General features: G+C 48.5%; 2 protein-coding genes across 4 annotated transcripts; both read right to left on the bottom strand.

Annotated features, from left to right (window-relative positions):
• Positions 1-5,333: 5,333 nt before the first annotated feature.
• Positions 5,334-71,550, bottom strand: C2CD2 (C2 calcium dependent domain containing 2). 3 transcript variants are annotated; one of them, XM_055569734.1, is made up of 14 exons: positions 70,900-71,550; positions 58,690-58,788; positions 44,491-44,610; positions 40,020-40,124; positions 38,260-38,382; positions 35,313-35,433; positions 33,368-33,476; positions 29,614-29,678; positions 26,927-27,051; positions 25,679-25,853; positions 24,397-24,510; positions 21,454-21,581; positions 18,495-18,813; positions 5,334-9,707 (listed from the first exon to the last, which is right to left on the bottom strand). In XM_055569734.1, the coding sequence occupies exons 1-14, from the start codon at positions 71,170-71,172 to the stop codon at positions 9,487-9,489; spliced, it is 2,097 nt and encodes a 698-aa protein (XP_055425709.1). In that variant the 5' UTR covers positions 71,173-71,550; the 3' UTR covers positions 5,334-9,486. The 3 variants fall into 3 exon arrangements, with proteins under 3 accessions (XP_055425709.1, XP_055425708.1, XP_055425710.1); XM_055569733.1 differs by having other exon boundaries at positions 24,397-24,513; XM_055569735.1 differs by lacking the exon at positions 5,334-9,707 and adding an exon at positions 15,264-16,771 and having other exon boundaries at positions 24,397-24,513.
• A 28,547-nt stretch (positions 71,551-100,097) lies between these two features.
• On the bottom strand, positions 100,098-119,956 carry ZBTB21 (zinc finger and BTB domain containing 21). Its single transcript, XM_055569736.1, has 2 exons — positions 119,832-119,956; positions 100,098-106,550 (listed from the first exon to the last, which is right to left on the bottom strand). Exon 2 carries the CDS (start codon positions 106,536-106,538, stop codon positions 103,395-103,397), a length of 3,144 nt encoding a protein of 1,047 aa, XP_055425711.1. The 5' UTR covers positions 106,539-106,550; positions 119,832-119,956; the 3' UTR covers positions 100,098-103,394.
• Positions 119,957-144,179: the final 24,223 nt, after the last annotated feature.

The raw sequence follows: 144,179 nt of genomic DNA on the forward strand, positions 1-144,179 counted from the left end.
ATTAGAGTAGCTCACTGGTGAGTGGAGATCCTGCCTTTTCAGTCCAGGCCCTGGGAGTCCCCAGAGTTCTGCCTTAACCACTGCCCCACAATGCGCTGTGTCAAGTACCTACAGGCACCCCGGATGCCGCGAACTTGAGGCCAGAGCGCCACTGCCTGGCACTAACTGTTTCTGTCCCCTCTGCCTTCCACCCAAGCTTGGGGGAGGGATGGGGCTTGTATGGTCTCAACCCTTATCATTCACTGAACCAACAGTCACAGAGGAATAGAAACAGAAGAGACCAGAAGGATCCTTCATCTAGTCCTGGGTGCTCAGATTTGGCAATGTAGCTGCCTTGGCTCAGAGGTTAAAACGTCTGCCTGGAATGTGGGAGACCCGGGTTCGATCCCTGGGTTGGGAAGATCCACCTGGAGAAGGAAATGGCAACCCAGTCCAGTACTCTTGCCTGGAGAATCCCATGGAGGGAGGAGCCTGGTAGGCTACAGTCCATGGGGTCCCAAAGAGTTGGACACAACTGAGTTCACTTTCTGCCTTGTACATTTCTGCCTGGCAAAAACATATTAATAAAATCAAAGAGAGGGAGTGAACTGAGAGCAATGATTTGAAATTGATATTAGAAAGGGCTCCTTCCCCTAATATAAATAAAGCTCTTAAGAACCAATAAGAAAAAGATAAAGAACCCAACAGAAAAATGAACAGTCGATGGACAGTTCACAGAAAATACAATGACTCCTATGTATGTTAGTCACTCAGTCATGTCCAACTCTTTTTCAACCACATGACTGTAGCCCTCCAGGCTCCTCTGTCCATGGGATTCTCCAGGTAAGAATACTGGAGTGGGTTGCCATGCCCTCCTCCAGGGGATCTTCCCAACCCAGGGATCAAACCCAGGTCTCCCACATTGCAGGCAGATTCTTTCCTGTCTGAGCCACCAGGGAAACCCATAGGAAATGCTAACCAACTATATTATTGCAGCTGTGTATGTAAGCAAAATTACAGTGAGATCATTATTATCTCTTACATTAGCAAACATTTTCAAAGTTTAATAGCATGATTTTGAAGAGACTGTAGAGAAACGAACGGTCTCATCCTTTCCAGGTTCAGATGTAATCAGCACAGCCTTCATCTGGGCCATCTGTTAATATCCACAGAAATCCTCAATGCACAGAACCTTTGGCCCAGCAGTCCCACCTGCAGGAATTTATCCTTCTGCCGGACTCACTTGTACAAATTGATCTGTGTACTAGGTTGATCTTTTTTTCCTTTGTGGGACTTAATTCCCTGACTAGGGATTGAAACCACACCCTGGGCAGTGACGTTGATCTTAATTTCCCATCAGCAGGGCGTGTCCATAGGGACTGGGGAGGAAATGCTGCTGGGGCTCCTTTCTCTGCTCCTACCCCACCTTGACAGACAGCCTTCCGCAGTGGCTGCCGGGTGGCACTCTCAGTAGGTCCCCATCACCACCTCCCACACCTGGATTACCTCACCTGTGCCTCCTCAGCTCCACCCTGCTGAGCCCCACCCAGTGGTGAGATTCCAGCCTTCTGTTCCTTGAACACGTTGCCAAGGTCTACACTTACCCCTGTATCTTGGAACATGTTCCCAGGTTCTCCCCATCATTCAGGTCTTTGCCCAAGTGCGCCCCAACTCCCAAGAGCCCCAAACTGACCACAGCAGCTAATGTGCAACCCCCTCCAACACACTCACCCCTCTTGAAACATCACTCCCAGGTCTCATTCAATAAGATCATGGCATCTGGTCCCATCACTTCATGGCAAATAGATGGGGAAACAATGGAAACAGTGAGAGACTTTACTTTTTTGGGCTTCAAAATCACTGCAGATGGTGACCGCAGCCATGAAATGAAAAGACGCTTGCTCCTTGGAAGAAAAGTTATTACCAACCTAGATAGCATATTGAAAAGCAGAGACATTACTTTGCTGACAAAGTCTATCTAGTCAAAGCTATGGTTTTTCCAGTAGTCGTGTATGGATGTTAGAGTTGGGACTATACAGAAAGCTGAGCACCGAAGAATTGATGCTTTTGAACCATGGTGTTGGAGAAGACTCTTGAGAGTCCCTTGGACAGCAAAATCAAATCAGTCAATCCTAAAGGAAATCAGTCCTGAACATTCATTGGAAGGACTGTTGCTGAAGCTGAAACTCCAATATTTTGGCCATCTGATGTGAAGAGCCAACTCATTGGAAAAGACCCTGATGCTGGGAAAGATTGAAGGCAAGAGGAGAAGGGGGCAACAGAGGATGAGATGGTTGGATGGCATCACCAACTCAATGGACATGAGTTTGAGCAAGCTCCAGGAGATGGTGAAGGACAGGGAAGCCCAAAGTGCTGCAGTCCGTGGGATTGCAAAGAGCTGGACACGACTGAGTGACAGAACATGTTCTTAGAAAACACTTTCTGAAGAATTTAGGGTGAAACATGATGTCCTCAAACAATAATCGATCAATTGAGCACTAGATCCTGGATCAAACAAATAGAGCAAAACCAGTGAATCTAGGTGAAGGATACATAGGTTATTCCCTAGGTTGGAATTTTTAAAAATAAATTGGGAGAATTAAAAACAAAAACACACAAGGCTTTCCCTTGTGTGTTTGAGTGGCTAAGTCTCCATGCTCCCCATGTAGGGGGCCGAGGTTAGTTCCCTCGTGGGAACTGAATCCCACATGCTACAATTAAAGATCCCACATGCCACAAAGAAGATTTAAGATCCTGTGTGCCAGGAACAGCGAAATAAATAAATATGTATAAAACCCCACATAAACAGAGAAGTGCTTCCCATATGATCAGCAGATTTTCCTTCTCAAACAGAGAGCAGCTGTGACGTTAAGATGCCATTGCTTTACTGTGCAGCCCCGGACTGGGGCTCATGCTCTCAGCCCCGACATTGGCCTGCCTGATACATGTCTCATAGCTCTGGCTTTTTGTTAATTTAAACATAAAGCTCCTTTGCTAGGGGATACTGTGGACATACATATCCTAAGCTTCACTTCTCCACACCACCTTTAGCTTCTGCTTTCAATCTGGCTAATTCTTCCCATCCAGATAAAGAGAACTAACCAGCAAGGACTTCCCTGGTGGCTCAGACGGTAAAGCGTCTGTCTGCAGTGCGGGAGACCTGGGTTTGATCCCTGGGTCGGGAAGAGTCCCTGGAGAAGGAAATGGCAACCCACTCCAGTACTCTTGCCTAGAAAGTCCCACAGATGGAGGAGCCTGGTGTCCATGGGGTCGCAAAGAGTTGGACATGACTGAGCAATTTCACTTCACTTTCACAACCAGCAAGTGGTCTCGTGCCAAGCAGTGCATCTCATGTTCCATCATTCTCACCCGTAACATAAAATTCGGGAAAGACCACATGAGGCCACAAGTCCTTGGTCTCTTCAGTTGACACGAGGTGGTGGAGACTAGTCATAAAAACGGGTTCTGCAGCCAGGCAGCCTGGGCTTAAATTATGATCCTGCCAAGTTACCAGCTGTGTGATCTTGAGCAAGCGACTAAACCTCTTGATGCCTCAGTTTCCTGAGATCATAACTCACAGGGTTGCTTCAAAGAGCACAGAAGTCAGTGTCTAGTAAATTCTTTGCAAAATCCTGGCACATAGCAAGCACTCAGTTAGTTTTGGCAATAATTACTGTGATCTTGAGTCCTCCCCTGGTATTTCTCTAAAATATCAAGCAGCCCAGTGCATCTATACAAGCATCTAACTTGATGAATATTGACAGCATCAGTATCAAGAATCGTTCTGAATGCCTGGCACATGCAAGGCACAGCTTGGCCATTTGCATTACAGACAGTTACGGTTCAGAGCGGAGGTGAGCTGTGGACAGCTGTGGAGGGTGATGCCCCTGGCTCACCTTGGGAAGGGGGCCTGGCCTGGCAGCTTTCTCTTGAGGGCGGGCACTGTGCTAGATCATTAATGCTGGTATCCAGCCCTCTATGGCGAGCGAGCGGCCTTTCTTTTGATAAACGATTTACTGACACATACACACAGCACCCTACATTTGTGAGGGACCAAGGTCAAGAGCAGCACTCTGTCACACACATCCCCTCCATGTCTGCTCCATCCCCAGACCCCAGTGAGTGGGGTAGGAGTGAGTAAGCAGAATTTCTGTATGAGCTGGTACAAAGCTGTCAACTGATGTCCATCATCACTCTTCATGGGCACCATTCTAAACCCAGGGGATACGGGCACCCACATTCTTGCTGGGCTTCAAGTCTAGGACAGGGTGAGAAGGGGCCGAGTGGCAGGGCTGAAGGATGCTGACAGAATTGCTCTGGGGCAGGCACTTCACATAGAATGCAGGACTTGTTTGGTTAGACCGTAAGAACGGGAGAGGTGTGTCCTGGGGCTGAGGGGTGCGCAGGCCACGATGAATGTGCTGAAGTGGCTGAACTGGATCCATCTATGCTGTGTAGACGGGATCAGCAAGAACACAGTGTACACCTGCAAGTGACCACCAGGAGGTCAGGTTAGGACAGCTGGTCATCCAGCACCTCCATCCAGACTCCTTCCGAGTGTCAGAGCAGAACAGACTGCTGGCCACACAGGAAGCAGCTGTTCAACAGAGGGCCTGAGACACCTTGATCCCAAGCCAGACTCGGCGCCATCGCCACCTGCCATGTCCCGAGCAGAGAACCCAGAGCCGAGCCTGCAATGCTGGGGCTTTATGTAGGCGGACTCCTCCTCCGAAATGCAGGGCTGTGAGTCAGTCTTGGCCCTCGAGTGACCACTCCATAGCCTAGAGGACGTTCAGGGTTAGGACAGCTGAGAGGAAGGATGGGGGATGGGGATGGGGGTTGGACTGGGGACCAGTTTTCTTAGGGCTTGGGCAGAGCAGGGGGACAGGAAACGGACACAAACAGGGAGGCTGATAAGCAGCAAAGATGTGAGGCCTGGAGGGCTGGCACAGGATACTCTGTCTGCGCGCCCCTCCCGGCCCCTGCCCCACCCCTACCCCCTGAACCTGCAGCTTGGATCCCAGCCATCCTGGGGCCCCACCTGGCATCTACCCCTCCAGCTCTCAGGCGGCTGGGGCAGGGTGATGATGGCAGCATGGTGGATGGATAGCGGTTTCACCCCAAGGGGAACAGTGCTCCTCAAAAAGTCCCTGGGGATCACACGGGGTCACATAACCACTGGGGGACCCAGGCCAAGAGACCCTGAGTGGCAGGCAGCACCTACAATTCACCGGGGCCCTAAAGTTCACTGGAGACACTGTCGTTCCAGTAAATGATTTTAGCCCCAGGCTTAAAGCAGGTGCTTAGTGACATATGAATCATTTATGAAGAATGTTAGGACAGCTCCTCCTCCAACCACCTGACCAGGGACACACCTGACGAGAGAAAGACCAGGATTCCCAGACCCTCGGAGAAGTTGAGGGACATGGGGGCAGCACAGGACTCAGCAAAGACAACTCAGTGTTTAGTGTTCTGTGGGCCCGTTTATTTCCTTCCAAGACCATTTGCGTTCCAGCCACATCTTCCCGGAATGAACCCAACCACACAAGGTCAGTACGAGACCGCAGTCTGTTTTTAAAGTGCTACCCAGGAATACAATCACGGTCGGGTTAAATTCATCACCATGCTTGGTCATCAAGCCAAACCTCTCCACATACCTGGAAACCCTTTTGTTTTCTTCTTTAAAAAAAAAAAAAAAAAATTGTAGCTTTGATACAACACTGGGGAGGGGGGAACTATAAGCCTAAATTATAAATGGCACATTACTGGTCATTTGGAAGCTGGGGAAATGGAGCTGTGCTGTGCTCAGTCATGTTCAACCCTTCGCAACCCGATGGACTGTAGCCTGCCAGGCTCCTCTGTCCATGGGATTTCTCAGGCAAGAACACTGGAGTGGGTTGCCATTTCCTCCTCCAGGGTGAATGGGACAGTTTGTTGCATTTTGACTGCTTCCTCATCTGGAAGGAAGGAATGCCAAAAAAAAAAGAAGGAAGCAGAGAGGTGTAACCTGAGTTTGCTTCGTAGGACTAGCAGTGCTGATGTCCCTGGGCCGCTTGCTTTGGTCATCACACCTTCACAGGTTTGGGGTGGTGGTGGCAGGACCTGGCAACAAGGTCTAGGCTGGTGCTTAGACCTGTTTTTCATCTGATGGAGTTAAATGTTCTGGCTTCCAACAGCCACCAATTTATATTTCAAGTTTCAAGACTGAGGGCCATGAGAACATTACTCAGAAAATATTTGAATTGAATGGCAGCAGTGTAAATTAACCTTTCCCCTTCTGTTCAAGGAGAAAAGGTACAGCATCCTTCTATAGATGTGACCAGTAAGGCCAATCAAACATCTGGACAGGCACCCAGCTTGTCACTGGCTGGCAGCGGCAGGCCAGGTAGTTCTCTCTAGAAATCCAGGGATGCTTGTGGACTTAAACTTGAGACCTGGTTGAAATAAAGTGCTCGGTCTAAACCTTCTTCCTCACAGCAGGTTTTCAGCCAGAATGATGAGGTGGGTACTTCTGTTGATGCTACATGATAACAGACACACACCTGAAGGTCCATTTCATTCCTCAGGAAGTAACACAGGCTCATCCTTAAACAAATCCAATAGAAGTACTGGCAACTTATTAAAACCGACATGAGCAGCTGGTTCCAGACATACAGATACACATTAACATTAGTGTTCATGAGAAATTGCTTTCAAAGCACCACTCTGCAAGAAATTTCATCAAAACAATATCAAAAGCCCCCAAACCACTCTCACGTGTGGAAAAGGGAATGAAGTGGTTTACAATAAGTAGGTTTTGCATTTGGTGTATAATCTTAATTGATGTTTGGTGTCAATGACATTTAACATAAATATCCTACACTATTAAAAAATACACCTGGATAAACAGCTTGGAAATGAAACATTCACAGTATCAATACAGCCCACGTTCTCACGGCACTACCCTGACCCTACCTTTCATTTTTCCTGTCTTATTCCTATGTCAGTGTCCTCTGTCACTTCAGAAAAATGCATTTGTGGGAGACTAATGTATGTGCATCTGGAGGGTGGGCTCCTGGAGTGACTTAAATGTGCAGGGTTCTTGATGTGCATCTCACAGACACCAGCAGACACGCATCTTGCCAGCACACACTCCCTCTTGTGTTAATCCATGTGCTTCTCCCTCACAGGTTGGACGGAAAGCCCCTGACACTTCCCCAGGACCCTGAAAAGGAGTCAGGTCTTGAGAAAGTTGAGAAGCAGAGCCCTGGATGAAGGTATGGAGCAGTGAGCAGGATGCTCGTGGGGTTGTTCAGGAATGGGAATGGCTACGACTTCTTTTAGAGCGAGAAAGCTGAAAGTAAAACTCTGACACCTTCACACTCCAGTAAGTCGAGTTCAAATCAAATAAAAAATTGCACTGACAACTTCTGATCAGTGCCTGACATTCTGACACACACAATACCCTCTTAGAATTAATTCTGAAATGTCACATGTTCTGCCGAGCACATGAGAAAGGACAAGAATCCCTCAAGTGAAACAGAACATTAATGAGACCATTGCTTCCAAAAGACTAGTAGCGATTTCTAGTCTGTGGGGACTAACTTGGTATGAACATACTATATTTTTGAATGTCAGGTGCTAATTTACAGTGATAACAATTGGAGTATAATCTTTAAAAGCAATGTATGCTAAAAAAGTCATTTTACAGTCAGTTGATAATTCTTGGGACACCTAAGGATTTTGAATAGTGCGTTTTAAAACAAAATTCCTGGTTTTAAGTTTTTTTGATGTGGACCATTTTTAAAGTCTTTATTGAACCTGTTTCAATATTGGTTCTGTTGTTTATACTCTAGATTTTGGCCACGAGGCATGTGGGATCTTAGCTCTCTGGCCAGGGATTGAACCCATACCCCCTACACTGGGAGGTGAAGTCTTAACCACGGGACCACCAGGGAAGTCCCTATAATAAAATTCTTAATGTTATTTTCTAATCTCATCCTCAAAAAGAAAAAAAGTAGGAAAAGAAAGAATTCTATAAACTTGATTTTTATAAAGGTTTCTGCTCATCCCTGGCTCTCTTACCCATGAAGTATATGTTGAAGGAGTCACAAAAGCACCTCTAGAAAGGCACTCACCCAATTTCCTATCTGTGACAGAAGCCAAGTTTTCATAATTGCTTTTGAGTCTTACGAAGAAACATGGATCTTATGCAAAACCTGTCATCAGGATGACAGGTGCTCCTTAATAAGCATTTCTCCTAAAAGTGCCTCATCCAGAAGGAGTGAAAACCTGTGACTGGACCCCAGGGGAAGGGCTCACGGTTGAGGAACGTGGTTTTCCCCAGGGGAAAGGCGAATTGATGAGGAAGGTGGTTTGGAAGATCCATAGGGTACTAACATCGTGTGCCAAGCTCACTGTTTTTCCCACTGGAAATTAAAACAAGGGCCTCCCAAGAGCGGCTGAGCAGCGTTCACAGTAGCATTCTGAAGAGCTCATAAAAGAAATCTGATGTATGTTTGGCTCATTTGTTATTAAACTTCCATTCCTAAGACTCACACCTGAGACATAAAATGATTTCCTCCTTTGCCCTGATAGTACTTTGTTTCAGCTATTGGCAATATTTGGCAAAACCTTGAACTAAAGAAAAACCACATATGTATGGTGAACACAACCTTGTGCCTGTGGTTTATTGCTCCTGACTTCATCTGATGGGCTGGCTGCTCTCCTGTGAGCCCGGACGGCAGACGGCAGGGAAAACATTCCGTGTGTTGACTGCTCTGTGGTGTTATTATAGCTTCTGACGCTATTCAGAAAAATGTAAAACCACCTAAGGATTTACATATCTCCTACTTGCAAATAGGCTCAAAGTAAACTTAGAAAAGTGTTCAGCATAATATGCATAGGATATATTTAGTATTTGCATAATTTTTCAAGTTATATGGCTAATGTCAAAGGCAAGTGTCTTCCTATATTTGTCAGTGTTTCCATTACTGCGGTGATTTCTCTGTTTGCCTGCGTCCCTCCTCTCAGTCCGCAGGGGCTGCCGCACTTTTTATTCTGAGTAGCCAATCAGGAGAGGTGACCCATCCATTCCATTCACAGTGACAGCACGGAGGGACCGTCCGCTTTGCTATGTGGTCCAGGCACCAGCCAAGGTTAGAGCATGGAGGACCGAGCTCGTTTCCCCAGCTGCCCATCCACAGTCCCTTACAGTGAGTTCCACAGCTCGCACGGGAAGTATCCTCCCATCTAACTTCAATCCTCAGCTGTGAGCACAGACAAACGGTGGAGTCTTCGGGTCCCCTGGCTTCTGGTGGCAAATTGGGCTTTGCAGATTTTCTTCAGGGAAACCTCCTGGATGGAGACTGTTTTTTTTCCCCCTTTAAAAGACAAAATGGTTGGAAAAACCCCAGCTAGACGGTGGACAGGGCGGCCGTCCAGCAGCTCGCTGGCCCTCTGGCTGTATCCCAGCAGGTGGTGATGGTGGGTCCGCACCTGCAGCTTCCCTGGGGAGGGGGCGCTGGCCTATGGGTAGGGGTCCGAGGAGGCGCCATTCAGGGTGCTCTGGCCCCGGTGCCTGGAGAGCAGCTTCTTGTTCAGGATCCGGGAGAGCGTCACCCCCTTCCTCCGTGCCCCATCAGGCTGCTGCAGGAACACGAGGTCGTTGTGTGACTGGCTCAGGCCGGGGTCTTTCTGCTGGTGCCGCCGTCGGAAGAAGAGCTTGGCACCCTTCCTTAAAATTCCTCCTGAAAGAGCAAGGCACAGGGTCAGAGGGCTGCGGCGAGAGGCTGGGACGTGTCCGGGAGGGAAGGAGAGAAGGCAGCTCCGGTGACTAACACAGGCAGCCTGTGACTGCAAGCGCAGAAAGGCAGCTGGGTCAGGCCTGTGCGCAACACAAGAGCTCCCAAGGCATAGTGAGCAGAGCAGCTTAAAACAGGAGAGTAGGGGCAGCGGGCTGGACTGTCCCTTGGAATCCATTCCCAGGGAAGGCACTCAGGTCCCTGACTTTTAGGGGTCCCCCAGCTCTACCCACTCCTTGTCATGAGGAACAGTATAAGTAGCAGAGCAGGGCTCTAATGACCCAGAAAGGATGCTCCGATATCAAAACCAAATTAAGGACTTTGACAGAAACAATTTTCACCTTCTTAGGAAACTTGTTTAGTCCCTGAGTCGTGTCCGACTCTTTGTGACCGTCGACTGTAGCCCGACAGGCTCCTCTGTCCATGGGATTTCCCAGGCAAGAATACTGGAGTGGGTTGCCATTTCCTTCTCCAGGGGAGCTTCCCAACCCAGGGATCAAACCCACAACTCCTGCACTGGCAGGTGGATTCTTTACCACTGAGCCACCTGGGAAGCCCCTTAGGAAAGTTAAATGACACTTATTCTTTTGGGGAGGAAGAGCTTTTATAACTCCAGATCCAGCATGTGTCTATTAAGCTAAGTCACATGACATGTCTGTTACTTGATCACTTTTGATCTACAAAACCTCAATTTTGCTTGTTCCGATCTATGTAAATTCAATGTAAAATGATGGAACATGAACTAGAAAAATATAGCAGCAGCAATGATTTCAACGGCGATGGTTCCTTAAAGGTTAAAGGCCAGTTACCATAGCAATGGGACAGAGCCCACTAACCTGCTTTCACTTCCACAAACTAGTTTAACATCCTGTGAATAAGGCCCACCAGGGTCCTTTCCAGTCAGGTTGTGAAACCCATGACCATTTTGCATGCAGGAGTTAAGGACTCTGAAAGGAAGAATGGCTTGACCTTCCCAATAAGGAGCTTTAGAGCTAATCTGGCAATTCATTCTTTTCATGATAGATCCAGCGAGTACTTCAAAAGCTGTGACATATGCAAAACCATCCGGCTTAATCCAAACAGGAGGCCCGAGGGCAACACTTTGCTCTTCTAGCTGAAACAGATAGTTGTGGAATCCGACCCAGCCTTGTCCACAGACCTTTGCGGGATCAGCACTGACTGTGGGGAAGGCAGCGATCCCGTGAATTTCAGAGGCCACACCCTAGACCTGAACTTAAGGATGCCCGTCCTACTTGCTCTGCCCAGAATGGATGGGTCTCCTCTCCTGATTGGCTGCTCCCAATAAAAAGTGCAGCCACCCCTGAGGACTGAGAGGTGGGACAGACACACAGAGAAACCACCACGGGAACGAAAACACTATGACAAGTGTAGGAAGACATTTGCCTTTGATATTAGCCATATAACTTAAAAACTTAGGAGCTTCTGTGCGGAAGCTCAAGAGAAACGGGCTGAATTTCACTGGGTCAAAGCTGCCCCCAAAGACTTGTTTTGGTTTTCTCTTTGGATACAATCACCTTTCAAGAAGGCTGAATAGGATATACATATATACATCAGTCAGTTCAGTTCAGTCGCTCACTCGTGTCTCTTTGCGACCCCATGGATTGTAGCACACCAGGCCTCCCTGTCCATCACCAACTCCCGGAGTTCACTCAAACTCATGTCCATTGAGTTGGTGATGCCACCAACCATCTCATCTTCTGTGTGTGTGTATATATATATATTTACAATTATATATATTTATAGTTATATATATGTATATGTATGTGTATTATATGTATATATTTACAATTATTATAAATATACAATTGCAAATATATAAAAATATCTATATAATTGTAAATATATATATACACAGAGGATGAGATGGTTGGATGGCATCACCGACTCAATGGACATGAGTTTGAGAAATGGCCATCCACTCCAGTATTCTCGCCTGGAAAATCCCACGGACAGAGGAGCCTGGCGGGCTACAGTCCATGGGTCACAAGAGTCAGACACAACTTAGTGACTAAACCACCACCTCCACCAGAGTTGGGAGGTGGTGTGCGGGGGCTTGAGGAAGGCTGGAAGGGGGACAAAGCAGAAAGGGGAATGTAAGTCTCCGTGGCTTTACTCCAAGTCAACGGGCCTGACTAGCTGCTCCCTGGACCTCAGAGGTCCATTCCCGGATCCATTCTAATCCCTGGAAGATGCAGCATATCTTAAAAAGACCACCAGGCAGGGTGTGTGATGGCAGGGGTCACCACAACCCATGGGGCCTGACTCTGGAGTCTGGCCAGTGGGGTGGATACAGTGATGCCTGATGATTAATGACCTAGGGACTCAAATGTCCCGGGGGCTCCCAACCTGGCCAGGTTCCCTTAGGTTCGGGTGGGCGGGGGGTGGGAGGTGCTTAGGAGGTGTTTCTGGTCTACAGGTAGCTGCTCTGGGTTAAGCTCACAGTCACTCAGTCATGTCTGACTCTTTGCGACCCCATGGACCGCAGCACACAGGCTTCAGACCCTCAAATAGCATGTAAATGTGGGGCTGTCACATCAGAACAGAGGAGAGGGAGGGAGGTCCGTTGGACCCATCTGGTTAATCTAGACTCTAATCCCACTTCCCATTCCCATCTCCCCGGGGTGGGGGACAGGGAATGGAAGTGTGGGGAGGGGAGCAGACCGGTCTGTCCCCCAGGCCAGCTGCAGACCTAGGGATGTGGAAGCCAGCAGTAAGAGAACCTCCCCTCGAACACTCCATCCACAAAGCCCATTTCACACATGTCCCTGTGCTGAAATCCCACCCGGGGTTTGGAGCCAAGGTCTGAGGTGTGAGTGGGAACGGTGTCAGGGTTTGCATCTTGTCCATCCAGAATTCTTATGTTGGGGTCCTAACCCCAGGTCCTCAGAATGTGACCTTACTTAGAGACATTGACATTGGCGATTCAGTTATAGCAAGGTCATTAGGACAGGTGCTAATCAAGTATGACTGGGGTCCTTATAAAAAGGGGAAGTTTGAACAGAGGCGCACTGGGAAACGCCATGGAAAGATGAAGGCAGAGCTTAAGGTGATGCACCTACAAGCCAAGAGGCAATGTGCTATGTTGTTAGCAATCCACGCCCTCCAAGGCTGGGGGAGCGGCTGGGACAGACCCTCCCTCTCAGCATCAGGAGCACCCAGCCCTGCCCACACCTTGATCTTGGACTTCCAGCCTCTGGAACTCAGAGACGAAATCTCTGTTGTTTAAAGCACCTCACCTATGGAGCTCTGTTTCAGCCACCCCCAGGATCTAACACAGACAAGACAGGGAAGGGGAAGATCTGACTTAGGATGAGGATCCTGGAATGGCAGCAGCGTCCTCCTGTATCCCTGAACCCCGGACATCGTGTGGAAGATTGCACTGCCCTCCCTGCCAGGCACACGCATGGTTTCTGTCCTTCATCCTCCACCCTCTGGAGCAGGGGTGCTGTGTTGTTAACTGCCTGCTCAGCATCAGTCCAGAACCGGATGCTGCCACATGCGCTCTGGTGCAGATCGACCCCTAACTTGACATGACTTGCCGCGGCTTCTCCGGGGACGTCGGCTTTTTGGACAGAGGATGGTCATGTGAGGGGCGAGACTGAGGTTTGCACCTCTACAAGCTGCAGCCCAGGTTACATTTCCCAGCCACCTCCAAGGGTGCTCTCATCTCTTGCTTACAAATAAGGAAGTAGAGACTCGGAGAGGGACATGCTCTGTCCTTCAAAGCTTGGCTCCTCTGTGCTGCTGAGGATACATCTGAGCTGGAGGTAGCCGGCAGGCATCTGGAGGGCCGGTCTGCCAAATTGCTGCTGGGGAGTTCTCCTGAGGGTGGGACTGAAGATCTCAGAGGGAGTTCAGAGCAGAGCCCTGCTCTTTGGCAGGGACTTGGATAGGCTTCCGGGCATGATGAAAGGCAAGCCGGTGGCCGGGGGAGGACAGAATATTCCAGCGCTGTGAGCCCTTCTCCAGGCTCCGCAGTTTAACTCATCACACGTGAAGAAGGACCAGTACAAGCTGAGGTTATTCCATTTTCATCACTAAATAAAAATGTGATCGTCTGTTTAAACTTGGTCACTCAAGCACAGTGACCTTCGGGGTAAATAACTGGGGATGGACACAGCCACAGGTACGCTTGGTGGACGCTGATACAGCCGCACCACGGCAGGTCGTAGCTCAGATGGGCAAGTGCACTCTTCTTTGCAGGGAGGCAGGACAACACAAAGCCACCATGACCAGAACACTGCCACCCAGTGTTCTGTGTCAGTTTGCCCAGCATGCCCAGTGACTCCATCCGGCACTGAGCTGAGTGTTGCTGGGAAGCCCCTGTCCATGTGGTCCAGGTCTCCCATCTGTGCCTGAGCCCTAGGAGATACCCTAGGTGATGTGATGGCCTTCATCCAATCAACTGAGAACAAAAAGGAAGGATCCCCAGGCAGAGATTCTGCCTCAAGACTGTGGCATCAGCTCCTGTCTGCCCTGTAGGTTTCAGACTCACCCACAAAACCCAGATCCTTGAAATCTAGAACCAATCGATTCTGTTTCCCTGGAGAACCCTGATGACACAAGAACCCTAGTTTGGAAGGTCACACTTTCCCCGGGCCCCAGAATCTGTCACTCCTTGCTGATGCGGGAACTCACAACCATGGGGCAATGGAGTGAGGCTGTTCAGATTTAACAAGCCCACCTCATTCACCTGACAGGCAAGAAGCAAGGCTCAGACCTCACTCCCGATCTTAAAGATGCCTGAAGGTCAAATGTAAAAATGGGTTACATGAAACTTAAGGCAAATAACCAAAATCTTAGATGGCACCAGGAAGAGAAAAAAAAATCTTTCCCTGGTTCCAGCAAGGTTGCTGCTGCTAAGTTGCTTCAGTTGTGTCCGACTCTGTGCGACCCCACAGATGGCAGCCCACCAGGCTCCCCCGTCCCTGGGATTCTCCAGGCAAGAACACTGGAGTGGGTTGCCATTTCCTTCTCCAATGCATGAAAGTGAAAAGTGAAAGTGAAGTCGCCCAGTCGTGTCCGACTCTTAGCGACCCCATGGACTGCAGCCCACCAGGCTCCTGCATCCATGGGATTTTCCAGGCAAGAGTACTGGAGAGGGGTGCCATTGCCTTCTCCGCCAGCAAGGTTAATAAAAAAAAAAAAATATATATATATATATATATATGTAAGGCTCAAGTATAAACATGTTGTTGTTGTTTAGTTGCTCAGTTGTGTCCAACTCTTTTGCGACCCTATGGACTGTAGCCTGCCAGGCTCCTCTGTGCATGGGATTTCCCATGCAAGAATACTGGAGTGGTTTGCCATTCCCTTCTCCAAGTGATCTTCCCAACCCAGGGATTGAACCTGTGTCTCCTACATTGGCAGGTGTATTGACAGGTGTATTCTTTACCACTGCACCCGCCCCCCCCTCCCCGAGAAACCCCATAAACTCATATATGAAGGAATTAAAAATAATTATTCTATTTAACGTTGCAGATACTCCCCACTTTATTCCTGGTTGTTTCCACAGTTTAACAGACATAAATCGCTCAAGGGAAAACATGTCCCAACATCTTACAGACAGGAGAACGGTGACCAAAAGCAAACTTGTAAGTTGCAGTTTGCTACCCAAAGGACAGCTTTAGACTTCAAGAGGGACCATGGACAGCCCATTTGTAGAAATGACTACCTTTTAGAACCAAGGACAGTTATGGAGGCCGGTCTGTCTGTATTTCTTGGCGAGGTGGTGGTGTCACATCGGCTAACACAGTTCTGTCTTTCCCTGAGATGCCGGTCTTCTACCACCTGACCAGGGCACTTTGAAGGAGGAAGGTGGGGAAACTAGCATCCTGGCAAGGTCAAACTGGGAAGGGACGGGAGGGATAAGGATGTGGGGAGCTTATTTAGCTTCCAGCTCAGTTAGGATATCTGCTTTCCTCATAGCAAGACTATTCTTAATTTAAAAAAATATATAAAACAAAAATAACTTACTGTGTAGGCAATTAACTCTGGTTGGCATAGCGATCCTCTTAAGTTAAAGGGGATGAGCAGGAGATGGAGAAAAGGAAGAAGTGAAAAGAAAAGTTTGCAACAGCAAAATCAGAATGCGAGCGGTAAGAGTTTGAAGCATTTACATCACACAACGTAGGACATTACTGTGCAGGACGTTGGTTTGTTTCTCTTTGTCTTACTTTTGAGTATTTCTCAAAGTTTCCACCAATGCTTTTGTTCTGACTTGTGGTAAAACAGACATAAAATGTACCATCTTAGCCACTTCTAAGTTTGGTTTGTCTTAAGCGCATTCGCAGTGTGGTATAAGCATACCAGGGCTTTGTTAAGCTAAAAATAAAACCAGTTTGAGAAATGCATTTCCTGTCTTGGCTGCATCATCACAGTAAGTAGATTTCCAATCAGCAGAATTCCAGGGGAATTCTAACAGGCAGGCAGGTCTCAGAAAGCTAACTTCCTCCTATGACAGGAGACACAGGTGGTTCTTAATCTGAAAACTAGTTTTTAGTTTAAAAAGGAGAGCTGCCTCCTTATCACCAGTTTTGGTGGGAAACAGCAACTATCTGCACAACGCAGAATCATCTAAGGTTCTGACAACAAATCTCTCGGATAACACTGAGAGATTAACACTGAGAGTATAAAGCACTTTTTTTAAGTGCTACCAAATGCGTCCCTTTAAAAAATCCTGTGTCTGTGAAGCCCTAGGAGTGAGGTGCGTCCTGGGAGCCCAGCGCCATCCTCTGGGGCTCAGGGTGGAGGACCAGCACATCTGTGGGCACCAGGTCCCCAAGAGTGAGGGTGTCACCCATCCCGCCGGCCACAGGAGAGAAGCAGGGTGGCCAGGACACAGCAACGACACACACCGCAGGGAAAGAGCTTCCTGGGAGGACCGGCAGAGGGAGCGAGGGAGGAGGGAACAGCGGTCTCCGAATGCACCCGGGTTGGAGAGGCTCAACCTTTCAGAATGGGCTGAGGGCGGGAGGCAGGGTCAGCTTCTGTGAGAAGAGGAGACAGACGGCTGCTGGTCTGTTGGGCACAAAAGGGGCACATCCATCTGTTCCCCGTGTGCCCATCCTGCCCAGTGCCCACCTGCCTGCCTTAGGCCCAGGTGAGCCCCCTTGGGCAGTTCTGGCCCCAAGACGCCGGGGGTGGAGGTCGGGGGCTGGTGCATGCCAGGCTGTGGACCAACAGCCAGGCCACCTTTTCCACAACAGAAGCCAGGAAGCCACCACAGAGCCAGTGCTCAGGTCACCACTCCCCACGCCACTCCTGGTCACCTGATGGGGCCCTGGGGATAAGGTCTCAACACTGGGCAGGGGGCAGATGGAGTCTCTTCATCTCAGGGTCTGGAACCACACCCAGGAATCCTCTCCTCTCTCTCGCCTCCTCTTCTAACTTCTGCCTCCTCCCCGATCTGTCCCTGATCTGCAGGGCTGGGTCAAGGGGGAGACACAGGAATCGAATGGGGAGGGATCTCCAGCTCCATCCCAAGGATACCAGGGCTGTCCTGTGCCCCGAGGTGTGATGAGCGGCAACCCTGGCCTTGACCCGGCTGAAGCCAACAGTGCCCCCTACTCCCAGCTATGACAATTGAAATTCTGCAGCCACGTCCAGCGTCCCCTGAGGAGGGGACATGATTGCCCCAAGCAGGAACCACTGCCCTGGTCCGCGGCACCAAGAACAAAGGAGCAGAAGGCAGAGCCGCTGACCACGGTTCCCGACCAGTGAGATTCCTAATGTCTACCCTCGCCAAGGAGCCAGGACAGAGCTGTACCCAGGACTCCCGGATTGGCCCCAGCCTCTGCCTCGGCTCTCCTGTCCCATGCTCTGCACTGGGACCTCCTATAACCGCCCAGCCGGTGGGGTTCTTGGGGAGGCAGGCACCCGCAGTAGGTATATCCCCGAACATGGAGGAGGGAGCTGAGACTCAGTGAGTCTTGAAGCCTCACATCTAGAGCTGGCCAAACCTCTGGGCTAAATTCTCTTGGCAAGTATCTTCAGGTCACCATCATGCCAAAGCACTGTCTGGGTTAAACCGCACACTGAAGAAATGTACCGATTTAAAGCCCTGTTTTAATGCTAATGCGAAACAGTCGCTTATTCTAATACAATGATTACCTCACCTCTGCACATGTGTTAAGTTAATTGGCTAATTTTCTAGGGAGTTCTCTCCCCGTGGGTCCTGTTAGGGCTGAGTGGGGAGGTCTGGTTTGCTTTCAGTTGGAGGGAAGAGTCTGAGAGGCATGCAAGTGCAGGGGAGCCCATCTGTGCAGCTGGGGGAACCCCAGCTCTGCCCAGCTGGTCTCCTTGGCTCCATTGTGGTCTGTGGCTCCTGGTGGCCCCTCTCCATGCTCTGGATGGTTCTACTCCCAGGAGGAGGGTGCACACACAGAGAACATGGTGCCTCGAACCATGAATACCAAGTGGCCCTGAGAACACAGAGAGATGACCCGGCCACTCACACTCAGAAGGGTTCTGAACGTGCCCCCAGCCCTGCCCATGGGCTTGAAATGGGCTCAAACATTGAGTGCAGGTGTTTTTGTAGGCGTGGGGGTGCAAGGGTAGGGTGCCCTTGTAGAGGAGAAGGGAAAGAGAGCAGAGGCTGAAAACTGAATTTCAGTCTGGAAACTAGCAGGAGACCAAAGCCACGGACTGGCGGAGGGGAGTGATGGGGAGCAGCGCCAGGGTGGGCAGGGAGGTGTGGGGAGGGGCTGGTACCTTTATGCTTCTTGGCAGCAGCTGGCTCCAACTCTGACACACTCAGAGAGCTCTCAGACAACTCGTCCCCCTCGGGGTCCTGCAGGGCCTGGCCACCCCATGCCCCAGCGGGTGGCTCCTTCTCCAAGTCCCAGGAGTCTAGCTCTATCTCCTGGGGCTCTAGGGCCGGTAGGGTCCCCACTGGGGCCTCCTCCTCGGGTGGGGCAGAGGTCACTGCCGCCTCCGGCTGGTCCTGGGGGGCATCCTCTTGGTGGGCACCATCCATGGAGGCCGCGTAGTCCAGCATCAGGGCTGCGTCACTGTCCTGAGATAGTGAGGTCTGTCCAGGGGTGAGAGACAAAGTCAGGGTGAGGAAGGTGCCAGGATACTCGGGAGGAGCAGTGAGCTGAAGAAGCCTTGGCAGCCCCACACGCACAGCCGTGGGGGTGGTTTCGGCGTCCGAAGGTGCCCGGCCCTCCAAGGAGACAGTTAAGGAAGCTGAGAATCAGTGCACGCAGGTCTCCCAAGGCAGAAGGTCGGCCTGAGGTGCCAGGCTGGGGGAATCTGGGAAAGAGCACCCTCTCTGGGTGCGGAGGTGGCACATAGTCTGCTTAGTGACCGCTGACAACTGCCTTTTCTGACCCAAGTCAGAAATGCCCACTGATTCAATCTGGGACAATTTGACCTTCAGTAAAAATGGGGCTTTTTTGGTGGCTCAGCAGTAAAGAATTCTCCTGCCAGTGCTGGAGATGTGAGTTCAATCCCTGGGTTGCAAACATCCTCTAGAGGAAGAAATGGCAAGCCACTCCAGTATTCTCGCCTGGAGAATCCCATGGACAGAGGAGCCTGGTGGGCTACAGTCCAGGGGTCGCAAAGAGTTGGATATGACTTAGCGACTAAACAACAACCACAACAACAATGGTAAGTCAGCTGGACTAAATGATCTGGAATAAAACCTTAGAGAAAGCACAGAGGAGATGGAGACACTCACAAGTCTTGTCCTTATTTGTTTTTTTTTTTTTTTTTTTTTGAAGCCTCTGGTGCCTCAGACAGTAAAGAATCTGCCTGCAAATGCAAGAGACCTGGGTTCTATCCGTGGGTCGGGAAGATCCCCTGGAGAGGGGAATGGCTACCCACTCCAGTGTTCTTGCCTGGAGAATCCATGGACAGAGGACCCTGGCGGGCTACAGTCCATGGGGTCACAGAGGGTCAGACACGACTGAGTGACTAACACTTCCACTCTCATTCTTATTTTTGGTTTTTAGTTTGGTATAGAAATGGCAACCCACTCCAGTACTCTTGCCTGGAGAATTCCGTGGACAGAGGAGCCTGGTGGGCTGCCGTCCATGGGGTTGCACAGAGTTGGACACGACTGAAGCAATTTAGCATGCACGCATGCATTGGAGAAGGAAATGGCAACCCACTCCAGTGTTCTTGCCTGGAGAATCCCAGGGACAGAGGAGCCTGTGGGCTGCCATCTATGGGGTCGTGCAGAGTCAGACATGACTGAAGCAACTTAGTTTTGTTTTTGGTCACACCGCTTGGCATGTGGGATCTTAGTTCCCTGACCAGAGGATGAAACCCCTGCCCCCTGCAGTGGAAACTCGGAGTCCTAACCACTGGGCCACCAGGGAAGTACATTCACTCATTTATTAATCCTATAGAAAACCCAACTACTGAACTGAGCCGGGTGCTTCCAGAGATGCTATCGCCCCCTCCTGGCTGCTTCTGGAAGTGCATGCAGGAAACCCAGAGGCATCACCTGGCTCTTGGAAGATGGTTTCCAAGGCCACCCCCACCCTGGGTACAATTGCAACATTGGTGACTCGCCCCTAGCACCTCCTACGACCTATTATGGCCCCTTTCTCAAGAGCCAGGGGCCCAGTTCTCAGCATGCCCTCCTGTCCACCCTCTTATGCCCTCAAGAAATCAAGCCACCCGCCGTGTCCAAAAATTCATCTTCCTCCTTGTCCCCTCCCAACTACTAAATTTCCCACCTGCACCTCCCTCACTCACATTTTCTTTGCTCATTCTGAAAGGTTAAAAAGAGTAAGGGACTGTCACCTGGGCCCTTGCCCTGAGGGGCTGGCCTCTCCAGTAGCCTGGCCTGCCCATTGTCCACACGGGATGCCTTGAGCCTGCCATCTGCCCTGGACTAAGGTTACAGAGCAGCACAAGGAAGGCATGGGGACGGGGATGTGTTTTAAAACAAGCTTCATTTCTCTGACTGCAGGAGGCACAAAGTTTCATTGCAAAAGGAAGCATTTGGAAATGAGTCATATGTAAAGTGAAAGTTCCCCAAGACGGCTTGGTGATGGGGGTGGAGGTCCTGTCCCGAAGGGGAGCTGATCTCATCTCGGTCTTTCTCTTTCAGTAATTTTTCTTCAAATGATTCACCAACCTCTCAACACCCAAAGCATCCCAGGTCAGAAACCATCAAGTTCCTTCCTCAACAGGATAAACTGCATAAACAAAAATGCCACAAGTAATCCCTTGTTGCTGCTGCTGCTGCTGCTGCTGCTGCTGCTAAGTCACTTCAGTCGTGTCCGACTCTGTGCGACCCCATAGAGGGCAGCCCACCAGGCTCCTCCGTCCATGGGATTTTCCAGGCAAGAGTACTGGAGTGGGGTGCCAAGGGATTCTCCGAATCCCTTGTTGGGGGAACACAATCTGACATTCCCCGGGTGGCGCTAGTGGTAAAGAACCTGCCTGCAATGCAGGAGACCTGAGAGATGCAGGTTTGATCCCTGGGTCAGGAAGATCGCCTGGAGGAGGACATGCAACCCACTCCAGTATTCTTCCCTGGAGAATCCCAAGGAGAGAGGAGCCTGGTAGGCTACAGTTCATGGGGTTGCAAGGAGTTGGACACGACTGAAGCCACCTAGCAAGCATGCAGGCAACCTGACATTCCAGGGGTGGAACTTTCCGGAGTTAAGTTGAGAGCCAGGGCAGGGCGGGCATGGGAGGAGGAGAGGCTCACCTTGGAGACCCCGGATATGATGATCGTGCTCTTCTTCCTCGGGGACTTGAGCTTCAGCTTCGAGGACTCGCTGAGCTGTCGGATGGCGACTTCAGCCACCGGGTCGGCCCCGTTCAGCACCAGCAGCTCTGCCAGGGGAAGAGCAGGGTCAGACACATTAGCAAAACCTGGAACTTCGACAGGAACTTCAAAGACTGGGCAACAGATCTGGTCGTTAAGGAGGGGTTGGCAAACTTTCTGTAAAGGGCCAGAGGTGACTAGCTTGGGCTTTGTGGGCAGCTGGCCTGTCACAAGTACTCCACGCTGTCTCAGAAGTGGGTAAGCAGAGACTGGATGTTAAGAGTGCGCACTGGGGACTTCACCCCTGAATGTGGTCCAGTGGATAGGAAGCTGCCTGTCAATGCAGGGGACATCAGTTTGATCCTTGGTCCCGGATTCCACATGCCTCGGGCCAACTGAGCTTGTGTGGCACAACTATTGAGCCCAGATTCTAGAGCCCGTGCTCTGCAACAAGAGAAGTCATGGCAATAAGAAGCCTGTGCATAGCAACGAAGACCCAGTGCAGTCAATAAAATAGAAGTAAATAATACAATAATTTAAAAAATTATAATTTTTTTTTACAGTGGGCATGGCAGGTTCTGGGGAAACTTCATGAGCAGGACAGGCAATGTTCCTGGTCTACAGCTGATGCTCTGTGCTTACACACACTCACCAAGGTGTACATTTCACATCATGCACTTAAAAAATAATAATAATTTTGTTTATTTATTTTTGGCTCTGCTGCTGCTTGGGCTTTTCTCCAGGTGTGGCAAGTGGGGGGCTAGTCACCAGCACAGGCTCTAGAGCACAGGCTCAGTAGCTGCAATGCACAGGCTTAGTTGCTCTGCAGCATCTGGGATCTTCCCAGATCAGGGATCGAACCGGCATCTCCTGATTGGCAGGGGGATTCTTTACCACTGAGCCACCAGGGAGGCCCTCACATCGTGCATTTTAATGTATGGAAGTGATGCCTCAGTGGAGGTGATAACTAAGGCATGTAAGGAAACAGAAACCTCTGAGCTTTGGGGAGATGTGAACTCTGAAGGGCAATGAAGCTACCCCCTGGCCCTCCCAAGAGGTTCGCACACACAAGCTATTGTTCAGGGTGTCAAGGGACCGTTCACGGAAGCTGCTCCTCCCCAGAATTAGCCCACACCCCGGCCAACATCCAGGGAATGCTTAACTCGGACCCAAGCCCTGCAAAGAACTCAGTGCGTGTTATTTCAGGTAAATACCCACAAGGTCTCGGGGGGGGGGGGTGGAGTTTTTTCAGTCTCCATTTGAGGAATGGGGAAGACAGGAGGCAGCCAGGTGGTCGGCAGGGCTGGGACCTCCCCACCCCCCAACCCGGCCAGGTCTCTCCCACTCAGAGATGCTGCCGGACCTCACAGGTAATCGCTGCTGTAGGGCAATTAAAAGGACATGGGTGAAGGAGCAGGATGTCAACAGGAACTTTTTCTCACTTTGGCCTTAGTCTGTGGACCACAGATGCTCTACTTCCATGGCAGTCGTGAAGGACCAAGTGGTGGAGATCTATGTGGCCAATGACCGCCCCCCCCAACCCCCGACCCCAGGGGAAGAGTGGAGCATGGTGAGGGCTCCCGGGAGATGGCGGCACTGCCAGTCCCAGGTCTCAGGACAGGGATGGCGGCACCGAGCCCAGAGCTTCCGTCCATCCTCAGAGAGCCCAGCCGGGTGTCAGCTATGCTTGAGAAAGCTTCCAGGGTCCCTGGCTGCACAGAGCGGGCTGGCGATACCAGCCTTAGGCCAGCGGGGGATCCACAGTGGGGACACCCTGCTCAGGGTGAAGGTGCCCCCATGCGACAAGGCAGAGCTGAGCAAGGACTCCCGGAGCAGCCAAAGGAGGGGTATTGCTTCCGCCAAGGATTCTGCAGTTGTTGTTGGTGGAGGGGTGGGTACCCTGCAGCTCCCATAGAACCAGGGCAACTCCCATGGGGAAGAGGCAGTTTTGCACTCCTGCCAGGCTCTGAGAACACACAGCCATCCCAAGACAGCACCCATCAAAGGAGCGCTGCCTGCCCCGTGCCCACCCCTCCCATCCCATCCGCCACCTTAACAAGGAAAGAAAAACAGGACTCGGTGGACGGGGGCTCGTGGGCGAGCTGGAGAGAAGCTGCCTGCTCCATCCTTCTCAAAGTGCAGGTCACATGTGATGATCAAAGGGAGGAAATTTAACCCCAAATTTAGATTGTGTTTTGACTCCAACGGCAGTGACACAAGCGACCAGGAAGTGAGAACCTGCATCCAGAGTTCTGGGGACACTAACCCCGTTACAGGGGCTTCCCAGGTGGCCTTAGTGATAAAGAACCCACCTGCCAACGCAGGAGATGTAAGAGACCCAGGTTCCATCCCTGGTCGGGAAGATCCCCTGGAGGAGGGCATGGCAACCCACTCCAGTATTCTTGCCTGCAGAATCCCCATGGACAGAGGAGCCTGGTGGGCTACAGTCCAAGGGGTTGTAAAGAGTCGGACACGACTGAGTGACTTAGCATGCCACCTTATTACAGAGGTTTCTGGAGACAAAAAATAGAGAAGTCTTTACAATTACATCCCTGAATCCTGCTTATTTTATGATATCCAGGTAATTGGCACACTGAACAAAAGGAAAAATCACAGCTATAAATTTTTCGCAGTGAGGCATGAGCTGGGTTTTGTGCTTCTTTTGTCCAAGTTCCCTGGAACTTAGGGCAGGAATGCCAAGGCCACTCTCAGTCCTCCACTGACTTCCACTTCCCTCATGTTCTTTTAGCTCCTCACTTATCCTTGAAAAAAACTACTCTTCCCCAAACTCTAACAAGGAAATGCGTCTTCTCACCAGATGAGAGCTCGCAAGCAGAGCCTGAAGGAGCCGACTGGGGACCATCTCGAGTGGTCTCACGTTACCTGTGTCTGAGGAAGAGAATGTTTTGCTGACGGGGGCACCGTGGCAGGAGATGGCCTCGACCGAGATGTCCTTCTCGATGACCTTCACCTTGACAGGTGTCCTCAGGGGAGACTCTGCTGGGAGAAATCCTGGTTATAGCTGCTGTTCGAAAGCTGTCCAACTCTGCAGTCACCGGAAAGTGAAATCATGTCTCATTTCAGCTCTACTTCAAGCAGCCTGGGGGGCTTCCCTGGTGGTCCAGCGGCTAAGGCTCTACACTCCCAAAGCAGGAGGCCCGGGATCAAGCCTTGGTTAGGGAACTAGATGCCACATACCGCAACAAAAGATTCCCTGTGCCACAACTAAGACCCAAGGCAGCCAAATAAGTAAATATAACTAACTGTAACAACCTAGAGGGGTGGGACGGGGAGGGAGGGTCAAGAGCAGGGGGACATGTGTGTATCTATGGCTGATTCATGTTGATGTTTGGCAGAAACCAATACAATCCTGTAAAGCAATTACCCTTCAATTAAAAAATAAATAAAGTTTAAAAATGTATTACTAATTAAATATTCATGCAGCTGGAAAAGGTAAGAGGAAAACCTTAAGATATTTTTAACACACTCTTTTATTCTTTTTCGGGTGGAGGAGAGGAATGCCCCCAAAGGGGCATTGGAAACCTAGGTTTAAATAAAATTTCAGAAACCTTTGAATGAAGCCAGAATTTCACTTTCTGATTTTCATTCAAGAACTGAGCCAAGTGATTTATTCTGGCATGATAATACTTCTGTATAGGCAGGAACACAGTACAAATTAAAAAGTAATAATAAATCATACACTTCTACAGAAGTTGTCTCCAAGGCAGTGGATGTGGGGACAGGTACAGAATTTGACAGATCTGAAACCACTATGCGTCCAGCCTCCGAATGAATGATTTTTAACATGAGAAAATACACTGGCCGCTCACATCTAATGTTTTAAAATAAAGTGCTGCCCCATGTAAATGTCATGGCGTACTTAATTTAATGAGATATTTCATCTAGTATCTTGACTTTGGTATCAGAACACACTGCAGGGTTGAACCTTGCTTTGTCTTGTCCTGCGTCTGACAAGATAGAAAGATAATTGTCTTGAAAAAAACAAAAAAAAAGCTATGCAAAAGCCTTGCCAATTACCATTCTTCCTGTGCCAGGAGATTTTTCTTAGGAATAATCATGCAGCCTACAGTGCTCTGCAGTTTATAGATGCAAGACATTTCCCGGGGAAGCGTGATTTCAGATTTTCTATGGGGAGGAGCCTCACCAGAGCCCAGCGGGGACGCCCTCCCTGCGTCGAAGCGAGGCTTGGTCCTCACGGCAGTGACGGCAGTGACCACGGTCCCGCATGGCATCACAGTGCGGTCTTTTTCTATCTTTGCAGCAGGAACAGGCGGAGGCATTTGCCAGGGCTTTACCTCACCGGGTTCTATGTAAGAAAACTGCAGAGAAGGCTGGTTACCTGCTTTGTGGTCCATGCCGACGGACACCTCGCCACAGCACACTGCCTGCCTCTGCAATAACCTCTGATATCTGTAACTGTCACTTAGTATCATAATTAAGGGGTAAGAATTCTGATTTTCCCAGAATTGACATAGAAGGATGAGACCCAGGCTCAGACCCAGCCACTCAGCTTGTAAAGATGGGAACACAGGCTGGAGAAGCAAACAAAATAAGATAGCCCTGTCTGAGTTAGGCCTGAGTGAAAGGACGTCGCGGGTGGTTATGTTGGGCAGACGATGCTGCGTAACCCCGGGCAGGAAGCGTCCCACTCATGTCTAGAAACGTGTGGGAGGAACATCAGCTCTTCTTGGATGAGGATCTTGTTTCAAGGTGAATGAGAGCAGAAGTCTGACAGACATAAATTGTGGCACCCTACAGCAAGGTCACAGTTGTGGAGCCCTATACCCAGGTCACAGGTGTGGTGCCCTACACCAAGCTCACAGGTGTGGAGCCCCACACCTTGGTCACAGGTGTGTGCCCTACACCGAGGTTACAGGTGTAGGGCCCTACACTTTGTTCACAGGTGTGTGCCCTACACCGAGGTCACAGGTGTGTGCCCTACACTGAGGTCACAGGTGTGGAGCCCTACATTGTGGTCATATTTGTGGCGTCCTACATCGAGGCCACAGGATAAAAATTTCCAGAATTAACCAAGCCCCACAGCAACTGTTTACCGTGAACTTCTGGATCTAAACCTGCCAGTTCCCTGACATATTATGTAAAATACCCACCCTTCTACCCACTCTATAGCATCCTAACCAATCACTTAATACCACCATTCTAGCATGAATTTCCTTTGTCTTGAGGCCAATAGTTCTTGGAAGGGGTTGGCTCTCCCTTGAGCCTGTCCACTGTTCTAAGAGTGTCTCTCACTCTAATAAATTCTATTCTCTCATTCTGCCTCATGTCTGGAAATTCTTTTTCACCTTGTGCTCAGACCATGACATCAACAAAGACGTCCCTTTGCTCAAGTGGGTGGGGCAGGACGTTGGCCTCATAGAGGACCTCATACCTCTGCCGTAACTGAACCCAACACCGAGCTGCCCGAGGAGGCCCCGCTGGTTAGTGTAAAGCTCTGAGGCCCGGAAGGCTGCTTCTTGAACAAATCCAAGGGGACAGTCGTCATCGCCAACAGAGCTAAAGAGATAGGGGATGAGTGGGGAGAACCATGGGTGTCTGCACGGGAGCAGGATGGCCCCAGAGCAGCTGCACCAAGAAGCAACCCTGGACGTGCCCCCCCCACCCCTCACCCCTCCCCACCCTCCTGCCTTGCTCATGGGGAAATGCTCCCATTTCAGAACATTTTAGAAAAGTTAGTGTTGTAGAAGATACAAGAGGGCTGTGGAAACGCCACAAACCAAGGGGGCTACAGAGTTATGAAGATCAGAGGCAGTATGTGATCCTATCCTGGACTGGGATATACTGCTAGGAAAGACCTTAGGGGATCGGCTGATGGGAACTGAAAAATCTGGTGGGTAGACTAACAAAGTGAATCAGTGTAACTCAGGAAGCTGATAACTACACTGTGGACAAATAAGAGAACGCCCCTATTCTTAGGAAGCACATACTAAAGAATTTAGGAGCAAAGGGCTAGGATGCCCCATACTTAAATGCACATAGTTTACCCTGAGAGTGTGTGTGTGTGTGTGTGTGTGGCGAGAGAGAAAGACCAACTGACAGCAACCACCATGCATGAGCACAAACAATGAAGGAAATGGGCAAAATGTTAAAAATATCTGAGTTTGAGTAAAGGTTATATGGTTGTTCTTTGTCCTGGTTTTTGTTTTTTCTTAAGTTAGAAATTTCACAAATCCCATCAGGCTGGACTGGAATGAAATTCCCACTTGGCCAGCAGGGGTGGTGCCCTGGGCCTGGATTAGCAAACAGCAGTTCCACCCTGTGTTCAGACCACACACCCTCTCTTGGAATGTCAGTTCTTATCTCAGGAGCATCCCAGTTATCTCCAGACTACAGAGCTCAGGAAACTGCCTCAAAATTATGGCTAATTAACTAGGGAGCTTGAATCGCTTTTTTCCTATGTCTTGGTAACTTTAGGAGATAAACAGATGGCTTAGTTTCACAGCTTAATTAGCCAGGCAAGGGTCACCTCTCCATTTTGTTCATAAAGATTTTAAGAAACCTAATAAATACTGAAACTATGGATTTACACACACGCATACACAGGTTCACGCTCAGTCTAGGGAGTTTTACCTTTGATTATTGTTTTCTTTTATCTAATGCATGTGCCCAATTTTGGAGAAGAAAATGGCAACCCACTCCAATATTCTTGCCTGGAGAATTCAATGGACAGAGGAGTCTGGAGGGCTACAGTCCATGGGGTCACAAAGACTTGGACACGACTGAGCCAACTAACACTTTACTTCAAAGCATGTGCTCAGTTTAAGCTGCTGGGGCTTCTTTTACAAGGAAAAGCCAGTTGTAATTCATGGAGACAGAAAGCAGAAGGGTGTGTGCCAGAGGCTATGGGAGAGGCATGGGGAGTGAGTGTAAGTTTTATAAGATGAAGGACTGATATTGAAGCTGAGGCTCCAATACTTTGGCCACCTGATGCAAAGAGTGGACTCACTGGAAAAGACCCTGATGCTGGGAAAGATTGAGGGCAGGAGGAGAAGGGGGCGACAGAGGATGAAATGATTGGATGGTATCACTGGCTTAATGGACATGAGTTTGAGCATACTCTGGGAGATGGTGAAGGACAGGGAAGCCTGGTGTGCTGCAGTCCATGGGGTCGCAAACAGTTGGACAAGACTGAGTGAATGAACCACAACAAAGATGAATTTTGGAGATGGATGGTGGTGTTGGCTGTACAACCATGTGAATGTACTTAATGCTACTGAATTTTACACTCAAAGATGGTTAAGATGGTAACATTTATATATGTTTTACCACAATTAAAAACTGAGATAAAATCTAAAAAAAGAAGGTTTATTAAGCCCAAGAAGGCTGAAAACTGCTTCTCAAGCCAAAAATTGTTGCATAAAAGATTTTGGATATTTGTTTTAAAAAATGAAAAGAACCAGTTGAATATACTCTTTCTCAGAATGTTTGACCTTGCTAATAACTAGAGTAACTGCTGACAAAGGTCCATATAGTCAAAGCTATGGTTTTTCCAGTAGTCATGTATGGATGTGAGAGTCAGACCATAAGGAAGGCTAAGCACTGAAAAATTCATGCTTTTGAACTGTGGTTCTGGAGAATACTCTTAAGAGTCCCTTAGACTGCAAGGAGATCAAACCAATCAACCCTAAAGGAACTCTTTAGGATTTCCATCAGGCCACCTGATGGAAAGAGTTGACTCACTGGAAAAGACCCTGATGCTGGGAAAGATTGAGCAGGAGGATAAAGGGGCGACAGAGGATGAGATGGTAGGATGTCATCATTGACTCGAGGGACATGAGTTTGAGCAAACTCCAGGGGATAGTGGAGGACAGAGGAGCCTGGTGTGCTGTGGTCCATGGGGTCGCAAAGAGTGGGACAGGACTTAGTGACTTAACAACAACAACAATAATTGGAATGGACTTTCGACTAAACATTCCCTTGGGAAGACCTGGAGTGGCTTAGTGGGCAGGGCCAATCCTTCTGCTGAATCTCCCACCCTCCCTGCTGCAAGGCCCTGGTCAGGGCTGCTATATGACCCTCCCAAGAGAGCAGGCCTCCTTCTGTCTGCTGAACACCCACCTTCTGAGGACTGCCCGCCATCTGAAATCTGCAGGTGCAACTCCCTCGACTTGGCATTCAACTCACTGTGGAAAGAAGGGCTGTGAGTCCTTAAAAATGCTTTACTATTTTCTTGAAATAGTATTTTTTTTTTCCTATTTGACAGAAAGGAATGCAAATCACCATCAATATTTAAGAAACTACAGAGACATATAAGCCAAGAAAATACAAAGATTATCAGCAACTTCACTATCCAGAAATAGTTAATATTTGGTGACTAGTCTCCTAGGATTAGGATTCCCAGGTGACTCAGTGGTAAAGAATTCGCTTGCCAACGCAGGAGATGCAGGTTCAGTCCCTGGGTAGGGCATATTCCCTGGAGTAGGAAATGGCAACCCACTCCAGTAGTCTTGCCTGGAAAATCCCATGCACAGAGGAGCCTGATGGGCTACAGTCCATGGAGTTGCAGAATCAGACATGACTTAGCGACTGAGCCCACATGCACATTCCTAGGATTATCCAATGGAACTTAATGAATGATGATGGAAAGGTTCTGTAGAACTGCCATCCAGTTTGGTGGCCACCAGCTACATTTGGCTATTGAGAAATTTATTTTCTTTTTGGCTGCACTGGGTCTTCATTGTTGCACATGGACTTTCTCTAGTTGCAAAGAGTGGAGGCTACTCTTTGTTGTGGTGAGCAGGCTTCCCACGGCAGTGGCTTCTCTTGTTGCAGAGCATGGGTTCTAGGCACATGGGCTCAGGCACACAGGCTCAGTGGTTGTGGCTCATGGCTAAGCAGCTCTATGGGAGGTGGAATTTTCCTGGACCAGGGATCGAACCTGTGTTCCCTTGCGTTGCAAGGCAAATTCTTAGCCACTGGACCACCAGGGAATCCCAGCTATTTAGAACTTTAAATGTGGCCTGTGTAAACTGAGGAACTGGGTTTCATTTTGTTAATTTTAATTAATTGAAATTTAAAGAGCTACATGTGGTTAGCAGTTCCTGTATTAAAAGGTAGAGCTGTATAACCACTTGAAAACAAATATAGAACATAATATACCTCCCCACTCCTTTATAATCTATTGTTTTCACTTAAGAGTTCATGGACATCTTCCCATGTTAATAGCTATAGAGCAACATCCTTTTTCATAGGCATCTAGTACTCCACTATCTGGGCCTATGAGATTTTATTCAGCCAACTCCTTAATAACCAAGCCTTAATAATGGTTTGCCTCCAATATTTCATAATTATAAACAAGCTGGGATCAACATCTTCATATGTATATCTTTGCACACATGTGTGATTATTTCCTTAGAAAAAGAGCAATTGCCAATCAAAAGGTATATGCATATAAAAGATTTTGTTTTTTTTATATATATTGATGAATTCAGAATAATTATTCCTATATATATATATATCCACTGGCAACTTTCAGTTTTTCTCTACCCACTTGTAAGGGGAAAAATAATCTTTGCTTAAGTTTGCGTTACTTAAGCTATTTCTGAGACTGAATATCTTTTCAGATGTTTCTAGCTATCTATAATTCTTACTTTTTTATTTCTAGTTGAGATATTTTGCCCAATTTTCTATGAGAATCTCATCTTTGTATTAATAATTTATAAAAAGCCCTTTATATTATACATGGGACACCTTCTTCCATTGCTTTTCTAATTATTTACTATTTAACACCAGAAAGTGATTTCTATATTTTTGTAGTCAGCTGCTTTACCAACATATAATTTATATTAATTTTTGTATTATTGTTTCTATCCTATATCCATTATTTCTAATAGTTTCAATTGATTTTCTTGAGAAGTCTGTGTGTGCTGGTTGCTCAGTTGTGTCCAATTCTTTGCGACCCCATGGACTGTAGCCTGCCAGGCTCCTCTGTCCATGGGATTTCCCAGGCAAGAATACTGAAGTGGGTTGCCATTTCCTTCTCCAGGGGATCTTCCCGACCCAGGGATCAAATCCTGGCCTCCTGCATTGCAGGCAGATTCTTTACTGCCTGAGCTACCAGAGAAACCCTGAGTAGACTAAATACGCAATAATATCATCTCCAAGTAATGATTGGTTTTGCCTCTTCCTCTCTGCTGCTGCTACTGCTAAATCGCTTCAGTCCTGTCCAACTCTGTGCAACCCCATAGATGGCAGCCCACCAGGCTCCCCCGTCCCTGGGATTCTCCAGGCAAGAATACTGGAGTGGGTTGTCATTTCCTTCTCTTTGCATACTATTTCTTTTTCTTATCTAATTGCATTAACCAGTACTTCTAGAACAAAACAATGGGGATCCTTCTCTTGACTTTAGTGGGACTGCTTCTAATACTTATCACTAATGTGATTTTTTTTTAAATCTTTTGAAAAAGAAGTGAACATAAATCTTGTTCTAATTAAGTGTTAAAAATTAGAAATGGGTATTAAACATCACTGACTGTCTTTGGGGCCTATATAGAGATAATTACTTTGTGTTCTCCTTTGATCTCGTGATGCAACAGATTTCATTAATAGATCTCACATTAAACCATACTTGCACTTTTGGTATGAACTCAGCCTCAGTGGATTCTTCTTTTTTTTTTTAATTCTTCTTTTTTTTTTCAGTAGTTGCAGTACGAGGCTCCGTAGTTGTGGCTCACAGGCTTAGCTGCTCCATGGCATGTGGAATCTTCCCAGACCAGGGATGAACCCATGTCCCTGTATTTGCAGGAGGACTTCCACCCACTGCACCACCAGGAAAGTCCTTGGTATATTATTCTTAATGTGCTACTGGATTCTATTTGATAATATATTAGTTCCTACATCATAATTATGATGTAATTCCTACATCATGATTTATAAGTGGTCTACACTTTTCCCTTTTTCCATTCTCTTTGTCAGATTTTGGTATTGAAAGAGTTAATTCTTGGGTGGGTTGATAAGGAGTCTGGGGTCCTCAAGGAGGAAGGGGTCTGGAGCCCTCAAGGAGGAAAAAAGGACATTTTTTTTTTCTACATTGCTTTGTCTTAGTCAAGTAAGAGGTTATTTTCTTTAAGCCAATGATGAGGCAACAAAACTCATCTTGCTCAAGGATATGTTTTTCCTTAAGTTCTGTACTAATGATTATATATCATCAATGTATCTTGCTCGAGGACATGTTTCTTCTTAACAAGAACATTCTGACTAATCTTGTTATCTTAAGATGTATGTTGTAAGAGTGGGTCTGGTAAGACCTCTCAATTGTTAGTTCTAATCTTGTTAATTTAAGATTTATGTTGTGGGAGTGGGTCTGGTAAAAGTATATAAGGCCTTGATAAGACCAGCAAGTGTGGTATTCTTTTCCCCCTTCTGATGTCTATGTCAGAAGCTTTCTCTTGTCCCTTTTCTTATTTTAATAAAACTCTGCTACACAAAAGCTCTTGAGTGATCAAGCCTGGTCTCTGGTCCCGAAGCTAAATCTTCTTCTTCGGAGATCACGAATCCAACATTGTTCACTGTAAGCGATCAGTATCAACCAGAAGTTTCCTTCCATTCTGCTCTGGGTGGTGTGTGTTTCTAAAGCAAGTGGAAGGTCCAACAACATGTCTCTCTTGTCAGAGCGGGGCAGGGGAGTAGGTAAGGTGTGAACCGATACTAAGCGCTGCCTTCAAAAGGAAATCCATGTCTGACTTAAAGCCACCCTTGCTCTTTTCCTTTCCTTCCTTCCTTCCTTTTGTGCTACGGGATGGTTTCAGAACTTGGCAGCATCGAGTAGGTGAGGCCATGGAAACCCAAGTCCGTGACAGCCAGCTGTACTCACAAGGTGAATTCCTCTTCCCACGTGAGGGCAGTAATGTTTCTCGCGAGGCTGCTGGAGAACTTCTGCACAGGATCATTCAGCCGAACTACACACACTGGGTTAACATTGCCTGTAATCAGACAGAAGGCCCCCGTATTAGCCTTTAGTTCTCTCTTCCAGTTGGATCAAGACGCTTTGCATATAAGTGAAAGGCTGAATTCAATGTTTGTGGTCTTGGCTCTCCTACTTCTGAGTGTCCATCTACAACCTCTCAAAGCACATACTCTGGGGTGACAGATTCTATACTCGCTGGATGTCCACAGCTCTAGACTGCCTCCAAGTCACACTCCTCCCCCCTCAGCTCTGACTGCAGGCACTGCCCCCCAGGGCAGTGCCCTCCCTGGTGTGACATTACAGCAGAGACGTGGGCCCCACTTTGGAAAAGACTAACTGCTTGGAAAAGTCAGGGCATCTGGGGTAACTGCTAAATTTGGGGGTACCCCACATAGAACCTGCTTCCCTCTTACAAAAATGTATGTTTTTACAGTTGACTCAGCTCAGCCAAAAATTTTTGAGGTATTTGATCCAGGTAACAGGACATTTCACTAGTGAAGGCTTGTATCTGCTTCAAGGCTATGCTTGCCCTACGGCATTAAGCTGTGACTATATCGTGTAATCAGTGATCAATGGTAGAGCTTCCTTGGTGGCTCACTGGTAAAGAATCTACTTGTCAACACAGGGGACGCAGGTTTGATCCCTGGTCTGGGAAGATTCCACATGCCACAGAGCAACAAAGCTCATGTGCCAATAACTGGTGAGCCCCTGCTCTAGAGCCTAGAAGTTATAGCTGCTGAGCCTGGACACCCTAGAGCCCGTGCCCCACAACAAGAGAAGCCAGTGCACACCGAAGCTGGAGGGCAGCCCCCAGTCCCCGCAACCAGAGAAAAGCCTGCACAGCAACAACCCAGCACAGCCAAAATCAAAGAGAGTCATCTATGTATATAAACAATCAATGCTGAAGGACCGACTGTGCTGGCCCTTTACCAGGTGGTGTTCAGTGTTCCATGCACATCACCTTACTAATTACACAATCACCTTCAAGAGGAGACTCAGACCCAGATGGGGACCTGCTGGCAGAGGTGAGAAACGGGGCCCCCAATCCTGACCAAATGGGTCCCGGGCAGCCCCTCCCACCTGCTAAGCGGTGTGGCCTCCAGAGGCGACCTTTGAATTACCAAAACAGCCACCTATGCCCAGCTTCACAGAGCCTTGGCTTTCAAATGTGCTCTGCCCGTACTTCTGTAACTGGATGAATCTCCTCACAAATAAACACAAGTAACCCCTGATGTTCTCAGACAATAAAAAAGGACTCATTGCTATTCTTGGCAAAAACCACATTGCAGTGGAAAGACACGTCCAGTCCCAGGCTCCTTGGCATCTGGAGTCTCGGCAGTGATTCAGAGTCACCCGCTCTGCAGTGTTTCTGTCCTCCTCCATGGCAGCCTCTCCTGGCAACACAGGGGCCCCCAGGGGCAAGACACCTTCGTGATGCCCATAATCCCATGTGGCGCCTCCTCTCCCAGGAAGAAAGGAGTGCGCTGGTCAGGGATGCTTAACATGTATTTATAGCGTCACTAGGAAAAGATAAAAATAGAAAGGTGGCTTCCAGGCTAGAGAAAAGGACAAGGCAAAGAAAGTATCCTCCTTCTTCCTTCAGCCTCATGTGTGCAAAATCAGGACTGTGTTTTCACTGTCTTGCATCATTACTACAGTGTTCAGGAGCTGTTCTCTGCTGAAAGGCAGAGATCACACTGTACACCCGATTGCCGGGAGCCACAGAAGGAAGCAAACACCACAGACAACCATGAGGCACCCTGGCCCCTCTGCGCATACTGCAGACAATCACATCCACAGCCAGCCGGCACTCTGCCCTCACCAGGGTGCTTTCTGCAGCCCCATCACCCACCTGAAGCACCAGGATGGCTCAGGAGCGAGACTCGGATGTTCTTCACCAACAGTTTGAGGTCATGAGCCCTTGGAGGTTTGGGAGGGCAGGATTCCTGAGTGGATGAAGTGCGCTGCAGATGCTGCAGAAAGGAAAACAGAGAGCAGTGACTCCTGGGGAAGAGGCAGTGGCCACCAGGCATCTGTTCCAGGGAAGGGATCTTCAAGAAGACCTGTAGAGGGAGCCTGGCCCTCACGCCAGCTCTGGAACAATGTTCCCTTCTCAGGAGGGTGGAGGGTACCAGTCACTCACAGCCGCTTCCCATAGAAAGCAAGTGGAGGAGCAAAGTGTTCACCCAGAGAGGGCGCCCCAGAGGCCCACTGTGGGTGGAGATGGGGTCAAGTCCAAGCCAGCCAGGAGCTAAACAGAGAATGGGACATGCTCCGTGGGCTGCAGGCACCCACTACCCACCAGCAGTGAGTGGGACACCAACCAGGACACGAAAGGCTGCTTCCCACCTCGGGGCAGACCCACCATCCACGTGGGGAGGAGCTAAGTGTCATCCGGGTGTCACGCTGGGGATAAAGCAGAGGCAGGTGCCCCTGGGGCAGCTTTGTCACCTCATCCTCAAATCAGCATCGAGGTATTTCCAATGGAGAGCCTCCCAGAGCCTAGGGGACCCCACCTTCAGACCAGCCTTTCCAAGCTAACTTCTGCCTCCCACTCACAGCTCTGAGTGTTCTTTAAGAGGGGCTCTAGACACAAATGTTTGGGAGTCCTGAGAGGCTTCTCAGAGACATCACGGGCCTCTGCACAGTGAGGTCTTCCAGGAAGGATCCTTAAAGCTGACTTGACCTCACAGTGCTTTCCGGGGGGACACTTACTAACATCTCAAGGACTGTAGTCTCCTTTAGGTCACTACCTAGAAAACACTATTGCCAACTGTGAGCTGAAGGGGTGGGATGGCCAAGAAGTCATCACAGAATCCTTAAGATCCAGGTCCCTGAGCTCTGGGGACAGAGTAACCCACATGTCTGGGGTGGAGATGCAATGTTTTCTCAGTTCTGTGTGTGTGATGGCTAATTTTATGTGTCAACCTGACTGGACCGTGGGGTGCCCAGGCATGCAGCCCACGACTAAGCAGATAAACACGCATACACATTATGCAATTATATGTATATGATTGGCTCACACAATTACAGAGACTCTCACGTACATAAATATATGCACACACACATCTCTTAGTTCTGTTTCTCTACAGAACCCTAATATAGTATGTATGCTATTTTGATACATAAACTCTGCAAATGTATTTAAAAGCATTATAGAATCCATTACAGAAGCAGGCAAGAATACTTGAGTGGGTTGCCTTTCCCTTCTCCAGAGGATCTTCCTGATCCAGGGATCAAACCCTGGTCTCCCGCATTGCAGGCCGATTCTTTACCCTCTGAGCCACCAGGGAAGCATGTATAGTCATATTCCAAACAGGCAGCTTTGATGAACTGGGAACCGTGCACAAACACCCACAAAACCCTCACTCTGCCTGTCTGCTTACTCAGCGGCTCCATCTGCTTCGTCAGGAGGGTGAAGCCTACTTCTTATATTCTGATAACCCTCAGTGCCCAGAGGGAATGACACAACACGGCGACCCACTGGTACGTGTCCAGGGAATCAGACAGATTTTGTCTCCAGACTCTACACACTCACAGCTGGTGATGCCCTAAGAGGAACCAGAGGCCAAGAGCCTGCATCAAAGTCAAATTAAGGTTATACTATCACACTGCCTTTTTTTTTTTTTTTTTTTTTAATACAGTTCATGGGGTTCTCACAGCAAGAATACCGCAGTGGCTTGCCATTCCCTCCTCCTTCAGCATTTCCTCCTGTTTCAGCATTCCCTCCTGCTGCTGAAGCTGAAGCTCCAATACTTTGGCCACCTGATGTGAAGAGCTGACTCACTGGAAAAGACCCTGATGCTGGGAAAGATTGAAGGCAGGAGGAGAAGGGGATGACAGAGGATGTTTGGATCACTGATTCAATGGAGATGAACTTGGGCAAACTCCAGGAGATGGTGAGGGACAGGGAGGCCTGGCGTGCTGCAGTCCATGGGGTCGAAAAGAGTCGGACATGACTGGGACCGAATAACTTCGTCACACCATATAATAATGGTGGCTCTTCTACCATGCCACATAAAAATACTGGAAACACGAATGAAAAATCACTTTAGGGACTGTGTGTGCCTATTTTGTATAACCATCGTAAGAAGATCTGCTCATAATTGGAAGAATTAATTCATCCCAAGCAAAGGTTTTTAGATGTGCTGCCAATAAAGATGTGAGAGGCCAAGCCCAGGGGCTGGCCTGGATAAATGTCGTGAATGTAAATTTAGCCAGAGTTATTAGCACCTAATCAGGCAGTGGTGAGGGACCCAGGACGGGGAGGGAGGGCAGGCAGCATGGGGAGGGACCCACAGAGAGCAGACAGCCTCGTGCGTCTGCACCACCCAAGGGAGGCAGACCTCCGAGAGGCGGTGCTGCCGGAGGCAGGGCCTGGTCACCAGCTGTCCCCGGCCTGGGCTAAAAGTCTGTGGCTACACTGTCCTGGCTCTGTCTCTCAGGGCAAGTTCCCAGGTACTTTGATCCTGGAAGGATAAGGTCTCAGACAATAGGCTCTGGGTGGACAGTGAAAAGTCACGTACTGGTCCCTGAAAATGACGGTTTCTGGGCCACTTAGACGTGGACTATGCTGAGTGGTCCAGACACCTCCTCCTTCCCTCCCACGGGGCCTTGGACCCCCGTGCCCTGAACTCAAAGCTTCGCCCCAGACGCAGTCATCACCCACCAGCAGTCGTGCAATCTTGCTCTACCTGGGGCGGGGCAGAGGGATGGGAGGTGCCACTGACTGTCCAAGAGAGGACGACCATGGTCCTTCACGGGGTAGCGAAGCACCCGCACGCCGAGAGCCGGTTTACCTGAACTTCTCTCAGGTCCGCAGGCGTGGTGCTCAGCACCACTGATGGGGAGGCAGAGCTAACCAGATGCTTCAGAATGTCCTTGAGGCTCTCAGAGACTGCCTCTGTTCCAGCTACCGGGTCCTGTCGAAAGAGGAGGTTGTCACCAGATCATCTCTGAACCAGGCAGAGGGCAGAGGGCAGGCCAACACATGGCCTTCCTGACGCCCTCGACGTGAAACAGACTCCACGTTGTCGGGGCTCTGCAAGGTTCAGGCCAGGAAAGACTCACTCGTTCTCATCTTCACTGACCTCAGAAGTCACTCATGCTCCTTATTCTTTAAAGTGGTTAAGAATAAGACAGATGCAACATAGAAATATGTCAGCATTTCTGTGTATGTTCTTTCAGTCTCTTTCCCCAAATACATAGATGTGTGTTTTTTCTTTCTTGACTGACATCTGATTTTTTTTTTTAATTAAAAAGTATTCAAGGGACTTCCCTGGCAGTCCAGCAGTTATGACTCTGTGCTTCCACTGCAGAGGATATAGGTTTGATCCCCGGTTGGGGAACTAGGATCCCACATGCTATATGTGGCCAGAAAAAAAAAAAAGTATGGAAATCACGTGTTCACAATATTGGAACAAAAAAGATTAGGGTCTTGGATCCCAGATGATACAGAGGAACCACTGTACAAGCCCTGATCTCCCTGCTTCTGAGAAATAAACTTTTGTATTAAAAAAAAAATTTAAAAAATCCAAAAAGTTGAAAAGCCCAAGAATGAAGAGAAGTTTGCAGAAGAACAGAAAGCAGGATGATGTGCACCACCAGATGTCAAGCTCTATAAGATTACAATAATTAATACCCAAAAGAAATGTGTCTATATGTTCTAGAATGTTCACACAAACTTAAAATGGAACTACCAGAGACCAAACCCATGCTCCCTGCATCGGAAGTTCGGAGTCTTAACCACTGGACTGCTGGGGAAGTCCCTGGAAGAATTTTTAAATACACATATTTCAGCTGTGGTGATAGTTTTGTAACAGAATAAGAGTCTGAAAGAGAGTGAAATTTCAAGAAAATATTATAAAAGCCACTGCAAAGGAGTAACGTGACAACCTCAGCCTTCGGTGTATGTGATTTTGCATGATCTTTCCAGCAATTAAAAGTGACGGCACCTACATGACTTAGCAGCCTGCCCCGCTCCCAGTCCCGCTTCCAAAGTCACTTCCTCACACACCCAAGGCCATGGGAGCAGGGGGATGACCTTCAGATTGGAGACGCAGCTTTGAAAGAGCTGGGAGAGAAGGGAGGTGGTGGCCTTGGGAGCCAGGTCTTGGACCCAGCCCGAGACAGAGGTGAGTGACGTGCCCTCCCAGGGAAGGCGGGCAACCGAGGGGTGGGTGTCAGAGCAGGTCGAGGAAAACCGAGATGCTGCCACCTGCCACCGCAGTGGCTCTCAGCCTCCGCTGCACAGGAGGGCTTGACAAGTTTTCCGGTCCAATCAAACCTGCCTGGGGAGGCGGGGCGGTCTTTGGGAATTTTTAAAAAGTGCTAGGTGATTACAGGTGCAGCCCAGGTGAGAGCCTGGCATTAAATCCATGGATGTTACCCCCCCGCCCCCACCCAACATGCTGCCCTGCCTCTGCCCTGCCTGCCAACCCCCAGGATCACACACCAGAGACCCCACTGATCAGAGGCTCCATCTCCCAGAGCTGGTAGTCACAACACGCCCACATTCACATATTCATGGTGGGGGAATCACAAAACCTCACAAACTGACCTCCCCTAGGACTTTGGGCTGGACTGTGATGGCCATCTCTGGGGTGCTGATGAAGGACCACTTGATCTGAATGTCTTCCCTCTTCTCCTTCATGTGGAGCTCCAGCTGTTTAAAAAAAAAAAGAAAAAAAGATTATTGGAGGGCTGCTTTCTCCACCGGAGCCTCGATGTATGTCTGTGTGTTCATTTCTTTTTTAGACAGTGGTTTATCCCCTGCCTTGGCATCCTGTGTGCTTTCAAAATCACGAGGAGGGTTCCCAGTCCCTGACTGCCCCTCCCCTGTCATGTAGCCTACCCCATCCCCACCAGCACCTTCCTCTGCCTCAATCAACCACTCAGAGAGGAACATCAGGGTCGGGGCTGAACACCAGATGTCATGAAAACCCTGCAACCTCTGCTGTGCAGCTTTCTTCTGAGAGCATCACCAAGACATACTGGAGCCGGAGGCACAGAGAAGGGAGCCGGGATGCCTCGTCCACTCCCACACACTCACACGGCCCCCTCCTCTCACCCCGCCCTGATTGTATGCAGGGGCGCATCAGCACTCTTAGCTGCTCTTGCCTGGGCCACTGCCCAACCTCCACACGGACTCCAATCTCTGCCAGTGCCGTATCCAGCCCTGCCTGAAAGTCATGGCAGAACCATGCACCCCACCCCCACCCCTCCGCAAAGACAAACATGCTCCTTGGAACCTGTGAATAGATTTCCTCACATGGCAAAAGGGTCTCTGCACGTATGATCAGGATAAGGACACTGAGGTGTGGAAACAATCCTACATGATTCCAGTGAGCCCACAGAGGTATAGGAGCCCGGAAAGATGGAAGAGGAAGACAGAAGAGCATGCAGAAAGAGGTGACTTGAAGACAGAGGAGGATGCCAAAAGCCCAGGGGTAAGGTTGCCTCTAGAAGCTGGGACCTGCCCTCAGCTGACAGCCAGCCAGAGATTGGACCCTCAGTCCAACAACCATAAGGAGCTGAATTCTGCCAACAATGGGTGAGCAAGGAAACAGATTCCCTCCAGAGCTCCCAGAAAGGAAGGCAGCCACCAGCACCAGGATTTTAGCCCTTGTTGGACATCACACCTCCAGAATGGTGATTGATAAATGTGTGCCATTTTCAGCTAACATGTGGTAATTTGCTTCAGCAGCCACAGCAAGCTAAGCTACCATCCCTCCTTCTTCAGCAGGAGGCTCCTTCTACAGCCAAAGTTTTGACCCTTCCCATCTCCATGCTTCCTGCCACCACCCAGGGGAAGGGAAGGAAAGGATGGCTGTAGAATTGTTTTCTCAATACTGAGTACGCCCCCTCATGCTAGCAACCAGGTAAGACAAAGGATGCTCCTGTTGCCCTGTAATTCTGGGCGACTCTAGCAAAATTGCACTTTAATTTCATCGCCACAGTCCCTGAGTTGTTCCACCAGGTTGGGGAGAGGGCATAGCTGCTGGTCTCTATGCAGTTTTTATCTGAAGAACAGAGGAGGGAATGCCTCCTGCCATGAGCATTAATAATTCACCAACCTCTAGCAGCTGCTTCTGCTTTGAGAGGTAACCCACAGGCTGCCTTTAAACTGTGTTAAGAGATCAAAGACACAATTGAATTACCTGTGTCTGAGCTGTGTAAAATGGCACATCAACACCATCTCAGAAAACATGTTTCCTTGGTGAATGTTTGTGGTCCTTGCTGAACTCACCCATCCTGAACACATCCCAGACTTTAAAATTATCTTCTAACCACACTGTCCAAAAAACTAGGGGAAGCAGGAGGGCTTTAACATCTGACAAGTCCATGAGGTCAACTTAACTTCCCTGACTCTTGAAAATGGATGGGGGTAGGGGATGGGTTTCATAAAAAAAGCCATTTAGGTAGCCGGAAATTTTTGCTTGTTCTGGTTGTTTAAACCCATGTCTTTTAAGGAAACCAAATGGAATACAATCTCTTCTTGTGGTTGAGAATCTTGAAAGATTTGGGATCACCCTCCAAATTAGCAGCTAAGCACAAGTTGAATTGGCAGTGACCCCTAAAACAGACCCAGAAATTCACAATTTCTACATGTCAGCTAAATAAGAACATCAGTGAACTTCTGCTCCATGTGTGACATACACAGTTATCTGATGGGTTAGTCAACCAGAAGCTTCACTAAGTCTATTATAATTATTATCTCTATTTATAATTGTTCAATGTATAAAAATATATCAGTTATACAAGTTACATATTATGTGTCTATTACAATTATTATAATAATGTCGACTATCCAAAAATAATGGTGATACTCATTTTCTAACATAAAAATAATGAGCCTTTTAAAGTTGATTTTTTCAAACACTAAAAGGAAGAATGCTAAGTCCGGACCTTGAGCTGTGTTTCCAAGATGCAGGGGACTTTTGAGGTCCAGCATCTGATTCTAAATCATTAACAGAACCACCTTCCTCATTTCAGATGCTATCATCCTCAACCCAACAGTCAACAACATCTTGGACATGTGCTTTGAAAAATACCATATCTCCCATATTTGATAGACGGTAACTCTGAACTCATTATATATATGTATACATCAGATCAGATCAGTTGTTCAGTCGTGTCCAACTTTTTGCGACCCGATGAATCACAGCATGGCAGGCCTCCCTGTCCATCACCAACTCCCGGAGTTCACTAAGACTCACGTCCATCGAGTCGGTGATGCCATCCAGCCATCTCATCCTGTTGTCCCCTTTTCTCCTCTTGCCCCCAATCCCTCCCAGCATCAGAGTTTTTTTCCAATGAGTCAACCCTTCGCATGAGGTGGCCAAAGTACTGGAGTTTCAGCTTCAGCATCATTCCTTCCAAAGAAATCCCAGGGCTGATCTCCTTCAGAATGGACTGGTTGGATCTCCTTGCAGTCCAAGGGACTCTCAAGAGTCTTCTCCAACACCACAGTTCAAAAGCATCAATTCTTCGGCGCTCAGCCTTCTTCACAGTCCAACTCTCACATCCATACATGACCACAGGAAAAACCATAGCCTTGACTAGACGAACCTTTGTTGGCAAAGTAACATCTCTGCTTTTGAATATGCTATCTAGGTTGGTCATAACTTTCCTTCCAAGGAGTAAGCGTCTTTTAATTTCATGGCTGCAGTCACCATCTGCAGTGATTTTGGAGCCCAGAAAAATAAAGTCTGACACTGTTTCCACTGTTTCCCCATCTATTTCCCATGAAGTGATGGGACCGGATGCCATGATCTTCGTTTTCTGAATGTTGAGCTTTAAGCCAACTTTTTCACTCTCCACTTTCACTTTCATCAAGAGGCTTTTGAGTTCCTCTTCACTTTCTGCCATGAGGGTGGTGTCATCTGCATATCTGAGGTGATTGATATTTCTCCCGGCAATCTTGATTCCAGCTTGTGTTTCTTCCAGTCCAGCGTTTCTCATGATGTACTCTGCATAGAAGTTAAATAAACAGGGTGACAATATACAGCCTTGATGAACTCCTTTTCCTATTTGGAACCAGTCTGTTGTTCCATGTCCAGTTCTAACTGTTGCTTCCTGACCTGCATACAGATTTCTCAAGAGGCAGATCAGGTGGTCTGGTATTCCCATCTTTTTCAGAATTTTCCAGTTTATTGTGATCCACACAGTCAAAGGCTTTGGCATAGTAAATAAAGCAGAAATAGGTGTTTTTCTGGAACTCTCTTGCTTTTTCAATGATCCAGCAGATGTTGGCAATTTGATCTCTGGTTTTTCTGCCTTTTCTAAAACCAGCTTGCACATGAGGAAGTTCACAGTTCACATATTGCTAAAGTCTGGCTTGGAGAATTTTGAGCATTACTTACGTGTGTACATATGGTGGCTTTGGTGGTTTAGTCACTAAGTCATTACCAAGTCTTGCAACCCATGGACTGTAGCCCACCAGGCTCCTCTGTCCATGGCGATTCTCTAGGCAAAAATACTGAAGTGGATTGCCATTTCCTTCTCCAGGTGTGTATATATATGCATGTGCATATACCTGTGTGTGTATCCATGTGTATATATGTGTGTATATATACCTATGTGTGTATATACAGTGTGTATTTATTTATTTATTTGGAGTGGGTAGCCTTTCTGTTCTCCAGGGGAACTTCCCCACCCAGGGATCGAACCCAGGTCTCCCTCATCTTTACCAGGTGAGCCACAGGGAAGCCCAAGAACACTGGAGTGGGTAGCCTATCCCTTCTCCAGTGGATCTTCCCGACCCAGGAATCGAACCAGGGTCTCCTGCATTGCAGGCAGATTCTTTACCAACTGAGCTGTCAGGGAAGCCTGTGTGTATTTATACATAAACCTGTTACATGCACACTTTTATTTCCCACAAAGACAATATAATATGAAGGTAAGAGTCTGAAATCAATGAACAGTAATTAATGAAAACAGGAGCATGCACGTCTGTGACAGTGCCCCCACGCACCCTATAGATTTACGAAAACTGTTCTGCTAGGACAGACTCAGTCTCCCAATCTTACCTGTAGATGGAGCGGAGAGAGCCGCACGCCATACAGTGAGCGCCCCGCGTCCTCAGGCGAGGGTGGCCCCGTGCTGACCAGGAACTGGATGGTCTCGCCCACCGCGTGGCAGAATACCACCTGCAGGGGGGGGACCAGAGAACACGCAAATGTTACACCCGAGAGAGGACAGCGTCCGCCTTACCCATCTGCATCTCACCGAACAAAAGAGCCTGGACTCCACAGATGAGCAAGAATAAGAACTCAGTTTCAAATGTGGGTGCATATCTAGATGCATATCTTTTCTATTACACCAGAGCTTAAAAACTAGAAACAATATTTCCAATCTTTTCTCCCTGATGTATTCTCAGTTCAGTTCAGTCATTCAGTCGCTCAGTCGTGTCCGACTCTTTGCAACCCCATGAATCGCAGCACACCAGGCCTCCCTGTCTATCACCAACTCCCGGAGTTCACTCAGACTCACGTCCATCGAGTCAGTGATGCCATCCAGCCATCTCATCCTCTGTCGTCCCCTTCTCCTCCTGCCCCCAATCCCTCCCAGCATCAGAGTCTTTTCCAGAACTTGCCCAAATCTAGTCAGAATCTTTCCACACAATTTTTTTTCCTTTAAATATTTCTTTTTTTCTATTTCTTCATGCAGCTGATTTTTAAATTTCCTGGGCAATTTATTCATACGGAGTGAAACCCATTAGCCATCATCTCTCACTAAAAAAATGAGCCTTAAAAAGAAAATTAGTTATGGATGTTTACAGGTAAAAATTTTTAAAAAGTACCCAGAACATAAGAAATTGTTTCTATTTGAATATATTGTAATCTATTGGGGTTTAAAAAGATGTGGGGATAATTCAAAGAACTGTGAAATATTGAACGGTTACAAAATGATACAGTCTTAACAAAAATAGAGCTGTTAAAATGAGCTCATTTAAAAACCTATGAGACAAAGCAATTACATCAGGAACAAACCAGACCATATTCCTGACATAAATCACAAAGCACTTTAGAGAGAGGACTGTGAATGCTGTTACTGCAAAGGGAAGCATTCAGTCCCTGCCAGCGAATCCCCTACAGGAGCAGACCTTCCAGAAGGAGGGACTGGCCACGCTCCTGGCAGGATGCCAAGCGAGCCCAGCCCAAGCTGACTATGAGGCCAGGTACCAGGTGTGCCTGGTAGAGGGGTGCTGGGGAGGACTAGGGGTGCCTGGCAGGGGGCCAGCGTGTCTGGCCAAAGCCAAGGCATCAGAGGCTGAGAGGAAGGCAAGATGGACCCCCACACTCCCAAGGGAACAGCTGACCCCCACATTGGATGGTGTCACTTGGGAAGGAAGGAAAAATTCTTTAATTCTCTGGTGGATTCAGAACCTAAAATACCAAGTAGAAAGATGAACAAAATAATTACTTTGTCGGGGCAACTGCTATTTCACAAAGTTCAGGCTGAAAACATGTCTCCCTCCCCTCTCCTGATCCCTGGCTCACTGGCCCCCTCACAGGCATAGCTCCACTCAGAGCCCACCTGCCCATCGAAAAATGACCTGACCTGTACTACACAGGGAGCCCCCAGCAAGGGGTCCATTTCCAGGGTCCACTATAGAAGCTTTTGGCAGCACAGGGTTAGAAAAAGAAAACCCTGCCTTTTCTAAATACGGGCAGAAAAGTGCACAACCCTTGTCTTCATCCGTTGTTGTAAAGGCCCTCTCTGAGGACTGACTTATGAGGATTAGTTACATCTTTATCATGTTATTGCATCTCCAGAGTTCATCAAAGGTTGGAACAAAAAAATGTTTGTATAAGAAATGTCGCCTATTCACTTTAAAAATAAATGCTCTTTAAACAGTCCTTGTAGGAGGAATGTATTTTGATGCCGGATGAGTTACACACACACAAATGACATGATAGAAAATTCTGTCCTTTGTCTCAAGAGTGGAGGTCATTTTACTCCTTAAAATAAAAAACAAAAAAAAAACAGTGATTGGTTGACTTCTGTTATTTCTATGGAACTTTCTATATGAAGCTAATTAGAACGTCACTGAGAACCTTGACAGATTCATTAGCGCCCTAACTCAAGGCAGAGTTTGGTTTCTGTTTGTATTCAGTTCTACAAAAAGCTGGACCCCTCTGGTCCCACCAGTTCATGGGAAATAGATGGGGAAACAGTGGAAACAGTGTCAGACTTTATTTTTCTGGGCTCCAAAATCACTACAGATGGTGACTGCAGCCATGAAATTAAAAGACACTTACTCCTTGGAAGGAAAGTTATGACCAACCTAGATAGCATATTCAAAAGCAGAGACATTACTTTGCCAACAAAGGTTCGTCTAGGCAAGGCTATGGTTTGTCCTGTGGTCATGTATGGATGTGAGAGTTGGACTGTGAAGAAGGCTGAGCGCCGAAGAATTGATGCTTTTGAACTGTGGTGTTGGAGAAGACTCTTGAGAGTCCCTTGGACAAAAGGAGATCCAACCAGTCCATTCTGAAGGAGATCAGCCCTGGGATTTCTTTGGAAGGACTGATGTTGAAGCTGAAACTCCAGTACTTTGGCCACCTCATTCGAAGAGTTGACTCATTGGAAAAGACTCTGATGCTGGGAGGGATTGGGGGCAGGAGGAGAAGGGGATGACAGAGGATGAGATGGCAGGATGGCATCACTGACTCGATGGATGTGAGTCTGAGTGAACTCCGGGAGTTGGTGATGGACAGGGAGGCCTGGCGTGCTGGGATTCATGGGGTTGCAAAGAGTCGGACACGACTGAGCGACTGATCTGATCTGATCTGACCAATACAAAGTTAAAAGTAACTATAAGAAAAGAATCTTCCTGTCAGTGCAGGGGACATGGGTTCCACCCCTGGTCAGGGAAGATTCCAGATGCCTCAGGGCAACTAAGCTTGGGTGCACCACAGCTGCTGAGCCCAGGCTCTGCAACAAGAGGAGCCACTGCTAAGAGAAACTGCAAACCACAACCAGAGAAAGCCTGCGTGCTGCAGTGCAGTCAAAATAAATCCATTAATTAATTTTAAAAAAGAATGAAAAAATTTTTTTAAAAAGCTACCCCACTGCTTTGTTTCTGATACATGGATAGCTGAAGCACCTGACTAAAAGCAATTAAACCAATAATCCAGCATAGATTTTAAGACTTTAAAACTTCTAGAATACAAGCCTCAAAGGTCACAATTACCATTCACATCACATCTGGAAACTAGGTGTAATCATTGACAATGGGAGACCTTTTGCAGAGATCCCTGGAAGGTCTTCCTGGCCCTACGCCAATGCTCTCAGTAACACCTGTCATATGGACCAACCGTTTCTTGGCCTCTCTTCAGTGTTCAGCTGAAAAACCTAATTAAAACAACTATCTGATCAGTTTCAAGATGAGCAAACAAAATGCCCCCACCATTCCTACGGGTCCAGTTGGGAGGGATAATGACCAGGGCCAGCCTCTGCTCCTCCACCCTGAGAGTAAAAGTCCCATTTGTCAAATGGACCAGAACAAAATGGAAAAGAGATTTTAAATATAAGTAATCTTCTTTCAGGGCATTATGGTGTTTTATACACAATGGGGATTAAATGATCTCAACCCAGGCAAATATTGGCCGGGCCATCCCTGTAACCAAGGGGTCCCCTCTGGAATGGCAGAAGGCAGGATCACCCGATGCAAGGTCAAGCAGACCCTTCCAACCAGTGCCAGAGTGACCAGGGTTGATGTCTATTAAATACAGACAAACAGGTAGAGACCCCGATCTTGACCCTAGAGTCTTCCTACCCCAAACACAGACCTGTTCATAAGGCTCCCTTCTGAAGTTTATACATTGGGTCCTCAGAGCATCCCAATTATACCGAGCTGTTTGATATGGCTCGGGCTTCCAGGCGCATGTGTGACAAGTTACTTTACTCTCGTCTGATTCTCTGTTGTTGTTTAGTCACTAAGTCATGTCTGACTCTTTTGTGACCCTATGGACTATAGCCCGCCAGGCTCCTCTGTCCATGGGATTCTCCAGGCAAGAATACTGGAGTGGGTTGCCATGCCGTCCTCCAGGAGATCTTCCCAACCCAGGGATTGAACCTGTGGTAAAGAATCTGCCTGCCAATGCAGGAGATGCAGGAAACACGGGTTTGATCTGTGGGGCCATAAAGAAGGGTGAAGGACGAAGAACTGATGCTAAGTTGTAGTACTGGAGAAGACTCTTGAGAGTCCCTTGGACTGCAAGGAGATCAAACAACTCAATCCTAAAGGAAATCAAGCCTGAATAGTCATTGGAAGGGCTGATGCTAAAGCTGAAGCTCCAATACTTTGGCCTGATGTGAAGAGCCAACTCATTGGAAAAGACCTTGATGCTGGGAAATATTGAAGGCAAAAGGAGAAGAGGGCAGTAGAGGATGAGATGGTTAGATAGCATCATTGACTCAATGGATATGAGTCTCCCAGCAAACTTCAGGAGATGGTGAAGGACAGGGAAGCCTGACATGCTGCAGTCCATGGGGTCTCAAAGAGTCCAACACGACTGAGTGACTGAACAACAACACTACCAGGAGGCACTGTTACTACATAATGCAGCTTAATGTGGGCTTTCCTTGGCTTAAAAATCTGAGAATGCATTATCCTCCGTGGTCTCTATGCATTAAAAGACACTGCCTTTAAAATGAGGGCAGGAGAGAGCTGGGTCTTTTCCAGGCTGGCTGTTAGTGTTCTACTCAGTCATATCTTCACCATTAGCCACTGCCTTGTGTTCCAACTCACAAGCAAACCCCCAGCTTGCCCGAGGGTCCTTTCAGCAGTCTACACCAGGCAAAGTTGAGCTATTTCAAGTCCTGAAAGATGATGCTGTGAAAGTGTGGCACTCAATACGCCAGCAAATTTGGAAAACTCAGCAGTGGCCACAGGACTGGAAAAGGTCCATTTTCATTCCAATCCCAAAGAAAGGCAATGCCAAAGAATGCTCAAACTACCGCACAATTGCACTCATCTCACATGCTAGTAAAGTAATGCTCAAAATTCTCCAAGCCAGGCTTCAGCAATATGTGAACCGTGAACTTCCTGATGTTCAAGCTGGTTTTAGAAAAGGCAGAGGAACCAGAGATCAAATTGCCAACATTCGCTGGATCATGGAAAAAGCAAGAGAGTTCCAGAAAAACATCTATTTCTGCTTTATTGACTATGCCAAAGCCTTTGACTGTGTGGATCACAATAAACGGTAGAAAATTCTGAAAGAGATGGGAATACCAGACCACCTGATCTGCCTCTTGAGAAATCTGTATGCAGGTCAGGAAGCAACAGTTAGAACTGGACATGGAACAACAGACTGGTTCCAAATAGGAAAAGGAGTTCATCAAGGCTGTATATTGTCACCCTGTTTATTTAACTTCTATGCAGAGTACATCATGAGAAATGCTGGACTGGAAGAAACACAAGCTGGAATCAAGATTGCCGGGAGAAATATCAATCACCTCAGATATGCAGATGACACCACCCTCATGGCAGAAAGTGAAGAGGAACTCAAAAGCCTCTTGATGAAAGTGAAAGTGGAGAGTGAAAAAGTTGGCTTAAAGCTCAACATTCAGAAAACGAAGATCATGGCATCCGGTCCCATCACTTCATGGGAAATAGATGGGGAAACAGTGGAAACAGTGTCAGACTTTATTTTTCTGGGCTCCAAAATCACTGCAGATGGTGACTGCAGCCATGAAATTAAAAGACACTTACTCCTTGGAAGGAAAGTTATGACCAACCTAGATAGCATATTCAAAAGCAGAGATGTTACTTTGCCAACAAAGGTTCGTCTAGTCAAGGCTATGGTTTTTCCTGTGGTCATGTATGGATGTGAGAGTTGGACTGTGAAGAAGGCTGAGCGCCGAAGAATTGATGCTTTTGAACTGTGGTGTTGGAGAAGACTCTTGAGAGTCCCTTGGACTGCTAGGAGATCCAACCAGTCCATTCTGAAGGAGATCAGCCCTGGGATTTCTTTGGAGGGAATGATGCTGAAGCTGAAACTCCAGTACTTTGGCCACCTCATTCGAAGAGTTGACTCATTGGAAAAGACTCTGATGCTGGGAGGGATTGGGGGCAGGAGGAGAAGGGGAAGACAGAGGATGAGATGGCAGGGTGGCATCACTGACTCTATGGACGTGAGTCTGAGTGAACTCCGGGAGTTGGTGATGGACAGGGAGGCCTAGTGTGCTGCGATTCATGGGGTCGCAAAGAGTCGGACACGACTGAGCGACTAAACTGAACTGAACTGTGTTCCAACTCACAAGCAAACTCTCAGTTTGCCCGAGGGTCCTTTCAGCAGTCTACAGCAGGCAAAGTACCTGAGGGCTGATTCAGCCCAGATTCCATCTGCCTCCCTCCAAACAAACAGGTGGCCCTCCCAGAAGCTCTGCCCCCATTCAGGCCTCAAAGGGTGAGGCCCGCAGGGAGGAATCTCTCACCTGCCTTTGGAAAGACCCTGCTTCAAAACAGTTTCACAAGTTGTTAGAACTTTAGCATAAATACCAGGCTAATAGGGCACCTGGAATTTCAAGTCATGCAAAACAAAACAAAAAAGTCAATTAGTTCCATGGTGGCTCAGTGGTAAAGAATCTGCCTGTCAATGCAGGGGACACCAGTCCCATTCCTGGGTGGAGAAGATCCTATATGCTGCAAGGCAACTAAGCCCGTGCACCGAACTACTGAGCCTGCGCTTTAGACCCCAGGAGCTGCAACTACGGAAGCCCGTGTGCCTACAGCCCATGCTCTGCAACAAGAGAAGCCGCTGTGAGAAGAAGCTGTTGCATTACAACTAGAGAGTAGTCCCCGCTACGACTAGATAAAAGTCCCTGCACAGCAATGAAGACCCAGCACAACCAGAAGTAAATAAATAAATATTCACTCATCCAGAAAAAAAAAAGTCAACCAAATTTCCTATTTGCAACTACAACTTCGTGTTCCACTACCCTGGCAAAGGAGAAGAGGGTGGCAGAGGATAAGATGGTTGGATGGACATGAACTTGGGCAAACTCTGGGAGATGGTGAGGGACAGGGAGGACTGGCGTGCTGCAGTCCATGGGGTTGCAAAGTCAGACATGACTCAGTGACTGAACAACAACACACTTGCAAAGCAAGGGGTTCACCAAGGTTTGGAGAGAGCAGAGGAGACCCCGGAATCTCTCAGAGTGTATTTTAGTGTATAAATGTATAACAGACAGCCTTTAGATCGAAAAAGTCCATGTGCTCAGAATACACAATTCATACCCAGGGAGTGTTGCAGGGTTCCCCGACATATCAAGTGGAATAAGATTCTGGGGGAAATTCCAAGCAAATGCCTCAATCTGTTTGTTGCTATGGTTTCATGGAAGCAAAGGTTGGTTAGTGCCTTTCAGTTCCCCTTTTTCCATCTTCCCTCTTTCCTGGGGAGGGTGGGAGCTTAAGTGAAATGATAAACGTAAAATGATAATAATAAAAAAGGAAAGAATAATAGTAACAGCACCATTTACGGTGTATCACAGTCAGAGCCTGTTTCTGGAGGCTGATTCGGGTTCAGTTACAGCCTCTGCTTATTCACTGGTTCTTGGTTCCCTCACAGGCCTCTCTCTGCCTCGGCTTCCCCCTCTATACAAAGGTCACGATGCTTCCTTGGGTGGAGGAGAGCTGTGGGTGCTAAGAACAGACAGAGCCCGTATAGCCCAACAACATCAGGAGCAGGTCCCTGCAGGTACTGCACAGGCAGGGGCCAGGCAGGGGTTCACCTTTACAGACACAGCCCGTGGCTCAGAGGGAGAAGGAAATACCCGACAAGCTCGGTGCCAGCCTGGATCTCTCTGACTTCTAGATCTTACTCCAGTCTGCGTGGATTGTTGTTTATTTAAAACTTTAACCTGAAGCTGATCGCTGCACCATTAGAAGCCTCTATTTATTTACAAATGACACAGACAACAAAGCTAATTCACACTTTTCAGGGGTAGGGCCACCCACCAAGGTAAACATCACTGCAGTCCCTCAGCACCAATGATTGTCGCTTTCCCTGGTGAGCCTTCAACATACGAATCCAGTTTACAGGGACACTCAGCACGCTTGCTAAGGAAACGTGTGGCCTTTGCAGCAGGTGCCTGTCCTGCACAATCTGCCTGACCCCGGGTCATGTTCAGGGGGCTCAAATGCTGCCCGTGTCGACCTCATGCCCCCACAGGTGCATCAGGAGGGGCCACTGCTGCCACCTGAGGGCGAAGGGCTGCTCTCGGGCCACTTGCAATACAGAAATTAAGTCTCCATCTTCTGGGTCAAACATTCTGGAGCAAAGCTCTTCCAGGACATGAGCAAAGAGAATGCAGCTGAAACTTGTTGCTCTTGTGTAAGAGTGTAATTACAGTCTGGGAGAGAGAAATGTGCTTGGGGCGTGTTGGGACTGGAAGGGAGGACACGGAGAGCCCTGCAGAGAAGTTGAAGGGCGATGCCTTGCTCCATGAGTGCTGCAGACAGGGGTGCTTCCAGTCGCCACCTGAAAAGATGCCCTTCCAGAGGAACGCAGGTGCCCTGTCCCAGGAGCACTCCCTTAGAGAAATACCCCAGCCGCTGGTAGGCTTGTCTCTTGGGATAAATATTTGGTGGTGTCCTCAGCTCATGGCACACAGCTTCTAAAACCCTTGGAATCTCCGGAGTGATAAGAATGTCTTTTGGATGCTAAGGGGATTACTGGTGGCTGGGGACCTAGATAACAACAGGAGGCAGGCAGGAGGTCAGCACAATCAAGGCGTGATGAGAGGGGAGAAGCTTTGCCACCTGGAGCTCAGGGGAATGGACAGGGACTAGAGACGGGATCACAGACCCATGGCCTGTGGTTTAATCAGACGTCCTCTGTAATGGAACCTCCATAAAACCTTTTAACAATGGGGTTCAGAGAGGATCTGGTCCTGGAAGGGTGACACATATAGAGGGCATGGAAGTTCCCGTCCCTTCTCCCTTCCCTGCTCCAAACACCTTTGCCATTGGGCTGTCCCTGAGCTGCGTTCTTTATAAGACATTGGTAATGGCTCAGAGGGTAAAGCATCTGCCTACAGCGTGGGAGACCCGGGTTCAATCCCTGGGTCAGAAAGATCCCCTGGAGAAGGAAATGGCAACCGCCTCCAGTACTCTTCCCTAGAAAATCCCATGGACTGAGAAGCCTGGTAGGCTACAGTCCATGAGGTCACAAAGAGTCAGACACGACTTCAATTTCACTTTCAATAGTAAGGAAGGGCTTTCCAGGTGGCTCAGTGGTAAAGAATCCTCCTGCAGTCCAGGAGACCCAGGTTTGATCCTTGTGTGGGGAAGATCCCTTGAATGGCTACACACTCCAGTTTTCTTGCCTGGGAAATCCCATGGACAGGGGAGCCTGCAGGCTACAGTCCATGAGGTCACAGCAAGTCAGACACGACTAAGCAAGTAAACAACAACAATAGTAAGGAAACTGCTTTCCCAAGTTCTGTGAGCTGTTCTAGCATGAGGAGGGGTTGTGGGAACCTTCAACTTTATAGCCAGTTGGTGGGTACAGGAAGGCCAGACTTAGGGTTGGCATCTGGAATAGGGAGCAGCGTTGTGGGACTAAGCCCTTGATCTGAGGGGTCTGCACTGTACTTAGTGCCAGAATTGAATTGAATTGTAGGACACCCAGTTGGTGTTCAGAGGATTGGAGGACTGCTTGTTGGGTAAAAGAAAAAACGCACACATTTGGTGTCAAGAGTCACAAGTAAACCACTGAGAGGTCCCCATTCAGCCCTGGCTGCAGGGTGCGGAATGTGTAGCTCCCATGGGTCCTGGCTGCAGGGTGCGGAATGTGTAGCTCCCATGGGTCCTGCAAGATGACTCTAATGCTCTGACCTATGCAAGACCTCACTCTCTGTGCAGGACCGGGGCAGGGGGCTTGCTGATGAACAGATATTTGCAACGGTGGTTACTTTGGCGCACAGGGGTCTTCAGGGGCTACAGGAGAAAGTCAGAGCACAGAGCACTTGGAGGGCGGGGGAGGCCCAGTTCTGTTCTGGGGGGTCCTGCAGGGGGACTCAAGTTCAAACCCAAGTTGAGAAGGTACCCACAAAGGGAGACCAGCGCCCCATTCTCATCTGACCCAAGCCCCATTCAAGTCTTGATCCAAGATGTGGCTATATACCAGCCCCCTTGTCTAGGCAGATTCCTCCTCTTCGTTACCTCAAACGCCATCCACACGTCCCTTGTCAGGGCTGAGACAGGAGGATGAGAAACACAGACCCTGATGCTCTGAGGGGAGCAGAGAAAGGGCAGGGTAGGGGTGGGGGTGGCGGTGGTGGTGGATGTCCTAGAATCTCCTGTCTGTATTCCTTGGACACATTCTGTTTGCATCCTGAGGTTCTGCTGTGGATTTTCCCTTCTCAGGAATTACACTGCACAGAGAGAACATGTGACGGTGCTGGTACAGGATTCAATCTAAGTTTGGAGACCCTGGGGGTGGCTCAGACCCTGAAAGGAGGAAGGCACTGTCATCAGCTCCTGCGACGATGTCTGTCCTTCATTTAACTTGTCGATATTTGGGAACCTCCCATGGGGACACGTTACAAGAGAAATTGACTAGTCAGTCTCGACTGCTTTGCAAGCGGGTACCCTGAAATGGGCTGTGATCAGCCAAGATGCACATCCAAGAGAGCAAGAGGTTGCGTACAGGATCCAAGCACCTGGGGGTATCCTGCTCCCCACTTCCCAGGGGCCAGGTGGATCCCCACAGGGCGCCTGAGCTGGTTCCCTGGGACCACGACACTCAACCCACTTTCCTGCATTGCTCAGGGGGCTGGGTTCCTGCCCAAGAGGAGGGCCCTGATGCCAGCAGAAAGGCACTGGCAGGCGCCCAGGTCCTCTCTGGCCAAGAAAACATAGGAGTCAAGAACTATGAAGAAATTTGTAAAAGAAAACAAAATTGTGTGCACTTTCCAGTAGTTTACTGGGTGAAAAGCTTCCTAAAACAGTGTGGACAGCTGCCTGTGGTCCCATCTGCAGGGAGCAAAGGAAGGAGGGCTGAGAGCAAGGAGGAAGAGGACAGACTTAAAAAACTTGATGCCGGGCTTCCCTGGTGGTCCCATGGTTAAGAATCCACCTTGCAATGCAAGGGACACCTGTTTGATCCCTGGTTTGGGAAGATCCCACGTGCTGGGGAGCAACTAAGCCCATGCACCACAACTACTGAGCCCATGGGCCGCGAGTAGTGAAGCCCGTGCACCTAGAGCCCGTGATCTGCAACAGGAGAAGCCACCACAGTGAGAAGCCCACACACCACAACAAAGAGTAGCCTCCCACTTGCCCCAGCTAGAGAAAGCCCGAGGGCAGCAACAAAGACCCAATACAACCAAAATAAAAAAATAATTAATTAAATGTTTAAAAAAGAGTTAATGACAGGCTTAAAAAAAAAAAAAAAGCCTGTGCAACTTCTATACATTGTTTTCAACTTTTTGATGGGTGTGCAATATTTCTGCCATGATATTAAAACAAACACAGTTTAACCATCCACTTTCCAAACGTTGCGTTTCTGGTACTATCTATATATCAAGACCTTTAAAAATGGTCTATGGCCATTTCTCATCCCTGCTCCCTCTCCAGCACCTCCAGGCCAGTCTCTGAGCTCTGTTCTCTTAATACTGACAGTGTCAGAAATCAGGGAACAGAAACCGTCCATCACAAAGGGACTTTAGGCTTATTTGTCAATAATAGGGCACTCAATCTGGAGAAGGCAATGGCACCCCACTCCAGTACTCTTGCCTGGAAAATCTCATGGATGGAGGAGCCTGGTAGGCTGCAGTCCATGGGGTCGCTAAGAGTCGGACACAACTGAGCGACTTCACTTTCACTTTCCTGCATTGGAGAAGGAAATGGCAACCCACTCCAGTGTTCTTGCCTGGAGAATCCCAGGGATGGGGGACCCTGGTGGGCTGCCATCTGTGGGGTCACGCAGAGTCAGACATGACTGAAGTGATTCAGCAGCAGCAGCAGCAGCAGCAGGGCACTCAATCAATGCACAGGGGCACATCCCAAGCAGGGGACTCAGGTAGGCCAGGCCTATAGCAAGCTGCCCCCAGACCCCTAGCTTTTGAAACCTGGGCACTGCACCATCTGCTCACGGGGCCCCTTCCAGCTCTCACGGGCTGTGCTGGTGCCAGTATCCTGCCTTGTTGCCACCAGTTTTCTCCCAACATCTCCCAGGGATTTCCTATGCTTCCTGCAGGGGTTATGGAGCTCTGAGACTCCAGGATCCACCAGGGCATGGGGAGAGAGAGCCCTTCTGTATTGCCAGGGCAAAGGACGCTGGGTCAGTGCCTGGGTGACCAATTCTGGAGTCCATGGTAGAGCTGATTGTGTGTACCTACAACCCAGGAACCCCACACCTGCCCCAGAGATACTCCCAGGCTTGAGTCTGAGGACTCAGGAGACAGTTCAGGGCAGCCTCGCTGCACTTGTGAAAAAGAGAAAACCATCTCATTGTCCATCTGCGGAAGGTGGACAAAGCTGCCTGTGTCCACCCAGAGTCATGAAATGCAGTTCCAGCTAATGAACTAGAGCCCCAAAAACCAACCTGGGTGAACATTCAAACTGCCATGTTCTTATAAAGAGAAAGCTTGTTGGGAAAAAGGACACACAAAACAATAAACATTTGAAATGCACAAATGATGTTCAGCTGACCCGGGGTGGGGGTGGGCGGGGATACACAGGGACGGGGTTCCAGGGGCTGAGTGGGAGCTCCTTCTGGGCCCAGGGGCCAGCCAGGTATCTCCTCCTCACAGTCTGCTAAATAGTATGCATTTAACTTGACAATAAAACATCAAGATCCAAGAGGAAGCTTACACTTAAGAGTCTCTCAGCACTTCGCAGAGACTTTTTATTACAAAAAATTCTTCCCATTTTTTATGGTAGTTGACCAGTGTAACAAGTAATTTCAGCCTGTAAACTGCTAGCAACTATAAAATAAACTCTGTGTAATAGCTAAATGGCTAAAATCTATATACCATGCTACAGAATTATTCACATATTATTTATAAGTGTACCTATATAAATCTAGAGCTTCCCTGGTGGCCCAGTGGTAAGGAACCCGCCTGCCAATACAGGAAACATGAGTTCCACCCCCAGGTCGGGAAGATCTGCTAGAGAAGGAAATGGCAACCCACTCTAGTATTCTTGCCTGGGAAATCCCTTGGACAGGGGAGCCTGACGGGTTCCAGTCCTTGGGGTCACAAAGAGTCGGAAATGACTTAGCGACTAAACAACATTTTATAAATTATAAAATGTATGTTTATAATTTAACAAAATTTATAGATCAGTCCTGGGTGTTCATTGGAAGGACTGATGTTGAAGCTGAAACTCCAGTACTTTGGCCACCTGATGCAAAGAGCTGACTCATTTGAAAAGACCCTAATGCTGGGAAAGATTGAGGGCAGGAGGAGAAAGGGATGACAGAGGATGAGATGGTTGGATAGTATCACCAACTCAATGGACATGGGTTTGAGTGGACTCCGGGAGTTGGTTGATGGACAGGGAGGCCTGGCGTGCTGCAGTTCATGGGGTCGCAAAGAGTCGGACACGACTGAACTGAACTGATATGTATATAAATTTACATATAATCTGATCATTTAAACTATACAATCAAATGGCTTTTAAATATATTAAATATATGTTAAATATATTTCACATTGTTGTACGAGCATCACCAGCACCACCTTTAGAACGTTTCATCACCCCCTAAAATCCCATTGCCATTAGCAGTCACTGCTCACAGCCCACTCCCAGGCCCTGGACATTACTTGTCTACTTTCTGTCTCTATTGATTTATCTATTCTGAATATTTCATGAGAATGGAATCTCATAATATGTGTCATGTCTGGCTTCTTCCGCTTAGTGGAATGTCTTCAAGGCTCGTCCACGTGGGAACACGTGTCAGAATCACATTCCTTCATGAGGCCAAATAATACTCCATCATGTGGGAATGCCATATTTTATTTATCCATTCATCAGTGATGGGCCATATTTTATTTATTTTTTTTGGTGTAAGATGTCTGGCATTTTCAATAATTCTAAGAATAAATTCCCCCACCCCAGTTTAAAAAAAAAAAAAATTGAAGTATAGTTGATTACAATGTTGTGTCAATCTCTGGTGTATAGTAAAGTGACCCAGTTATACATCCCAGTTTTAAATTGGCTTCCTGGGTGAGGAAAGGCCTCCAGCAGGTGACGGCGCCTGACTCACCTTCTCCTGGGCTGACCGGGCCACGCTGGAGACTTGCTGCACAGTCAGCTCCAGGGGTGGCTGCAGCAGGTCCTCCTGGAAGCAGAGGAGCAGCGGGCCCTGGAACAGAAGAGCAGAGTGAGGAGACAGTGCCCTGGGAGGGTGGGGGGCAGGGGGAGCTACTTTCTAAAGGAGATGACGTGCTTGCTGCAAAGCTCTGCAGCTCTAAGAAGATGTGATATGACTTCATTGAGTTCAATGTGTGCTTCTGAAGAGCAGCTATGGACAAATATCAGTAAGAAACTCAGAGACAAAATAAAAAATGTGGCAATGAAGGTGGCAGAAGGGTTTTGAGAGCTCAGGTTCACAATGAGAGCGGAGAAACCCAGGCTCCCAGGAGGGTGGGTGCGCAGCTGGCCTGCAGGTGGGGCACAGCAGGTACATGGGCTGTGTTCTCCCCTTTCTCTAGGAAAGCTCTCTCCCTAGTTTCAGAGAATCACCTCTCCCTGCCCCACGGGGATGCGGGCACTCTCTTTAGATTACCCTCTTCTCCCAGTGCCCAAGTGGCAGGTGGGCAGGAACCCATGGGGAGCAGACAGGTGCTTCTCCATGGAATTTAGGATTCCTAGCCTGGAAATGAGCCAGCCGGCAGTATTGCTCAAGGATAAGGTTCCTGAGTCCCTGCTTTGAGGATCCCCAGAGCTGCCAGGCTCCTGCCCTCCATGGTCTCCTGGTTTAACTCCACCTTCAGCTCTCCACATCCTCTCATACCCTCCCAGAAATGTCCTCCACAGCTTGTCACTCTGGCAGGTGACAAGTTCTTGCAATTAAAATCTTGCATTAAAATTCTGCATTAAGTTTTGGTTCTTACAATTAAAATCTTCAATGCAAGACATGCAAATCAATTAATACGACCACAAGGCAACAAGACTAATGCTTTATGAAAGAATAAATCAGGACTTGGATTACCAACCAGGTCTTGGTTTTTAAAAAAAATAAGTTCTCTTGTGAGGCTGAACACATATGCCAACAATACGAACCTGGAACGAAACTCTCCTTCAACTCTCTTCCTGATATGCTCCAGAAAGCCCATCATCATCAAATGAGTTCTGATCACGTATTTAAAAAACAGACTCAGCCCCACAGCTCCCCACCACATCTCATCTATTTCTGAGACTCCTGGCTGTGATGAGCTGGTTCCAACTGCAAGGCAAGATCAAGGGTGGGGGATAGAAATGGTACAAATGGCAGCAAAGCTCTCCTGGCAAGTGCAGTGGGGATGAGCAAGAATGAAGTCAGCCCAGGGCTGTTTCTTAAGAATCCCCAGTGATGCAGCGTACACCTACAGGCACAGAACATTGTCACTGACGTTCTTCTAACCTCATCTTATCTTAGCAACATCAATCTCACCTCTACAAACCATCAGGGGAGAATTAAATCTACTTCTCAAGAGTGATGAAGTCATGGCTCGGGGGCTGCTCTGCGGATGTTCTCCATGGCTAGAGCTTGCTTTGGTGCGACCTGCTGGCCAGTGGCTTGGGGATGACATCGCCCTGTGTGCCAGGCCTCCTGGTTGAAAGAGCAGCTCCAGCACAGAATGCAGTTCTAGGCAGGAGACTGACCCCTCGCGGGAGTCATTACAGCTGCTAGACCACCACCAACTCTTTGTGACCCCATGGACTATAGCCCACCAGACTCCTCTGTCCATAGGATTCTCCAGGCAAGAATACTGGAGTGGGTTGCATTTCCTCCTCCAGGGGACCTTCCCCACCCAGGGCTAGAACCCACGCCTCTTGTGTCTCCTGCATTGCAGGTGGATTCTTTATCACTGCACCACCTGGGAAGCCCCACAGCTGCTGGGACTGCATGTGAAACAATGTACCTTCTACACCAGCCTGAAGAGACCATGTAGACTTAAGCAGCCTGGATGTCACCTCCTGCCCCTGCCCATCAGGAGGTGCCATCTACACCCTCTTACCCATGGCACCTTCTGAATGAAAACCCTGTAGATATTCTGCTAGGAAAGTTAATGTCAAGAGGCAGGCTCACAAAGAAAATACATGATTCAGTTAAAATGAGGACCCAAAAGTTCCCCTTCCCTTTCTGATTGATCCTGGAGTTTCAGAAAGCCCAGCCTGTGTGCAGCAAAATCCCTGCATCTCTGCACTCTGTCCGTGGGCAGGCAGCGTCGTTCCACTCAACCCCACTCAGACCAAAGAAAGACTTTACATCTACAAGGAAAAGCAACAGGTAGGAATTGCCAGGAGAACAACTGAAAAAGAAACACAAGACACCAGCTCTCCCAGACGTTAAGACACACTACAGAACCTCTGTGGGCTTCGCAGGTGGCACAGTGATAAAGAATCTGCCTGCCGTGCAGGAGATGGAAGAGATGTGGGATTGATCCCTGGGTCGGGAAGATCCCCCTGGAGTAGGAAGTGGAAACCCACTCCAGTATTCTTGCCTGGATAATCCCATGGACAGAGGAGCCTGGTGGGTTACAGTCCATAGGGTCACAAAGAGTCAGAAACAACGGAAGTGACTTAGCATGCATGCATGTACAGAATCGCAAGGATTCCAAGCGTGTGGTACCAGCACACGAACACACAGATGACCAGTGGGCCAACACCAGGCATCCAGAATAGACCCCAACGTGTATGGAAACAGTCAGTGACAAGAGTGGCATCCCAAATCACTGGCTAAAGATGGAGCTGTGAAAAATCGGGATGTGGGAGGAGCCCCAGATAGAACACAAACATAATCACACAAGGAAAGAACACAACCGCCAGAAGCGGCAGGAGACAGAGTGAACCTGAGAAACTGGAAAACAGGGTCCTGGCTGCACATAAACTCGAGAATCTAGTCAGGAAATGTGCTTCTCATGGGGGTACAGGTCAGCAATCCAGAAAGGACATTATATGTATGCTGGAGTTGACCAAATAAGTATGTTACAGAGAGCGAGTCCCAGATGCCTCGCTCTTGGAGGAGGAAGTTAGAGATAAGGAAGGGGGAAGATGAAAATGAACTCTGTGCCATTGACCTGGAATCTGGGTGATCAGTATTTGTTGTTCAGTGGCTCAGTCATGTCTGACTTCTTGTGACCCCATGGACTGCAGCATGCCAGGCTTCCCTGTCCTTCATCATTTCCCAGAGTTTGCTCACACTCATGTCCATTAAGTTGGTGATGCCATCCAACCATCTCATCCTCTGTTGCCCCTTTCTCCTCCCGCCTTCAATCCTTCCCAGGATCAGGGTCTTTTCCAGTGAGCTGGCTCTTGGCATCAGGTGGCCAAAGTATTGGAGCTTCAGCTTCAGCATCAGTCCTTCCAATGAATATTCAGGGTTGATTTCCTTTAGGATTGACCGGTTTGATCCCCTTGCCATCCAAGGGACTTTCAAGGGTCTTTTCCGGCACCACAATTTGAAAGCATCAGTTCTTTGGTGCTCAGCCTTCTTTATGGTCCAACTCTCATATACATACATGACTACTGGAAAATCCATAGCTTTGACTATATGCGCCTTTGTCAGCAAGGTGATATCTCTGCTTTTTTAACACATTGTCTAGATCTGTCATAGCTTTCCTTCCAAGGAGCAAGTGTCTTTTAATTTCATGGCTGCAGTCATCATCTGCAGTGATTTTGTAGCCCAAGATAATAAAATCTGTCCCTGTTTCCATTTTTCCCTCATCTATTTGCCATGAAGTGATGGGACAAGATGCCATGATGTTAGTTTTTGAATGTTGAGTTTTAAGCCAGGATACTTGGAATGGTTTGCTATTCTTTCTCCAACAGTATGAAAAGGGGTGTCAGCATAGTCATGATTTTGAAGATAAGAGGCAGAGAGACGCGTTACATGAATATGTGCCATCCACACATATCTTTCCTAGGTCTGTTCACTAAGAGGGTCTAGAAGCAATGAGACCCCAGCAGTGATAAGCACCCCTGATGCCCAAATCTTGTATTCTAAATAATTCTTTAGTAAAAGGAATCAGAGCTGCTTGGAGAAGTGGTCAAATTCAGGGCCAGAGAAGAAGAAAATACAAGATGAGTCTACAACAAACATCTTGCAGAACCATCAAGGAAATGCTAATATATATATTAGCATATATACATATAAATACTATATATATATATATATATATATGGAAGAACACAAAAGAGCTTCTAGTGGCCAAAACAACAACAGTTTAAACAACAAAACAAATAGTGCCGGTACTGGATTATAGGGGCTTCCCAAGGGGCACAGTGGTCAAGAATCCGCCTGCCAATGCAGGAGAGGCAACAGACTCAAGAGACGAAGTTTCGATCCCTGGGTTGTCAAGATTCCCTGGAGTAGGAATCGGCATTCCACACCAGTATTCTTGCCTGGAAAATTCTATGGACTAGGAGCCTGGCAGGCTATAGCCTCTGGGGCTGCAAAGAGTTGGACATGACTGAGCACATGCACGCTGGGTTGTAACCCAAGGAATAAAGCAAATATCCATGAATACACACTTATGTAAATACTCAATAAAAAGTATAGATGGAAGAGAAGTGTCAGCTCTCTCTTGCAACAGAATTCCAATGAATAAATGCAGAAGGAAAGACAGAAAAAGAGAAAATCATCATCAGGCAAACTCCACAGAAGTGTTGCAGACTAGATACATGGATGCCAAAATTAGCGTGCAAAAGTGTGAGGAGTAACAGGATTTGTGCAGTCTCAAAGTATCTCCCCAAGATATTTGTTAACTATAGGGAGGAAGGTAAGGGAGACATAAGATGTAAGAAGAGAAATGGGTGGGAATCACCTTAACACAGGGATCAAGGCCACAGTCCCCATTGGTAAGCCGCGCTGACATCATAAACCCATGAAACAGTACACTCAAAGGGGCACATCCCTTCCGTGGTTTGCGGAACTGCAGCCCAATTGTGCAAAACACCGAACTGAGGGATATTTGGCAAAACAGCAATCAATACTCTTCAGAGTTGTCAAGGTCATAAAAAAACAAGGGAAAACTGGGAAACTCTTACAGACTGCTGGAGACAAGCACAAAGCAACAACTCAACAAACACAGGACCTGAACGGGAGCCTGGAACAAGAAAAGGACACTGGTGGAAAACAAGGGAAACCAAGCAGAGTCTGTAGTTTAGTTAAAATATTTTGTTAATTTCTTATATTGTTACAATGCTAATATCATGAAATATAGTAACATTGTGCCAACATTAATTTCTTATATTAGAATAACATTAATATCACTGTGCAGGTCAGGAAGCAACAGTTAGAACTGGACATGGAACAACAGACTGATTCCAAATAGGAAAGGGAGTACATCAAGGCTGTATATTGTCACCCTGCGTATTTAACTTCTATGCAGAGTACATCATGAGAAACACTGGGCTGGAAGAAGCACAAGCTGGAATCAAGATTGCCGGGAGAAATATCAATCACCTCAGATATGCAGATGACACCACCCTCATGGCAGAAAGTGAAGAGGAACTCAAAAGCCTCTTGATGAAAGTGAAAGAGGAGAATGAAAAAGTTAGCTCAACATTCAGAAAGCGAAGATCATGGCATCTGGTCCCATCACTTCATGGGAAATAGATGGGGAAACAGTGGAAACAGTGTCAGACTTTATTTTTGGGGGCTCCAAAATCACTGCAGATGGTGACTGCAACCATGAAATTAAAAGATGCTTACTCCTTGGAAGGAAAGTTATGACCAACCTAGATAGCATATTCAAAAGCAGAGACATTACTTTGCCAACAAAGGTCCATCTAGTCAAGGCTATGGTTTTTCCAGTGGTCATGTATGCATGTGAGAGTTGGACTGTGAAGAAAGCTGAGCGCTGAAGAATTGATGGTTTTGAACTGTGGTGTTGGAGAAGACTCTTGAGAGTCCCTTGGACTGCAAGAAGATCCAACCAGTCCATTCTAAAGGATATCAATCCTGGGTGTTCTTTGGAAGGAATGATGCTAAAGCTGAAACTCCAGTACTTTGGCCACCTCATGCGAAGAGCTGACTCATTGGAAAAGACTCTGATGCTGGGAGGCATTGGGGGCAGGAGGAGAAGGGGACGACAGAGGATGAAATGGCTGGATGGCATGAGTGACTTGATGGACTTGAGTTTGAGTGAACTCCGGGAGTTGGTGATGGACCGGGAGGCCTGGCGTGCTGCGATTCATGGGGTCACAAAGAGTCGGACACGACTGAGCGACTGAACTGAATATCATTGTACTATGAATTGGCGCTGTGGTAAAGAATCCACCTACCAATGCAGCAGAGACAGGTTTGATCCCTAATCCAGGACGATTCCACATGCCTCGAAGCAACTAAGCCCCTGTGCCACAACTATTGAGGCTGTTCTCCAGAGCCCGGAAACCTCAACTACTGAGCCCACGCACTGCAGCTACTGAAGCCCGTGCGCCCTGGAGCCCATGCTCTGCAACTAGACAAAAGCCCAGCCCAGTGCAGCCAAAAATAAAAATAAATTAAAAAAATTTTAATTATAGACATTGTACCAATGTTAATTTTTATACTGTTACAATGTTAATATCATTATGCTATGAATTATACTAATATTGTACCAATGTTAATTTCTTATACTGTTACAATTTTAATGTTGTACTATGAACTATAGTAACACTGTACCAGTGTTAACTTTTTATACTGTTACAATGTTAATATCATTGTACTATGAATTATAGTAACATTGTACCGATGTAATTTCTTGTTTCTGATTATTGCCGCCCTGTATGGTTATGTAGGCTGGATAAGGAAAGGATAGAGACTCTGAATTGTTTTTACAAGTTTTCTCTAAATCTAAAAGCAGTAAAAAATTTTAAGTTTTTTTTTAAGGGGATATTACAAGAAAGCAGCCCATCTTGACCCTATTGGCTAACGGCTTCACACAGATCTCATCTCATCTGGACTAGCTGCCATTTCCCAGACTGAACCCCAAGTTATCCTCTTCCAGAGATGAAGCACAGAGAGGTCAGGGTTTCCCCAAGGTCACACAGCCCCAGAGCTGCCTTCCAACCTAAGCAGAGAAGACACAGCTCTTCCAAGCAGCTCAAGAGGTCCCCTCCCTACTCAACAAGCCAGGGGGGCTGGCGGGAGTGGAAGTTAGCTTTGGCTGCATTTTAGTTGACATTAACACTACACCCACTCTTCCTTCCCCTGAATCCCCATCTTGCTGAGAGAATGGGTGAGTGCAAAGAACAACCTGAACTGGCATCTCTTCCTCGTTTCTACCGACAATCTGCAGAGTCATCAATGAGCCTCCTTTAGGTTGATGCTTTACAAGTGAAAAACAACGCACATTAAACAGCTTGCTTGGCCCAGGCTTGGCCAGCTCCCAAGCAGGGGAGGCCTGAGTCCAGACAGGCTGAGGTACATCACCACCGTTTCTCCCCTTCATTGACAAGTTTCTAACAGGGGCTGTTATTCATGCCCTGAGACAGCTGAGCACTCGGCACTGGGTGGGCTGCGCCTGGATGGACAGAGCTATGGCCTCCCTCACAATCCTGGGAGCTGATGAGGGCACCAGTGACCCCACAGTGCTGCTGGGGTGGGAGTGGGGCAGCATTCACCAAAAAATGGGGAGGAGGGATTTTTGCTCTGAGACCTGAAATACTGCTGCTGTTTTTCAGTCGCTCATTCACATCCGACTCTTTGCAACCCCATGGACTGCAGCATGCCAGGCTCCCCTGTTCTTCAACGTCTCCCAGAGTTTGCTCAAATCCAAGTCCACGGAGTCAGCAATACTATCTAACTATCTCATCCTCTGCCACCCCCTTCTCCTATTGTCTTCAGTCTTTCCCAGCATCAGGGTCTCTTCTAGTGAGTTGGTTCTTCGCATTACGTAGCCAAAGTATTGGAGCTTCAGCTTCAGCATCAGTCCTTTCAATGAATATTCAGGGTTGATTTCCTTTAGGATTGACTGGTCTGATCTCCTTGCAGCCCAAGGGACTCTCAAGAGTCTTCTCCAGCACCACAGTTCGAAAGCATCAAGACAAAGGCTGAATAAGTGTTGGGGATAGAAGGAATGCCCTGTGGGAAGACCCCACACAGGAAAGAACCCTGAATGTTTGAGCAACAGAAAGGAGAGTAATTCAACGGTAAGGTGAAGGGTGACTTGACTCAGGATCACCTTCCCATTCTTACCAGCTGACCGCTTACACTGTGGCCATCGGTGCTCAAGGACCTTGAATTTTTGTGAGCAGCACTTGAAGGAAGTTCATTACAGAACAAGAAACCTCCAAGTATTGTCACTTTGTTTACTCCTCAAATTGCTGCAGCTCATATACAAGGCAGAGCTATTAATACCATGTTTTAAGTTCACACGGCATTTTCCTTTTTTTTTTTTTTTTATGAAGACCACAAATTGTCCTACAGTCTTGGTCATCTACATTTAGAACATTCCTCTGAAAAGAATCCTGGGGCCAAGGACTAAAGAAACAAACAGCTTCATGACCCTCCTCACCAGGGCCTGGGCCTACTCAAGCAACCCATTCCCAGACAAGTCCAGAACATGGTGCTTGCTCTCAGACTGCTGCTCCCCGCATGTAGTCCCAACAGCATCAGCCTTGGGAGGGAGGCTCTGTCCAGCCTGTGGGTAGCGGGTCTCAGGACCATGGGCTCTGGCTTTCAGAGCTGGTGACCTGCTGCGGAAAGAGCAGTTCCAGAGTCAGCGGTGGGTGTCAAGGGTGTGGACTGCTGCTGGGGTGATGTCACCCCAAACCACTTTGTAAATATTCAAGTAAGTGCAAAGTGAAAACCTCTACTGTTGCCCTCAGATAACAGGCAGGGCATTAAGTTCCCAGGTTGGTGACTGAACCAATCCTGGGATCTTCCTGTTCTCAGGGACCGAGCCGCGATCAGAGCAGCTGATGTCAGGTGTTTGCAATGCCAGTGTGGAGAGGTGTTGCTGGATGGGGGGACTTTGACTGACTGAATGCTGGCTGGCGTATGGACACTGTGTGTGTCCAGCAGCTTTTCTCTAGTGAAGAGTTAGTCTCGGGAACTTGTGAAACATATAGTAGCCTCCCTGTACCCCGCTGACTCCCTGGGTCTGAAGTGGGAGAGGTGGCAGGCATGCATATTCTTTCAGAGGTCTCTAGGCAATTTGCCAGCGTTCCCCAAATACCAGGCATGTGCTGCCAGAGCAGCCATGCTCTCCTCATCTGTCTCTCCAACCCAGCATCCTGTCTAATCATAAGGAGTAAGGGTCAAAACCCTGCAGGACCCCCTGATACAAGGAGCTTGCCCTGCCTCAGTCACTGGTCATCCAGGGTCAAAGGAGACTCCACAAGTTACTAACCATCTTTAACTCCCTGGAGACAGGAGCCCCATTGTTGGGGATGATGTGTTAAACAATCGTACCCTTTGATCCTTTCTTGCTGGACCTCAACTGAAGGAAATATTTGAGTCTCAAAGTCAAATTTTCTGTCCATGGGGGACCATGGACCCTTGCAGATGTAGACGAACCATGAAGACCCCTGGCCCTGGGTCTAGCTCAACACTGGGAAGTCTCTCCAGTTCATAGTCCTCTGTCTCCCCTTTTGGAGAAGGAAGAGGTGCTGCTAGGAGGGTTTAGGGTTCCTTGCAGTCCTAAGATACGAGCTGGGGTAAAACAGGATGAGAGGAGTTGCTCCACTCAGGAGAGAACTCCACCTTGCACAGAAGATGCTCGAGATGACTGAGTTACTGCCAATCCCCCAGTGACAGGAGTGTTCTCCTCTTGAGCCAGGGCAAACAGACAACAGCATGGGGTGGGGGCAGGAAGGGGCCACTAAGCTGGCTCACTGCGCCGAACGCGGACTTGGAGTTGTCAACCCTAATCGGGGATTAGTGGGAATCGAGCTGAAGGGAGGACAGAGGGAGAGTCCGCAGGGCTGGCTGCCAGGTCAGGACACCCACTAAAAACAGCAGGGCCTGCTCACCCACACTGTCACTAGTGCTGCGATCAGATGGCCCAGGACAGGGCAGGGGGCGAGCCAAGGCCATAGTAGCAGTTACCCAGATCCTATCTGATGGGCTGCCGTCTATGGGGTCGTACAGAGACGGACACGACTGAAGTGACTTAGCAGCAGCAGCAGCAGATCCTATCAGCCTGCAGAACCTTCCATTTGAATTCAAATCAAGCAACACGTCCAGGTACCAGAGGAGACAGCAGAGTCACACACACACACACACACACACACACTGAGCCACCTGATATCACACTCAGACCCAACTGCCGTCAGAGAAGACTTAGAGCTGCCTTGAGCTTATACTCAGTATATCATTGTCCCTTCCAGGCAGGAGTTCTGGAAAAACTAGTGTCTAAGATTCTGCAGTGCATGATGAACAGCAGAGGACAGGCAAATAAGCCAAACCTCCCCCAACTCAAGCCCCCAGCCGAGGCCTCCGCCCACACAGATGCAAGTGAGCAGGAAGAAAGGTCTTCATTCGAAAACTTCAGGTATTTTCTCCAGTTACTCGAAGGGCTGCCCACAAATTCCAGGGCAGAGATTTCCTCCTTTCTCAGCCCTCCAGGCACACAGGTAATCTGGAAGCTTCCAATCAAGGCAATTGCAGGTTCTGAGCCAATCAGGAAATGTCAGGGAGCCAGGCAGAATGGTTTAAGCAGGACTGTCCCAGACTTACAGGAGGGAGGGTTGTGCCTCTGCCTGACTCTCTCAAGGGCCCCAGCGTGACAACAGGGCCCTACAGATCAGCTCCGAAAAGGCTGAGAAGCAGAATCAGTGGCCCACATCATGCCCCTGTCTCTTCCAGCTGAGACAAGACTTTCACCCGCTCACAACTCCAGCCTGCAGTGTACTCAGCCCCGGTACCCAAGCCCAGGACACCCGGTCAAGCAGGGGTCAATGACAGCAGCTTTGAGGGGAAACAAATTTGTGTTTGCTTGTCCAGGTGAGGTCACGGGGCTTCAGGGCTCCCACAAGAAATGGGAGCTCTCTGAAGAGCTGTCCGGTTCTGGCAGCAGGGGTCACAGACTCCAAGCACCAGGGCAATCGGAAGTCAAATGACCTTGAAGGCTTTTTGCACCCAAAAGGCATGGTTATTTTTTCCCAGAGTTCAGAACATGGACTTTTCTTGGATTTACGCTCATTCGCACTCAAAGCTTTTCTGTTTTTTAAGTCCATTGCTACATGAGTCAAGGCCATGGCACAAGGACCAGACAGAGGGCTCGCCATGGAGTATTCTGAAGGCTGAGAGTTTAGACACACAGCATTTGCTGTTTCCAAAGCAAAAGGCCATAGGCTTCTCCACTAAGTTCCCAAGCAGGTGGAGGGGCGTGTACACCTGAGAGCAAGGAGGACTGGCAAAGAGTGCCCCAGACCCACCAGGCCTTCATTCCTCCTATGGAATATTTAGAAACAGCAGACAAGAGAAGCGCATCATTAAACCAAGATGCCTTAAAAGTAACAATAAGCCACCCAGTCATTAACAAGACCAGGAACACAACCACAGGTGCCCAAGGCAACAGAGTTCAGACTAAGCCCCTGAGTTTTCATTTCAAGCTTCATTTCAAGGCAATCACAGGTTCTGAGCCAATCAGGAAATGTCAGGGAGCCAGGCAGAATGGTTTGAGGACTATCCCAACCAGCAGGTAGCTGGGTTCAAATCCTAGCTCTGCCACCCACGGGCTGTGTAACCCTAGGCAGGCTACTTAACCTCTCCAGGCCTCAGTTTCCCCCACCTCTAAAATGTTGAGGACACCTTTGCTCCAGGAACTGTGAGGATTCAGAGACAATTATATGTACCTGAAGCCCCCAACACACGTCTGGCCAGTAGCTGGCCCTCAATGGTCACTAATTTTAAGTGCAAACCTTTGGGTAATATATTCTGGGTAAAATTCAGCTCCATAGATGGAAGCATATTTGGTTCAGAGTGATTCATAAATCGGGTGCAAAAGCGGTCCAGTGTCCAGGCGAATACGGGAAACCACCTGGGATGCCGGCCAGGAAGGGCAGGTAAGAGCCAGAGGGGAAGTGGCCCCTGGACAAATCCCTCCAACAGCCAGGCTGTCCCTCTGGCACGCTTCACGTTAGGGTAATAAAACCTAATCACTCCACCTTCATTCCCCATCGAGGGTTCTCCGTCTCCACGGTCTTTCTAACTTTCAAGGATGCTTTGCCCCTTGAAGCAGTCAAGGGCTGTGGAGAGGCTCCGGGGAAGAAGAGCCTGAAGACACCCCGCGATCACCGCGCCCGACCCCACAGCACGGCCGTTCTCACAGAAACTTACCCCCTTCCGTTTGGCCTCATCGTTCAGGGCGGTCACCCAGGCGGCCTGCCACTGGCTCCTCCAGCTGTTCAGAGTCAGGATCCATGCGAGCAACGCATCCGACTCTGGGCGCTGGCAGTCGCCAGGCTCCGCCGCCCGCCTTCGGGAGCGGGGTTGCGCCCTGGCCAGCGCCCACTGCGCCAGGTACAGGCCCACCGTGCCCAGGGCCACGACGAAGAGAGCCACCAAGACCAGCCACAGGACCTCATCGAGCCACGAGCCCAGGCGGGACATGGTGATGGCGCATACCCGGCACGCCTCGCCCCAACTTCCCAGGCAGCCCCCGGCCGGGCGCACAGCCCGCGGGCGGCAAGCTCAGGACATCAGCTCGCCGCCGGCAGGGACTCGCGGGGGGCGAGAAGGGGGCGCGGCGGGCGGATCAGGGCAGCTGGCGGTGCGGGCCCCGGGCGCTGAAAGGCCGGGCGGACGGGGTGAGCGGGAGGAAAAGCCGGTCGGCGCGCGACGGTCACGGCCCAGGACTGCGCCTCCAACCCCGCGCACCTGGCAGATAGAGACGCGGCCGGCGTTCCCGACTCGGGCGTCTGGGCTGTTCCCGGGCCGCGGCCGGCCGCGCTTCCTCCTGCGCGCGCCGCCCCAGGCGTCCCGCCCGCGGCCCAGCGGCGGCCGGAGAAGGCTTGGGCCGCGGGGCGGGGGAGGGGGCGCGGCCTGTGGGGCGGGGCCGGGCCGGGGGCGGGGCGGGGCCTGTGCCTCCCTTGTGCCTGGGTCGTCGCGTCCGTCCCCGCCCACGCCGCCCGCCCGCACGCCCTCTTAAAGGCCCGGCGTCAGGCTCCGCTGTCGGCCCCGCCCCCGCCGCGGCCTCCAGCCGGCCGGCCACGTGCGCCCGCCGCCCGCCCGCATCAGGGCCTTCCCAGGACGGCGGCGGCGCGGCGTCTTCCGGTCCTGACCTGTCCACAGCGTGGCGACGCGAAAGCGCGGGACTTTCCAATTAGCCCGACGCCGAGGCTGCAGTGGGGCGGTCTGGCTGGACTTCCATGAGCATCTGTGCACACGTGTGTGCACGTGTGTGTGTGTGCATATGCGTGTGCGTGCGTGTGGAAGGGTGATTTCTAGGGTTGCCGTCTGCCCGCCAGCAGAATACTGAATCTGGTTTTCACATCCTTGGAAAGTCCCTGGAAACCCACCATTCGCACCCTGAAGTCTGGACTCTCCCTTGCAGAGCTGCCGTGATATCTCCCAGGAGCGTCAGAAAGAAGGCTTATTAAGAAGTTTGTGCCCATGGAAGCGTGTGACACCTCCTGGCGCCCCTCACCTTGCAGAGTCAGCCTCCATCATTAGGAAATGCCTCAAGGCACTAGCCTGAGATTCTGACAAACCTGAACCCGTAAGTTAGTGATTTGCTTGTCCTTCTGCAGCTGTATGAAGGGGATTTGACCTTGAATTGGGTTGACTGAACCTGGGCACAGAGGTGTCTCTCTGGCTGGGTCTGATGGTGCCAACCAGGGTCTGCCTGTCTGATACCATCAGTATGGGTCCTGGCCCCACCACTGCAGCAGAGGGTCCTCAATGATTCCTCCCCAACCCTTCCTTTCCAACCTGGCTCAGGGAGAGATTGCTAAGACAGACTAGTGTCTGGCCAATGGACATTAGGATCTAGATCTGGCTGGGAGGTTGGTGGCATTTATTGACAACTATTATGCACAAATCCTGGAAACAATAGAGCAAAGAGAACCACAGACAGATGCTATGACAGATCTGCCCTGGATGCCAAATATTAGAGACAAGGCTGAGGTGCTGGTTGGAAAGGGCGAGCTTGGTGTAATGGTATTTGAAGAAGTGTGTGTGTGCAAAGGCCCTGAGGCCTGCATGTGGCTCAGTACCCCAAGGCATAGAATGTGAGTGGGATGGTGTGAGGGTTGCAGGAGGGTAGGAGGTGGGGCAGAGGCTGCACCTGGAGCACCTGAGTTATAGATAATAGATTGTGCCACAGAAAAGGAGAAGCAACAACCTGTCTTAAGCAGAGTGGAAAAATTGAATTTTACAAAGATCACACCTAGCAACATGTGGGACTAGATTGCAAGAAAGTGGGAGAGGGCAGAGAGACCAACTAGAAGGGGATCCCAAGGGTCCACAAGAAGGGTTTAACACAGGCCTGGTGCATGGCATGGGGGAGAATGGGCCGCCACAGAAGAGGACATTTCTGGCTTAGAGACTGGAGGCAAGGAGATGAGGATGGATGAGGTTTTTTTGTTTTTTTTTTGTTTTAATTTTACTGAAGTATGGACTTCCTAGGTGGCTCAGTGGTAAAGAACCCACCTACCAATGCAGGAGACACAGGGGACCTAAGTTTGATCCCTGGGTAGGGAAGATCCCCTGGAGGAGGAAATGGCAACCCACTCTAATAATTTGTGCCTGGAGAATCCCGTAGTCAGATCCTGTAGCCTGGTGGGCTACAGTCCATGGGATTACAAAGAGTCTGACGTGACTTAGCAACTCAACAACAACAACAAAATTGAAGTATTGTTGATCTACAATGTTGTGTTAATGTCTGCTGTACAACAAAGTGACTCAGATCTATATATACATTCTTTTTCATATCCTTTTCCATTGCAGTATTTCAGGATCATGAATATAGATCCCTGTGCTATAGAGTAGAACCTTGTTGTTTATAGAGTAAGTTTGATATGGTGAGAGCAGCCAAGGAGTTTACACTCAAGGGCCTGATTTTCTTTGAGAGTGAAGTCACTCAGTCGTGTCCAACTCTTTGTGACCCCATGGACTATAGCCTGCCAGGCTCCTCCATCCGTGGGTTTTCCAGGCAAGAATACTGGAGTGGGTTGCCATTTCCTTCTCCAGATCTTCCCCACCCAGGGATTGAACCCGGGTCTCCCACACTGCAGGCAGACTCTTTATCGTCTGAGCCATCAGGGAAGCCCCTTTCTCTGAGAAGGAGGTAGGAATTGTGAGGTAGGTGGACTGAGAGCCCTAGTGGGAGACAGGACTGGAAGCTGGCAGGTAGGAGAATTCATCAAATGGCCCAGGTGAGCAGGAGCCAAGGAGAACCAGCCCTTCCCCGGTAGGTCTGATATCAGGTCTGACCTTCTAAAAGCAGAAGTGCTGTGATCCTATCAGTTTCCAGCAAGTTACCAATCCCTTAAACTGTAGCTCACCCCTCAGCACCCACACCGGAAAGGGTTGAGAATTGCTTTTCTTTTCTCAGAAATCTCTTCTTCTAATTACTTTCTGATCTGTAGCCAGACTATGCAGTTCAATAATCCAAGTCAGGCTGGCCCCCTTGCCAGAATAACTGGGACAACTGGGTACCCCAGGCTGTCCGTCTTCCTGTTCCATGATGAGTACAGGTGTGCACTTGTGCACTGGCTGGGTGGCAGGTGGGAGACGGCCGTCCGCACCCCGTGTAACTGGTGGAACCAGTCTCATTCCTTTGCTGCCGTATCTCTGGGGCACGCTACCTGCACTGGCTCATTTAGAGGCTTGTCACACACTGTAAACTAACAACCACCCCAGTCTGGAATTCGTCACGTGCTCTAAGTTTTTTCAAAGGGAAGATAAACATATAAATATTGAATTGTTTCTGTGTAGAAGCAAAGTGAAGGAAAAGGAGGGATGTCACGGGCTCACAGGAACACACAGCTGGCCAAAATGTGCAATAGGAACTGAAACTCTTCTTGTAAACTGAGGAAAAAGAACAGACTGCCTTCACTTCTGCTCTGTCACCTGGTCCTATCCATCCGGTGTGTGGAGGATACTGGACGGCTCAGTCTCTAGGGAGAGCAGCATTCCCCTGACGTGTAATGACAGTCCTTAACCCTGTAGCCCTTCAACCCAAGGGACCAGGCCATAACTCTACCCAGGAAGGGACTTTGCTGTCACCCCCTAAAACCTCCCGATGGGCCAGGGACCATAACACTCTGCAGCAGTGGCTTGCTGCTGTTAACCCCACCTCAAAGGAAACCACTGTGCTTTGAATCCTCCGAGCCCCGGAACTGAGCTTCTGTGAGCAGGCGGGGTGGGGGGTCTAAGGGTCTGGGTGCAGGGGAGGGGCTCATGGATACTTGCTGGCCATTGTCCCCAAGCCAGTAGGCCCAAGGAAAACCATCTACACCTCAACCTACTGGGCCGCCAGAGGCAGCCACCTGCCTGGAATTCTCCAGGAAGGCCTGACTCTGAACCTTGGACCATGTGGGTCCCAGAGCAGCAGAGAGGAAACAGCAGACACTGTGTTTCGAAGGCCTCCTCAGACAATGCTCTGCAGCAACTGGCTGTGAGCGCACAAGAAGCGGGGGAGAGGCTTCTTGTCCCATTTGGTGGCTCATCTGTGTTTCCATGCTGCTGTTCTATTGTCTCCTTCTACCAAGCCCAGGAGGCTCTGTGAGGATGATGTTACTTTTTAAAATAGTATGTCATATATGTTTCATAACTACATACAAAGTTATTAACACTAGAAAATACTCATTACCATTGAACCAGATGTTCTTATGGTCTTTTAAAAACACTTAACAAAAAAGTGGGATTAAGTACTTACTAAAAATGTCACTAAATTTCCGCCGAATTATCTTAAGTTTCCAGAAGAGGAAAGGGACAAATTTAGTAAGCTTCTAGTTTGTCTCTGACTTAGTGGGGACTCTTCTTCACCCTGTAGCAGTTTGCTTGAGGGTGACGAGGACGACAGCTTAAAGTATAAACTTGTGCCCGCGTTGCCAGATGGACGGACGGACGTACTGACGGATGGGCAGCCTGGGCCCCAGTGGGGCTGTGATGGGCCACTTGGAAATGCAAACGCGCAGCTTCTTCCTCTGTTTGACAGAAGACATTCCGAGAATTCCTTCTTAGCGAAATGCCTTTTAAGACTTGGCTCTATGCCCTTAGCTGTGGGGGTCCGCGGGGACATTTGACCCCATCTCTTCGGCTGCATCGGCAGGACTTAGTCACTTCCACAGTCAGAGGCTGGGGGCTGGGGGCCGTTTCCTGTCGTGCCTAAGGCAGGGGGTGGGGGTGGGCAGGGATGCAGGGAGCCTGCGGCCGGTGGTATTAGAGGCCTCGGATCCTCCTGCTGGTAATGTTCGTGGTTTTGTGATGCCGTCCCTGGAAGATAGGCTGCATCTCTGCATAACTGCCTAAATCCCAAGTACCAGTGTCAGGACGGCCGTGAGAAAATGTCTGAGGCTGAAGATCAGACCACACGCAGGTCGTGCCTGGCTGCGTGAGATGGAGATCCCGTCTGTCCTGCGCGCCCCATCCTGGAGGCCACTACTGCACCTGGGGGTGGGCCCCCACAGGGGCACCTGGCATGGGTGGGTGACTGCAGGTGCTCACAGCGGGCACAGCTGGGTGCTGGCAACGTTGAGGTGCCCCTGCCCTTGAGGGACTCACTTAATTTTCATGGCACCGTGACAGATGTCACCATCCAGTGTTAAAGGTGCGGAAGCTGAGTTTAGAGAGGCTGGGTCACTGGCCCAAGGCCACACGGTGAGAAAATGGCTGAGCCGGAGTCGGCCCCCAGGTGGTGTCAACCCCCAACAAGCCCCTGTTCCTTCCGTCAACTATCATAAAGTAAACACATTCTGCTAAAATTAGAAACCTGTTCAAAGCTGGAAATGAAGGGGTCCCGTTTCTCCTGTGCTCCCCTGAAGATCTGTCGACAGAAGATGAATTGCCTTTTGTGTTCTCAAGTCCAGGAGAGGCGGATTCCTTCAGACCCAGAGGGGAAGGAAGTTCATTCAGGGGTCATTCATACAAGAGGGGCTTGTGTGGTGCTTCTGCTGGGACCCAAGCCCGTTCCTGGGAAGACTGCGGGGCAGTCAGACAGCCCTCGGGCAGGCGCACAGCGAGGAGCACCAAGCCCCACCTCCCACACCCCTGCAGGGTGCCCAGGCCATCCACCTCTCACCCAGAGCCAGCAGTCAGCAGGATGTGCCCTCATTCCCCAGCAATGGCCGCTGAGGAGCCTGAGTCACTGGTGTTGCCGGGCCAGAGCCAGGGCCTGGCAGCCTGCTGCAGGCCGCCCAGCCAGCCTAGAGCCCACCTGGGCCACCCCGATGACACAGTTCCTGTGCACAGCGCCCACAGTGGGTGGTGGGGGACAGAGGGGGCGTCAGAGGAATGGAATCCAGCCCGGCCAGGTGGCTCGGTTCAGCCTCCCATTTGTGACTGCCCAACAGCAAGGGGGCTGGGCAAGCTCGCTGGCACCCGAGGCTAGGATCTACTGTATGAATAAATATTTGAGCTCGTATGTTTTCATACTGCGAAACTGTCCTGAGGACGCAGTTGCCTACACCCTATGCTCTCAGAAGAACGCGGCCCCGCACCTGTCCACTGGTGTCTGAAGTCACGCTGTCGGAGAGTCAGATGTGTCCTCCGGGTAGAGGTCACGTTGGTAGGGTGGCCGTGGCAGCCTGGCGGAAGTGCACGCCGAGGAAGAGAGAGATGAAGGCGCTGAAGACAGCTGTTGCCCCTCCCTCACCTTGTTGGGACTTTGCTTGGCTACACCAGAGGCTCCAAGGGGGGGCCGCTGTGAGGCCACCGCGGGACTTTCTTGCTGGATGCAGACTCCTGGGCACGGAGGGGCGCAGCCCTTTCTTTCTCAGAACACTTGAGATCTGCCTCTGGCCTCCCCCTGACCTGACCATTCCCGGTGCTGACTTTAGAATAACATGGGTTTGATGCATGGGATGATGCAGCCACACAAGGTACAAACTGGAGGGAGGGCCATGCTTAGCCCACCTGTGGCCTCGGAAAGCTTCTCCCATCCCCCATCAAGGTACAGGCCATATAATTAATATTTTGCTTTTATTCTGGCCCCAAATTTTCCTTTGTGCTATGTGTTTTTCTGAAAAAGCCTTGCTGGGCACAAGGTTAGAATCAACTGAATATCTGGAGGAATATTTAGTCTCTTTGAAAGTTAAAATAAAGTATATTAAAGGGTTTTAAAAACAATCCAAATACACCTTAAAAAAAAAAAACCAAAGACACCTGTTTACCTACAGAGAATGAATGTAGTAATTACAAATGGTTATTATCTATTGCTTCCCTGGTGGCTCAGTGGTAAAGAACATGCCTGCAAATGCAGGAGATGCAGGAGACTCAGGTTTGATTCCTGGGTTGGGAGGATCCCCTGGAGGAGGAAAGGGCAACCCACTCCCAGTATTCTTGCCTGGAAGATTCCATGGACAGAGGAGTCTGATGGTCTACAGTCCATGAGGTTGCCAAGAGTTGGACACAACTGAGGGACTGGACACAATTATCTATTGCAGTGGCAAGTGGAGCAGTCCAGTAAGATGAAGTGAACAATTTTGCTGGTCTGGAAAAGTCTGGAGTCTGGAAACAACTGATCTAGTGCTTAAAAGAGGGAAACATGAATGCCTGCTGTTTGCCTGGCACTCTGCAGTGATTGCCACAACAGGTAGCTCAGCAGGGACCACGTGGCTTGAGTGGATCTACACCCGGAATCCGGGTGCTCTCTGTGGGACCCTTCTTGCTGCACCTGTGGACCATCCCTTTGCAACTGATGAGCGATTCTTCACAATGACTTATCACGGAGTCTCATTTTTCACTGACTGTGATGGAGTTTTCATCTCCCCATGCCACTCAAGTGGGAAGTTCGACTCTACCTGTGTGAACACCTGGGGTCATCACACCTGAGGTCATCACATGCATCTTCTGGTGCATCATTTCTGGCAGAATCACCCTCTAGAAAGTCGGCCAGCTCCCTCTCAGGGGCCCCGCTGAGCCCAGGGACCAGGGAGGCAGCAGACCATGGGAGAGGGACACCCCTGTGCCTCCAGCTTCCCTCCCTGCCCAAACAGGCCTGGCTCTCCTTGAGTTAAGGCGGGGTTAACAAGGATGAAGCAGAAACTCCAGCGAGGGAAGCAACTGAGCCCTCACTCTCCAGGCTCTTCCCCAGGTGACAGGAAGAAGGCAGCTGACGATCCCAGTAGGAGAAAAAGGTCCCGCCTTGGTCTCACCCTTTCTGTTTGTGCAAATATAATAATCCTGCCTGGGGTCTGTTAGCAGTACTGCAATTCCTGATTATTCAATAGAATATTATTCAATACATATTCTGGTTTTTTTTAATATTTCTTTAAAATTTTTAAAATTTTATATTGGAGTATAGGGGCTTCCCAGGTGGTACAGTGGTAAAGAATCTACCTGCCAATGCTGGAGATGCAGGTGTGATCCCTGGGTCAGGAAGATATGGCAGCCAGCTCCAGTATTCTTGCCTGGAAAATTCCATGGACAGAGGAGCTTGGTGGGCTACAGTCCATGGGGTTGAAAAGAGTCAGACACAACAGTGCCACCACCCATAGCTGATTAACAATGCTGTGATAGCTTCAGGTGGACAGCAAAGGGACTCAGCCATACATATGCATGCATCCATTCTCCCGCAAACACCCCTCCCATCCAGGCTGCCACGCAACATCGCAACATCGAGCAGAGTTCCCTGTGCTGCACAGTAGGACCTTGTTTGTCATCCACTTTATTTTTTTGAATGTTACTCAGCCAGGAAAAGAATGAAATAGTGCCATTTGCAGCAATGTGACTGATTGCTCCAAGTAGATCTAGGGATTACCATACTAAGTGAAGTAAGCCAGAAAGAGAAAGACAAATATAACATGCCATCGTTTATATGTGGAATCTAAAATAGGGCACAAATGAACCTGTCTACAAAACAGAAACTGGCTCACAGACATAGAGCACAGGCTTGCGGTTGCTATGGAGGAGAGGAGGATGGGGAGGGGTGCATTGGGAATTTGGGATTAGCAGATGCAAACTAGCATATGTATAGGACAGATAAACAACAAGGTCCTACTGTGTAGTACAGGGCACTGTATTCAATGTCCATATTCCATTATGGAAAAGAATATGACAAAGAATATATATATATGTATACACACACACACATATAACTGAATCACTTTGCTGTACAGCAGAAATTAATACAACACTATAAATCAACTATTGGAGAAGGAAATGGCAACCCACTCCAGTGTTCTTGCCTGGAGAATCCCATGGACGGAGAAGCCTGGTAGGCTGCAGTCCATGGGGTCGCACAGAGTCGGACACGACTGAAGCGACTTAGCAGCAGCAGCAGCAGCATAAATCAACTATATTCAGTAAAATGTTTAAAAATTCAAAAATTAAAACCAGGCTAAAAAGTCATTCATTTTAAATATAACAGTGAGCACATGTCCATCCAAACTCCTTAACTATCCCTTCCCCCGTCTTTACCCCCTGGTAACCATAATTTCATTCTCTGTGAGTCTGTTTCTGTTGTTGTTTTTGTTTGTTTTAACTTTAAAGTTTTTATTTTGTATTGGGGTATAGCCAGTTAACAATGGTGTGACAGTTTCAGGTGAATAGCGAAGAGACTCAGGCATGCATATACATGCATCCATTCTCCCCCAGACCCCCCTCCCATTCAGGAGGCCACATAACATTGAGCAGAGTTCCATGTGCTGTACAATAGGTCTTTGTTGGTTATCCATTTTAAATATAGCAGTGTGTACATGACCTTCCCAAAGTCCCTAACTATCCCTTCCCCCTGGCAACCGTAAGTTCATTTTCTAAGTCTGGGAGTCTTTTTCTGTTTTGTAAGTTCATTTGTATCATTTCTTTTTAGATTCCACATATATGGGATGTCATATGATATCTCTCTTTCTCTGTCTGACTTACTTTACTCAGTATGACAATCTCTAGGTCCATCCATTTGCTGGAAATGATATTATTCCATTCTTTTTAGGCCGAGTAGTACTCCATTGTATATACATACCACATTTTCTTTACCCATTCCTCTGCTGATGGACATTTAGGTTGCTTCCATGTTTTGTACTGTAAATAGTGCTGCTGTGATTATAGGGGTGCACGTTTTTTTTTTTTAATTAGAGTTCTCAACTTTTCCATATATATGCCCAAGAGAGGGATTGTTGGATCATAAGGTTACTCTATTTCTAGTTTTTTAAGGAATCTCCACACTGTTCTCCATAGTGGTTGCACCGGTTTGTGTTCCCATCAACAGGGTAGGAGGGTTCCCTTTTCTACACACCCTCTCCAAAACAGCATTTACTGCTTGTAGCCTTTTTAATGATGGCCATTCTGACTGGTGTGAAGTGATACTTCATTGTCCTTTTGATTTGCATTTCTCTAATAATTAGCGATATTGAACATCTTTTGATATATCTGTTGGCCATCTTCATATATAACCTGGGTTTTAGCTCCATGCTTCTGTGTCCAGCAAGATGGGGGCAGGGGCAAGACACCTTGAGAATCATCCTGCCCCCACACAAGGAGGAATCCTCTGGCGAGCGACACCAGCAGCCTTTCACATGCATTGTTGAGTTTGACTGGAAAACAGCCTGGACTTCAAGGCCTCCCCGGAGGAAAAGAAAGAAGCCAGGGCAGTTTCCCATGCAACAGGACAGGGCAGGCAGGGAAAGCTCGATGGTCTTTGTCACCAAGGAGCTGGGGGTTTAAGAACACTAGGAAGCAGATGAATAAGAGCAGGTGGAAGTGAGACCCCCCCCTCTCAAGTTGAACAGACCCCTTGGAAGGAAAAACAATTTTCTGGGAGAAAAGAATGATGTCAAGGAAGATAGTTTACATTTATATGAATTGAGCAATCTGAGAAATCCATGCAAATATTTATATAAAAGGGAACGCCCAGGGTCCCTGCAGAAGTCCCTTTGGAGAGTGATGTCTTTCACCGTGACTCTGAAGACCCTCAGCTAAACTGCTTCATGCAACATAGATGCCAAGTTACAAAATCTTTGGGGAAAGTTGGCAGCTGAAACCACCCAGAATCTTAGCCAATATGATCGAGCATAGACTAACCCAGAGTAAAAATGATCAGAGATTCTTTAAAGGGAGTCGAAAACATGTACGAGGAATTAGACATGGTTTCATTTTATCACAATGCTCTGATGTGGACATCCCTGTTTTGTGGCAGAAGCCTGCAGTCCAGAGAGTCTGCATTTACTACCGACACAGCTGAGGGGTCATGGGTGTGTCCAGGGCACTGCTGCTCCCATGCCCTCCCCCTGATCACTGAGAACCGCCTTGGGGAAGAGAAGGGACCAGGGGCCGCGAACCTTACTCCCAACACATCGCCCTCCACCCTGGATGAGCCCTTGGGACCTCTTGGTCTTTAGCTCAAGCCATTACAAAGGGCCGGTTGGCGTTATTTGCTCCAGTAATAAGGCCCTGAATATGCTTTAAGGAAATCTCATCAAAGCTGCCCTCACGTGAGAAAGTGCACAGGCATCAGTGGGCAGGCTGCCGATGATGGAATTGTGCATCGCTGTTCAAATGCCAGTAACTCACCTTGACTGCGGACTGCTTTTTCTTTTTTTAAGTTTCTCTGAGAGGTTATGTAAAATTGAAATAGAAAAAAAATTGTGGTCTATGCCAAGTTCTGTCACTGCCAGAGGTGTGTTTAGTGTGGAACCGTGCCCCTCTGAGGGGCAGACTATGAGGGGCTATCAGGCTCTGTGGTCCAGAAATGATGGGCGAGAGCCACCCAGATACATGTCAGCAGACATGCTGACCAAAGTTTCGCCTCCCTCCCAGGATGAGGTAGGGAATAAATGATGGAAACTGCTTCCTGATGGTGGTTGTGCAGGATGTAAAGATTCTGGCACGAGCTGGAACCTCTCTGTCGGGGAGAGCCGGACTGGCCATGAGTGGATGTGGTTAGTGAGAGTCCCGGACCAGGGGGGATGTTCAAGATGGCCATTAGAGGAATTGTCCTCACGCACGAGGCCAAGGGGCAGAGCTGGTCCATCCATCGTATTGAACGAGCTCTGTCCTGAGAAGACCAAGGGAAGAGGGAGCCAGTGGGGAGAGATGGTGCCAGATGAGCCCCGAGGCAGCCTATCCTCCATTCTGTGGCTCTGGGATCAGCCTCAGGGAAGCCAGGGCTTGAGTCAGCAGAAATGAGCATGGAGACTCAGATGTCCATTGACAGATGAGTGATCAACCGAGTGCACCACTTGGCTTCATTCACAAGGACAATTCCTCTAATGGCCTTCTTGGATGTCCCCCTGGTCCAGGGCTCTCACTAACCGCATTCACTCATGGCCAGTCCAGCTGTCCTCAGCAAAAAAGGATGTTCCTTGTGTCACCACTTCTCACCAGTCTGCCCCTCAGAGGGGCACAGTTCCACACTAAACACACCTCTGGCAGCGGTAGAGCTTCACGTGGACCACGTCTGCTTTCTCCTCTTTTCCTGTTTCTTTTCATTCCATACTGTGGAATAGTTCAGCCATGAAAAAGAACACAGTAGTGACCCAGGCTACAGCGTGGATGAACCTCGACCCATGATGCCAAGCGAAAGAAGCCAGAAATGAGAGGCCATGTAGAGTGTGACCGAATTTATATGAACTGTCCAGACAGGTGAAAGGATGCAGAGAGAAAGCGGATTTCCATGCATGCCAGGGACGGGGTGGGGAGGGATGGAGACTGGCTCCCAGTGGTTACGGGCTTCCTTTTGCAACCATCAAGACATCCTGAAATTAGTTAGGGTGATGGTTGCACAAAATTGTGCTGCTGCTGCTGCTGTGAAGTCCCTTTAGTCGTGTCTGACTCTGTGCGACCCCACAGACGGCAGCCCACCAGGCTCCACAACGTTGTAAATAACGCTAAATGGCACCAAATTGTTTATTGTAAAAAGTGACTTTGGCATCATGGAATGTTACCTTTATTAAAGTAAGATTATAGTGAATGAATCAAAAGAGGACATAGTCTCTCCCCCAAGGTGGTGATGCTCTCCCTTAAACACATCAAAGAAAGTGCAAAGGGAAGAGCTGCTCATTCATTCATGCAACTCATGCTTACTTAGCGCTTCACTGGAGCGGCAACAGACAAACACAGTTTGAAATGTTTTTGCAACAACAGAAATATTCCTGCCTCCCCACTTCTCTCTCTGGGTCCCAGTGGAATCATTTTCTTTCACAAACACACCCAAATCATCTTTACCTGCCTCGTGTCTCCAACTCTGGTCCCATCCCCTCTGATGGATCGGAACCCCAATCCTGTCCTTCTCAGTCTAAATGCAGTTTCTTGCTTCCCTCCTCCCAGGTCCTGTCTGCAGGGCTCACCCCTCAGTCCTCGCGTGACTGGGTTGCTTTCTCCTCCAGGCCACCTGCTCCCAACTTCGGACCACCTGGGGTGGGTGGCTCCTCCCCCTCAGTCCTGTACCTTTCAGGCTGAGTGACCCTGATACTCACCTGACTTTCCTCAAGCTCACCTCCTCTCACAAAACGGGCACAAGAACGCTGAGCTCACCTGGCCACGGGGCGGCCTGGCGACCGCAGCAGCTGTTGAGCTCTTGCACAGTACACAGTGCTCTTGCACTGTTGAGCTCTTGCACAGCGCCAGGTGCAAGTTGAGAGGGTCTGGTGTCGCCCATGGCTCCCCAGTGCTCCCAGGATTACTTCCTGGCACCGAGGCTCCCCCCGACCTCAGTTCCCTCCATGCACACGCTCAGCCACCCTCCACTGCCCATTGCCCTGACCGGTGCTCCCCAGGTTACAGCACTAGGCCTGTGGCCCCTACCATGGCTTCTCTGCAGGCCCACCCAACGCCCCCCCACAACCTGAGCCTGCACGCCCTCCGCTGTCATATCTCCTCCGCTGTGCGGACGTCAGGGGGATCTTCACAGGTATTTCTGTGTGTGTGTGTGTGTGCACGCACATACACGTGTGCACATGCCTGTGACCTCACTGGACTCTGGGTTCCTTCAGGACTGAGATTTCAGTCCTTTGGATTCTCTGCAAGAATTTGCAGGCTTTCAGGAACTGTCTGTTGGTCTGGCGTAGAGGTCTGTAGCTCGAGTCCCAGAGGCCAGTCTGGGGTAGGGCTGCAGTCTGCACCTCAGCCCAGGTGTGCACAGGTGCTGCTCCGGCCGTGCCCTCTGGGGCTGGGCTGGGTCTGCTCTGGGGGACCAGAGGCCCTGCACCCACCTCAGGCTTGGTCCTTCCCACCGCGGCCAGGTGTGTCTTTCTGTGATGCAGACAGGAGTACGGAGCTGCTCCCCCTCAGCCTGGAAGCAATCAGTGTCAAACTGTCCCTTTCTTACTATACCTCTGGGCCTCTCCCTCCCCCTGCCTCCCGTCCCCTTCCTCCCCTCCCCTTCCTCACTCCCCTCCCCCTCCCTCTTCTTCCACTTTCCTCCCTTCCTCCCCTTCCCCTCCCCCCCCCCTCCAGCTGCAAACATCTCTCCTACCTCCAGGATCAGGTCAAAGTCACCCCCTAACAGGAACTGTCACGTGGGCGTTATGACCTCAGGCTCCAGGTCAGACCCCCTGGGTTCAAATTTGGGCCCCTGTGACTTAAGGCAAGTCCTCTCATTGCTCCAAACCTCAGTTTCCTCATCTGTAAAATGAGGTTATTTTTCTCATCTCCAAGAGGACGGGACATGCTAATGCATACGTGTAAGAGCACAGTGCTGGCAGCGGCCCAGCTCCCAGGCCCTCTTAACACCTCTCCGGTGATGTGCAGATGTGGCAATCCCATTTTCAGGTCTCTTTCCCTCAAAAGACCAGGAATTCCTGTTCTCTGCTGTGCTCTAAGCTGTATGCCCACATGGAACAGGAGACAGGTCAGAGGGCATGGACTCGACGGGTGGTTGCTGGTGGTTGCACTCTGACTGTGTCGACTGAAAGAAAATGCACAGCCTGAAAGCTGAGAGTTGTTTTATCTGGTGGACAAAACTGAGGACATGAGCCTGGGACACAGCATCTCTGAGGTCAGCGGGGAACCAGGATATATAGGAGTTTTTGCAACAAAGATCAGGTAGTTGGAACATTAACTGTTAATTAAAGAAACCCAGACACGGCAGGTTAAGGAATTTGGCGCCCCTGTGCCCACAGCATAAATAGCTTGACTATGTATCTTTTGGCGAGGCCCTTCTCCCCAGCCCCCAAGAATCACTTCCAAAAGTGAACCACCAGGGGGCAGGCTCTTACCCCTGGGGAAGCCTGGTGATGGCCTGCACAAGGGGTTCCTGGTCTACAGTGATGGAGAAAGCCACGCTTGAAACCATTAGTTACAGAACAGTGTGCCTGGGGGACACAGGAGAAGCATACCCAGGCTGCTAGGGGCGGCCGTGGATGTGAGAACGTCTGAACTGGGTCTTGAATGCCAGCAGAAATCAACAAGCCGGGGGAGGAAGTGGGGGTGGGAGGGCCAGGCACAGAGAGGAGGGGCAGAGCAGGTTCAAAGGCCAGGAAGTGAGAGTAGTGCTGGGGTGAGGCTGGGGGTGAAGGAAGGGCCTGGCCACACGTGGCCGTGCAGAGAGTCGGGCCGTGGGCCTAAAGGGATGGGGCACCAGCCAAGGCCTGAGCAGGGAAGCCTTTGTGCAGGAGGCCCCCAGAACCTCACTGTGCAGAGCGTGGCCTGGGCCCCACTGCAGCAGTGTCACCTAGGAGCCTGCAGGCAACCAGACTCGCAGGCCTGCCCCTTTAAGAAGAGCCCGGGAGTTTCACTTTAAAATTTGAGAAGTCCCATCCCAGGAGGCTCTTGGTGGGGTGGGTAGGGTGGGCACTGCGTCCTGTGGGGAGGTGGGGGGTAGACGGTCAGGGGCACCTATTGAGGAAACTGGGGAGTGAGGCAGAGGCAGCGACTCTCATCCACGGGTGGGCTGAAATCCTCCGTGGAGCTGCGGGGCTGAGAGCAGGTTGAGAGAAGAGGGAGGTAGCTGGTGGGCTCCATGTAGGGGATGTTATCTGTTAGGCGTCTGTGGTTGCGGGTCCAGAACTTAGAAACCAGAGACATGCACTGGGAGCAGTGGTAGCAACCTGGCTGGTTTTGGGTCCCTCCTGTTTTCTAAATCTTTGCAGACTGTCTGCTCAATGACCCATCTGACATGCTGTCAGGGGTCACTGCCAACATGGACAGACTGAAATTTCTGGGAGCCGCCTTGAAAAAACCTGGACATTTCCACTCCCCCTTCATTGCACCTTATAGTAGAATCTCTGAATGGGGTCCCTCCAAAGTTAGCACCTCGCTTCCTCACTGAGGTTCTAAATAAGTTAGACCAGTTAATAAGGAGGGAGACTGGCATCATTGGTGCTGGTGAGCCCAGCGGACACTTGACTGGGTGTCTTAGCTGAGCCCCCGTATCAGCTAGGTGCAGGTGCCTGGGCACTGGGAGGGCTGGGCACACCTGTGCCCTGCAGGCAGCTTGGGTAGTGTGTCCAAGGACTGCAGGAGAGGGGGTCACATGAAGGGGGTTCCTGGGAGGTTGGGGTGCTCCCCCAGTACACCTGTCTCTGCTCACCCAGTTCCAAGGACAGGGATTCTACGGTCACACCTGCAACTGGGTGTCCTTGTGTTGACCTGCCTGGGCCTGAGGACTGACCTGAACAGTCTCCTTCTCTGGCTGCAACACCCACCCAGTCCAGCTGATGGTGTTCAGATTGGGGACGGCTGTGGTGGGTGAGGGGTTAGAGGAAATCAGAACAGACTGAGGGCGCCTGTGGTGGAGGGATAGGGGGTTCCTGAGCTGCCAGCCTCGCCTCGCTCAGGGTCACCCAGGAGGACTCAACTTTTACCTCCAGCTGGTGGCCAGGGCGCTGTCATAGTGGGCACTCTGTGAAGCCTCCCTCGAGATGAAGGGGCATCTCTGGGGCCCCTGTTTTCCTTCCCCACCTGCACAGTGCCCTCCCTGAGCCTCCTCTCAGCCTGGAATGTGTCTCCTGCCTTTGGCCAGTTAAAATCATTGTTGAAAGTAGCTTCTGAAACCCCTTAAGCCAACTTTCTCATTTGGAGAAAAACAGATAATTCTAAGGAAATTCTCCCCATCCAGTGAAGCAGTTGGGAACTTGATGGGTGTTTCCCAAACCTGCCTAAGAACCATGGCGCTTGTTTAAAATGCAGGGCCTCGGGCGCCCCAGGCCCAGACAGACACTGCACTCGTGCTCCTGGGTGGTGCTGGGTCGGGCAGCCTTGACCCCACTGGGGTTGTTCTAACACAAGCAGGAATGCAGAGTCCTGGGCTGCCTGGGCCTGGGTGAGCAGGAGCTGCAGTTAGCAAGGTGCCAGGCCCATTGACGCCTGAGAGGCCCTGCACTCGGTGCCTACATTAGAGTCTATCGGGGCGCTTGGAGGGTGGGTATGCCTGCCTCAGGCCTGGGGCTCTCCTGCCTCCCCGGCCCTCTGGTCGGCCTGCGGTGGGCCTGGCACTGTGCACCTTCCAGTTATGCTGTGAGTGTTTACTGCAGTGTATCATATCTCAAAAAGTGCACGCACCTGTTTAGCTCTGTGAGTTGTCACTAATGGGCTGTCCCCACGTAACCCAGGTGAGGAATCTAAATGGGGCCAGCACCTGGGGCCCTGCGCACAGACAGACGGATTCCCTCCCGGTCACGCCCCCTCACCACCTCCAGAGATAACCTGGTGATGGTGCTGCCAGCCCAGGGTCGCAGCTGTGGTTCTTCCAGAAGCTGCCATGGGAGGCTGAGCTGCTTCATTGTTAGCCTGTGCACAAGCCCATCATGAAGACTCGATGCTCCATCCACGCTACCCTCGCCTTGGGGGGCACCGGTCACCTCCCGTTTGGACTGCTGTGGATGAGGCGCCTGTTTCTCTTCACAGTTACCATGCTGACTTCAGCGCAGAACCAGGGCAGAGCCACGGGCCCACACAATGCTTCGTTCCCTCTGGCACCTCTGCCAGGACAAGGCCCACCCAGCCCCCAGCCCCCAGCCCCTCCATCTTCAGTGCCCACTGAATGGCACTGGCAGAGGCCCTCTCTATCTTTCGTCCAGCTGCCCTAGGATAACAAATGGCCATTTCCAGGAGCCTCTGTATTCCTTCAGGACAGCGGGAGCTGTGATACATTTTCAAGTCCAACTTTACTTTCTTCAAGTCAGGAGCTCTGATGAACAACAATGTGACCTATACCCACAACCACGAGTCTTCAAGTGTCCAGCCAAGGAGAAGGCGCAGCTCCATCTCTGCCCGCTCTCTCTGCTCCTAGTGGGTAGATGGCTTGAGGTGCCAGGGCGAGTGTAAGGTGAGGAAGGCACTTGTCTGGGTGCAAAATTTAAGGAGACTCAACCCCTCAGAAATCAAGATAATCACCATTTTTATGCAATATTTAAAAAAAATCAAGATGAATGCATAAAATCCATGATGAACAAATTACCAACATTTTAAACAAAGGCCAGTGTTGAGATGAACCATACTGGATCACCAGCAAAACAATGTACACCCTACATACAAGGTCTTCCCCTTCATGGATCACAGCCTTGTCATGGTGAAGGGGCTTGTGTAATTCAATGAAGCTATGGGCCATGCTGCGCAGGGTCATCCAAGATGGATGGGTCATAGTAAAGAGTTCTGACAAAATGTGGTCCACTGGAGAAAGGAATGGCAAGCCACTCCAGTATTCTTGCTATGAAAACCCCATGAACAGTATGAAAAAGCAAAAAAATATGACACTGGATAAGAGCCCCCAGGTCAGAAGGTGAAATATGCTACTGGGGAACAGTAGAGAACAATTACTAATAGCTCCAGAAAGAAAGAGGCAGCTGGGCCAAAGCAGAAACAACCCTCAGTTGTGGCTGTTTCTGATGGTTAAAGTCCAGTGATTTACAAAAGAATAATATTGCATAGGAACCTGGAGTGTTAGGTCTATGAATCAAGGTAAATTGGAGTGGTCAAGCAAGAGATGGCAAGAGTGAATATCGACATCTTAGGAATCCATGAACCAAACTGGACTGGAATTGGCCAATTTAATTCAGACAACCATTATATCTCTAGCCTGGTTGGGTCTGTGGGACCTGGAGAAGGACATGCGCTTATCTTCTCCTGTGAGTATGCCAAAACTGCAACTATCCGCGGAACAACCATCAACAGGAGAATGCTGGATCCCACCAAAAAAATATACCCTATGCCCAAGGGCAAAGGAGAAGTCCAAACAAGATGGGGGGGGGTACAAAATCACGTTTAAATCAAACACCATGCCCACCAGAGACGCTCGGAGGGCACAAATAAAACCTTGTGTGCACCAAGACCCAGGGATCCCACAAGAGACTGAGCCAGACCTGCCTTTAAGTGTTTGGGTGTCTCCTGCGGAGGCACAGGTCAGCAGTGGCCTGCCGCAGGGACAGGGGCTCCGGCTGCAGCAGACCTGGGAGCCAAGGCATGTGAGCCCCACCATAAAGCCACGCAGCAGACAACCCACAGAATGGAGAACAATTATACCAAAGAAGTTCTTGCACTGCTGCAAAGTTCTAGGGCCCACAACAGATTTCCCAAGCTGGGGATCTGGCAAGGGACTGAGAACCCCCAGGGAATTTGAATGTGAAGGCCAGTGGGATTTGATTACAGAACTTCCAAGGACTGGGGAAACAGATTTTTGGAGGACACAAGCAAAACCTTGTACATAGGACCCAGGAGAAAGGAGCAGTGACCCCACAAGAGACTGAGCCAGACTTGCCTATGAGTGTCCAGGAGTCTCTGGCAGAGGCATGGGTCGACAGTGGCCTGCTGTGGGATCAGGGGCACTGAATACAACAGTCCTGGCATAAGTCCTTTTGAAGGAGGTCTCCATTACCGCCATTACCGCTACCATAGTTTGGCCTCAGGTCAAACTACAGGGAGAGAACACAGCCCCACCCATCAACAGAAAACTGGGTTTACTGAGCATGGCCCTTTTCGTACTGTTCATGGGGTTCTCAAGGCAGGAATACTGAAGTGGTTTGTCATTCCCTTCTCTGGATTTAGAAAAGGCAGAGGAGCCAGAGATCAAATTGCCAACATTCATTGGATCATAGAAAAAGCAAAAGAATTCCAGAAAAACATCTACGTCTGCTTTATTGATTACGCCAAAGCCTTCGACTGTGTGGATCACAACAAACTGTGGAAAATTCTGAAAGAGATGGGGATACCAGACCATCTTACCTGCCTCCTGACAAATCTGTATGCAGGTCAAGAAGCAACAGTTAGAACTGAATATAGAACAAAGGACTGGTTCCAAATTGGGAAAGGAGTACGCCAAGGCTATATATTGTCACCCTACTTATTTAACTTCTATGCAGAGTACACCATGTGAAATGCTGGACTGGAAGAAGCACAAGCTGGAATCAAGACTGCTGGGAGAAATATCAATAACCTCAGATATGCAGATGACACTACCCTTATAGCAGAAAGCAAAGAAGAACTAAAGAGTCTCTTGATGAAAGTGAAAGAGGAGAGTGAAAAAGCTGCCTTAAAACTCAACATTCAAAAAACTAAGATCATGGCATCTAGTCCCATCACTTCATGGCAAATAGATGGGTAAAAAATGGAAACAGTGACAGAGTTTATTTTCATAGGCTCCAAAATCACTGCAGACATTGACTGCAACCATGAAATTAAGACTTGCTCCCTGGAAGGAAAGCTATGACAAACCTAGACAGTGTATTAAAAAGCAGAGACATCACTTTGCTGATGAAGGTCTGTATAGTCAAAGCTATGGTTTTTCCATTAGTCATGTACAGATGTGAAAGCTGGACCATAAAGAAGGTTGAGCACCAAAGAATTGATGCTTTTGAATTGTGATGCTGGAAACGACACTTGAAACTCCCCTGGAAGCTAGAAGTTCAAACCAGTCAATCCTAAAGGAAATCAACCCTGAATATTCATTGGAAGGAATGATGCTGAAGCTGAAGCTCCAATACTCTGGCCACCCAATGCGAAGAGTTAACTCCCTGGAAAAGACCCTGATGCTGGGAAAGATTAAGGGCAGGAGGAGAATGGGGCAACAGAGGATGAGATGGTTGGAAGGCACCATCAACACAATGGACATGAGTTTGTGCAAACTCTGTGAAATAGTGAAGGACAGGGAGGCCTGGTGTGCTGTAGTCCATGGGGTCACAGAGTCGGACTTAACTTAGCCACTGAACAACTTGGGTATTAGATGTTACAAACTCAAAAAAATAACTTCACATGTTACAAACTATTCAATAACCCATCTGTTGTCTTTGATTTTGTGAACAGAAAGGGGTTCTTGATAAGCTCTTTGAGTTCAACTTGGAGACCCAAGTTTAATGCCTGTGAGCACCTACTTTTCTTCACTGAGATCATTAGAACTAAATCCCTGCTTCTACCAAACTTCCATTTTGAAAGGAACAAATTAAGGTTTCATCCTGATGTGTTTGTGCTTCCCTGGTGGCACAGCGGTAAAGAATCTACCTGCCAATGTGGGAGACATAGAAGATGCAGTCCGCCCCTGGGTCAGGAAGATCCCCTGGAGGAGGAAATGGCAATGCACTCCAGTATTCTTGCCTGGAGAATCCCACGGACAGAGGAGTCTGGTGGACTACAGCCTATGGGATCTCAAAAAGTCAGACATGGTTTAGTGACTAAACAACAGCAAACAAGAACAACCTGATGTGTTTATCACATGAGGGAGAAAAATAGGTTTGGCGAGCCTGCCATTGTAACCACTTATCATCTCTGCCATCAAAACACCAAGTATCAAAGGTGACAGCTCTTCACGCAGTGGCAAGTCACAGGGCCCCGAGCTACCTTCTGGAGGACACCCTTGCCACCCAGTTATCCACATACCCGGGCAGGATAAATTCTCTAACTGTGGGCTGTGACCCATTACCAGATCAGGAAATTCATGTAATGGGTTATGATTGAGGTATTGTTTGTTTTAATAGTAAATGAATAAAACAAAGGCAGATCTACTGTGCAGCTAATGAAGCTGGGCACCAGGATCCCTCACCTGTGCAGGCCACTCCATAAATTATCCAACTGTGGCGACTTGTATCACAGAGTGACCAGGCACATACTGAACATGAGAGAGAGGTCTGTCTGTTTCCATACTGCATCCCCCCTGCCATCATTTCCTTCACAATGCTTGGTGTGGAGGTGAACATAGGCTTTGTGAGGTCTGCCTAAGGATAAGCTGGGGAGGGGACAAGTTTAGTTTGGGTTTAGTGAGATGTGATATTCTGCTCAAGTCAAGGAAAATCCTTATTGAATTCTTTCATTTATGAGTTGCTTAGAATTTGCAGGAATCCTCCATACACAGGTTTTTGGTGTAGCATCTACAGATGCACAGTGTTAGATGTGTTAGGACATGTTTGCTGACCTACTGATAATAAAATAACTAGTCTCAGTTCCCCTTTTGACCAAGATGCAGTAGTAGGGACTACATTCACCATCCTTCTTGAGACAACTGAATCCCAGACAACACATATGAAAGGATGATGTTTAAAACAATGAACACCCAGGCAATGAGGAACAGTGACCACTGAGGGGTGAGAAACAAATGAAGTAGAGCAGCATCTCCATGACTGAGGACTAGAGCTGGGAGTCCAGGGAAGACATGGTGGCTGGGATTCTGAGGGGACCAGAGAGGAGAATGATGCATAGAGAGGACTTAACTCTTCAGCCCCATCCTAATCAACGCATGCAAGTGAGGAAACCTCTGAGGCCAAGAAAAGAACCACCAGAATGAATCAGAAGGAAAACCCTGGAACTAACACTGCTTTAAATAACTCATGGGACATTGGATAGGAGTGTATTTGCCTCAGCAGTGGAGCAAAATTAGTCCAGATAAAATACTTCTGGAATCTCACTTAACATGGCTTGAAAACAAAACCTAAAAGGCTAGAGCTGTTTCCAAGTAAGTTAATTATGTCCCCCAAACAAAGCTCTAGAATATTTATAGAAATACAAAAATATCCAGCACCCAACAACATAAAATCCACAATGTCTACCATCCAACAAAAAATTACCAGATATGCCAAGAGGCAGATGTTACCCAGGATGAGAAGAGAAAGAAGCAAATTGAAACCAACCTAGAAATGGAACAGATGATAGAATTAGTATACAGGGACATTACAAAGTAATTATAACTGTATTCCATATGTTCAAGAAGCTAGAGGAAAGATCAAACATGTTAAGTAGAGACACACAAGATAAATATAAGATCCAAATCAAATTTCTAGAGATGAAAACTATACCAGATGGTTAATGGCAGATTATACACTGCAGGAAAAAAAAAAAAAGAAGAAGAAGAAGATTAGTAAACTGGAAGCACAGCAAAAGAAACCATCCAAAATGAAACAGAAAGAAAAAAAGGGAAAATTTTAATAAAGCAACAGTGATCTCTGGGACAATTTCAAGTGGCCTGACAAATGTGTCATTAGAATGTTGAAGGAGAGAGGAGAGAGGGCAGAAAAGCAAAAAATATCTAAAGAAATATGGGTGCAAATCTTCCAAATCTGGTAAGAACTATAAACTCAAACATTTAAGAAAGTAAATGAGCCCAAGTGTACATGAGTGCATGCGTGCGCACACCCCCCCCATAAGAGTATACCATAGTATGTTGTAATCAGATTGCATAATATTTGTGATAAAGAGAAACATTTAAATGAAAATTGGTATATTATGTATAGGGGAACAAAGATAAGGAGAGCAGATTTCTCATTGGAAATAATTCAAGATAGAAAAAGTAAAGCAATATCTTTAAAGTACTGAAAAAAACGAACAAACAAACAAAAAAAAAAACAAAACTATTCATTCTAGAATTCTATACCCAGCAAAACTATCATTCGAAATTGGCAAAATAAAACCCATAATGGAAAAGAATAACAAAACAATATAGATATATACACATATATGTATAATATATATGTATATAATTATATAACAGAATCACTTTGCTGTACACCTGAAACTAACACAACATTGTAAACCAAATATATTTCAATAAAAAGTAAACAAAATTGGCAAAAAAAAAAGACTTTTCCAAACATACACAGCTGAAACAATTCAGCACTAGTAGACCTTCTCTGTAAGAAATGTTAAAAAAAAAAAAAGAAAGAAATGTTAATGTGCTTCAGGCAGATGGATAATGACATCATATGAAAACCTGGATCTGCAGGTGAAATGAAGGGATCCAGAAATGGAAACTTCTATGAGTAAATATAAAGACTTTATTTTTTATTAATTAAATTCCTTTTAAAATTTAATTATTTAAAGCAAAAATAAAATCCTTCTTTCCTTTGTTAAAAGCCAATAGATAGATCCTCACGTGGACAGCAGTCAGCCTGAGTGTGGAAGGGAGACCCAAGGGGCTGAAGATGCAGGGAGCTAAGTTCCTTACCATCGGAGAGGAGAGATACAAACCTGGAGAGAGGCAGCCAGAGAATAAATCGTGTGGTGTTGGACTGTAATTGAAGCTGTGTGTGTGAACTCATAGATTTATGAGTATGTCAATAGGTCTAGAAGATTCAGAAGTAAATTCAAGTGTGTGTGTCTGCTTCCCCTTTAAGCCTGTCCACAGAAGGGACAGGGAAAGTCAAAAGTAGTATGTGAGGGAAACAAGCCCTGCTGTTGCTGTTTTACAAACTCTCAGACACGCATGTGTCTTGCTTCACACACAGTGAGCACAACATTGTTAGGGGAAGTACGCTGACTGAAACCACCCACCCTGACCAGACACCATAGTAACCATTTGGGTGAGCTATTTTACGACTACTTACTGGGTCTGGAAAGGAACATGGAGCAAGCCACTACCAACTGGAAGACTTTGAGAAAGGTCAAAAGGAGATATCACGTGTCCTACCACCTCCAGGAATCCTTCTCACTGGCATCCTGTTTGAGCAATGCGTGCGCCACCAGGAAGGACCCTGAGTCAGAATGATTGGCTAGAGACAACCCATTGGCTAGAAACTAATCCCATCACCATAAAACCCGAGACTGCCAGACACGTGGCAGAGCAGTTCTCCAGGGTTTCCTTACACTACTGCTCTCTGCCTGGGCGCCCCTTCCCAATAAAGTCTCTTGCTTTGTCAGCACACGTGTCTCCTTAGACAATTCTTTTCTGAGTGTTAGACAGGAGCCCACTATCAGGCCCTGTAAGGGGTCCCCCTTTCTGTAACATCACTAGGAACTGCTATCAACTAGCTAGTGCTACTCTTGGGTTTAATGATGAGTTTATCTGGGCAACTGGCCACACTGGTGTTGACCAATTGGGCCCTTTGGCAGTGCCGGGATGCATACAGAATGGTTAGCGGTGCAAGGGTGATGCATGTATACAGTTGAAGGGGCTCATGAACCTAAGACTTGTTACTTGAGCATTTCCATTCCTCCTCAGGCTAACTGAAAACAACAGGAAAATGAAAATACATTCTGGGTCTCTTGGGCTTCCCAGCTGGCACTAGTGGTAAAGAACCAGCCTGCCAATGCAGGAGACGTAAGAGACTCGGGTTCAACCCCTGGATCAGGAAGATCCCCTGGAGGAGGGCAAGACAACCCACTCCAGTATTCTTGCCTGGAGAATCCCATGGACAGAGGAGCCTGGTGGGATACAGTCCCTATGGTTGCACAGAGTTGGACACAACAGAAGTGACTTAGCACACACACATGCATGCTGGGTCTCTTATTGAGTAGTTCAATCAAAATTGGGGAAATATATGCAGAGGTACGGAGAAGGCAATGGCACCCACTCCAGTACTCTTGCCTGGAAAATCCCATGGACGGAGAAGCCTGGTGGGCTGCAGTCCATGGGGTCGCTAAGAGTCGGACACGACTGAGTGACTTCACTTTCACTTTTCACTTTCATGCATTGGAGAAGGAAATGGCAACCCACTCCAGTGTTCTCGCCTGGAGAATCCCAGGGACGGCAGAACCTGGTGGGCTGCCGTCTCTGGGGTCGCACAGAGTCGGACACAACTGAAGCAACTTAGCAGCAGCAGCAGCAGCATGCAGAGGTATTCAGGAAGTTTCCTTCTAATATTAGCTGAAAACCAATGGTCTGGTGGTCTCTCATCTTGGGCAAGATTTTTTGCTGTATTTATCAAATAGTTAACCCTTCCCTTGCCTGGCTCCAGAAACAGAGATGGGTAATAACAGCCCCCATCCACCCTTGGGCCTTTCCTGAGGAACCATACCTGGTGAGACAGAGGTGTTAGAGGGATGGCAGGGTCATGTCAGAATTTTATGAGAATACGTTGGAGGACAGCCACTTTGGGTTGGAGTGGGAGGAGTGGCCGGACAGAGGAAGGGAAGTACTTCCTGGAGGAAATGCTGTCAACCACAATAAGTGGGATCTGAGACATTCAGCTGGGTGAAAAGCAAGTTTACATTGCTGAAACCATTTACCTCAGATTGGGACTTGAACCCACGTGCTGGGGCTTGAACCCAGCCAAAACTCAGTTTGGGACTCAAACCCACATGGTCAGGACTCCAATCTGGCCAAAACCCTTCTTGGGACTTGAACTCACATGCCTGGGACTCAATCCCAGCCAAAACCCATGGTCTCCCAACTGAGATCACAAATCTGGTTTCAGGACCTAATGAAGCTCAGGTTCTTGATGTCTCATCACAGAAAGAATTCAGTGAGAGACAAAGTGATAGGTAAAAAGTGGATTTATTCAGAGAGAAACACACTCCACAGATAGATTGTGGTTCACCACAGACAGTGAGTGCAGTGGCTTTGACATGTGGCATGGTTAGTTTTTATGGGCTTGGTAATTTCATAGGATTATTCCAAGTATTTTGGGGAGTTCAGTTGCTCAGTCATGTCTGACTCTTTGCGACTCCATGGACTGCAGCACGCCAGGCTTCCCTGTCCATCACCAACTTCCAGAGCTTGCTCAAACTCTTGTCCATCAAGTCAGTGATGCCATCCATCTCACCCTCCGTTGTCCCCTTCTCCTCCTGCCTTCAATCTTTCCCAGCATCAAGGTCTTTTCCAATTAGTCAGTTCTTCCCACCGTGTGGTCAAAGTATTGGAGCTTCAGCTTCAGCATCAGTCCTTCCAGTGATTATTTAGGATTGATTTCCTTTAGGATTGACTGGTTTGATCTCCTTGCAGTCCAAGGGATTCTCAAGTCTTCTCCAACACCACAGTTCAAAAGCATCAATTCTTTGGCACTCAGCTTTCCTTATGGTCTTTATTTTGGGGAAGGTGTGGAGATTTCCAAGAGTTGGGCCACTGCCCACTTTTTGGTCTTTACCTTGGGACTGTCATGGTGCCTCTGGGTGTGTCATGTAGCTTGCGGATCAAGGATCAAGGTCTAGTGGAAATTGACTTGTCTGCCATCTTGGGCCCATTTGATTCTAATGGGTTTATGTTGTGTCCTTGGGGTATGTCATTCTTTCGAAAGTTGTGCCCTCCCCCCTTCCCTCCTGTTTTATTACATCAACAAAGGGGCCCAGGGACTCTACCCCAAGGTGGGGGGCTGATGGTGGCTTGTGATAGCCAAGGTCATGCTACAGCAGGCTTTCTATTTAAAGTGCTTCTGTGACAACATGGGGAATCATTTTCTCCAGACAAGTGCCTTGTAGGAGGTATACCTGCCACTCCACTTCCATGGTTCACAGAGACAAGATTTGGGCCTCTAGCCAGGAAAGTGTTACATGTTGGAGACATGTAATGTCATGGTTTTGCCACCACAAGCGTCTGTTGAGTGTGTGCCCAAGATCAAAGATGCAACAGGAGTGTCACTGTGCCAACCTCAGGAAGCCTGTGATTACTAAGAACGAAAGGCAAACCTAAGCTTTTTTTTTTTTTTTTAAGAAACAATATTCGGAAGCAAATTGAACAGCAGGGCTAAAGTGGATTAAAATAAAGATTAAACCACTTACACCTGGTGCAGTGTGTTCATAACTTTTAGGCAGAGGATCCCTAGAAAAGCTAGGCTAGGGTATCAGGCAGGGAAAACGAAACCTTGAGAAGAGGTGAGGGCAAGCCCAGGTGAAGGGAACTGGCCTTGATCATCCCAGCTCTTCACTTAGGCTAACATCTCAGAGTGAGCACACCTTGGGTGTTCTGGAAGAGCCTGATTAGAATGACAAAAGATGCTATGTGGAATACCCTTAAAACGTGAAACAAAACTAGGGTGCTAAACATGTCCTTTTTTATGCATTTATCCCCACAATCACATTAGAAACTACCCATCTGGACAGCAAAGAAAAAGGTGGACAGGCAAAGACTTCCGCTTATGGGGTTTTATTATGCATCTGTGGTGCCTGAATAACTTAAGCTTTACAAGCCACCTGGAGCAGTGGGGAGATGAAATTTCTCTCACAGCTCTTATGTGGGTGGCTACTCACACTCCCCTGGAGAAGGCCATGGCACCCCACTCCAGTACTCTTGCCTGGAAAATCCCATGGATGGAGGAGGCTGGTGGGCTGCAGTCCATGGGGTCACGAAGAGTTGGACACGACTGAGCGACTTCACTTTCACTTTTCGCTTTCATGCATTGGAGAAGGAAATGGCAACCCGCTCCAGTGTTCTTGCCTGGAGAATCCCAGGGACGGGGGAGCCTGGTGGGCTGCCGTCTATGGGGTCGCACAGAGTCGGACACGACTGAAGCGACTTAGCAGCAGCAGCAGCAGCAGCACTCACACTCCCCAAGCAGAAGGAAGGGCTTTATCTCAGCTTCCATAAACTATTGTATCATTCAAGTCCAAAACATACCAATGAGACCACAACTCAAAACAAAATACAGTACAAATTTATTGACTCCACTCAATCTTAGTTGAGATTTAAGCAAAGTAAACATACAACTGGATACAAAGAAGCGATGGCTTAACATTAGGTAGAATCCTATTTTACTATGAATTTTCAGTCCAAAAAAGCTTATTCCTAAATAAAATTGAACAATGATTTCTGTGCAGAGGCATATGAAACAAAATACACACAGTTATAAAACCACATTTGTTGTTCTTTTAGCAATAAGCATTTATTCAATGAAAATTCTGAAACAGTCTTGGATTAATGTCAAGAAGAAATTATCACTTTTGTAAATTAACCAAGTATAACTTTGTGGAAAATCTGGACAGCACGAATAAATGACTAAAGAGCACTGAATTCAATGCTTTTAAAGATATACAGTAAAATACTTTGGTTCCCAAATGACTGCCTCTAAATGGAATTTTTTAAAAACCTGACATTGACTCATTTTTTCTCCTCCAGAATCTAAAGACAGACCATGAATTTTCTCCAGTCACGTGGCAACGTGACGCCCTGGCGCATACCTGGGAAGCACACCAAAAACTATGCAAACGCCAAACTCCTTAAAGTGCTAAAGCCACAAGAGAAAAAACTATGTGTAAAACTTAAAAAAAGCCAGTGTTAAAGAACTTATTAAAGAATATGTGCTAGCATTATTGAAATCAATAATGCATTTCACAATTATTGCAAAAAACATCAAAGAGACTTCAGAAATTGATAAACTGACTTGTAACATTCCAATATTAATTAGTGCAATTTATAAAGAAACCTGTTACAAATGACATGTAATTGTTTTTGCAGTAAGAAATGAAAATAATTTTACTTTCTGAAGTTCCAGATTATGGTTGTACACACACACACACACACACACACACACACATACAGAGTTTGAGGGAACAAAGGCCGACTTGGACCAGTCCATTCCTGTCACTCCCTCATTCGACCACAGGGTTGGCCTGAACACACCTCTTTTCTCCACCAAAGGGCACATTTAATCCCGATCTCAGTTACTACTCTTAGCACCCATGGGTGCTGTGTGTGGACCAGATGATCACCGATTAAGTGCTGGGGTTATATTTTTTAAGAGAAGGCTGGGATGATCTGTTCCCAAACAGAAAACCAGGAACCACATCCATCTCACTACAAATGCAGACAACATCACTGTCAAACTGTTGGTTGTATATTTTGACAAAGTTATAAACGCATATTAACCATAACCAGTTCTAAAAGTGAATAGTCTCTTATTCTTTAAATATTTTTACTATAAAAAATGTACAAGATTTGTTACCTCCATTACTTATTTTGATAAAAATCCCCTTTTTGTGGTGTTCCTCCCTCCCCCCAAATGAAGAAAACGATCAGATAACAAGTTTTCAGATTAACAAAGAATATATTAAAACATCTGACATTCTTTCCACAATTGCATAAAAATGCAGGCATCCTGAATAAGTACAAAGGAGTAAGGACCTTTCTACACTTCCCAAAATTAATCAGAAAAAAAAAGATTTTCAAGAATATCTTTCCTAGCTAACGCATTTCAGTATGAAAAGACCAACTTGCCTTATACCAAGTATTTGCCCATTGGCTGAGTTAAACATTCTTAAAAAAACACTTTACTGCATAAAGCAATTTATCTTTCATTATTTTACATCTTAAGATTTAAAATAGTCAAATGAGAGGAAGCCTATTTTTCTGACCACCAAAATAAACTCTTCCAAGCCTAATGCTTTTAAGGTACAGTATAAAAAGTAATAGAAAAACCAGAACTGCATTATAAATGTTTTTGGTTCAAAATTTTATTTGAAAACTTATGTTCCTTGCCTAGACAAAAATGTGGACAAGACAAAACACTGGCAATTTTTAAAATCTAACAGATATGCAGAGCCTATATTAGATCAAAAATATTTTTTTTTTTACTAATTAATGTTATTAAAAAATCTTCAAAAATGTAGCATAAAGGTTCAAGTCCTGGGATACTGAGTTTACAATGCCAAGATCCCATGTATCAGGGAATTATCCACCCAGCCTCCAGCAGCCATAAATAAGCATTACTCTGAAGGGAACTGTCTTCTTTTGAAGTGATAGCTACCAGGGTGTTCTGAGTAAGAAATACCACATTATGCAGGGAATGAATTCAACAAACAATAAACCTATCCTAATGTTTCACAGAAAACCACATGCTCTTGCTGCCTTTAAAACGCATAGATTTGTTCAAGGAAATCTAAAGATGGTGATAATCAATAATGGCAACAATTTTATTTTCTCCATCAAATTTAAGAACAAAAATAGGAAGTAACCGTATTTGGGGACTTTTGATAGTTTCCAAATGAAAAAATAAAAGGCAAAATTTCACATGTAGTTTCTACAGTGTACAAAGTCAATTAGAACTTTATAAAAATGCTTGTGTTTCCATAAAAAAGAAAGAATCTGTTTCCTACTATTGGTATGGAATGCAGGTTATGAGACTATGAACAGACTTCTGCCAGAGGACCAGTTTAAGTACTCGGTAGAGTATTTCTCAGTCACAGTAGTTGATTTTCTTATCTGAAAGAAGAGCTTGCAAAAAAATTAATAAACTTGGAGGCTTTACCATCAAGGTCCATCATTACTTTGAACAAATTTAGGGGTTTCGACAATATTCCTACTTCTATGTATCTCACTTCCCCACCCCTGCCAATGAAATAAAATTCTTTTCCTTTTTAAACATCCCAATGAACTCTGGATTATACCAACTCAAAGGCTTTAAATTACAACTTACACAAAATAGGAAAACAAAAAAAGAAGCCCAAGTGCTATGGGCCAAAATAAGTAGCAGAAACTAACTGTGGACCCTTGAGAGTACTTTCATACATATTTATGAAATATTCAGCAGTGCCTTAAAGAAGGATGGTTTCACTATGGACATTTTACCACTGTAAACTCCAAAAACTCTTAACAGAAATCACAATACAAAGAGGCAGGAAAACTGATGACTGTACAGGTTGTTCTTGAAAAGGGTGTGGAGACTGCGGTGTGGCTCCTCCCTCTGCTTCAAGTCTCTAAAAGTGAACAGTAATTCGGGATTTAGAGCAGCTGCACTCACTCTGGGGGGTGTAAGTACACGTCCTGACCTTACCTGTTATACTCACGTTAAATTCAAAATTTGTGCCGTATGCTAACTGTCCCCATTACACGCAGTTTCAATCTGTGGTGGCACAAACCAGGAGAAGCAAACCTGCACAGCCCCTCGATGCTGGTCTGAATTCAGGGCCCTGGTGGGTGCTCTGACCACCACGCCCACCACCACCAAAGCTTTGGAAACCAAGGTGGAGGGCTTCCAGAAATCTCCATGCTTTCCTTTCCTGAGTCTTCCATCACTAATTATATGAAATGACCCAAGAGCAAGTTTTTTGTTATTTTATATAAACCTAACTATTACTATTGCTGATTTAAATCTCACGATTTTCATACAAAAAAGGTTCTAAATAACCACAAAATACCAAATATTTATTTTTATCAAGTGTCAGGATATCTTATTAAAGTTGAGGTTTATCTTTTTTTTTTTATTGCTGAAGTACTCTAGGATCTTAATACTGCAAACTACTCCACTTTGTTCTGATATGTTTGGACTTGAGAACATGGCTAAGATGTACAAACTTAGGTTTCTTCATAGAATCTAAAGAAGAAATACTTTCATAGTGTTTCAATAACTGAAAATCAGTAAGAGAAAACCAAACCACCTCAAGTAGATTATACTGACACCATGGGATGAGGAACCATGCAAACAACCAAGAACAAACTTCCACATTAATAAAGGCATTACTGAAGGTCCAGAAGCACAGGGCTTTTGGGAGTTTTCCTAGGTTGAGTAAGGACATTTCTCATTAATATCAGTTTACCTCAAACTTATATTCAAGCATAATAATTTGCAACCTTTATTATTCTTTTTTAAAAAATATTTTGTTTCTTATGACACAGTTCACGATTCGGGCTGAAGTCTGGAGACCGGAGCTTGTCTCCAGGGCTGAGAAGTCTTTTAGTTGTGGGTCTGCTCGTGGCTCCAGAGGCTGAAGGCCGTCTTGAATGTCCTGTGGCAGAGCTTACACATGAACTGTCTTTTAAAAGTGATGGCGGAGAGAGGGGGCGCGTGGTAGAACAGCGTGTCTGACTCTCGGGGCGCGAACAGCTTGTCGGCGGTGGGAGTGGGGGTTTCGGGCAGGCCTGTGGGGCTGTCGGGCTCCAGGGGCTGGATCTTGGGCAGCGGTGGGGGCAGCGGGGGCGGCGACGGGGAGCCGGTGGGGCCCGGGCCAGCCTCAGGTTCCCGGTGCGCAGGGTCCTCAGAGGCCTGGGCCATGTGGGACTGGAAGTGGCTCCAGAGCCGGAAGTTGGTGCGGAAAGCCTTGTTGCAGACGTGGCAGATGAAGGGCTTCACGGAGCACAGCAGCTCCTGGTGCCGCTCCAGCTGCTTAGGTGCCGGGAAGGTCTTGCCGCACTTCTCGCAGGGCCACAGGTCCTTGGGGGCCGCGCCGGCTTCGGGCGCCTCCTCCTCGGCATCCTCCGGCGGCTCCTCTTTGACCTGGATCTTCAGCGGCTTGGAGAGGCTGAGGTCCTCGGGGAGGCAGGTGGAGTCTTCGGAGTCAAAGTTCACAGGCTCAGAGCCGCGGCCGCCCCCCGTGGGGTCGTCTTTGGCGGCAGTGGCCGCAGGGTCGGCTCGGCCAGGCTCGGGCAGGACAGGGGGCCGGGCAGGGCCGGTGGCCTCGCCGTTTAGGTCAGGCCGGGGTGGGGAGGTGCCGGCGGCCGGGGCCATGCTGTTCTGATTGTGCACTTCCACCTGGTGCCGCCAGATGCTGAAGGCCGACTTGAAGGTGCGCATGCACTCCAGGCACGTGAGCTTGCGGAACTCGCACTTGCCCTCGTGCTCGCGCTTGAGCTCGGGCGAGAAGAACCTGAGGCTGCAGTAGGGGCACACCGTAGCAGTGCGGCACAGGCGCTCGTGGTTGCCTTGCTCTAGGAGAGAAGAGAGCTTGGCGTTACAGAGGCGGCACAGATAGAGCTCCGGGCCGCCCGCTGCGCCCCCGGGGGCCGCGCGCTCCCTGGGCCGCGCGGCCCTGGCAGCCCCAAGGGCCTTCTCCCCCGGGTGCATCTTCACATGCTGCTTGAGCTGGGAGAGGAAGCGGTAGGCCTTCCCGCAGGCCGTGCACACATAGGCGCCCTTGGCCCGGGAGCGCAGGCCCCGCTTGAGGACCTGCGCTGGGGAGCCGCCAGGGCCCTGGAAGCCCGGCCGGCCACGCCGCAGCTTCAGGATCAGCGCCTTCTTGATCTCCCGCTCTCGCACAATATCAATAAGCTTCCTCTGGAACTTCTCGTCCAGGACAGCGTGGGAGCTGGCGGCCGGAGCCGGATTTTTCACCACACCGTGCTGTGTCTGGCAGTGCGTCCACACTTTGAAGTTCGTGTGAAAGCGCTTGTGGCAGATGTCGCAGGCGTACGGCTTCTCGGGGTTGTGGTACATGTTCACGTGCCGGTGCAGGCCCGCCGTGGATCTAAAGATTTTAAGGCAATGTTTGCATTTAAACTTTTTGTTTGGTCTCGTGCCCTCCAACTCACCGAATTCGTCTTTGTTTAAGTCAGAGCCTGGGAAGTCGGCCCGGAGGGCAGATGGGCTCGAGCCCTCCTCGCGGGGGTCTCCCGAGCCCGGGGAGCCTGGGCTCTCAGCCTTGGGCTGCTTGGCCGGCAGCCTCCTGTCGGTCTGGAACCGCCTCTTGGCTGGGAGTCTGCTGGGGTCTTTCCGGTCGTCTTCTGTCTGTAGCGCCAGGTCTCTCGTGGCGGCCGCGGCATCCCCCACGGTGACGCGAATGATGTCGCATGGCTCCGGGGGGCTGCGCGGCTCGGCCTTGACCCGCACCTCCGGCCCCGGGGCCGCCCCCGGCCGCTCAGCTGGCTGAGAGGCGCTGAAGGACCTGAGGCGGTGAGGCTGCGGGGCAGGGGTCCGGGTGTCGGGGGCCGCCGTCTCGCCCCCGTCCTTGGAGGGCGGCCTCTGAGAAGAGAAGGCGCAGAGCACGCTGCCCGCCACATCGCCCGAGCCCGCGCCTGGGGGAGCCTGCAGCTCGGCAGTGGGTGTGTACACGGGGACTTGGCTGTCCATGGACAGCGACCGGCGCAGGAGGCTCTTGACGAGAGGGCCGCTGCGGTCCACACCCTGGGCCCCGGCCGCCGGCGCCCCGGCTGGGATGACCAGCCCCAGCCTAGAGTAATACAGTAGGTTCCGATCCTCACTCGGCCCGCTGCCCCGGCCCGCCTCCTTCAGCAGGAAGGGCGTCTCGGGCGAGCCCCGCAGGGACAGGACGGGCGGCCGCGGGCTCCGCAACGCCAGCTCCACGGCCACGCCTTTGGGGAGCAGGGCGCTGGCGCCTGGCCTTTCGTCCAAGGCCGCCCGGTCCAGCGGGGGCTTCGAAGGTGGTGCCACGGCCCGCTTGGCCAAGCCGCCCCGGCTTGGCTCCTCCGAAGGCCCGGCGAGCTCGGGCGGCCTCGCCAGAACCGCGGGGCCATCTTTCGGCCAGCTTTTTTCAGCTGGCGCCACGTGGTGTGGGGGCTCTGTGGGTTTTGGGCCGGGGGGCTTACTGGCGTTTGCCTTGACCGCGATGCTGGCGGAGGGCCGGGGAGGGTGGCTCAGCTCAGGGGTGTTCTGACTCCCGGCTTTCCCAGGGGCTTCGTTCCTGCTCTGACAAACGATGACGCTTCTCTTTTGAGAACTGTTCTCCTCGTCCTCGGTGAAAGTCTTCTTTCTGTTGGGACACGTGGGAAAGGGGGCCTGGGGCGTCTTGGAGGCGATATTGGTCAGGAAGGAGATGCCCAGGCTATAGCCGAGCTCCTGCACGGCAGCCAGGCTGCTCTTCTCCACGAACAGAGACGAAGAATAGATGTAGTTCAGCACATTGTCGAAAGCATCTGGCTCACAGAAGTCCAGCTGGAATACAGTCTGTGCCTCGTTCTCCTTGTTGGTGAACAAGCTCTGGAAGTATTCACTGCTGGCAGCCAGGACGTTTTTATGAGCTCGGAACTTCTGGTCACCCACGATCAGGAGCGCGTCACACAGCTGCCCTTTGAGCCGCTCCTCGTTGAGGGCACTGAGGAGAGAGATGGCGTGTGCTGGGTTGATGTAGTGCAGCAGCCCCTCCATGCTCGGCCTTATCTGAAAGACAGATAAAGTCACTGTGAACAAGGCCGTGCGACGCTCCCCCAGGTGAGGGCTCCTCAAGGGCAGGGAACAGCGGCTGTCTTCTCACCGGTGTCAATATTTAGCAGACTGTGGCCTGACAAAAACTTTCTGGATGAACAATCTTATTTAAATAACACAGAAAATACAAAGAAACAAGTATCACAGCTTAAGTAGGTCATCGATCATTAAAACTGATGAACTTGAGGAACTAAGTCTCTGTAACAAGCATTTCATACCATTAAAAAGGCACCTAGAACTTGGCAGGTATGTAGAGAAGCAATATTTGAAAACAAGGTTTATTATTTAGGGCCCTTATGCATTTGATGCTTAATTCTATTCCTTATTAGATCAAAGTATGTAGTACCAAACCCTATAAAGTCCACAATTCTTAAAGGAAACAGTTTTATTACTGGATATGATTAAACACAATGTGAATTAACAATAGGCTGTAGAGGTTGCAAAAAACAGATAAGAATTTAGAAAGAGAGAAATCATTTAACTAATTACTATCGCATCAAAGTGTTTTTAAAAAGTTAGAAATATTATACAGAAAAGTTTCTTTACTTTCTTATGCTGAACACCATGTAATCCTAATACTAATTCTTACCAAATTACACTTTCAACAATAACACAATGGAAAGTTTAGCCTGGAGCTAAACTTAATTATACTAATTCTAAACCTAAAGGGGTCTGACTTGAGATTTCACCAAGACTCTTCAAGTCTGTAGGTGAGATCTCAGGGCCTAGTGGCTGGGTGCTGGCTCCACCCTTGTAGTCAACTAGTACCTGGGATCATCAGGTCCCTCACATGAGGCGGTAACAACTGTGCCCTCCTTTAGGGCTGCTCGGGAAAATTAAATGAGCCTGTATCTCATACCTGGTAAGGATTTGACAAACATGCCATTAATTTTCACAAATTGCAGGGTTACTAGACATTTAATTCAGAATAAAAGTGTCTAGATTAACTCCTGATGAAGATGAAGCCATTTCACACAGAGACGATGCTTGACTCTCCAAATCTTTCTCTCACGCAGCTGCTGCCGTAACATCTCATCTCTTTGGGCTGGTTTTACAATGCCATCTCTTCTTTAAAATACTTAAGACAGGTATTTTTAATATAAAATGGATTCAGAGTAACTAAGATTGTTCAGAGAGTCTTACCATTCTCTAGAGGACAAACTATCCATACACAGACAAGGCACCCAGCACACCTGCAGGTTCTCCTCCAGCTTCAAAGGATCAGCTTTTGCTGGCTACCCAGCCTCTGGTCAACAGTTGGCCAACAGCCTCTTAGTATCCCTCTAGAGACACCAAGGGAACATTTCATGCAAAGATGGGCTCAATAAAGGACAGAAATGGTAGGGACCTAACAGAAGTTGAAGATATTAAGAAGAGATGGCAAAAATACACAGAAGAACTACACAAAAAAGATCTTCATGACCCAGATAACTACAGTGGTGTGATCACTCACCTAGAGCCAGACATCCTGGAATGCGAAGTTAAGTGGGCCTTAGAAAGCATCATTAAGAACAAAGCTAGTGGAGGTGATGGAATTCCAGATGAGCTATTTCAGATCCTGAAACATGATGCTGTTAAAGCGCTGCACTCAATATGCCAGCAAATTTGGAAAACTCAGCAGTGGCTACAGGACTGGAAAAGGTTAGTTTTCATTCCAATCCCAAAGAAAGGCAATGCCAAAGAATGCTCAAACTACCACACAATTGCACTCATTTCAGATGGCTAGCAAAGTAATGCTCAAAATTCTCCAAGCCAGGCTTCAACAGTTCGTGAACAGAGGACTTCCAGATGTTCAAGCTGGATTTAGAAAAGGCAGAGGAACCAGAGATCAAATTACCAACATCCATTGGATCATGGAAAAAGCAAGGGAGTTCCAAAAAAAAAATCTACTTCTGCTTTATTGACTATGCCAAAGCCTTTGACTGTAAGGATCACAACAAACTGTGGAAAAATCTGAAAGAAATGGGAATAACAGACCACCATACCTGCCTCTTGAGAAACCTATATGCAGGTCAGGAAGCAACAGTTAGAACTGGACATGGAACAACAGACTGGTTCCAAAGAGGAAAAGGAGTACATCAAGGCTGTATATTGTCACCGTGCTTATTTGACTTATATGCAGAGTACATCATGAGAAATGCTGGGCTGGATGAAGCACAAGCTGGAATCAAGATTGCGGGCAGAAATATCAATAATCTCAGATATGCAGATGACACCACCCTTATGGCAGAAAGCAAAGAAGAACCAAAGAGCCTCTTGATGAAAGTGAAAGAGGAGAGTGAAAAAGTTGCTTAAAGCTCAACATTCAAAAAACTAAGATCATAACATCTGGTCCCATCACTTCATGGCAAATAGATGGGGAAACAGTGGAAACAGGGACAAACTTTATTTTCTTGGGCTCCAAAATCACTGCAGGTGGTGACTGCAGCCATAAAATTAAAAGACACTTGCTCCTTGGAAGAAAAGCTATGACAAACCTAGACAGTGTATTAAAAAGCAGAGACATTACTTTGCCCACAAAGGTCCATCTAGTCAAAGCTATGGTTTTTCCAGTAGTCATGTACAGATGTAAGAGTTGGACTATAAAGAAAGCTGAGCACTGAAGAACTGATGCTTTTGAACTGTGGTGTTGGAGATGACTCTTAAGAGTCCCTTGGACTGCAAGGAAGTCAAACCAGTCAATCCTAAAGGAAATCAGTCCTGAATATTCATTGGAAGTACTGAAGCCGAAACTCCAATACTTTGGCCTCCTGATGTGCAGAAGTGACTCACTGGAAAAGACCCTGATGCTGGGAAAGACTGAAGGCAGGAGGAGGAGGGGAAGGGGACAACAGAGGATGAGATTGTTGAATGGCATCACCGACTTGATGGACATGAGTTTGAGCAAGATCCGGGAGTTGGTGATGGACAGGGAAGCCTGGTGTGCTGTTGTGCATGGGGGTCACAAAGTGTCGGACACAATTAAGTGACCAAATTGACAGCCTCTGTGGTCTTCGGCAGAAGCCACAGAGGCTGCCACCTGGAGTGACCAGTGTCTGGTGGCCCCAGGTCTCCCTCCCTGCTGCCCTGGCTCCCTGCTGTGGTGCTGACTCGACCTGACTGACAGAGGCAAGGCTCTGCTTCCAGGGACGAAGCTCGGAGCCTGTAGCTTGTACACAGACAACTGCCTCGGTCAACCTGCGCTGAGTTGCTGTTCAGTTTTGCCTGGCATCGTTTCATCTTGATGGTGAATGCCCGAGTGCCCGAGAGACACATTTTCCCTTCTTTTTTGTGACAGCCATTTGAGTTTCTTCCTTAATCTTACTACACTGTACTCACGCATCTAATTATGTGCAAAGAAATCCGCCATCATTTACAGAGGTCAGCAGAGAAAAAAAAATAAGCTTATAAATGCCACACTCATAACTCAGCTGCATTCTGAGCACTATTTTTAGTGCAAATAATTTTTGAGACAGCTAGTTCAGATGTTGCCCCAGGGACAGAGAGGCTCAGGAGATGCAAAATCAAAAGTCTGGACAAGTACTTTCCAAAAGGGTTCCTTAAAATCAATTTAAAATTGATGTAGTCGTCCCTCAGTATCCACAGAGGACTGGTTCCAGGCCCTACAGACACCAAAAACCCACAGACACTCAAGTTCCTATAAAAATGGTGCAGTATTTGCATATAACCTATGCACATCCCCCCAAACACTTTAAATCATCTCTGGATGCTTACATCAATGATACATAACATGATGTAAATGATACTTACATAGTTGCTGGTGAGCAGCAAACTCAAGTTTTGCTGGATTTTCTCCTTTTTGAATACTTTCCATCTGTAGTTGATTGAGTCCATGGATGTGAACCCCATGGATATGGAGGACTGACTGTACAATACACTCCTTCCTGTGGCTCAGAGTTAATACAGTTTAAAGGTCAGTGCTCTGGATCCCCTAGAGGAGGGCATGGCCACTTACTCCAGTGTTCCTGCCTGGAGAATCTCAATGGACAGGGGAGCCTGGTGGGCTACAGTCCACGGGGTTGCAAAGAGTTGGTCATGACTGAGCAACTAAGCACAGCACAGCTCTAGGCTAATGCTCTAGAGCTTTCTGAGCCTCAGTTTTCCCACCTAAAGTAACAATAGTATTAATAATGTTACCGTGAGAATTAAAAGAGAAAACCATAATTGCTACCATTTATTTAGGACTTATAGCACACTACAGACAGCACGAGGAACTTCACATATCATTCACTTACTCACTCCCTCAACAAAACAGCATTTGAGGAGGCCTGGAAGACACATGGATGGGCCATGAGGATCACCAAGGGCGGAGCACACTGGCAGAGGGAAGACAAGGTGACAGCAGGGCTGGAGCAGAGCTGAGGGGGCTGTGGCCGAGGATGCTGGAGGAGCGCGGGGAGGTATCGTGCAGGGCTGGGTGCACCACTGGAAGGACTGCACTTTTTACTAGGGCAGCTGCTGGAAGATTCTGAGCAGAGGAATGACAACCATCTGAATTTTGTTTCAAAAAGATTCCACTGGTTATGCTGCAAAGTATGGAGCACAGGAGAGGCTGCAAGCTGGGAAGCCAGCTGAGAGTCCACTGCAGGGATACATGCCAGACAGGATGGTGCCTAGACTCGGGTGGCAGGAGTGGACGTAAAGATAACCATTAGAACTTCTGAAGGATTGACTGCACAAGATAGGAAAGGGAGGAGATAAAGATGTCGCCAGAACTGGAAGGATGTCCTTACCTGAGATGAAGTTGGACAGAAAAATTGGTGCAGAATTTTTTTTGGAATTCATTTAGATATTCTAAACATGCACAGGAACCTGGTCGTTTAATGGACCCTTCTGGGCACCCTTTCCTGCTCCACTTTCCCTACAACCCTTCCTGTGCTTTCTGCGATCACGTCCCAGATAAACATCTACATCTGAATCCATGTCTCAGGGTCTGCTTCTGGGGGAACCCAAACAAAGAAATCAAGGGACTGTGTGAAGACGAAACCAAGTGAAATGTTCTGCGTCCCTGGACAGGAAGCAGTGCTGACCCACACACCATCTGCTTCCTACTCCTACATTTTCTCACTTTTAATTGTTCAGAAAAGTTTCCTTCTTTCTCTCCCTTCCAATTATCATGACCTGTATCTCTGTTCTAAGTAACTGCTTCTAATCCCTAAACCACAGGCTTCTATACTCCTTGGATAAAACAGGGAATTAGGGAAAAGTAAGTCACTGAGAGCTGGGTTGTTAAGAGGAATAGTCACTGTCCAGGAAAATTATTTGGAATTGAAATCTATTCATTTAACTCTGCTGCTAAGTCACTTCTTGTGTCCAACTCTGTGCGACCCCATAGACGGCAGCCCAACAGGCCCCCCCGTACCTGGGATTCTCCAGGCAAGAACACTGGAGTGGGTTGCCATTTCCTTCTCCAATGCATGAAAGTGAAAAGTGAAAGTGAAGTCGCTCAGTCATGTCCAACCCTTAGCGAACCCATGGACTGCAGCCTATCAGGCTTCTCCATGCATGGGATTTTGCAGGCAAGAGTACTGGAGTGGGGTGCCATTGCCTTCTCCGATTTATTTAACTCTAGCCATCATTTACAATTATCAATGAGAGCCCTGCTTAAAAAGCAGCTGCTGCTGCTGCTAAGTCGCTTCAGTCATGTCCGACTCTGTGCGACCCCACAGACGGCAGCCCATCAGGCTTCCCTGTCCCTGGGATTCTCCAGGCAAGAACACTGGAGTGGGTTGCCATTTCCTTCTCCAACGCATGAAAGTGAAAAGTGCAAGTGAAGTTGCTCAGTCGTGTCCAACTCTTCGCAATCCCATGGACTGCAGCCCACCAGGCTCCTCCATCCATGGGATTTTCTAGGCAAAAGCAGCTAAATGTGTCCAAACCCGACAACTAGAGCAGAACTCCTCCAGGTGCTGGTTTTCCACTCCATTCCCTAGACACTGATCAGACATGAGTGACAGCTGATATCTGAGGGTTTACTCTGCTGTAAATATACTACTGTAAACATCTTTTGTGTTTACATTATTAAACTCATTATTTACACCAACCCAAGGAGGCTGTACTATTTGATCACCATTTTACAGGTGAGAAAACCAAGGCACACGAGGTTAGGTACCTTGCTCAAGTCTGCACAGACAGTGAGGAGCAGAGCAGAACTCTCACCAGATGACCTGGCTCCAGAGGCCATCTCCACCCACATACCACCCTACCTGTAGTTCCCTGTCTTAGTTCTCACATAAACATCTGAAATAGGCACTGCCATCATCCCTGTCTCACCCATCAGGGAACCCAGACACCAAGAGTCGGGGGCAGTGTGCCGGTCACCCACTCAGCTGACAGTGGGGCTGGGAGCCTGGCCCCAGGGCCTGCACTCTTAGTCATCATGCTGCACGCTCCTCATGGATGGCCGCCTGTCTAGTGTGTGCTAGAACTGGCCAGACAGGGAGGCTGCCAGTCTGACAAGCATGGTCCTGCCTTCCTCTCAGCCTTGCGTGGGAACAGGACAAGTCGATCCCTCACACACTCCAGTGTGTAGGCGCAGGCGGCAGGGTGCAGAGGTGCAGATGGGAGCAGAGGTGAGACACTGGGTCCAGGTGAGAGGAAGGTCGGGGAGGCATTCCACAACAGAAGTTTCCTGGAGAAGCTGAAGTCAGAAAACGTGGGAGGCAGGAAGGATGGGTGGAGGACATGTCAAGGACAGGAGCAGTGTCCAATACACAGAGACAAGACCAAGTGCCTGAGGGAGCAAAAGACACATGTAGGGGAGTGCAGGTGATGAGGCTGCGGAGTGGGTGGAGGCATGAGGCCCTGGGAGCATCAGTAAGGCCCCTCCAGGGTCACTGGAGGACAGTGACCCCTCCCATCGTCTTCAGGAGACAGACCAAGGGTTCTGGGTGCTAGGGGTGAGAGGGGCACGCAGGCACAGCAGCGCAGACTCCTCACTGTCTTGCAGAAGCCCTTGCTGTCACCTTTCCACTCAATCATCAAAGCTTAACAATGGAGCCCCTTCCTGGTCTAGCGGCAAACAATGATCACTGTGGACTTTAGTGCTTTCATGACATGGTAGATATACTTATTGAGCCTAAGAACTTTATTAAAAATATAAAATGATACACTAAGAATGCAGGCAACAACAGGGATCATGACTACTGAGTGTCATGAGATAATCAAGATTAGGGTGATAATCACAGCCTCGGTGGCTGGTGGATATGCAGGCTGAACTCTCAAAACCACCTGCCTTTTCAGCTCTTTGGCCTCAGATAAGGCTAGTTTTGGTGCCAGAGGTACTTCCTCCTTCATAACCCTGCTGACTTATCAAGCCCTAATCTCTCAGTATGTTTTAACTGTGGACACACAGGGCATCCTGGGTCCGATGGCTCTGATGTGGACACGCGCTGTGACTCGGCCCCTGCCTCCCACTGCTCGTGTCCGGAGTCCCCGTCAGGAGTGCCCGCCACTGCTGCAGTCACAGGGGAAACGCTGGCACTCTTACAAGAACAGTGGGTTCAACAGGGAAGAAGAGGTCCCTTCCCCATGGAAAAAGCTGAGAGGAAATCCCCCAGGAAAACCAGATTCTGAAGCAGGGCTGGCTTGCTTACCACTCGGATCCTTGAACAGAAATCTTCCCAAACTCTGCCTGAATTGTTTCTATTTCATGTTGTTTCCTGGTATTTCAAAATGAGGGAATCTTTACAGTTAACACTCCATGGCAGTCACTACAGCTCCATGGGAAAGACTTTCATAGTCATCTACTTGTCTCAAATCCTGGCTTTGCCACCTATTAGGTATCTAACCTTGTAAAGATCACTCGACCTGAGTACAAGTTTCCTTAATTCGTTCAATGAGACTAACGGCTGCCCACCCTACGGGATTCTTATGAAGGACAACAAACACAGTATGTCTACAAGTTTCTGGTACATACAGTATTTCCTGTCTGCAAGCTGGCACTTGACTTCATCCTTCTCTTCCTTTCCTGAAAGTTTCCACAGTAGGAAAGACACATAAGGATACAAAAAGTGCTATGAGAAGAATGATTTCAGCAAGCAGTTGACTTGGCCCAGGGGTGGGAGGGTCCATGAGTGAATGCTGGGGATGTGAGTACAGATGGGGGCTCCGTGCTCACTGGATGGTTATGTTACCACAGACTCCGCTCTTCACTGATTGTAGACATTTCCCAGAAACATGCATCTAACAGTGCCAGGGCTTCAAAATCCCAGAAGCCCCTGGGCTGAAGTTCCAACTCCCTAGAAAAGCTTCAGTGCTCCTCACAACTGGATTCCAGAAAACTACTTCATACCATCACCTCAAAGTCCTCCAGGACCGTGTGCTAAGACGGAGAATCCATAACTTAATATAAGTTAATTCAACGCAAATAATTCCCTCTTTATACCAACTGCAGGAAGCTAAGATTTTTAAGGAGATGGAGGAAGGGTAGGCACTTTTGGACTATAGAACATTCTGGGGCTATAAACAAAAGCAAAGCAGAGCTAACACTCAGATAAAAGGAAACCGGGAGGTGGATGAGGACCGGGAGATGAGGAGGGGCCACATAACCTCACACCAACCAGCTTCCAAGTTCTGGAGACTAACACCCAGACTGGCATCAGAGCTAAAGGTACACTGCAAATCAAATTTGCTCCTAGACCAGCCCATAAAACCCTTGCTACCAGTTCTGTAGGGAAATATCTCTTTACATCCAAAACATTAATGTGAAACTGAACTCTGGGCACACGATGCTTTGGAATATTGGGTATTTCTTATATAGTTCTACAAAGCAAACAGAAAAACAAAGCACCTACATTTGACTCTGGAATATAAACACACACACTGTTCACCCCCACAGCCTTACCTCTGGGTTCAGCCCTGACTCTCCTTGATTTCACTGTGAGATGGTGACAGGAAGTCGGCTCTGAGGTGAGGTCTAATCATGGCTCACTAGGAGATAATGCAGACATCCAGACACCATCGACAGCTCCTCGGATTTCAAAGCGGGCCTGGCTGATCTGACCCTTGGAGAGCAATGATGTCACTGCCTTGGGTCCCATTTCCCACATGCTCAGTCTCCCTAGAGAGGGTCTGATCTGGTCTAAGGGTGTGCGCTTGGCCACGACCAGGAGAAGGCACCTCGGCGACTTAAAGCAGCCTCCTGCTTGGTGCTGGCCGCTGGGCAGCCAGTTCTCCTTGCACTGGAGCGCGCCATCCTGAGTGGTCTGTCGGGCCTCACTCAGGGCTGGCTAAGCCTGGTAGGAAACTCTTTTGGAAAATGGGCTCAGAACAATGAAGGCAGAACTGAGCGGAGCCGGTGCATCTCAGTCACAGCCTGAAAAGGCAGCCCGCAGTGCCCACGATCCAGACTCCTGCAGTTACCCTGGTTTTCATCCTTCCTGGCCCCATTCTTCGTTTTTTCCTTCACTCTCAAGAACAACCCTCCACTTTTAAAGTCAATTTCTTTTTCTATTTAAGCTGATCTGTCAGTTTCTGCTCTTGTTACAAAAGGACCCTAACATATTTTCAAGTGGTATTAGGTTCTTCCCATCATGCCCTCCAAATCCACCTTTTATTAATACTGCTGCCAGACTGGCTTCTTAAAACAAAGCTCTGATCATTCCCTGGATGTGTGCATTAAGCATTACTATCATTAATTCAGCTTATTTACTGAGCTCCTATTATGTGCAAGGCGCAATTAGACATTAGGAATACAGAGGTGCATAAGACAGACAAGGCCCCCACTTTCTTGTGGGATAAATCAGACAGTGAACAAGGAAACAAAGAAGGTAACTCTGACTGTTAAGAGCTACAAGGAAATAAACAGGGTGCTAGGACTTGGGGGAGAAACCAGGGTTCGCAGAAGATGGTCAGGAAATGCCTTGACGTCACGGCTTAGCTGACACCTAAGACCTCAGTAAAAAAATGATGAAAACAATGGCTCTCCATAGGGTAAAATGCAAAATTTTAAAAACATGGACTTCAGGGTTCTATCAATCTGGTTTCAAACTACTTTTTAAATTCTCTTTGCTTTAGTTGTGATAACTTCCTGCTTCAGATACTTTGTCTCTGAGACACGACCTGCAGGTCTCACCTCTTCTGTTACCCAACTTGCAATGTCCCAGACCTCCTCTAATCCCTCCCCCAACACTGCTCAGCTGAAGCTCACTCACTCTTCCAAGCTCTCAGCTCAAGGCCCGTTTCCTCCATTAAGCCTTTAGTCATGGGCTGGACTGTCCCACAAGGTCTAACCCCAGCACCTCAAAATGTAAGTGGATATGGAGACAGGGTCCCCTAAGACATCAGAAGTTACAACGAATCCTTAAGGGTGGGCCCTAAGGTCCCCCCAAATGAGGTGGTGTTTCTGTAAGAGGTGGGGATAAGGACACAGACACAGAGAGAGACTTTGTAAATACAGAGAAGATGACCATCCACAAGCTGAGCAGAGAGGCCTCAGGAGAAATCGACGCTGCCAAAGCCTTCATCTTGGACTTCGAGGCTCCAGAATGGTGTTCAACGCCCCTGGTCTGTGGTGCTCTGTTATGGCCGCCCTAGATCACTACACTATACACACCTTCCTGGACCACTGCTGTCTGCATCGAGCAAACACCTTTCAACTCCAGTATTATTCCACAGTGTTTCTTCAGTGCCGCGCACTGTTAGCTGTCTGTTCCCCCAGCAGAACTGGAAGCTATTTAAGGGCTAAGACTCTATTTAATGTCTTTTGACACTCTTCACAATGCCCAAAACGGTATCTTACATAGCAATAAATATTTGTTGATTTTTCTGGACTCTGACACTCTAATTAGATGCAGGAGTAGAAACTGTGCCTTTTATTTGTTTTCTTAAAGCAGAGCTAGTCCCATCAGTGCCCTTTAGAATACTGTATCGATTTTTCTATTGCTCCCTAGATAAAACCCAACCAAACTCTCCAAACTGGCACACAAGAGTCTTCATATTGTGATCACAGTTCACCTCCCCACCCCTACTGGACAGCATGCAGGTGAGCATTTACCCTACCCGCCGTCTTTCTTACCTTTCCTTCACTGGTAGAACTTCTACAGAAAGATCCAAATGTCATTGCCTCTGCAAAACTCCACAGATGGCTCCTGGCCAGGAGCTCAGCCACCTAAACCACCACAGCACCTCATCTCTTCTTCAGTAACATTGCTATTTTAAGTTACCTGCCTCCACATCTACCCCCTCATGAGAGTCCATGAAAGGAAGAATCCTTGTTTTTAGCTGTGTATTCCTAACGCTTCATGCAGGTCCAACAAATGCCTCCTGGACAAAGAGCGAAACCATCAGGAAGGCTCGAGACCTGGGCTTGGCCAAGAGAGTTGCAGGTGGCAGCTATCTTTGCTTTTGGTATGAGTGGTTGTGGCCCTAAATCCCATTGGCCAATGACTCCTAACTCTGTACTCCTGCTTAGACTTCTCAGGACTCTTCCATTACAGGATATGCCCCTTGTCCAGTACTGTACCTATGATCCTGACTCTGACCCCCATATCTGCTGGTCTTCACATATTCCATTTAGTTTGGTATGCTGCCAACCAGTAGGTCTCTCAAACTAGAAACCTCTTCTCTTTCCTTTCTAGCCAGTGACCCAGCCTGTCAAGCCCTGCTCATAAACAGCTCTAGAGTCTGCTCTCCTCAACCCCACTGACATTGCGGCCAACTGAAATGGTTCCTCAGTCATCTCCCGCTAACCCAGACACTCTCTCAATAACTTGGCCCCTCTTCTGTTAAACACCTAATATGCCCTGCCGTAAACTATCTTAAGTTCCTCAAAGGTGGGGGCCATAGCCTTTCCAACTTCTATTTCCACAGAATGAAGCACATTAAACGCGGGATAGTGTTAATAGGAAGAATAAATTAAACCTCAAGTTATATTTAAGTAAACCAGTGCCCCAAATTTCTACTTTATTTTTTAACATCGATAATTAGCGATTCTCAAATTCAATGTAACGACTATTACTCATTAAGGTGGATGAAGAATTTAACTCCAAGCATCGGAGGGTAAAAGGTCTCGAAAATAACCGTCAAGGAGAAATCTAAAATGGATTAACCCACTTTCTTCCAAACAAGGAACCAGTACACAAGGCAGGCTCCGTCTGGATGACTCAGGGTCAGCGTTATGAACACTCATGGACTCTGCTGAACATGCTGGTGCCCTCAGATGCTAGTCGTGAGCCGCTCCTGACCTTCGGCACGAAGACCCCTAGGCTGCTAGACCGTGCGGGGTCTGGTTAACGCCTCCCCCACCTCCCACTGCCAGGCCATCCCGCTGGAGAACCTGTCTCTAAAATCACCCCGCCCGCTAACGTGCTGCTCCAGGGGCTTCTTCCAGAAGCAAGGCAGTGCTGCGGGCTGAGTGCGCACCAACCGGAGTGAAGGGCCAGGGCCGCGGAGCGTTCCTGCGGTCAAGGGAATGCTCTTCTGTAGTGGGTCAGTGAACTTGCTCCAACTGAGGGGGTCTGGGCGATGAGAGAAAATATGTCGGGGACTCCGGCAGAGGAGATCTCTGGGGCGGGGTCTCCAGCGCGACAGTCGGGAGTCAACTCCCCCTTCCCTACCCCAACCCCGCAGGTTGCGGACCAGAGTTTTCTCGACTGGGGGCGGGGGGGATCCGCATTCCAGCAGGGACGCTCGCGACCAGCGGTGGAAAGTCGGGGAACCGGGTCCTCCCGGAGGGGTCGGTCGGGGGACGGGGCGGGGAGAGCAGTCTACTTGGGTCAGTGGTTGGATGTGCCGCTGGCCGCCAGGCGGGGCTCGAGGGGGCAGTGGGACGGAGGTGCGGGCCGCGGCAGGTGCGGGTTCCCCCGCACCCTAGCTTCCGCGTACGCTCGCGCACCCTGGCGAACACCGGCCGGCTTCCACGCCTGCCCGGCATGGAGCACGCGCCCTCGGCCGGAAGGTACCCCAACCGTCCGGCGCAGGGGAGCCCGGCTCGGCGAGGGAAGCCCAGTGAGGGATGGAGCGTGCGCAATGGCGAGGGCGAGGCCAAGTGCGGGCAAAGAGCATGCGCAGTGTGAAGGCACAATCGGCTACGTGGGAGCCTGGGGCATGCTCGGTGAGAGCCGGGCCCGGCGCACGCGCAGAAGCGCTCAGAACCCGCAACCCGCTGGCGGAGAGAAAAAGGAGGAGAGAGATCACCTCAGAGTTACGTCAGGAAAGGCCGCGTTTTGCGGGGAGGCTATGGCCTCCCACGGGCCCCGCAGTTCCCCTGGGGCGAGGGGCGTGACAGTTACTCACCGGTCTTCAGCCCCGAGGCAGACGCCAGGCCCCTTTCCGCTCACACTCGGCTCGCGCGCGCCGCAGCCGCCGCTGCCGCTGTGATTCCATCCATCTTGAATTTGACGTCATCCCACACCAGAGATGAGGTCATCGCAGGCAGCGCTCGTCACGTGCGCGGCGCTATGATTGGCCACCGGGCCGCGGCGGGGGGCGGGGCGAGGGAGGTGCGCAGAGCCGGGGGCTGGGCGAGGGCGGGCCTGACGGCCGCCGGGTCACCGCCACCGCTGCTGCCGCTGCCGCGTCCTCCCGCGCGCGCCTTCCGCTCGAGGTTCTTCCTCCTCCCGCGCCGCCCGCGCCCGCGTCCTCTCCCGACCCTAGGCGGGGTGCGCGTGCCCCATGGGCGGCCCTGAGGGGAGGCGGCAGCGAAGGCTACAGGGGCGCGCATCGCGAGGGCGCACAAGAGGCGGCCCGGTGGGCTTGGCGCCGCCGGGTCACGCGTCGGTGGGCTCGCCGGGTGGTGCCCCCGGCCCGGCGCGGTGCCCCGGCGCCTCCACTCGCGCCCTCGGAGGACGGTTCTCCGACGGCGGCGGCATGGTACCTCAGGTACCTCCAGGTCCAGGTGCCTCCGGTGGCGCAGATGCCTGTGGAGGCACGCGGGCTGCGACCTGCCGAGAAGAACCGACCTGGGCGGTCCGGTCGTGGGTACCACTCAGGGCTGACTTGGGGTAGACCGGCCTCCAGGTTCCTTCCACTTGAACAGGTTGGGGTGGCTGCTCTGTTTTTCAGCCTTCCGCGGCATCCGCTTGTCTGCGCGTTCCCAAACGCCTTCACTTTTATGGTCATTGATTTAAAGATCACTGGGCAGCTAATTTTTTCCCGCCTCTCTTATTCTCATTTGCTGTCTGGTAGACTGTCGTTTTCTTGTATGAATGTTACAAGCTCGTCAATTAGAAAACTCACTTCACTCATTCAAAACCGGAAAATTAGTGTGACAGAAATGCCAAACTGTAAACACGAAAGAAAGCTTCTGTTGGGCAAGATAAACATACATCCAGATGTGTTCCCCAAAGCCAGAACAGATCAGATTGGAAGGGCGAGGAGACTGCGTTATGTTCGTTTTGAGTAGGACATGCCAGATTTTAGTTCCCCTACCAGGGGTCCAGTCTGTTCCCCCTGTGGTGGAAAGTCAGAGTCCTAACCTCTGGACCCTCAGGGAGTTCTGGAGACTGCCTTTTAAAGCGATAATTTTTAGGACTGATGTTTTAATTCCTGGATTTTAAACCCATGTTGTTGAACACTTTTCAAATGTCTTAATTTTCAGATAAAATGTTTTTTAAAGTTGAATTTATGCACATGACCTAAGATAAAATAATTTATGAAATGTTTGAAGAATATGTGTAAGAAATAATCTTGTCTTAGGTTGACTAAAATGAAAAACGTGTCCCAAGTGAAGAGCTCTACTGTGAATTGTTTTCATTCCTCTCGTTTTAAGAGGACTCAGTCTCAAAGGAAGAATCTTGTGTTTCAAAGTCTTTGCTGCAACTATTTAAAAACTTTATTGAAGTTTTTTTGTATTTTGAACTGAATGTGGTCGAGCAAAAAGTGGCTTTGAACGTAAAAGAACAGTGATTGTAAGTCTTTCAAAGGGCCTTGAGTTTTACGGTTCTGTGTGGTTAGGCTGGGTGAGCGTGCTTTACAGGTAAGAAAACCTATACCAGCTGTGTAGCTAGAGCTAGAAGCTCAGTTGTCTGGTTTTTAGTGTACTGCACCAGATGCCAGAAGCAGTTCTCTGCCTGCATCCCTTCCAGTTGCCTCAGGAGGATCCACATTGGTGCCTCCTGTTTAAGAACGTTTCAAGGAAAGGGGTCTGAGTGATAGGACTGGTGCTGTGGGTGAGAATCTGCCTGCCAGTGCTGGGGACCTGGGTTTGATCCCTGGTCCTGGAAGATTCCACGTGCCCCTGAGCAATTAAGCCAGTGCACCACAGCTACTGAGCCTGCGTGCTGCAGCTGCTGAACTGTGTGCGCCTAAAGCTTGTGCTCTGCTACAAGAGACACCATCGCAGTGAGAAGCATGTGCACCACAATGAAGGTAGCCCCCACTTGCTGCCACTAGAGAAAGCCCCAGCAAAGGGACAAAGACCCACCTCAGCCAAAAATAGAACATAAGTAAATGAAAATAACAATTACCAATAAAAATCAGGCTTCTCTGATGGCTTAGACAATAAAGAATCTGCAGTTCAGGAGACCTGGGTTCGCTCCCTGGGTTGGAAAGATCCCCTGGAGAAGGGAATGGCAACCCACTCTAGTATTCTGGCCTGGAGAATTCCTTGAACAGAGGAGCCTGGCAGGCTGCAGTCCATGGGTTTGCAAAGAGGCGGACACAACTGAGTGACTTTCAGACAGACCAATAAAAATGGGGGCACTGACTGCTAAATCCAGCAGAATCTTTCAGTCTGTTCAGCTGGCCCCGTTGGTTTGTGGCTCTACCAATTTCATCTCGAAACCTACTTGTTTCAATGAAGCCTCATTCCCCTGGATTTTCTTTTTCTTTTTTGGGCCATGCCACACGACTTGCAGGATCTTAGCTCCCCAAGCAAGGACTGAACCTGGGCCCTCAGCATTGCAAGTGTGACGTCCTAACCACTGGAGGACCAGGGAATCCCCTGCTCTGGATTTTCTACCTATTTGTTTCAGTGGTGCCTCCTCCCCCTGAATTTCCTACCCGCTAATCTGACCTTTGGCTCTCGGCCTTCCCTGTCAGCTCCTCTGCCCAGACCCTGCTCACACTTTGGGGCTCCTGATGTTCTGACCTTGGCCCTCTTGTTCCGCTCACCCCATGCAGTCCTGTCCATCCCTGGGACACGAGCCCAACTGCCTGAGCCAGAGGCTCTCCCTCATTGCCAGTGTTCAGCCCATCACCAAGTCCACGCCAATCACCTCCTGACTGTTCCTCTGATAACGTAACCACGGCCAGTCCAGGAACTTTCTAACTGTCCCCCCAGCTACCAAGATGTATCCTTTCAACCCACAGTCATTCTGCAGTCTGCATGATCTTTTTTAAAAGCCAGAAGTATCACACTGCCCCCTTGCTCAAGTTGTTGATGACTGTCCACTGCTTTAAGGATAACTTTCAAATTTCACAGTGTGGCTGACCAGCCCACTTCTAATTAATCCTGTGTCCCTGGCACCCACATGGATGCACACTTTCTCTGAACAAGTCACGTTCTGTCTCTTGCCTCTGAGTGTCCTCATGTGTGTGTGCTTTTCCCTGAGAAGTTCCTCCCCCAGCCCTGTGCACATTCAGTCTCCCCTCCATAATTTTATCTTCCTGGTTCACATTCCCCCGTCCTCCCCTGTCATCACTCAGCCTCATTCTGGGTTTGGTGCTCCTGCCTCGTGCTCCCATGGTTGCTAGAGAAGCTTGTTCTACACTCACACACCTGCTATTGGATTTGCCTGCCAGTAACCTCTCCCCTGCAATAGGTTTCCTGTCCCCCTCTGCCTGCCTAGTGCCTAGCAGGGTGCTGATGCTGCAATTCTTTGGCCACCTGATGCGAAGAGCTGAATCATTGGAAAAGACCATGATGCTGAGAAAGACTGAAGGCAAAAGGAGAAGGGTGGCAGAGGATGAGATGGTTAGATAGCCTTACCGACTCAATGGACATAAATCTGAGGAAACTCTGGGAGATAGTGAAGGACAGGGAAGCCTGGTGTGCTGCAGTCCATGGGGTCGTGAAGAATTGGACACAATGGATCGACAACAACAGCAACTACCAGGTCGTGGTTGCAGCATGTAGAATCTTTACCTGTGGCACTCGAACTCTTAATTATAGCATGTGAGATCTAGTTCCCTGACCTGGGATTGAACCTAGCCCCCCTGCATTGGGAGCACAGAGTCTTAGGTACTGGGCCACCAGGAAAGTCCCCTAATATCTTTTTATGTCATGTTATCCATACACAGATGCCTCCCAGTGGGATTTATAGCTCCATATAATTATATATTTATTTAGACACAGTGCAGTTCAGTTCAATCACTCAGTCATGTCTGACTCTTTGTGACCACATGGACTGCAGCACTCCAGGCTTTCCTATCCATCACTAACTCCTGTAGCTTGCTCAAACTCATGTCCATTGAGTCGCTGATGCCATCCAACCATTTCATCCTCTGTTGTCCCCTTCTCCTCTTGCCTTCAATCTTTCCCACCATCAGGGTCTTTTTCAATGAGTCAGTTCTTCGCATCAGGTGGCCCAAGTATTGGAGCTTCAGCTTCAGCATCAGTCCTTCCAAGGAATATTCAGAACTGATTTCCTTAAAGAGTCGCCGGTTTGATCTCCTTGCAGTCCAAAGGACTCTCAAGAGTCTTCTCCAACACCACAGTTCAAAAGCATTAATTATTTGGACACGGTTCAAAAGCACCAATTATTTAGACACAGTTAACATCATTTATCTGGCCAACTTCTTGTTAGACATCACCATTCAGATAACCTACAGCTCTGCGCTCAGCAGGCTCATAGTTTAGCTTCCTAGGTGCTTTCTCTCTTCCCTTAAACCTGTTCCTCCACCTCTAAGCCCATCCTACTAAGTGGGGCTGCCCTGTAATCCTGGCCAGAAACCTGATGGTAATTTTAGACTCTCCTCTCTCAGTGTCTGCATTCAGCCATCACCTAGGCCTATTAGCATACCTCTGAACACCCGATCTGTCCTCAGCTGCCCTCCTGCTGTTGCTCCCTGCCTCCAGGGCCTCTGGCCAGTCATTGTAGCCACTCAACCAAGTTCCTGCTCTGGGTTTGCATCTTCCTTTCCCAGTCCAGTTCGTTTTCAGTCCGATGTGAGTGCAAATCTGATGTTGTGTGCACCCTCAGTGCTGGCGAGGCCTGCAAAGTGGAGTGGAGGTGTCCCCACTGCATGAATAGCTCCAGCATACGCAGCTGGGACAGGCGCTGCCCAGATCCCGTTTTCTTATTCAATCTGTTGGCAGACCCCATTTCTCCTCCAGTCATCGGCTCAGGCCCCCTGTCCCTGTGCTGTACTTGCTCTGCTGGGACACCTGTCCATCCGTCACTGGCTGCTCACGGGCCAGCTACTCCACTAGCCTGTGGGCTCTTGGTGCAGGCACTGTGCCCATTAACCTGTGTGCACCCAGCTGCCAGCCTGTGGCTGGCATCCTGGGCCATCTGCCTTTGATGACCAGTTTTCCCTCAGAAGCTGTCACTGTGATGTCCGAATCTGAGTCAGTAATTTTATAAGTTGACTTGTTTGCGTTTCTTGTACTAAACACCTCTTTCATTAATTGGGGCTTAAAAATATAAGCCTCTTCATTCTTGGAAGTGGGAAGTTTTGTGTTTTTTTTTTTTAATTTTTATTTATTTATTTTGTGCTGGGTCTTCGTTGCTGCACACAGGCTTTCTGTAGTTCAGGTGAGCAGGTGCTTGGGCTTCTCATTCGGGTGGCTTCTTTTGTTGTGGAGCACAAGCTCTAGGGCGCGAGGACTCAATAGTTTCGGTACAAGGGCTTAGTTGCTCTGACGCATGCAGGATCTTCCTGGACCAGGGGTTAACCCACGTCTGCTGCATTGGCAGATGAGTTCTTAACCACTGGACCACCAGGAAAGTCCTGGAAGTGGGAAGGTTTAACCAGCTGTGATTTTCCATTTCATTTTGAACTTGCATCTAGATGTGCAAATTTTCCCAACCCGTAGGTTGAGGGGTTGTCCCTTTAAACACTAACGTTAGGGTAGAGGGTGGTGGTTTTATTTTCTGTGGCTTTTTTAAACAAATTACCACAGTCTGAGTGACTTAAAACAACAGAGATGTATTCTTTCACGGTTCCAGAGGTCAGAAATCTGAAATGAGTGTCACTGGACTGAAATGAGGGTGCCGGCAGGATCTTCTCCTCGAGGATGTGGGGAGGATGCTGGGGGGCCTATGAGCTTCTGTCTGCTGGCATTCCTTGGCTTTCGGCCTCTCTTATCAGGACCCTTGGGATGGCATTTAGGCATCACCTGAGTAACTGAGGATGATCATCTCGGCAGGAAGAGAAGGGGATGACAGAGGACTAGTTGGTTGGATGACATCACCGACTCAATGGACATGAGTTTGAGCAAGCTCCAGGAGATGGTGGAGGACAGGGAAGCCTGGCATGCTGCAGTCCATGGGGTTGCAAAGAGTCAGACGTGACTGAGCAACTGAACAACAGCAACAATCTCTCCATCTCAAGACATTTAACTTAATCACATCATATATGGAAAAGACCTCTTTTCCATATACGATCACATCATAGTTCCAGAGATTCATTTCAGTTCAGTTCAGTTCAGTTCAGTCTCTCAGTCGTGTCCGACTCTTTGCCATCCCGTGAATCGCAGCAGGCCAGGCCTCCCTGTCCATCACCAACTCCCGGAGTTCACTCAGACTCACGTCCATCGAGTCAGTGATGCCATCCAGCCATCTCATCCTCTGTCCGTCCCCTTCTCCTCCTGCCCCCAATCCCTCCCAGCATCAGAGTCTTTTCCAATGAGTCAACTCTTCGCATGAGGTGGCCAAAGTACTGGAGTTTCAGCTTTAGCATCATTCCTTCCAAAGAAATCCCAGGGCTGATCTCCTTCAGAATGGACTGGTTGGAATCTCCTTGCAGTCCAAGGGACTCTCAAGAGTCTTCTCCAACACACAGTTCAAAAGCATCAGTTCTTCAGCACTCAGCCTTCTTCACAGGCCAACTCTCACATCCATACATGACCACAGGAAAAACCATAGCCTTGACTAGATGGACCTTTGTTGGCAAAGTAATGTCTCTGCTTTTGAATATGCTATCTAGGTTGGTCATAACTTTTCTTCCAAGGAGTAAGCGTCTTTTAATTTCATGGTTGCAGTCACCATCTGCAGTGATTTTGGAGTCCCCCAAAATAAAGTCTGACACTGTTTCCACTGTTTCCCCATCTATTTCCCATGAAGTGATGGGACCAGATGCCATGATCTTCGTTTTCTGAATGTTGAGCTTTGAGCCAACTTTTTCACTCTCCACTTTCACTTTCATCAAGAGGCTTTTTAGTTCCTCTTCACTTTCTGCCATAAGGGTGGTGTCACCTGCATATCTGAGGTGATTGATGTTTCTCCCGGCAATCTTGATTCCAGCTTGTGCTTCTTCCAGTCCAGCATTTCTCATGATGCACTCTGCATATAAGTTCCAAAGATTAGGACCTGATATCTTTTTTAAACTTTTTTTTTTATTGTGGTAAAAGTCACATAATATAAAGCATACTATTTTAACCATATATAACTGTAGAGTTTAGTAGCACTAAGTACATGGATATTGTTGTGCAGCTCTCACCATCATTCATCTCCCAAATTTTTCACCTTCATAAACTGCACTCTGTTTCCCCATTAAACACTACATCCCATCCCCCCTCCCCACCCGCCTCCTTCCTCCTTCCCCACAACCAGCCCTGGCCCCTGGCATCTATTAGTGCAATGTACTTTCTGACTGTATGAACTTGACTGTTCTTGGGACCTCATATAAGTGAAATAAATAGTATTTAGGACCTGATATGGGATTTCCCAGGTGGCACAGTGGTCAAAAACTATGGTGGTGGTAATGAAGATAATGGTGACCTCCCCCCAAAGACCCCAAGCATGTACTGCTACAGTCTGTGCCCCCAACCCTGCAGCAGGCCACCAGTGACCCACGCCTTCACTGGAGACTCCCGGACACCCACAGGCAAGTCTCCTTTGGGGTCGCTGTTCTTTCTCCTGGGTCCTGGTGCACACGGTTCTGTTGTGCTCTCCAAGAGTCTATTTCCCAGTGCTGTGTAAGTTCTGGCAGCTCTATAGTGGGGTTAATGGTGACCTCCTCCAAGAGGACTTATGCCATACCCAGAGCCCCTGTCCCTGCAGCAGACCACTGCCAACCCGTACCTCCACAGGAGATGATGCTCAAACACAGTTCTGTCTCAGTCTCTGTGGGGTCCCTAGGTCCTGGTGCCCACAAGGTTTGTTTGAGTCCTCTGAGCGTCTCTGGCAGGAATAGGGTTTGATTCTAAATGTGAATTCGCCCCTCCTACCATCTTGCTGGGGCTTTTCCTCACAGCCACTCCAGTGCCTACCACTGCTTCATTACTCCACCATAGTTTGGCCCCAGGTAAATAGCAGGGAGGGAACACAGCTCCACCCATCAACAGAAAATTGGATTAAAGATTTACTGAGCATGGCCCCGCCCATCAGAACAAGACCCAGTATCCCTCTTAGTCAGTCTGTCCCATCAGGAAGCTTTCATAAGCCTCTTATCCTTCTGCATCAGAGGGCAGGCAGACTGAAAACCACACTCACAGAAAACTAACCAATCTAATCACATGGACCACAGCCTTGTCTAACTCAATGAAACTGTGAGCCATGCTATGTAGGGCCACCCAAGACGGATGGGTCATGGTGGAGAGTTCTGACAAAATGTGGTCCACTGGAGAAGGGAATGGCAAACCAGTATTCCTGCCTTGAGAACCCCATGAACAGTATGAAAAGGCAAAAAGATAAGACACTGAAAGATGAACCCCAATCAGTAGGTGCCCAGTATGCTACTGGAGATCAGTGAGAAATAACTCTAGAAAGAATGAAGAGATGGAGCCAAAGCAAAAACAACACCCAGTTATGAATATGGTGATGGAAGCAAGGTCTGATGCTGTAAAGAGCAATATTGCATAGGAACCTGGAATGTTAGACCCATGAATCAAGGCATATTGGAAGTGATCAAACAGAAGATGGTTAAGAGTGAATGTCGACAGTGTAGGAATCAGTGAACTAAAATGGACTAGAATGGGTGAATTTAACTCAGATGACCATTATATCTACTACTGTGGGCAAGAATTCCTTAGGAGACATGGAGTAGTCATCATAGTCAACAAAAGAGTCTGAAACGCAGTACTTGGATGCAGTCTCAAAAATGACAGAATGATCTCTGTTCATTTCCAAGGCAAACCATTCAATATCACAGTAATCCAAGTCTATGCCCTGACCAGTAATGCTGAAGAAGCTGAGGTTGAATGGTTCTATGAAAACCTACAAGACCTTCTAGAATTAACATCCAAAAAAGATGTCCTTTTCATTATAGGGGACTGGAATGCAAAAGTAAGAATTCAAGAAACACCTGGAGTAACAGGCAAATTTGGCCTTGGAGTACGGAATGAAGCAGGGCAAAGGCTAATAGAGCTTTGCCAAGAGAACGCACTGGTCATAGAAAACACCCTCTTCCAACAACACAAGAGAAGACTCTACACATGGACATCACCAGATGGTCAACACTGAAATCAGATTGATTATATTCTTTGCAGCCAAAGATGGAGAAGCTCTATACAGTCAGCAAAAACAAGACTGGGAGCTGGCTGTGGCTCAGATCATGAACTCCTTATTGCCAAATTCAGACTTAAATTGAAGAAAGTAGGGAAAACCACTAGACCATTCAGTTATGACCTAAATCAAATCCCTTATGATTATACAGTGGAAGTGAGAAATAGATTAAAGGGACTAGATCTGATAGAGTGCCGGATGAACTATGAATGGAGGTTTGTAACATTGTGCAGGAGACAGGGAACAAGATCATCCCCAAGAAAAAGAAATGCAAAAAAAAAAGCAAAATGGCTGTCTGGGGAGGCCTTACAAATAGCTGTGAAAAGAAGAGAAGCGAAAAGCAAAGGAGAAAAGGAAAGATATACCCATTTGAATGCAGAGTTCCAAAGAATAGCAAGGAGAGATAAGAAAGCCCTCCCCAGTGATCAGTGCAAAGAAATAGAGGAAAACAATAGAATGGGAAAGACTAGAGATCTCTTCAAGAAAATTAGAGATACCAAGGGAACATTTCATGCAAAGATGGGCTCAATAAAGGACAGAAATGGTATGGACCTAACAGAAGCAGAAGATATTAAGAAGAGGTGGCAAGAATACACAGAAGAACTGTACAAAAAAGATCTTCACGACCCAGAGAATCACGATGGTGTGATCACTGACCTAGAGCCAGACATCCAGGAATGTGAAGTCAAGTGGGTTGTAGGAAGCGTCACTACGAACAAAGCGAGTGGACATGATGGAATTCCAGTTGAGCTATTTCAAATCCCAAAAGATGATGCTGTTAAAGTGCTGCACTCAATATGCGAGCAAATCTGGAAAACTCAGCAGTGGCCACTGGAAAAGGTCAGTTTTCATCCAATCCCAAAGAAAGGCAATGCCAAAGAATGCTCAAACTACTGCACAATTGCACTCATCTCATGCGCTAGTAAAGTAATGCTCAAAATTTTCCAAGCCAGGCTTTAACAATACGTGAACCATGAAATTCCAGATGTTCAAGCTGGTTTTAGAAAAGTCAGAGGAACCAGAGATCAAATTGCCAACATCCACTGGATCATCAAAAAAGCAAGAGAGTTCCAGAAAAACATCTATTTCTGCTTTATTGACTATGCCAAAGCCTTTGACTGTGTGGATCACAATAAACTGTGAAGAATTCTGGAAGAGATGGGAACACCAGACCACCTGACCTACCTCTTGAGAAATCTGTATGCAGGTCCAGAAGCAACAGTTGGAACTGGACATGGAACAACAGACTGGTTCCAAATAGGAAAAGGAGTACGTCAAGGCTGCATATTGTCACCCTGCTTATTTAACTTATATGCAGAGTACATCATGAGAAACGCTGGGCTGGATGAAGCACAAGCTGGAATCAAGATTGCCAGGAGAAATATCAATCACCTCAGATATGCAGGTGACACCACCCTTATGGCAGAAAGTGAAGAGGAACTAAAGAGCCTTTTGATGAAAGTGAAACAGGAGAGTGAAAAAGTTTGCTTGATGCTCAACATTCAGAAAACGAAGATCATGGCATCTGGCCCCATCACTTCATGGGAAATAGATGGGGAAACAGTGGAAACAGTGTCAGACTTTATTTTGGGGGACTCCAAAATCACTGCAGATGGTGACTGCAGCCATGAAATAAAAAGACGCTTACTCCTTGGAAGGAAAGTTATGACCAACCTAGACAGCGTGTTAAAAAGCAGAGACATTACTTTGCCAACAACAATCTGTCTAATCAAGGCTTTGGTTTTTCCAGTAGTCATGTATGGTTGTGAGAGTTGGAATATAAAGAAAGCTGAGGGCTGAAGAATTGATGCTCAGTGTATGTCATGTCAAATGCTCAGTGAGCCTCAGAACTGGGTGGGCCCCAGCTCTCTCTCTTTCTCAGGCTGAGTGTCAGTTCCACTGCATTCTCACTGCTGAGAAGGCAGGTCTTTACACATCATGGTAAGAAGAGGTTGGGGACCAAACTGAAGAACCTCCCCCAGCAGAAGCATCAGTCCTCTGTGCTCTTCCCCTTCTAGGCAGAACCTGATTTCCTGCCCCCTCCTCTCACCACCCTGGTCCTTAAAGACATAGACACCTCAAGGTCCCCCAATTCAGCCGAAGTTGCTCCCGAGCAACCGAATCACATCAACACCTCAACACCAGTTCCTAGCAACCCTTCTGTCTTCAGCAAGATTGGGAGAGGACTCCTGTGTGTGTGTGTGTGTATGTGTGTGTGTGTGTGTGTGTGTGTAATAGCCGTTGTAGTTCTCAGTATTGATTGTGAACTATGTAATAAGCATGGATTTAGATGAGACTTATCATCTATATGTGTGCCGTGTGTGCTGTTCTATAAGCTGCTCTCATGAAATATGGGGGAATGTAGTCCATGAAATTAAAAGACATTTGCTGCTTGGAAGAAAAGCTATAACAAACCTCGACATCGTATTAAAGTGCAGAGGCATCACTCTGCCGACAAAGGTCCATATAGTCAAAACTCTGTGGTTTTTCCAGTAGTCATGTACGGATGTGAGAGTTGAGCCACAAAAAAGGCTGAGCACCAAAGAATTGATGCTTTCGAACTGTGGTGCTGAAGAAGACTCTTAAGAGTCCCTTGGATAGCAAGGAGATCAAACCAATCGATCTTAAAGGAAATCAACCCTGAGTATTCATTGGAAGGACTGATGCTGAAGTGGAAGCTACAATCCTTTGGCCACTTCATGCTAAGAGTCGATTCATTAGAGAAGACCCCGATGCTGGGAAAGATCGAAGATGGGGGGAGAAGAGGGTGGCAGAAGATGAGATGGTTGAATGGCATCACCGACTCAATTAACATGAGTTTGTGCAAACTCCGGGAGATAGTGAAGGATGGGGAAGCCTGGTGTGCTGCAGTCCATGGGGTCACAGAGTAGGACATGACTGAGAGACTGAACAACAACAATGCAATCCTTTCAAAAGCTGATTTCTTTGGTAAAGGAAGATGGGTCCAGGGCAGACACGAGAGCTGATGGTCCATCTGAACTTTTAGACCAAGACAGCAAATTGTAGGGGGAAAAGGAACTCACTGAAAGGCATTGGTCAGGTGGCAGTTTCCAAACAGCAGTGCATTATGGGTATCCACAGGCGGAATGGTGGTGTCTCTCACCTGGACACTCCCACGACTGGGCACTTTTGTCCCACTTGGAGCTCAAGCTTCATGTGTTTCCAAGTACATAGTAAACCGAGGGCTAAAACTGCTGACTAGGCACTTCCCTGGCAGTCCAATGGTTAAGACTCATGCTTCCACTGCAGGGAGTATAGGTTCGATCCTTGGTCAGGAAACTGGGATCACGAATGCCATCACGAGTGCAGCCAGAAAATTAAAACAAAGTAAAATAAAAGTGCTGACTTAATTGATTTGATCCTGAAGCCATTCTTAAAAGATCAGAGATGTCACTATATTTTGTTGTCTCTTTTTTTCCCTTTAACAAACCTTGGAGACTCTAGAGCTTCATCCCTTTTCTTCTAGTAAGAGTCAGTCTTGTTGACCCTTGTCCAGAATGTGAGTCACTCTATTGAAACAAGGAATATGAAAATGCATCGAAGTTTGATTTTAGAACTACTTACTGTACTTAATCATCTCCAAGGTTCCTTTTGCTATTTGGGCATGTCTTATGCTATACATTTGACACATTTAAACACCTTTAATAGTTCCCCCCAATTAATATTAAAATAGCAACTATAGACCTAGACTCGATAGAACATTATAAAAATTGTAGTTTGCTTATGAAGCACCCTCATAAAAACTTGGCCAGATGATTTAATCTGCTTTCTCCATTAGTACGTGTGTGCTCAGTCGCTCAGTCGTGTTCGACTCTTTTGCGATCACGTGGACTGTAGCCCATTAGGCTCCTCGGTCTGTGGGATTTTCCAGGCAAGAATACTGGAGTGGGTTGTCCTTTTCTCCTCCAGGGGATCTTCTGGACCCAGGGATCAAACGTGTCTCTTATGTCTCCTGCATTGGTAAGTGTGTTCTTTACCACTGGCACCACCTGGGAAGCCCTTTCTCCAATTAGCGAGCACCCCAATATGTGACCCAGTTGATTTGGTGCACTGTTTGGTTCCTTGATACCTGTAAAATTACTCCTCCTAAAATAGATGCCCTGTCTCTTCCTTCCACCTTTTCTTTTATTAAAATTTCTTTATTTGGCTCCTCTGGCTCTTCATTGCTGTGTGTGGACTTTCTCTGGTTTCAGGGAGCTGGCTTCTTTTGTTTCGCAGTACGGGCTCCAGGACACTTTTCCCTGAATGTCCTTCCTCTTCAACCCAGGGTGCTCACAGTAATGACGTGTCCTGCCCTCTGCCATTGCAGAGGACTGTGTGAACAGTTATGGCTGGCGAGTTGTGAGAAAAAGTGATGTTTGTCACCTACAGCTTTAGGCAGGTGTTCGATGAGTGCTTATTGAGCAGGTGCCAATGAGTAAGTGTGCTTTTGCTGCTGGTGGGGTGCAGAGATGTGCAAGGCTCAGACCCTGCCCAGAAGGAGCTCAACTAGTCAGTGGCACACATGAAGTCGTCAACATAAAATCAGTGTGATAAAGTGTCTGTGTCCCTATTTCTGTTCACATGCCCCTCAGTTTCTCCTTACTTCACTCCAGTCTTTCTGAGTCTCCACCCCTTGCCAAGGTCACTGGTAGCCTCCTTGTACCCAAACCAAGTGGTCACTTGTCTTCATTTGTTCATTCTTCTTCACCTACTACATGCTGAGCACTGTTCCAGCCCTTGCTGCTACTGCTGCTAAGTCGCTTCAGTCGTGTCTGACTCTGTGCAACCCCATAGACGGCAGCCTACCAGGCTCCTCCGTCCATGGGATTTTCCAGGCAAGAGTACTGGAGTGGGTTGCCAGTGCCTTCTCCGGTTCCAGCCCTTAGGATGGATCAATAGGCAAAGCAAAGCTCCTGCCCTCACGGAGTCCACACTGCACAAGTGTGGGCCCAGCTGGCACCTACGAGGATGAGGGCTGAGCCTGGACAGGTGGAGGATCTGTGAGCATGTGACCAGGCCTGGTCTTCCCTTGGGTGATCAGGACAGGGTGAGGTTTTCCTGTCAGGAGGCACACATCCAACTTGTGAGCCTTGGTGTTCTGCAGAGGACTGGAGGAGAGCAAAGAGTCTGGTAGTGACGAGTCATCTGCAATGTTTACGACGAGGAATGGAAAGTGCCTGAAATAAGACAGCAGTCGTCGTCACTGATGCAAACACCCAGGAGGGAGATTCTAGGGTGCTGTGACTCAGTGGGTTTGCCTGTTGAAGAGGGAGGGAGGTGTACCCCAGGGCCCAGCCCATGACCACTGCTTCCCCTCTCACTTTCCTTCTCATGCTGTTGTGCACGCTGTCAACTCGACACACTGCCCCAGCCAACTGTCCCTGCCTGTTGAATCTTTGCTGGCAGTTGCATTAATCAATCCCGGATTAATTAATTAACACTGCCAAACATGCCAGAGTTCATCAAAATAAGTAGCTTTTATCTTGGATGGGAAGGACTTCAACCACATTACACGTATGCTAATAAGGAGAAAAGGAGAAAAGGAAAGAGAAACCCACTTAAATGCAGAGTTCCAAAGAATAGCAAGGAGAGATAAGAAAGCCTTCCTCAGTGACCAGTGCAAAGAAATAGAGGAAAACAATAGAATGGGAAAGACTAGAGATCTCTTCAAGAAAATTAGAGATACCAAGGGAACATTTCATGCAAGGATGGGCACAATAAAGGACAGAAATACTATGGACCTAACAGAAGCAGAAGATATTAAGAAGAGGTGGCAAGAATACAAGAAGAACTGTGAAAAAAAGATCTTCATGACTCAGATAATCGCGATGGTGTGATCACTCACCTAGAGCCAGACATACTGGAATGTGAAGTCAAGGAGGCCTTAGGAAGTGTCACTATGAACAAAGCTAGTGGAGGTGATGGAATTCCAATTGAGATATTTCAAATCCTGAAAGATGATGCTGTGAAAGTGCTGCACTCAATATGCCAGCAAATTTGGAAAACTCAGCAGTGGCCACAGGACTGGAAAAGGTCAGTTTTCATTCCAATCCCAAAGAAAAGTTAAAGTGAAAGTGAAGTCGTGTCCAACTCTTTGTGACCCCATGGACTGTAGCCCACCAGGCTCCTCTGTCCATGGGATTCTCCAGGCAAGAATAGTGGAGTGGGTTGCCATTTCTTTCTCCAGGGGATCTTCTGACCCAGGGATCAAACCCAAGTCTCCCGCATTGCAGGCAGATGCTTTAACCTCTGAGCCACCAGGGAATCCCAAAAAAAGGTAATGCCAAAGAATGCTCAAACTACCACACAATTGCACTCATTTCACACGGCTAGTAAGTTCAGTTCAGTTCAGTCGCTCAGTCGGGTCCGACTCTTTGCGACCCCATGAATCACAGCACGCCAGGCCTCCCTGTCCATCACCGACTCCCGGAGTTCACTCAAACTCATGTCCATCAAGTCGGTGATGCCATCCAGCCATCTCATCCTCTGTCGTCCACTTCTCCTCCTGCCTCCAATCCCTCCCAGCATCAGAGTCTTCTCCAATGAGTCAACTCTTCCATGAGGTGGCCAAAGTATTGGAGTTTCAACTTTAGCATCAGTCCTTCCAATGACCGTTCAGGACTGATCTCCTTCAGATTGGACTGGTTGGATCTTCTTGCAGTCCAAGGGACTCTCAAGAGTCTTCTCCAATACCACAGTTCAAAAGTATCAATTCTTTGGTGATCAGCTTTCTTTATGGTCCAAGTCTCACATTCATACATGACCACTGGAAAAACCATAGCCTTGACTAGATGAACCTTTGTTGGCAAATTAATGTCTCTGCTTTTGAATATGCTATCTAGGTTGGTCATAACTTTCCTTCCAAGTAAGCGTCTTTTAATTTCATGGCTGCAGTCACCATCTGCAGTGATTTTGGAGCCCAAAAAAATAAAGTCTGACACTGTTTCCACTGTTTCCCCATCTATTTCCCATGAAGTGATGGGACCAGATGCCCTGATTTTCATTTTCTGAATGTTGAGCTTTAAGCCAACTTTTTCTCTCTTCTCTTTCACTTTCATCAAGAGGCTCTTTAGTTCCTCTTCACTTTCTGCCATAAGGGTGGTGTCATCTGCATATCTGAAGTTATTGATATTTCTGCCCACAATCTTGATTTCAGCTTGTGCTTCTTCCAGCCCAGTGTTTCTCATCATGTACTCTGCATATAAGTTAAATAAGCAGGGTGACAATATGCACCCTTGACGTACTCCTTTTCCTATTTGGAACCAGTCTGTTCCATGTGAGTTCTAGCTGTTGCTTCCTGACCTGCGTATAGGTGTCTCACGAGGCAGGTCAGGTGGTCTGGTATTCCCATCTCTTTCAGAATTTTCCACCTTTTATTGTGATCCACACAGTCAAAGACTTTGGCATAGTCAATAAAGCAGAAATAGATGTTTTTCTGGAACTCTCTTGCTTTTTCCATGATCCAGCGGATGTTGGCAATTTGACCTCTGGTTCCTCTGCCTTTTCTAAAACTAGCTTGAACATCTGGAAGTTCACGGTTCACGTATTGCTGAAGCCTGGCTTGGAGAATTTTGAGCATTACTTTACCAGCGTGTGAGATGAGTGCAATTGTGCGGTAGTTTGAGCATTCTTTGGCATTGCCTTTCTTTGGGATTGGAATGAAAACTGACCTTTTCCAGTCCTGTGGCCACTGCTGAGTTTTCCAAATTTGCTGGCATATTGAGTGCAGCACTTTCGCAGCATCATCTTTCAGGATTTGAAATAGGTCAACTGGAATTCCATCACCTCCACTAGCTTTATTCCTAGTGATGCTTTCTAAGGCCCACTTGAGTAACGCTCAAAATTCTCCAAGCCAGGCTTTAACAATACATGAACCGTGAACTTCCAGATGTTCAAGCTGGTTTTAGAAAAGTCAGAGGAACCAGAGATCAAATTGCTGGATCATCGAAAAAGCAAGAGAGTTCCAGAAAAACATCTATTTCTGCTTTATTGACTATGCCAAAGCCTTTGACTGTGTGGATCACAATAAACTGTGGAGAATTCTGGAAGAGATGGGAATACCAGACCACCAGACCTGCCTCTTGAGAAATCTGTATGCAGGTCCAGAAGCAACAGTTGGAACTGGACATGGAACAAAAGACTGGTTCCAAATAGGAAAAGGAGTATGTCAAGGCTGTATATTGTCACCGTGCTTATTTAACTTATATGCAGAGTACATCATGAGAAATGCTGGGCTGGATGAAGCACAAGCTGGAATCAAGATTGCCAGGAGAAATATCAATAACCTCAGATATGCAGATGACACCACCCTTTTGGCAGAAACTGAAGGAGAACTAAAGAGCCTCTTGTTGAAAGTGAAAGAGGAGAGTGAAAAAGTTTGCTTGAGGCTCAACATTCAGAAAACTAAGATCATGGCATCCGGTCCTATCACTTCATGGCAAATGGGGAAACAGTGGAAACAGTGTCAGACTTTATTTTTTTGGGCTCCAAAATCACTGCAGATGGTGACTGCAGCCATGAAATTAAAAGACGCTTACTCCTTCAAAGGAAAGTTATGACCAACCTGCTGCTGCTAAGTCACTTCAGTCGTGTACAACTCTGTGGGACCCCGTAGACGGCAGCCCACCAGGCTCCCCCGTCCCTGGGATTCTCCAGGCAAGAACACTGGAGTGGGTTGCCATTTCCTTCTCCAATGCATGAGAGTGAAAAGTGAAAGTGAAGTCACTCAGTCGTGTCCGACTTAGCGACTCCATGGACTGCAGCCCACCAGGCTCCTCCATCCATGGGATTTTCCAGGCAAGAGTACTGGAGTGGGGTGCCATTGCCTTCTCCATATGACCAACCTAGACAACATTAAAAAGCAGAGACATTACATTGCCAACAAAGGTCTGTCTAGTCAAGGCTTTGATTTTTCCAATAGTCATGTATGGATGTGAGAGTTGGACCATAAAGAAAGCTGATCACCAAAGAATTGATGCTTTTGAACTGTGGTGTTGGAGAAGACTCTTAAGAGTCCCTTGGACTGCAAGGAGATCGAATCAGTCCATCCTAAAGGAGATCAGTCCTGGGTGTTCATTGGAAGGACTGATGTTGAAGCTGAAACTCCAGTACTTTGGCCTCCTGAGATTCATTGGAAAAGACCCTGATTCTGGGAAAGATTGAAGGCAGGAGGAGAAGGGGACGACAGAGGATGAGATGGTTGGATGGCATCACTGACTCAGTGGACATGAGTCTGAGTAAACTCCAGGAGATGGTGATGGACAGGGAGGCCTGGCGTGCTGCAGTCCATGGAGTCACAAAGTGTCGGACAGGACTGAGGGACTGAACTGAACTGAACTGAACAAGTGGTTTATCAGCTGTTAATGGTGCTGTTTGAACCCGTTCTGTAGACACATCCCGTGGTCTGGGTGGGCAACTTCCCAGAGCCCATGGAAGTCCAGGAGATGCACTTTGAAGGCACAGACCAGCCACTCATGGGAAATGTGACTTCTGAAATTGGAGGGGGACTGTGTGAAGTCCTGAGCATGCTGAGGTTCAGGGCTGTGTCCTGACAGTGTCAGTGGGTGTAGCTAGGGCTGGGAAGGCCTTGGGTTTGAGTAAGGATTTAGTTGGAGGCTTCCCGGGTGGCTCAGTGATAAAGAATCCACCTGCCAGTGCAGGGAGATACAGGAGATGCAGGTTCAATCCCTGGGTGGGGAAGATCCCCTGGAGGATGAAATGGCAACCCACTCCAGTATTCTTGCCTGGAGAATCCCATGGACAGAGGAGCCTGGAAGGCTACAGTCCATATGGTCACAAAAGAGTCAGACATGACTGAGCACACACAGGGAACAGGGAAATATGGAAGAACAGGTAGAGACCCTAATTGTGACCCTAGAATCTCCCTACCCCAGATGCAGCCCTGTTCATGAGGCTCCCTTCTGAACTTGACATGTTAGGTCCTTAGAGAATGCTGATTATATGGAGCTGTTTAAATATGGCTGTTAAATTTTGGACTTTCGGGTGGCTCAGTGGTAAAGAATCCACCTGCCAATGCAGGAGACACAGGAGATGTGAGTTTGATCCCTGAGTTGGAAGGATTCCTCTGGAGAAGGTAATGGTTACTCACTCCAGCATCCTTGCCTGGAGAATCCCATGGACAGAGGAGCCTGGCGGGCTACAGTCTGTGGGGTTGCAGAGAGTCGGACATGACTGAGGACATGCACACACAGAGTTGGAGGACCAGAGAACCAAGCCAAAGCCTGTAAAAGGGGTGAAACAGAACAGGCTGGCAACCAGGCAGATGGGACTTGAGGCCTTGGGGATAAGGAGGCAGGAGTCAGATTCTGGAACCCTGGGGTTGGGAAATGATTCTTCCAGGGGCGGAGAAGTCCTCCAGGGTCTTCCACCACTGGGGGGCAGGGGGCCAGAGCGGGGACAGAACAGAGTGAAGCCTCCACTGCAGCATCTTCCGTAGGGCAGATTATAACAACTAAGTGCAGTCGCTCTGCAGGAAGTCAGAGGAAAGCTGGTACTACCAGATCTGTCTGGGCTGGGGAAGGGCGGGGTGTTGTTTCTATCAAGGGTCCCTGTGACATTCCTTCCCTGCCCCCAAGCTGGGTCCCAGGCCTTGACACATGCCCAGCACCACGTGGGACTGCCACAGTGGGCCTCAGGTCTCCATCCAACTAGGCTTTGAACACCAAAGGGTTTTTGGATGCTGATTCCAACAGAGCAGCCCTACGCTATCTGGGAAGAATGAGTAACAAGAAGCCTATGGGCAAATACAACCTAAAGCAGGAGGGGTAGAACTTCAGTAGTAGCAGTTAGGGAAATTCTACTATCTCTAGACCTTAGGGAGGCATGTGAGGCTGAGCTGATGTAGCTCACGCCCATCTCTCTGGCCCTCTGAAGCCCACAGGCACGCTGAATTGCCACCAGGTAGGGTTCACTTTCACGCACTGGAGAAGGAAATGGCAACCCACTCCAGTGTTCTTGCCTGGAGAATCCCAGGGACGGGGGAGCCTGGTGGGCTGCCGTCTATGGGGTCGCACAGAGTTGGACACGACTGAAGCGACTTAGCAGCAGCAGAGCTTCCCAGGTCTGCCTGCCAATGCAGGAGACACGAGTTTGATCTCTGGTTCAGGAAGATCCCCTGGAGAAGGAAATGGCAACCCACTCCAGTATTCTTGCCTGGGAAATCCCATGGACAAAGGAGCCTGAAGCGCTACTGTCCACGGAGTTGCAGAAGAGTCGGACATAACATAGCGACTGAGCACACACGCATGCAGACGTGACTTCAATTCAGGTAGCTCACACAGCTTCTCTCTCCGCCCTCATCCTCTCTGGAATGTCCCTCTCACATCTAATTCTTAGCCAGCTCCTTCTCATCCTCCCAGACTCAACCTGGTGTCACCTCCTCTGGGGAGCCCTCCTTGACCTCCGCACAGAGCTAAGTAGTTATTCCTTGCTGTCCCATTGGGATTCAGGTGCAGCCCAGGTACAGTACTTGTCACTTGGACGCAATCACAGGTATCATCTCACCTGTTCCCGCACCTTTTCTTCCTGCATACAGTCCTGGGCTTTAGCATTGTGTCTGACACAGGGAGGAGCTTAATGATCTTAGAGACCAGATGGGGGATGAAGATGAAGGAGGAGGATTCAGAGTTGAGGGTGGGAAGGAACATGGGGCTGGGAGTGGGGAAGACACACTTGGATGGGCTTGGGGGGCCACGGATGGAACTTGGGAGATGGCCATGAGCTCTGGTGCTGGTGGGCAGGGCCAGGTGGGACTGGGTCACATGGTCAGAGATATAGAGGGGGTGTCTGATCACAGGTACAAGGTGACTGAGAGCAGGAAAGCAGGGATGGGATGGAGTAGGAACCTGGGGACGGGGTGAGGGTTGAAGATGGGAGAGGCAGAGCCTCTGGAAGGCGGGATGGAGCAGGAGGCAGAGTGGAAGAGAAGGGTTGAATGTGTGTGGTCAGGTCCAACCCAGAATTTTTGTTGTTTCTGGTGGTGATTGGACACAGTAGTTGCTCACTGAATACTTGTCCGCTAAATGAATTCACGTTTCCCCTGACCCAGCCTACATACTTTCAAGTCCTGGCTTTGTGCTGCCTGCAAAGCGTCTCATTGGAACTAGCCCTGGAGCCTTGCATGGAAACCGTGGTGCTTTGGAGAGGATGCTCACAGATCCAGAGGCCTGGTCGAAGGCATGGAAGAGCCCCGTCCAGGACAGTAGAGGCAAGTATCCTGTCTCCTGAGGCCTGTGGGTACCCAGATCTCTGTTCCCACAGCGTGTGCATTCAGGTGGTTTTTCCCAACCTCCTGAGAGCAGGGCTCAGCCCTGGGGTAGCCCTGGGACACTGCCCTGCTTCCTGCCTCCTCCTCGCTGCCATCCCTGAGGACCCTGCATTCCCCGGGGCAGGCCTGAGCACACAGTGGGTGGAAATACTTCCCCAAGTGTATTCACTTCCTAAGCCCCAAACTTGTGAAGGTGACCTTATTTGGAAATGGAGTGCTTGCAGATGTAATCTGGTTGAGATGAGGTCATCCTGGAGTGAGGTGGGCCCTAGATCAGAGACCCATGTCTTTAGGAGGAGAGAGCTGAGTCTTGGAGACACACAGATGCACCGGGAGCAGGCGGAGTAAAGATGCAGGCAGAGTCAAGTGAGGCAGCCACTCACTCGGAAGAGCCAAGGAAAGCCTGGGAAAGCCAACGATTGCTGGTGGCCCCCAGAAGCTGGGAGTGGCACAGAGGGGCTCCTCCCTGGAGTCTTCAGAGAAAGCAGTCCTGACCACACCTGAGTCTTGCATTTCTGGCACTTGAACTGAGAGAAAATATATTCTCATTGTTTTAAGCCACCAAGCTTGTGGTCCTTTGTTATGGCAGCCCTGGGACAAGAACACAGGCTGAACCACTTAGTGTTGAAGGAGGAGGCTGTGAGTCCAACCTGAGTCACATCCCCACCTTGCCAGGGTTGAGCTGTGTGACCTTGAATGAGTTACTTAACCTCTCTGTGCCTTGGTCTCCCCCTGAGTTGTGGATGGGCTGACTTAGTGAGTCTCCAGTGTCAGACAGTGGACAGGTGCCCAGCATGAGGTAAGCCCTAAGAGTGCTGGTTCCATGTTTCAGAATTTAAGTTTCCCGTTCACTTCAGCGCTGGCATGGGCTCTTAGGACACACACTTGTTCTGTGCCATTTTATGGGGGCTCATTCTATGCACCACAGACCAGGCAGCTTAAACAATAGAGCTTTATGCTCTCAGAGTTCTGGGGACCAAAAGTCCAGAATCAAGGAGTCAGCAGGGCCATGGTGTCTCTAAGGCGTCTAGGGGAGCTAGAAGGTCCTCCCTGACCTTATCCAGCTCCCATGGGGGCCTGGGCCTCCTCGGTTTGCAGACGCATCATTCCACCTCCACCCTCCTCGGTGTCTCCATCTCTCTTTCCTTGTGACCCAGTGGTCAGATTGGAAACCAGCTCCTCAGTGACCCCATGTTAACCTGATGACATCTACGAACAACCAGTTTCCCAAGGCGGCCACAGCTGTTGGTGTTGTGGTCAGGGCTTCAGTGTGTCTTGCGGGGGACACGACTTGCCCCACAGCACTGATTCTTGTGAAAACTTCTAAAATTGTGGGGAGGCATTTTTTCACTTTAGGAACTTAATAGATTAAAAAAAAAATGTATTTTATGCATGAGCATTGGACAACCAGTGGAACGTGTGTTAAAACAGGTGCTGAGTGTAGATCGCTACTGTGTGAGGTTTCATGAATAGTTGGCTGGGACACTCAGTCGTGTCCGACTCTCTATGGCTCCTTGGACTGTAGCCCATCAGGCTCCTCTGTCCATGGGATTCTCCAAGCAAGGATACTGGAGTGGGTTGCCATTTCCTTCTCCAGAGGATCAGAAATTGACCTATCTGCATGTGCCCTCTTCTTGCCTGGAGAATTCCATGAACAGAAGAGCCTGGCCAGCTACAGTCCATGGGGTTGCAGGGTCAGACATGACTGAGCAGCTAACACACACACACACACACACACACACGCACACACTTGTGCCCAGAAACTTCCTAGCTTTTGACTTTATGGGATTCACTCATTCATTTTTCACTCAGTGAATGTTTGTTACATCCTTTGCATTCTAGCATCCATGGAAGATACAACGGAATATGAGGCCTTGGTCCTCTAACTCTGGTCCAGCTTTTTCTGGCTTGAACATGTCCTGAGCATCTTTTTCCAATTTTTGAAAGTTCCGTTTTCTGTTCCAAATCAAGCTGGTTTCCCATACCCTTCTCCCCACACCCAGGTGGGAGACACACAAGCTTCTGTTTGTGTCTCGCTTGCGTCTGGATCTGGTGGAGCCTTCATTCCTGAGGATCTCTGCTGTGGGTGGATGAAACAGCTACTTTACTCACCACTGTGATTTCACAAGCTACACATGTGCGTGGTGACCCAGGCATCAATGGAATTCAAAATCTTTGTGAAGAACAAATTTTTGCACAGCAAAGGGAACCATAAATAAAATGAAAAGACAACCTACAGAATGGGAGAAAAAACAATGCAATTGACAAGGGCTTAATTTCTAAAATATACAAATAGCTCATACAACTCAATAACAAAAAAGCAAATGGCTCAATAGAAGAGTGGGTATTTCTCCAAAGAAGACATACAGATGGTGAATAGGCACATGAAAAAGTGCTGGACATCATTAATTATTAGAAAAATGCAAATCAAAACTACAATGAGGTATCACCTCATACTAGCCAGAATGGCCATCATTTAAAAAGTCTACAAACAATAAATGCTGGAGAGAGTGTGTAGAAAAGGGGCCCTTCTATTGGTAAGAATGTAAGTTGGTGTAGCCACTATGGAGAACAGTATGACAGTTCCTTAAAAAGCTAAAAATAGAGTTTCCATATGATCCAGCAATCCCACTCCTGGGCATATATCCAGACGAAACTCTAATCCACAAAAATCCACGCTCCCCTAGGTTCATAGCATCACTATTCACAATGGCCAAGACATGGAGACAACCTACATGTCATTGA

Source organism: Bubalus kerabau, chromosome 2 (assembly GCF_029407905.1).
Source record: "Bubalus kerabau isolate K-KA32 ecotype Philippines breed swamp buffalo chromosome 2, PCC_UOA_SB_1v2, whole genome shotgun sequence".
In the NCBI taxonomy this organism is placed as follows: Eukaryota; Metazoa; Chordata; class Mammalia; order Artiodactyla; family Bovidae; genus Bubalus; species Bubalus kerabau.

Bases quoted from the DNA above. Each gene is read 5' to 3' on its own strand.
- C2CD2 (XM_055569733.1), bottom strand. From the start codon at position 71,172: ATGTCCCGCCTGGGCTCGTGGCTCGATGAGGTCCTGTGGCTGGTCTTG. The intron at 38,383-40,019 runs GTCAGTTTGTGA...CTCTTTCGACAG, and splicing joins AGCCCAAAGTCCTAGGGGAG to GACCCGGTAGCTGGAACAGA. The intron at 24,514-25,678 runs GTGAGGCTCCTC...GATTTCTCCCAG, and splicing joins GGCGTCCCCGCTGGGCTCTG to CAGAGTCTCCCCTGAGGACA.
- ZBTB21 (XM_055569736.1), bottom strand. From the start codon at position 106,538: ATGGAGGGGCTGCTGCACTACATCAACCCAGCACACGCCATCTCTCTC.